The following is a 144,179-nucleotide window of genomic DNA, read 5'->3' as shown; positions in this document are numbered from 1 at the left end:
TTTCAAAATCCAATTGTCACTGAGACCAAAAAAATTTTGGTAACAGATATAGAAGGATTTCATGGCTAAGTATAAAATTTGGTGGTGGGTTGGGTGGCAATTGGCCCCTTAGAAGGCTTAGGCCATAGGCTATTGTCCAAACCGTCTATATTATAATCCACTACTGCTTGGGGGTGACCTACAACAACCATGACAAAGATTCAGTTCTTGACAGATATTGGTGGAAAGTACTAAGTGTATATTGAATGTTATGTGACTAATACTGTTATCAGAGGAGATAAGTCACCAACATAAATGTCTGTAAGTGCCTGTCCCCCACTGAGAACACATATTTTGAGCATACATATGTTTTAGGGGATTTGCAACTAACAGCTGTTCATAATAACAAATACGTTTTTATGGGGTTATGGGTAGGACAGCTAAATCATCTGTTTTTACTACCTGACCACAGCATACAAAAAGAGATGATGGAGGTGGGTTCCCAACCAGAATCCTTATTTCTCAACCACAATGATGAGTGAAAGACATGAGTGTCTCTCAATCTGATGGACTTGACCTATGCCACTGATTTCAATGGATATCAGTGCTATGAGTTACACGCTTGTATCCATTATAAATTTTAACATTCCTTAACAAATGTTTGCTGTCTGTTATGTGTATAAGTTGTGGAGAGAAAATAAAAACTCAGGTTGATAAGTCTGTTCTACAATGTCCTGTATAAGATGTATGAAATGCATTCTTTCCTTAACACGCTGAACGCCAAAATCCTAATATTAAAAAATACATTATAAAATGCATGGTATAATACTCCATTGTAACGCAAAACTGCACAAAGGACTTGTTAGACACTATATATTGTACACTCTGTATGGTGTTACAAATCCTAATGTGTTACATATACATTTTGCCTTACTTTGATTAATATTGTAATTTACTTGTACAAAGGATTTCCTAGATCTGTTTATGGAGGAAAAATGCAACTGACTTCAAAGTTCCCAAGGATGATTTATATATTCCGAGATAAAAAAGATGGCTAACCAGAAATTATGTGAGTTCTATTCCATCTGCAAACGTTTAAAGGACACAAGTTTATGGAGGCGTGTTTGATCTCCATATAATAGCTATTATATTCTCTTTCTGGGTTGCATTGAAAAAGACCATACTCACAATATAAAGTGATTTTTACAACTACAACACATAGCCAAGTACATGGTCAAACCAGTGAACCTTGAGATGATCCACTTGCAGATTCAGGCCAGTTGATGAATGCTAGATAATTAGAGATCTCCCTGTGTAGTATGCTTGGACATTTGGTTCCGCTTATGGTCTTGGCAACATATAAGGTTTTGCAGCTGCAAGCAGTCATACTAAATAGTTTGTGCCATTTTTATGCTACTTCAATTAAAGAAAATATCCTTGTTACAAGTCTAATAAGAGTAAATTGTGTCAGTTATAAACAGAACATTCTATCTCTTGCTGGCACTAGCTGCTTACAACATGTGAACTTAAATGAAGGGGGTCTCTACTTGCCTGACCTTTAAACTATATAATACTGTATAACTATTTTCATTTATAAGCAAAATATCAGTGAATTTCTGGTTGGAAAATCATTGGAGAAAAAATATTTAAAGGGGTTTGCCCAAGAAAGTTCTCAAATTTCAATTCCCTAGTCATGTTTACACAATAGAGATCATTTTTAACCCCTAACTTTACACTTTTATTGCTGTTTTAGCTACTATCACTCAGTGATGGTCAGTGTAAAATTCCAAAGTGTGGGAGGGGCTCTCTAAGCAGACACTTCATGATCCCTCTAGTGCTGTGAGTGCTATTTTCATTTATAAGCAAAATATCAGTGAATTTCTGGTTGGAAAATCATTGGAGAAAAAATATTTAAAGGGGTTTGCCCAAGAAAGTTCTCAAATTTCAATTCCCTAGTCATGTTTACACAATAGAGATCATTTTTAACCCCTAACTTTACACTTTTATTGCTGTTTTATTGCTGTTTTAGCTACTATCACTCAGTGATGGTCAGTGTAAAATTCCAAAGTGTGGGAGGGGCTCTCTAAGCAGACACTTCATGATCCCTCTAGTGCTGTGAGATACAGCGTGCTGAAAATGTGGTTATATTATCAAGGTTTACACTTTCATTTTCCTTCTTAAAATTGTACTAGTATTGGACACATAGAAAGAGAGATGAGACAGATCAGAGATGAGATCATGAGATCCATGACATATTAGACACAATGACACACTGTCAGAACTGCCACATATCTGCCCTGACACAAAACACTGTCAGATCTTATGTGCCCCAATAACAAACAGTGGCACTAACCCCAATTGTGGCTGTAACCAGTGGAAGTCAACCTTATAATGCAACTGATTGCAGAAATAAACTTCTAAGGCCATTCTGGTCTTCTTTAATATGCTACATAACTACCTTCCTATTAGAATAACTTGCCCTTGATACAGTATGGTGACTTGACATGGTCTAAAAACTAGGCCCAGTCAGCCATTTGTTGAAATATTCAGATATGTAATTTATTATACTGAAATAAAGGCTGTCCTGGGACTTTTGACACATCCTGTACATTACTGAATCCTAACACTAAATAAAGATACCTTCATACAAAAAGAAGACAAAGTACACAGTGGTGTACATAGAAATCATGGAACCCCAAAGCAAGAGTCAGCTTTGTTTCCTCCTATAATGTTTCAAAATCAAAAACCTTTAGATTACCAGTAATTTTACCATGTATATAAAGATTACCCATGGTTTACAGTACCCCCATAAATTTATATAAAGCACCACTCTCCAACTATACAATACTTCCTTCTGTACCAAACACCCTGTTATACCACAGCCCCAACTGAACTATCTGATATACTGTGTTCTCTTCTATACATCACTTCCCTCCTATACTGGGGCCCCATTCTATATGGCACTCCCGTACTATAAAGCAACCCCCAACCCCATATTGACCTCCTATACATCATACACTTTTTGCCCTCTTTACATGGTGCCCCCTCTTTATATACATTAGTGCTTCCGTTCCATTATATAGTGCCCCTTTCTTTGCCCTTTATGCAGGGCAAAATCCTTGCGCCCCCCCCCCCCTTTATACAGGGCATTCTCTTTCCCCACTACTAAGAGGTTGGCACCTTTTACAAATTCTAGTAAATTGCCCTCAACACACCAGGCTTAATACATTGGATCCATTGTTCTCTTCTAGGGCGCTGTATGGAATAGCACAGTCGGTGAAACTATTCTGTACAGAAAAAAACTATACTGATCTACACTGTTCAGCAGGGTGCACTGGGGTCTACAGATTGACGCTTGGAGCATATTTGCAGCATGAAGTTGTATTCATCAAACCACAGTGAAAATGCCATAATAACAAATCTCTTTTGACATGTGGCTAGGTTTAGTAGCTCTAGATAGGCTTCGGCAGATAAACGGCAAGTATTCCGATGCAGCTTTGGAGTTGTCTAATTATATACAGAAAATGTAAACATTTACCACTTTACAACATGTGATTAACGGCTGTACAAATAGAGGGGGAATGAAATCTCAATATGTGTTCATATGATTTATATAGAAAATAAACCCATAAACCAGCACTATTTAACTTAGTGATCCCACTCCTCTCTAATCTTCTGTATTCCACCAGTTCTCAATGGAATAACTGTGCTGTAGTTGTGTACCTTTAATGAAAGAACCTCACAGAGTCTTAAACATACTATGGTAATACAAGTAACATTTACTCTCAGCTCTGGTATCTTCCTATAGCAATCAGATCAATTAGGCAGAACACTATCCAGCTATGTAAACTATGAATATTGAAAACGGGTGTAAAATGACTAGCTGTGCTCAGCTCTGCTATAAACATCTGTTTTCTAATTTAATTTTTTTTCCTTACTTTTGCCATAAGGAGAACAGGAAGGTTGTAAATTTAAGGCTGAAAAACACAGAGCAAGGCATCGGCTAACACATGGCAGAAACATAATAGCAACAGTTAATACCAACACTATTTTATTGAAAACTCGGTGAACTGTCAGAGTCCCAATGAGGTCCCTGGTGCCCTAGAATATGAAAAAAGCAGAATTGCCTCAAGTAATAATGACATTTATAGAAATATTATTTTCCGTTCCATATAATGCAATTATTTGCTTTCTTAAAAACTTAAAGTAACTTTCAATCAAATTAAATTAAAATGGTCCAAACAAATGTGTAAGCTACCACATGACCCATTGCTTCATATCATATTACTTCCTGAACCTTTGCTCAACCATGATTTGAAGAAACGTCATAAACAGGATATAAATAGCTTTCAATTCTACAAAAAAATGCTACATCAGCCTGACACAACACACAAATGTCTAAATGTTTCTATATGATCACAGTGTTGCCGAAATTGTGGTTCAAAAGTGCAACAGAGGTTTTCGAATGCATATTTCATCAGTTTTACAGTGAATAAAATGATTCCTGGCCCAATACTATCTATAGCAATGGATTGTTCTGATGACGTCCAAGTGCTTTCAATTTTCTTTTTCACTAAACTTGAATGGGACAGACGTCTGACAATCTGAGATTTTCTCTGTGTAGATCAAGAACCCTTGCAGAAAATCACCCAAGTGAAAATCCCTATTTACATGACTCTGCAGCGTTCTTTTCATGACAAATTTGGGCAAACCTGGCAAGTGAAAGAGCCCAAAGAATCCAGTTTTGCCTCTCCTTTATCACATGCTTCTCCCAAGAGAGGGCAGCAAATGTAACAGGTACTTCTTAAGGTTTTAGAGCTCCCTGAGGAAGTCACAGTCAAGATATGCTGGTAATATTTTACACACTGGTGGATTTACCAAAAAAATGTCAAAGTTTCAATAACTTGTCACCAATTACACCTTGACAACGACATCTCATGCATCTTCACGAGACTAATTGTCTACTGAGGCATGGCATCCAACTCTTTTGGAACCATAGGTTTTCACTGGGATTCTGGTCTGAAGAAGGTTTAGACCATTCCTTTTTAGGTACCCCAGCCTCCAGCAACCTTTTCCCTATTGATGGAACCTTGATGAGCTCACACTTTGCAGTTCAAGAAGATGAAATTAGGCCCATGTTTTTAATGCAGAGGCACAATGACTGGATAATGTAGTATGGGCTTGTTATTGTACCAATCAACTTTTAAAATTATGCTAATGAGTCTGGGCCTATAAAGTCAGATCACAGAGTGATATAAGAGTAAGTGTCCCTGGTTTATCATGCTTGATTTTAATGGTAGCTCTCCTTTAAATTTAAGTCTAAAAATTATCTTTAAAGGACATATGCCACCAGGATCAAAGATTGTAAACCAAGCACACTGACATACTGGTATTCAAAATAAGAGAGAAGGTCATCCAGCATTGTATTAAAAGTTTTCAGCTTTATTTTTCATAAATTAAAATTCATTTTTTCACTGAGACCTGAAATACCTGGTTTGTCTGCATAGCAAGTAAAGAGAACAAGGAAAAGGGTGCAAAAAAGAGGTGTATGGTTGGCGTCAGGTACCAAAACCACCCCACTCAATAAGCTCTCTAAGAGAAGAATTTCAATTTACTTCTGTATACAAATAAATAGAAGATATATGTATAGTGCCTGAGTTCTAAGGTTAAGGATTTTAGGTTCTTTGTGTTTTTATATAGTTAATGGAAAAAGGAAAGCCACATACAGGTCACACTAAATGATGGAATGGTTTATCTGTATAATTAAAGATATGTCTATTATTTATAAATTATATTTATAATTTTAAAAAGCGTTAATGATTATGCAAATGAACCTGAGGGGCTCCAGGCTCCCTTTAAACCTATGTAGCCAACAGCCCCCTAGGCTCAATTGCATAATTTTAAAAGGCTTTTTTTGTAAAAACTAGGCCAAAGGAAGCTAAAAGAAAAGCAGTCCCTGCCAGAGGGGACACACACCAGTATGTCAGTGTGCTTGGCTTATAATCCTTCATCCTGGTGGTAGATGTCCTTTAAAAATCAAAATAAACTAGGACACTATTTACTTGGATAATTATTGGTTGTGGTATACTTGCTATTGTTTTATGTATGCCATTGGTAATTTCTGTATCTTTTTTTAAATTCTTACTAAATGTAAATATTTAGTCTTATTATATTCAAAGTTAGCAAATCATACTTATAATTGCTGAGAAGAATGTATGGTTGGTTGTATGAGTAAGTGGTATAATCTCTGTGTCACAACCACTTATGCTGTGACATTAATTTAGGCCATGTATTGGAGCGTTGCTTGCATCATTACTGTGTCCATTTGTGTATATATTTATTTTCTATTCAGGTGTTTTCTCATACCATGCCTGATGAGGATACCTGAGTAGTCTCGAAAGCTTGCAATTGTTATCACCCTTTTAAATGAAAGGTTTGAGGACTCTTATCTTTCATCTTTTTAACCACTGGCTAACCCTGTACAAAGAATATTTTAGCAGATCTTCCTGTATACTTTTTTCTCTTGTAATCATTACTACATATGGCCCTGGCCTCCAATTTAACTTCATAACCAACATGGACTATTTTGGCTAACAGTCTAAAGCAGTGGTGGCGAATCTATGGCACGGGTGCCAGAGGTGGCACTCGGAGCCATTTCTGTGGACACTCAGACCATCGCCCCAGGACAGAGTTCACCAAATAGGACCAAATCCACCAAAACTTCCTGCAGTCCCAGGAAACTTAAGAGATGCTGCTCTCAGTGCTATTTTAAAGCGACACTTTATTGGCTGTTTGGAATTGCAGGAATAGTGAGAAGGTGCAGACAGAACTGCAATATCTTTGGAGGTCCTCCTGCTGGACCCAACATTCTACCTGTACAGAGAGACCCTGGAGAATAAATTACTGCACCAAATGCCATGTTGGCACTTCACGGTAAATAAGTGGATTTTGGTTGTAGTTTGGGCACTTTGTCTCCAAAAGGTTCACCCTCACTGGTCTAAAGTTTTTAAAAAAGATAACTACCTGGACTCACAGTAAAATTTTGTTTCAGCCAACAAGGATGTATCTATAATAAAACCATGATAAAGCACCCCAGATACTTTAACGCAATTTCAGATATTTATTAGATATTAAGGAGCATGGTATCAAATATAAATGTTAGATTAGGAATGTTTCAGACCTATAATCCATCACTAGTCTTGTCTTTTCTCATGTCTTATGGCAAGCAATGCTGACCATAACTTTGAAGTGGCAACAATAATTGCTATAAGACTACAATACAAGTCAGAATACCTCTCCTGGGTAGACCCTGATGTATATCTAAGGGATTGATTAGATTACAGTATTATTGACTCATAGAAGGTCGGCAGAAATGCTGCACAGCCATTGCCCGTTTTTGATGAATAATTTTCTCTTCTTGACACGGACACATGAAGTGCAATGTTTTAGCTGTAGATTCTTTTCATGAACGTGATTTATAAGTCATGCACCTGACACTTCAGCAGAGATTGATGAACAGTATATTGTAATATCCTTATTGGCTAGAAAACAACTTCCTTTAATTCCAGTAAAAAGACAACTCATAAAATAAAAGCACGCTTTAAATCCACCCTTAATCTATGTTTTGATATGTGACGAAAAGGTCAACGGCCTGTGGTGGCAGAAACAATATTGGAATTGATTTTATATTATACGTCTTTTCTTCTCTTCTTAATAATAGTTTTTCTAGAGGAAAGGCCAGTTCTATAAGCAGAAGTTATTTAAAGGGATCATATGGTTTTAAGAAACTTCTGACATGTCATAAAGACATCAGTCTATGATCTGGAACCTTCGCTAAACACTTGAGGGGTAAAGGTCTCCATTGTTCTTCCAACTGCTGTGTTTCTGGGGCTTTTGATAGCACTGTTATAAAAAGATCTCTGATGCACATAAAATGGGCCAAATAAAAGAAAGACCATGACACTGTCACAGCTCTGCCTATCTTATAAGCTGAAAAAAAGAAAAAAGCAGTGGACCGGTACTTATGGAAGAGTCCAACGAGGAAGTTTGGCATGAAGAAGTAAATGCTTTATGCATATATCTCACACGATAAGACATAGGTTAACGCGTTTCGACTAATGGTTATGAGTAAGACGTTGCGCATCGAAATGAGTTAACCTATGTCCCATCGTGTTGGATATATGCATTTTATGTGAATAGAGCATTTACTTCTTCATGCCAAGCTTCCTCGTTGGACTCTTCCATGAATATCGGTCCGCTGCTTTTTTCTTTTTTTATCTTTTTTTACCTAACGGCTGAGGTTGGATTCAAGTGGTGCACCTGGGAAATTGAGCAACCTTTTCCTACCCATGTGTAGTGTTTCTCTTTGGTTGGACTATTTTATAAGCTGCAATGTTGATCTTTGAAAATTAGAATCAAGGTGTCCAAAATTGTGCAGAATTGTGTTATGTGTGTGGTTGTACCAATCCTCCATTGCGCCAAAATCCGATCGTGTGTGACACAATCGCCTGCTAAATACCTGTCCCAGCGGCGCGATTCCCGAAAATGGCAGAAAACCCGGCGGAAATGCGCTCTGTGGACCCTTAGTAAATTAGGCCAAATGTCTTTGAAGCTTGCACATATATTTAAAATTTGTCTGCGCCAGTTTTGTGTTGTAGCTGCACTGTGCCAACAAAACAGAAAAAATATGAACCTAAATAAGCATCGTAGTGCTTAAATCTGCGTAATATGATTGACACATTTCCTTAGTAATATGTCTTCAACATGTAAACAACCACTGCATGGATTTTTTTAGGAATAAGTAAAACATTTGTGGTGACTAAACATTTGATGACTTGTAAAGCGCATGACAGTAAAATTACTAATATGAGATGGCTACTGGGGTCCTAGTATAGGTTTTGCAACCGAGCCAGTGACTTCCAGCTCTACCTCTGCCTCTTGCTGACATTCTCTAGTATCAGCTGGTAGCTCTCTATGAGCAGCTTTATATTTTGTTGCTATTGTACCATTCCAGGGAATAGCAGAGAATGTATTCTGCCAATCCCCACAACAGTCTGATTTCATAATGTATTTATTCAGGCTTGTGTTGAACTAACTGGTTTGCCCATTTCCCTCTTGATCAAAATAAACAGAAACATTTCCATTGATTGTGAATTGCTCGGCACCTTGACAAACAAGCAGCCCATAAGCAAAGCATATCTGTACTATGATATAAGCAGGAAGCTACGTAGAGCTTCAGAAAAGCAAAACCTTACTATGCAGTTTCACAATTTGACATTAAAAAATGTATTTAAATATGTGGAATGGAATCAGTGATAAGGTGTCTGTGCTACTTAAGATAAGCTCTCCCTGTATGAAAAGTGGGTCATTATATCAAATTCTAAATCTTGACCAGAGGGCTGGTACAGAACGCATAATATTCATCCTCTAGTTCTAATTATGCAAGCCTAGTACTATCAGAAAAGTGCTAAATAACTTCCACCCATCCTCTTGATGCTTACATGACAGTGTTCATTAAAGATTAATTATTTGCGGCACATATTGTAGACACAACAATATACCATTATCGCTCTGTAATGAATACAACTCTAAGGAATTATATTTTGGGCTGTGCACATTGTAAAATATGCCCCTTTTGTGTCTCTATTTTGTAAGGGCTTTTGCTTGGCACAGAGAATGTAGAGTCAAAGGAATACAAGGAATATGAGGTCTGCATGATCAAAATACACTCCTTGGCTTCACTCCAGCTGCCAAAAACTGCTGTTATTTTAGCTTGACAGATAACTCATTTATATTTTAAGCTGTCTATGGGGCAGTTTAAATCAAGTATTCTATGCACATACTACAGTTCTAAGAGAAAGTAGGATTTTCTGCTATTATTCTATACTAATTCATGTTTTGTCTAAGAGCTGACACATAGTTCTGCTAAAGATTGCCTCAAAAAATAACTTTTACATTCTGCCATCCAGAATGCTGCAGAACAAACATTTATTTGGCCTGGAGCTACCCTATCTGACCACCATATACACATTCATGCTTTGCTGAACAACTAGAGTTAGCCACACAATTCACTATATCTCTCCACTGAACAAAAGTATCAGGCAGGTTACAATTCAACACGCCCAACCGAGGAGTCAGAACCAGGAACCCCATCAGTGGGGGGGATACTATGCCTCCTGTCACAGGTTGTCCTGCTCCTTGACCAATTATAACAGAAGAACAGAATATATAAATTATGTGATGACATACTATCAACATAGAGTGCATTTGTTACTAGGGGTAGTATGGGTAACATAGTATAAAGTAAGAATTGATAGTTTATTCTGAATACACTGAACGGGTCTACTGCAAATTGTGCTCCGTCTACATATTGGGGCATATTTACAAAGGGTTTTGTGCGGCACTTTTGTTGGACTTTGCATGTTCTTCTAGGCAAAACAGCTTGCAAAGGTATTTAAGAAGTGTCTGCGCCAATGTGTAACACGCAAACCTTCCATGCGACACAAATTAGGGGGCATGCCTTTAACATGCAAATTGTGTTGCATGTCACAAAAAAGTGAGAGACATCACCTCGCTCTTCCATGCTCGGAGCGTGGGAGAAGGAGGTCGCGAGGGCTTGCATATTAAGCAGCCCTGAGCGCACAACATCTTGTCCCTGCGCTCCATGCTGATAACTATAAGTATCTTTTCTAGGTGATCCTGGTGTCAGACAGTGCTGGGATCAAGATGAAGAGGGATGGTGGTAAGTATTTCTAGTTTTTGTGTTTTTTGAGTGGTTGATTTCCTTTAAACTTAAACATCATACTCTGAAAAGTGCTAATTTTCTAGCATAAACCATCTAATAGGAGGGACAAAGTTAGACTAGTCATAAATTAAACCAGATTTATCATTGTCATAGTTACTACTTCCACAAAGTGTGAAGTATTACTAAGGAAGAAAGTACATGGGGTGCTCCAGAATCCCACCGTGCCTTGATTGAAGTAAAGGGCAAATGTAATGCAATGAATTTATGCCCTAGTGTAAGGAGAATCTAGCAATACCACTAGTCCAGCACAATTCACAAGATCAGGATAGAGTCTTCCACAGATTGTAACAGCAATACTTTCTAAAAGAGGATTTCCTAATAATCTTACATATATTTTAGTTACATTATAGATATGTATTACTTAGTGGCCATAGACATTATAATAATGTTGACCCCAAGCAGACCCACCAATCGTGTTATGTATATAAGATGTTCTGCTGATGTCTGAATGGTTGAAATAAGATCAAGTATATTTCATTTCAACATATCCAATCCTTTGACCTACAGGGAGATAAGTGGCTGCTAAAAGTATCTGTAATTATTTCCATCTCTCTATTTAAAACACATGCACACATAGGGCTACAGAAATAGCTGCCAGCTATTCAAAGAAAGGTGTGTAATAATTTTCATAATTGCCTTTCTAAAAGTTATTTTATTATTCTTTTACATCTTTCACTTTGCTTATGTATGTTCTAGAGGTGTATTATGCTGTACATTCAGAGAGACCTAGATAATGAGAAATACAATGCCAAGATTTTGGGAGATCGCACAAAAATCTTATGTCTATAAGTTACTGTAAACTTTCCCCTGATGGCAGATCATGAATGGGAGGAGGAACTGTGTGTTGGATTTCAACATGGCGATTCCTGTAGGAGATGCCAAAGAGACTAAACATTTCTGTTCATGGTAAAGTCAAGAGGAAAACTGTTGGCTGACAATTATCTCACGTAGTTTATGCAGCTTATCTCTGGCCAATAGAAAACAAACCAAAATATCTTAGGTATCTTTGAGCTTTAGCTGTAGAATATTTTAGCTATAAAGAAACTAAGAGTAACAACACAATAAAGAATGCAGTTATTCTTTCAAAGATTGCTATGAATTTTCCAGAACAAGGATTAGAAAATGTCTTAGAATTTTAGAGACATGAAGCCAAATTGTTTTCAATTTAAATGTAATACTCATGCTTAAAATTTAATCAGGGAAATAGAGATGAAAAGTTGTTAGTGTTTTTTAATGACTTTTCATTGAAATATGTGGTGCTTAGAAGTAGCTGTAATAATGGCATGTTAATTACATTTCTCTCATAACTTATTCAGTGCATGGCATTGAAATTATAAGGTGTAGTTAAGGTTCTTCTTCCAGGCATCAATCACTTTGCTTCTATGTAGGTATTGTGACATTTGGAACAAATGGGGAGAGATCTGCTAACTGCCCACAAGAGTGTGACTAATGGAGGGCAGGTGGAGAGGGCCTCCTCTACTCAACACTGTCCACTTTCTCCAGCAAGATGACTCAAGACACAGCTGTCCTCTATTTTCCTCCTTGGGACTTGATTCACTAAATCTGACCCCAACACATATAACATGAAACAATTAATATGGCCATTGTATAGGCAATATGTAAAACAATAAACTTTTCTAATTGTCCTTGCTGGTTATTGTAGACCTGGGAACTCGGCAGCTGCAGAACACAAAGGAGTATGGCTCACACAATCTAACATTCCAGCAGCTGTGTGCTGTTGCTTGCAAAAGTGGGAGTATTGGAGAACCACAATGAAAAAAATGGGAAATCAACTTATAATTGTTATTATATCTGTGGCCACAAAAACATAACTTCATTATATTTGTTATCATTGTTTATTCATTGGCTCATATGACTCTCAATCATAATCATCTGAGAGCATTACTCACTGTGAATGTTCCTTAGTAGACTGAATCTCAACAAGAAAGGCTACATGTACCCATGGCTTCCCTGAGAAAATAGAACTTGCACAACAATGCCCCTTCCCATTTTTCTTTTGTATTTGTTATGCCTGGTGGAACCAGGAAGCCTCTATTGTGTCAAGCAGCCCAGGCTGTATGATAGTATTCTACTTTTTACGTGCTGACATGGTCTACTTCCTGGCTTTTAGGTTCTCAGGAGATTTTCCCATACATATAAGTTTAATATAAAAGAATACTGTATGTCAACACCTTAGTAACTCATTTCACTGCCAGCCACTATAGCTAAAAACATATGGGACCTCTTAAGGTTATGACAGAGCATTATTGTTTTACATGAAAAATCCTGCTCTATACATAATTATTTTGAAGGAGAAGAAACTGATATAGTGACCAATATTTTATTGAATGTGTACTTGGAAAAATAATGTGCTGCTTTCTGAAAAGGAAATGCAACATACATAACCAGTAATATACCATTAAAAGAATGAATGAAGCATACAAGCAATAAATGTTTATATGGAAAATTAAAATAAATCCAATTATTTACTGAATAGTAGCATAAGAAACATCATATCTACATGCAGGAAAGATTTTTAGTTATTATGTGCATAACTGTTTGTACATATTAAAATAATGCATACATTGCTAGATCCTACTTATCTAGTAAGCTGCACAGTAGAAATAATGTGAGATCTACCCATGTGATCTCCTTCCAATGCTTTACTAAGTTTAGTAGACAATCCAGTACCATCATAGCAGGTGATTTCAGCATTTAGACTGAAACTAATCGATCATGGCCTGGATGAGTGTTGATAATAGTATATGGCAAACTAGAGAAAGTAAGATGTTGTCAAATATCTACATTTTGTGACTAGTGCTGAGCGGACCCATCAGTATTCCAGTTCGGTCCAACTCAGACCTGAAACAGAACACCCGCAACTGGTGCTTGCATCGATGCATGGGTGTTATCCCTTTAAATGAAACCGCTCACCCATCACTAACAAACCCATTGCTGGTGTTATCCTTTACATGTTATTGCCGGCGGCGTATGAGTGACGCCATATTGACAGGGATCATCGCCCCCCAAACTGTCATATGAAGCGAGAAGATTTCTGCCAAAATGGTGGCACACATATGCAGCTGGCAAAAGATGCCATGGCATGTAAAGGATAACAATTGCAGGTGTTACCAGGGGATGAACCAAAACTGGACTTCTGTTTGAAGTCCATGTTCATATTCTGTGGACCCAAACCCACAATATTCGATACGGACTCGAAAATTGCAGTTCAGGTCCGCTCATCACTAATTTATAAAAATTTTTGAATATTTTGAAGAGATTTTATAATAAACTATCATCCACTAAAAAACAACTAATTTAATTCCATACCAATAAACTATTAAAATGTACAGTTTTAGCTGGTCTCCATGCTGTTCCTCTTTGACATATCACCATGTGTCCTATTATTTCATCAATAACCCTACCTTATTTTTTTGTACTTCCATTACAGATTCTTCTGTAAATAAAATTCCATAAAAAGGCTGTTTGTGAAGGAAACAACAGGAATGGTCTTTACTGTATTGGTGTATTGATTTTCATGGGATCCATTGATTATCTCATGTCACTAATGGCAATAAGAAACTTAGGAAAGGGAAATTCAACAAATATCTACATGATGTTTATGTCCAAATTTATATATTCATAACAAAGCGATGTGGAATTTGTTGGGAAGTCCAATTCCTGGGTTGAGGCACCTATACTCACAGACAGCAAAAGGCAGACTGTAGCTCTGACTGGATTAATTCCATGCGGTTAAGTAGGACTTAGCTACATACAAGCTGCAGTAGTTGGCACTGTAGCCCCTAAGTCATTGTAAAGATTTGTGGTGCTGAAACTAATGAACATTGATGGACTATATTAAAAGCTCTAGAAAAAATACTTGTAGAGCTTTCTTAAATATTTATATTCTTTGGGATTGGTGACTACTCATTTTTTACCTATTCTTAATTTGTTAATGTTTGCAATTGTACTATGTATTTAGGACAACAAATTCTGTGACAATACTTGTCCAACAATTTACTATTGTCACAGTAGTAAACAACAAACTACTAACAGCTACCAGCTAAGACACCATACAAAGTTACTTTGCTTCCCACATAACACAATGGGCCACATTTATTGAAGTGTTTGCATCAGTTTTTTGTCTGACTTTGTATAAGAAAGATCATACAAACTGCTTGCAAATGTATTTATAAAGTTTTGTGTTGAGGCTGCACTGTGCCCAACAAGACAGAAAAAAGTTACTGCTTACTGTGTTACTGCTTAGTCCGACCGTGCACCATAATTCTATCCAATGTGCGTCACAAATCAACAACATGAACAAAGTGCACCAAAAAAATGGTGCACACCTCCAGAGAAGTGCAGGGTGCACCAGATTCATGAAGACCGTGCACCACAATTCATGAATCTGGCGCACCCTGCACACTTCACAGACAAACTGCACATAGTACACACTGCACTGTATTTGATAAATATGAGCTATGGCCCAGATTTACTAAAGCCCCTGTACAAGTGTTCTATTCTTTTCAGTGCAAACTGCTCGCACATGTATTTAAGTAGTGTCCGCGACACATTTTTGCAAATGTGTCCTTGGTGGACATACAGTCCTGTTTCCAGATTGCCACTAACAACACATCTCAATGGAGCCGCGCTTGGCTATCTCTGCCAGTTCCATAGAGATTAATGGAAATGGTCATGCGCGGCCATTTGGTCCATTACTGTCATGGAACAACGAGGGGTCTGACTGAGGTACATGGGACCCCATGGGACCCCTCGTTTTTGTGATCTGTGGGGGTCTCAGTAAATTAGTCCACAGGATAGGGCCTAACTTGAAATTGTGGGAAATCCCCTTTAAGCTTTCCATAACTTAATCTGCCTTTCATAAATATCCTAAGGGGATTGGGATGGATTGATACACAAGCTGTATTTGGCCACAGATGACTTTTAAACCCTAAAAGGAATGCATTCTGCAGGAAATGAGTATTTGGCCATATAAATCACTTTGCATTTCAATAAAGAGATCTTTTTCTTGATATTAGACTAAAATTCTGAATATGCTATTCGTTCAAATAAACATATAAGAAAGGCAATACCAGCTTATCTATCAGTATGGACCAGTTCATCTGTCGACTTTGTATACACTGAGAAAGCCAAAACTTTTGCAGTATCGCTCAGGGGCAGCTTGTGCTCATCTCACTGTGAGACATATGTTTACCATACTTGCTTAATAATTTCTACAGCAAATCTTTTCTATTAGACCTACATGTAAAGCACTTTCATCTAAGAATAAATCATGAAGCAAATCAAAACAACAAGTACTAAATACACTGAGAAATAAAAGCAACACTCTGGTCTCCAGCCAGATTTATATTTGTGTCCTGCTGATTTTATTTGATATAGCGTCCTCACAAGATTGTAGGTGACATTTTTTACTACAAGCTTTTTTCTTTTATTTCCTCTTACTATGGTCTTGAAGCCTATGAGTCACAAAAAACTATTAAGTTCTTCTCTATTTTCTGTTGCTCAAATATATATTGATTTAATAGCCCTTTGATGTCTAACATTCTCTGTTCTTTCTCTCCAAACTATCAATGCATTGTTTGATAAAATTTTAGACTCATCATCATAACATAGACATTGTAGAAACATAACATAGTGAGAACAAAGTAAAAGGTAGAAGGTAGGTTTTTAAATGATGTAATATTCAATACATATTTAAGTATTTGCCCACTTAACTCATCCTGTCATATGCCTTTTTAGTCACCTAATAAGTATTTCATTGGTATACATACACTGGAGATAAAAAAAGGGAGCAACACACGATTTCCTAAATGTCAAGCTCACTGTGTAGTCCTATGCGAATATTTCTGAACATGAGTAAAATAAAAGTATTTTAAGATAATTTCATAAACTTTATATATTCTAAAGCACAGAATAAAATGTAAATCCTCTTTACAACATCACAAAAACATTTAAGTTCCCAAAGAAAGCTGGTCACCCTCAAAAGACAAATGCAACAGAGGACGAGATAATGTAGAGAATCTCCATGGGTAAATGTTTCAACACTGCAGCTGGAATTGCTCTCCAGTTCAGCACGAAACAGGGTAAGGATCTGTTTCGTTATAGTGTCTGGACATTTATGCTGTGACCAAATCTCTCATTAGCAGAAAGAATTAAAAGGCTTGACTCACCTTTGCTGAGAAGCATGCTTGTGGCCAGAAAATAAGGGGTCTACTGTTCATTTTAGAGATGAAACCAAGCTTAATTTATTTGGATTTGATGGGAAACATTATGATTGTCAAAAATAGAGCAAGAGTGAACCCAAAGTGTTTAAAGAAGTCAATGAAAGGTGGTGGAGGTAGTGTCATGGTTTGGGGAATGATTTCTGCAGCAGAGTTTGACCGGCAGAGTGGATGCCAGTGTGTATCAGAAGCTTCTTCAACAACATGTGGTTTGTTTCTTGCGTTCTCCACTCAATCAGCCAGCAATTTTCATGCAGGACAATGCCCGCTGTCACACGGCAGTTCCTTTAAACAAAAAACATTGAAACAATGAAATGGCCAGCCAAGAGTCCTGATCTAAACCCAATAGAAAACCTCTGGAAAATCCTTGGTTACAAAGTTATGACCAAGAAACCCACAACAGTTACAGAACTGTGGAAGAGACTGGCAAAAGAATGGACATACTGGTAGGTTGATTAGATTGTGAGCCCCATGGGGACAGGGAATGATCTGGCAAGCTCTATGTATGTAAGCTCTGAATCTGTAGGCGCTATATAAATAAAGGACCAAAATCCCACCAGAGCAGTGTGTGGGACTAGTGATGTCCTGTGGACACAGATGTCATTCAAAGCAAAGGACGGTACACTTCCTTCAGATTGGTGACTGTTGTAAGCTTCAGGAAATGTAATTATATAAAGATTTATTAATATAATTACGTTCTGTAAAATGTGGAATAAAATGTATATGGCTGTGAATGGTAAATGATTGTTCACTAGATGATTGTTCAACAGTAGTTCAACCAGCAACCTACTTCGGCCTTACATATATGGCAAACTCAGACAAATAATGAGATGGAGCCAAATACAGCTATAGACCCAGATTATAGCCATAACAGCTGCTATGGCCCTGATGTATATAGCCATTGTTCACAGAAACTACTGCAATAAATAAAATCTCTCTGATGAATCTGAATAAGGCACGCTCTGCTGGCATAACCAAGCATACACATCATTAACATCATAAAATAACCTGAGCAAACTGGGAATCTAACATTTCTTAAAGATGGTTAAAATATTATAGACATAGGCCTGCAATTATCAAACATAGTGCAAATTGCACTAGGTGCGGTTTGCCTGTGAAGTGTGCAGGGTGTGCCAGATTCATGATTTCTGATGCACTTTCTTCATGAATCTGGTGCTCCCTGCATTGCTCCAGCAGAGAACATCAACTTTTTTTGGTGTACTTTTACCATAGAGCTTGCAACACCATTCCGTTGACACTGCATAATAAAGTTGTTGAGCGGTCCTACTGTGCAGCGGAAAGCCCCTTTCAATGGCGAATTTTGTGTTGCCTCAGGTGTAGTGCAGTGGTCACTTCATAAATACATGTGCTAGTAGTTTGCACTGAAAGACGAAAAACTGCTACATGGGCTCCAATAAATGTGGGCCATGTGATTCTCACGTGATACTATCTGATTCCTTCTATAATTCAATGCATGCAAATTAAAGTGGCAAATTGTACTTATTTCCCTGTGTTTCTTATCCAAGTAAATGATTATTGGATTAATATAAACACTGCACACATAATACATACAGACATTTTCCATTCTGAGTATATTCCAGCACAAACAGGCTTCCTGTATAAAGAAACTGACTTCCTCATTTTCTCTCCCCAAATCTAGGCTCCGTATCAATAAAGTGGCATATTTTGAAATTTCCCAGAGCCTTTGGAACAGAGAACAATGATTCTCACATCACCACATATATTGTAGGGTAACAAGCATTATTTTACTCTTATCAACAAAAACAGATGGCAACAATGGTCTGCATAGTCCACAATCCTTCTGTCAAGATACAAAAAAACGGTTCTTATATTCTACGGCTTTTTAACTATAATAATATGTAAGCCCCTTTGGCACTGAATGGTTAAACAGAGCCCAGTTCCACCTCTGGGAATATGTGAGATAAACAAGTTGGACATACCAAAAAACTATTTTTGATTAAACTTTACCTTGTGACATAGATTTTTAAGAACACCATTACTCATCATATGGCTGTGAATTTTAACAGACTTTGGAAACCTGATATTCCATTTAGTTCAGGTTCCCTCCGCAGAAAACACACATGCACAGTGCATATCTGTTTTTAATATGGGACTGCAGATTTCCAGATCTCAATAGCTAATACCTTTTTACTAATAATCAGTTTCACAGTAAACAGACTAATGACATGTCTTGTCTTCTATTTGCATAAACCTCTGGCCCTTCCGAAAGGCAGACGTATCGTGGTACCACAAATTACAAGCTTTACAAATGTGCCTGCTTGTTACTATGCATCATATGACTAATGCTGCATTGGTGCAGAACAAAAGGTGCCGGAAAATCAGTCATTATTACAGAATCCTAATGACTCAAGTAATAGCTATTAGGCACGACAGCTGGAATTTGTCATAACCAAGGAGCTCACCATAGGCACAATTAAAAGGTTCTCACATTGCACAGGAGTGCTATAAAGTAACAGTCCAGGGGTTTACTATGTTTAACGCTCAATAATTTTGATTTGCACGCTTTTATTTTCATTATTTTTTACTAGGTTCCACACGATCATTCAAAACATTAAAAAGCCTAAATGTCACAGTTTTCTTCTCCTGATAAACGTAGCTGGAATGAACTAATGTGACAGTTCTGCAGTACTGTAACTTGAGTGGTGTCAAGTAAAGCAGAACCTTTGCATATACCCTTTGGATATAGCTATAAAAAGGTCACAAAAATAGTTATCTCCTATATAATAATGCAGTGCATAGTATATATTATTCATTTCTCAATACTTCATATCATTACCTCAACAACCTGACACACTGGTACTCCTTCACCAGAAGCTCCTCGTAACACCTTACTAAAGGGAACCTATCAGCAGAAAATGACCTAATAAACCACAAAACAGTTTAACACCTTCCAAATCATGCTTATTTCATGGCCTACCCTGGTGGCATCATCTAGAAAATCTACCTTGAAGCGAGATGGAATTGGTTGTATAAATTCTTGGAGGTGGAGAACAAGGCACTGAAGTCAAGCGCTCCATGCCTCAGAGCGCTCCTTGCACTCTGATTGACATCACTCAATTTTGGAGAGCCAGTTCTGATGTCCTTGGATGCAGAGGTGAAGAGCACTTTCTTCGTTGCTAAGATATCTTTATACAACTAATTTACATCTCACAACTTAAATATAGAAGTTACTTCAAAGTTGAATTTTTGGATGATTTCACCATGCTGGGACATGAAAGAAACATCATCGGGAAGGTATTTAGTTGCTTGACAACATATTGGTAGTAGTTTATTACATCATTTTCTCATGACAGGTTCCTTTTAAGAATTCTTCCTGGTTGAATTATTATAGTACATCATCTCTGTAATAATTGACACTGCCTCCACCATCACAACTACAACAGAAGATCTATCCTTTATCACTCTGACTTGAAACCCATCTCAATATTAATGTATCTACACTGCAATTGTAGTGATAGTGACTGATTTCTCTACTGAGTTATAACTGAAGCCCTTTTTAATGCACTGATCAGATTTAGTTAAAATCAATAAACAGCGCTAGAAAAAGTCCCAGTTTAACCGTAGCCAAACACTCGGCACATCAGTAGAGGTTTATAGAACCTAGTGTCATGCTTCTTCCAGCACTGGGTTGTTTTATCACACCCTTGCCCCGGCATTAACACTCAAGATTGAAAAAGCTCAGATCTGAGGTGTTTAACCCTTTAGACACCGTGGTCAAACATGGACTGTGGTGTCTAGGAAGCTGCAGAGGGAGCAAGCTCGATCTGCCATCCATTGGCAACCTGCAGCAACGATCGTGATGATGGTGTCGCACGGCAGCCCAGGATACACTAACGAACCCCCAGGGCTACCTTGGATAACTATTAGGCCAGGCTGGATATTTTACATAAGTGTCACCTTGTATGACAAAGTAATATAAAAAAAAATTAAAAATCATGTTTTATATATAAAAAACTAAAATAGAAAATAAAAAATACTACCAACACACAAAACATGGCCGCAGCTTTAAAAAAAATAAAGAATTCACACACATTTTGTACCTCTACATCAGTACTAACTCATGTTATAAACTATGATAGTATTTATCCTACTTACTAACCAATAATCTAGCTGTAGTGCCCTAATGACTTCTCTAGTGCCCTTAGTGCATGCATTCTTACTACAATACCACGTTCACATACACAACGCCTCAGTGATAGCCAAAGTTACTGCTGTAACAGCCACAATGCCACCTGCCAGTCTTACTGCCTTCTATTCCAGTAAAAATATCCCTAATGCCAGCCTAATGCAAGCCAATATGCACTAATGCCAGCTTCTGTAATGCCCTTCCCCCCTGACCATTTTCATAATCTCATTGCCCCATGACAGCTAAAATGCAACCATAACAGTCTCAAAAGTCTCCAGGCCAGTCATTGTACTCTTCTTTAGAGTACTCTTCATAATACACAATGTCCAGTAGACAGCGCTAATGGTACCCTTGTAAGCCAGAGTGCCCCATGTCAGCCACAATGCTGCACCCCTCTTTTATATATCTATACATCATGAACAATGATTATGGGATGTCTCAGTAGATCACCAGGAACTATACTCCTTATACACAAAACCACTGAATCACCACAGTCTAATATATGCCATGTGGAAGGAAGGCTTCATCCACACTACTGTGTGTGCTTTTCCCATTGTAAACATAATTCCCATTTGTGGTCCATAGGACATCGATGAGTGAGCACTGCTTAACCCACCAATGTCCATAGAAAGTGTTGGAAAGTTCCCGGTGCGGTGAGTACATGCGCTGCATGATAAACATGCCCAGAAGAATCCTATTTGGCAGTGGGATAGCACAGTTTTTGTGGCTAGCTCACTGCCCCTGCACATGAGGCCTAGCAGGTGTAAACATTTAGTAGTGTATTCATGACAGGGTGGCTTACCTGTTCATAAGAAACATTCGTTGATAGCCAAAATTGCTGCCAGTTACATTTCCTAGTTTTCTTTTCCTTACATCATCATGCAGCCAAGACAAGAAACTATTAGTTTAACATTCAAATCTTTATTTCATTCCCTTGTTACCGTCCAGGCTTTTTGGCTTTTGCAGAGTGTTGTAACCTTCTCTGCCTGTGAAGCCTAACTCCTCAGAATTAGGTCAATCCTGACGGTGGATCACATCACACAATATTTATTCTAAAAGCAAAAGGTCAATTAACATTGCAGGAATATCTTTACAGGGGCTTTCAAATGAGAAGTCTCTGGAATGACATGCAGGGTTTTATATGTAGAAAAGTCACGGCTGGTAAAACTCCAGCCACATTCTCTGCAGTTATGTTTATATTGTTATTAATTTAGGTAATTACAAAAACAAATTACAATCTGCGTTTCATGTAACATTCACATCCTGAATGTTCAAAAGAATCTGACAAAGAATCATAAGACCTTTCAGTATTTCGTGTTAGTTCACTTATCAAAGAAGGAAGCCGTACATTAGTTTAACAAATGGTGTTAATTGATGGAGAAAAAATAAAGCTGTACAGTTTGCAGTATCAGCAGGAATTCATCTCAGATTACCGCTATCCATACATACAAGTTTCAGAGAGCCTACGTGAATTCCTGTACTTCCTTGGATTTGCACTTGAAACATTTATTACAGTGTTGCTCAAGGCGACAGAGAAATCTGGTAATACGCTGAGTACTGGGACTTAAATATGTGGCCTGTTGCTAATTATCAGAGTGTAGAAGTCATGGCACTTTTTTGTGCTAAACAGGCTGGGTCATACTAGCCCACAGGGGCTGTCTGGCCTGTGGTAAACCCTGCATGGTCCCATTCTTTCAATGCCATTTAGATATATAATTATTTATATAGAATCGTTAATAAAACTGCCTATTATTATGCAGAGTCTAGATTGTTATGGATACATAATAACTATGGGAATGTTCAAATGAAGCCATCTATAAGTACCAATTTTTGGATAATTGCAGGAAAATAATACAATAGAACTGCTTTGAATTTGGCAGCCTAAATGTTGCAATTGCTGCTATTGTATTTAGATTGATAAGGCATATTTTTTCTGTCGTGCATTTTACACATTTTAGAAGGTTATGGTGAGTCCTACTCTCAATATATACCCTCAACCTAACCCTCAAATGAGCCTGGGTTATACATAGGTCCGACCAGTTGTACACCCCACTTTTTATCATTTATTTCACCGCTCTTTTGCCTTTTTGCTAATCCTAACTCTGTCTCACCAGATCCTGGCAAATTATATTCAAATTGAATTGAAATATAAGGTAACCTACAACCTGCCCTCCCTTTATTTGAAATCTGTAATCCTCATAAGACCTGTGTCTTGGCTTTCCCCTTATCTGCTCTACACACAACTGCGAACAAGACACTACACCCAAAACAACAGACTATGCCCCACCAAAAAAACGTATAGAAACAACCTAAAAACCCACCTATTCAGGGAATTCTACAAGCTACAATAATCCTGGATCTGTCAGGTCGATTTGGGACCCTAAACCAACTACAGGTCCATATGGAAATCTTTACATGGAAAAAAAAACTTTTATACTTACCAGAGTCACATCAGGCACACATCAGACGATCCCATGTGGACACCTCATTTTGCAATGCGGGACCTGAAGCCAGGACTATATTCCGCCAGTTTCACTTGCCGCAACATACAGGCACTGAGGGAACGAATGCTAAAAAATCAGAGCGATTTGGGGCTCTAAATCATGACAGGTTCCCTTTAAATGCCTTCTTCCCCACTTCCTTGTTGATTGTAAGTACATAGCATTCATCATTGGCATTACAATTGTATGTCAAATAAAATCTATGTTTAATAATAATGTGATAATAATAATTTTTATTTATGTCAGTTCAATATACAGTAGATCTATAATATACAACAATCTTTCCATACAATTTTTGCATAAGCTTGCTGTAAATGGGTACTTAGTAGGCCTAAGTATGCTCGGATTACAAAATCACAAATGTGTTGTCAACATTTATTTCTTCCTATACAGTATATACATGTATCTACACTATATATGCACAATATAATTATAATTTAGCTTTGATGCATTAAATTTTGTGTTGAATTATAGTTTATGTGTTTTATAATGAAAGTAAATGCTAACCAACATAAAACCAATATATTCTAACCAATATAAAAGTAAATGCTAACACAAGAATCCAGAAAAGTTCACGTACAGCTGATAACAAAAGCATAACTCACTGAGCATATTGACTGCCTATCAACTTAATGTAAAGCTTGCAGCGTGTAGGCTGACAATTTCTTTTATTTTACATGAAACACAGATTGTTCTTATTAATGTATGAAGGAAATGGCTGGAGAATGGCCTAGGGAATTAACAAATATCCTTCAATTAAGAAGATTTATTTATGTATTATGTGTTTCGCCCTGCGCTGTGAATAAATTAGCGAGCAATTTAAAGGTTATGAAAATAAATATGTTCTTGTGTCGGCTCAAGACTTCAAAGCGATGATAGATAGACAGACGATAGATAGATTGATAGAAAAATAGATATAGATGTTTTTTATGGTTAATCAAAATACAAACATCTTGAAAATGCTCCATCTCTGTCATAAGCATGGTGGTGACAGAATTTGGTTAAACAGATCTTAGTCTGCATCAGGTCTAGTTAGTTTGTGAATACACTAGTAAAACTCTCCAACCTGTATATTTGCTTCCGAAAAAACTGTGCCTCCTGCAAGTGGCTTGCTGAAGTTTTTTGTGTGTGCCAGAGTCACCAGCTGTGTGTATGGTGTAAGGCTGCTTCTAGCATAGGTAAAAATGTGTAGTTGCTAGGAGCAGCAGGCCATGTGCCTGACTTGCAGCAGGACTTGGGACATCCATATCAGCAAGGTTGCAGCAGGGCATGGGACATCACATAAGTCCCGAGTGGGTCACATGACCTGCAACTTCCAACGACTGCACAGAAACTTTACCAGGATAAGTATGATATGGGTGATCCTATAATAATAATAATAATAATAATAATAATAATAATACTTTATTATCCCAAACGGGAACTTAAAGTGTCACCTCCGCAATACATCAAATTGACAAAACATCACATATATAAAAAACTCACATGAAAAGAACACATATACAATAAGACAACAAGTAAAAATACACATAGGTAAATTTCACCCGATATTCAATAAATAGTTACTTAAATAGATTATAAAAGTAATAAAATAGTACCCATTTTTCCAATAGTCTTATTTTCTAAAACATTCCTATTGTACCCCTAATTGCGGTATTTGACAGCTCGAGAGCGGCCGGTATAAACGTCTTTTTAAATCTCTCCGACCTGCAGCGCAAGAGAATAAAACGGGAGCTAAAACCACTGATCTGTGCCTGCAGCACGCCATGCATTGGATGGTCACTGTTATTTCTAATTTTTTCCAATTTCCTTATTATCCCGTACTGTACAAGTTTCTCCCATCTATCAAATTGCAAACTTACTATCGAGGAGGCTTTCTTAATTATTTTATCCATCTTTTGACAGTCCCTACTAGAAATACAATTGCCCCAAGCCACTAGGGCAAATGCAAATGCGCTCACCATAACCGTATTATAGAAACCGACCAACATAGTCCTCGGGATGTCAAATGCCCTTAGTCTACGTAAAAAGAATAGATTACTATTAGCACGTCTAGAGACCTTATCAATATGCTCATGCCAGCTTAATTTATTGTCAATGATTACGCCCAAGTATTTATAGCTACCAACCTGCTCCACTTCTGTCCCTGCTATAATAAGTGGTTTGGGCATAACGCCCTTTTTCCTTGAGAAATCTATAACCAATTCTTTCGTCTTATTTACATTTAATACGAGACCATTTGAGCTGCACCATTCAGTAAATGTTTTTACTGACTCTCGGTATTCACCGTCGTCCCCCTCTGTGATACAGCCCACCATTACCGAATCATCCGAGTATTTCTGAAGAAAACAAGCCGGATCATTTTTCCTAAAATCCGAAGTGTATAAAATAAACAAAAAAGGAGCTAACACAGTGCCCTGGGGGCCCCCATACTGCACACCACCTCATCAGACCATATGTCACCCAACCTAACCCTCTGTGGTCTGCAGCGCAGATAAGTCATCAGCCATTTGATCATGGTTGGTTCTATCTGCATAAGCTGCAGCTTCGACTCTAGCAATGCTGGGATAATCGTATTAAATGCGCTGCTAAAGTCAAAAAAAGTCAAACGTACTTCTGTTTTGGGGGATTCAAGATGAGCACATACTCTATGTAACAGGTTGATTAATGCATCATCTACTCCCAGCCCACACCGATATGCAAATTGTAGTGGGTCTACAAAATCCTTCACTACACTAGATAAGTGCCGCATAACCATTCTTTCTAAGATTTTCATGACCACCGGGGTCAGCGCTATTGGTCTGTAATCGTTTAACGTTTTCGGTCGAGGGACTTTATTCACAGGAACTATGACCGAAGTTTTCCATAAAGTTGGCACTATTCCACATTGTAAGCTCATATTAAATAAATGTGTAAAAACCTCACCTAGCTCTCTACAACACGTTTTCAGGACCCTATTGTCCAACATGTCTGGGCCTCCAGCTTTACTAGATTTTATCCGTCCTAATTCTAGTACCACATCCTCGACTTTAATCGGTGGCATCATCTCCTGTTTTCCTCCCTCGTAGTGTTCCCCCTTTAAATTTACACCATCCCATACATTACTTCCCGACACTATGGAATTACTCATATCATCAAAACGATTAAAGAAATTATTCAATTCGTTGGCCTTCTCTATATCCCCTACTGCCCCTTCAGTTCGCGTTGGTATACCGGTGATTAGTTTTAGACCCTTCCAGACCTCCTTTGTTTTCTGCTCAGACAACTTATTTTCTAATCTCTTTTTATATGCAGCTTTGCACTCTCAGATTTTATGTTTCACATCCTTCAATAGGCTTCTATAGGAGTCCTCATCCCCAGCCAAGAAAGCCCGCCTCTTCAACCCCAACAATTTCTTAAGTTCTCCGGTCATCCAAGGTTTATTATTTGCAAATATTTTGACCCTTTTTTCTGGCACTATACTGTCTACGCAAAACCTGATATAATCAGTGACCAAGTTAACACCCAGGTTTACATCACCCTGAGCTTCACCACATAACAGCTCCCAGTCCGTAGTTGCAAAACAACATTGCAATTCCTCTTCCACCGACCCTGACCGTTTACGTACCACTATCTCCTTGGGAGGAAGTCTTTTTAGGACCGGGCGATATCGCGGTTTAAGAAAAATCAAATTATGGTCAGAATTTCCAAGGGGTGGCAGTGTCACAGATTTATAGGCATCAGTAGTGTTAGCATAGAATAAATCAAGTATATGTTCTCCTCTAGTTGGCCTAGTCACATACTGTGTTAGGTTTGACCATATACCCGCTTTCCTGACATGGTTGAAGTCCCCAGTTATGATTAGTAAGTATCACTATATCTACCTTGTAGTTCACCAACCACATCCTGAATTACTGCGACTGCCGTATCATAATTGGCCGATGGTGGAATATATATACCAACCAAGATTACGGCCGAGAACTCCCTCGGAAGGTAGAAGGGCCTCATCACCAATGCTAAAATCTCCACGTCGCCACAGCAATGTTTAGTTCTCACTGTAATATGTTCGGCTAGGCACCATCCCTGATTTACATAAATAATAATACCTCCTCCTTTTTTCTTCCCACTACTTCTACAATCCCTATCTCCCCTGACCTGGGAGAAGCCTGGTACACTGATCAGGCTATCCGGGATCATATCGTGCAATCATGACTCAGTGAAACACATAATAAAGCACTTCAACATTTCATTGTTATTCATGACCATAGAATGTAATTCGTCCATTTTGTTACTTAGAGATCTTACATTTCCCGTTAACACCGAAGGGACAAACGGTCTCATCCCCCTCTTCTTCTGTTTACACTTAAAGCCTGCCCTTGTTCCCCGAAACGGTCTCCTAATTTCTTTTGGTATATCTTTACAATTCATATTCCTCCTAGGTATAGATTTCTTAATCTCTAAGAGTACATGACGCGTAAACCTAATTCTGCTGTTATCCTTAGAATGCATATATTCATTTTTCATTTCCTCCCCATATTTATAAAAACCGGGGTTGAGATTCCCCAATCTCAAACCCATATTAGTCACAAGTATATCTTCATTGTCCGATCTAGACCTTGATACGCATTGAGCAAAAATTGCAGCATTAGTTTGCACCCGGACCTCCTTATTCAGACCGCGGTACGGGGCCATAGGGGGGTGGAACAAGCACCCGCCATGGATGGAACACAAGAGAACCCCCATCCTCTGATCGAGGTAGCCCAGACTCTCCACAGCCCTCAGAGATATCTCGCCAGGTAGACCTCGGCAGGAACGGGCTGGGTCCAGAAGCAGAGACCACAAACAGAGCGGGATACTTCCGCCCACCCCCAGTACAAAGTACAGAGGCAGAACAAAACTCCACACTCTGAGTGCCTGCAAGTCCCGAGACCCCATATTCCTGGACGCCCCAGGACCCCATTACAGGGCTGACTGCACCAGCAATTGGTACCATCAGATCCATCCACCCTGGGAGATTTTCCTCCTCAATTCGTTAGGCCACAATGCGAGACAATCTGAGACGCAGGGATCCTCTCCTCCCATCCCTAGGCATTGGCCCATCCTCCCCCCACCAGGAACCCCATACCTTGGATCCAGACTTTGGTGGTCCCAGTTCATACTCCGGCCTCTCCAGCCCCACGTCCGATGTCTTCCCTCGAGGACCAGTCCAGCACGAGGTACAGCAGGTCTTCGAAGGTAGTCCAGATCTTGGCGGTAATCCAAAATAATAGGGTCCCGATGTTATAGTAGTCAAAAATACAGACGGTGGGCACAGAGGGACCTTCAGCCACCCAAGCAGTGGCTGCAAATACAGGCAATCCCCGGCAATCCCAGCAATGGCGGCAGGGACAGAGGCCCCCAGGCAATCCAAACAGGGATGACAGAAGATCCCCAGCCGTCCCAGACAGCAGCAACACAGGACCCAGGATCCTCAGCAGTCCAGGCAGCAGCGGTGTAGGTAAGGAATCCCCAGCGATCCAAATCCACATAAAGTACAGGACAGGACAGATGAACAGGAACGGGGGGGGGGGGGGGGGCGGACAAACAAATCTCCTAAATCCACAGCCGGGGACATGGGCCGCCGCACCAGCAGCACGTGGTCCGCAGCCGCAACCAGCCCCAGGCAGGCCACACCGACCGGAACGGACACCAGGGAACAGGCACCGCGCGCACGTGGCAATCCCGGCAGGACGACCCCAAACAGGTCAGAAACAAGTCACACCGGGGGGCGAGGAGGGAGGACGGGGATGTCGGGGAGCTGGCGCCCGAGCAACAACAGCGCCCGGAACGCGACGGCAGCCGAAAGGGGAACAGGAGCAGGAGCAGAGTGACGTGCAGCCGCTTCCGGCGCAAAGAGAGCTAGAAACCCAGCAAGAGAGCAGTTTGACCAGGGTAAATATAAGTGCCTTATATTTACCCTGGTAAAGTTTTGTATTAGTGGCCAGCCCCTTTAATCCTAATATACCTCTGAAGCCTACTGTATATACTCGTGTATAAGCCGAGTTTTTCAGCACAAAAAATGTGCTGAAAAAACTCCCTTCGGCTTATACACGAGTCAATAAAAAATAAAAAAAACTTTATACTCACCCTCCGGTGTGCCTGATGTTCTTCACGGCTCCTGATCCCCATCACGGCTCCCACGGCTCCCGTGTCTCCTCTTCTATCTTCTCTAGCGGTGATGTCATCAGCGACAACAGCGCCACATCGTAGTGTGCGACGACCAGCAGATCGCATGGACGCAACTCTGCTGGCTAGATAGAAGAGAGAAGAAGCCGGCGGGAGCCACAACGGGGATCGGGAACCGCCAGGAGCCGCGACAAACATCAGGGACACCGGAAGGTGAGTATTAAGTTTCTTTTTTTTTTATCTGTTTGGCAAACTGCGGGGGGCAGGCTGTATACAATATGGGGGCTGGCTGTATATTACATGGGGCAGGCTGTATGCTTTATGGGGCAAGCTGTATACTACATGGGGCAGGCTGTAAACTACATGGGGCAGGCTGTATATAACATGGGGCTGGCTGTATGCTACATGGGGCTGTATGTATACTACATGGGGCGGGCTGTATGCTTTATGGGGCAGGCTGTATGCTACATGGGGCTGGCTGTATACTACATGGGGGCTGGCTGTACATTACATGGGGCAGGATGTATGCTACATGGGGCTGGCTGTATGCTACATGGGGCAGGCTGTATGCTACATGGGGCAGGCTGTATACTACGTAGGGCTGGCTGTATACTACATGGGGGCTGGCTGGCTGTATACTACACCCTCAGCTTATACTCGAGTCAATAGGTTTTTCCAGTTTTCTGTGGTAAAATCAGGGGTCTCAGCTTATACTCGGGTCGGCTTATACTCGAGTATATACAGTAAATATTTCCAACATATGTGTGTCAGAAAAAGTGGTAAGGGGTTTTAACAATATTATTGAAATTCTATAATCTGAAAGTAGTTTAAAACTATATGAAATACATTAATACTTTCTACCATGGAGGTCCCACACTACAAGTAATTTCCTAAACACTGCAATACAGCTCATGGACAGAAGTGGCACATGATCTAGAAGAAAGTAACCATGTGTATTTAGACATTGATGGTCCCTTTAAATCCAGCTCTGACACTCATGAAGTTACCTTATCTGCCATCCACCATTTATACACTGACTATACATTGTACATACATACCTGCAAAGCACTTCTGCAGTTTACCTTAACAGAGATTTACCAATTTGAATCCCAGCGCAAAACCTGCTAGACAGTAATGTGTAAATCTTTTTCATTTGGCTGAGTGCAAACTAGTTGATGGTGGTCATTTTTTTCCTTTATGAGAGTGTTGTGTTTAATTGGGCATTATGGAGGACGGTGTTAACTGCTACAGACCTCATCAGTGGCATTTTTGCAGCCGAATCAGTGAACTGAAGCACCAATTACTTTCAATGAAAAGCTATTATCTCTCCCTTGCTGCAATAGTTACTAGACACCTTCATTTTGGAAACAAATTTCTTTTCATTCTGATCCGACCAACCCCTGCTTTACTTATATTTCTGAAGTTAAGGTAAAAAAATCTGGTATTTCACCTTTCATAAAAACAGTGGCAGGAGAGCCATACGGCTAGAAGTGAATGTTGCTTTGAGATCTCCCAAAACAGTTTTTTTACCACTGACTTACCTGCAACTTAGGCCACATTCAGACAGTCGTGTGCTTCTTGGATCTGAACCCTGAATAACACACAGCTGGGAGGAGGAGGGGTGAGCGCTTCTCCCCTCTCCATAGAAAGACAAGCGGTCATTCATGCTCACCGCACCATGACTGGATGCCAAAGGACAGATCATAGCCCCCATCACAGTGTTGTGAATAAGTACTTACGACAAGACATGGCTACATTTTCCATTTGATCAATTCAATTATTGAACAAGAGCAGCCCCACAAACTTTTGAAAAAGGGGCTCAGCAAACTTCAAAATCCATGAGCATGCAAATGTTGCCGTGTAGAAAGGAAGTGAAACATGAGAGCACCTACTGTAAACATTGGTCCCATTGCAATATTGGGCTCGTGCAATTCCCAGATCTCAAATGATGCAGCAAGCACTGCTGTGATAAATTCTCATTAAATGTTAGCAAATATTATAGAAAACAGACCATATATAATGCGAAATCATGTTTGTTGTCATGTTAAAGTTATATCTACAGAAGTTTCTTTTGTCAAATTCTTTACAAATCCAGCAGCAATAGTAAAGGAAAAACAGGCAACCAGCTATTCTCCCAGGCACTGGTCTTAATCTTCACATATGTACATACAGTATGTACTGGCAGGGAGGCTACTACTGACCAAAGCATGGTGGGCCAACTATTCTCCTTGTGAAAGATATTTACATCTGCACAGACCGTGTAGAGACAGTAGGTCTCCAAAATATGGAGCACATGGTTCTCCTTAGCTTAGTGAGATGACAACTGTTACTGAAGACACAACTTGTTTTGGACAATCCACCTATTCTAGCAGCTTATCCACCTGTCAGTAAGACATAAGATGTTAACTGCCTGGTAAAGTGGTTTTGCAGGGAGGTTAAGCAAACAGTGTAGTAGACGCTGTGTTATCATAATACTGTAGAGGAATGGATTGAGTGTGGTCTCACGATTCAAATGTCCAGTGGAGCAAATAAAGTACCCAACTGTCTATCATGGCTGCCTTCATAAACTCGATAAGGCTTGAGAACTGCCAAGTCGTGTTATTTCACATTAACAGGAAAATAAGCAATAACACCATTCTGTGAGAAACAACCAAAAACTCTTCAGCTAATGCTGTTTACAAAATGCTTTGTGAGTTTACAGCTTCCCATATGCTAGGGAAACCGCTACATTACAAACCAATGTCTGGAGGCCTCAGACAATATGGCAAGGAAGTTAATGCAATTGAACCAAGGAAACAGCTATGACTACACACTCTATAAAATAACCGTAATTCATCATTCAGAAAACAATGGAAAGAAAGCGTTCCTGCTTTGCCAGTTATAACATTATCAATCAGCTTTCCCTGACAGGTTAATGCTGTTGTGAATATTAGGCTTGCAACATTAAAAGTAACCTTAGTCTCCCTACATGAGCATTTCTAGATGGGACACAACCATCACTCATGAAAATGCTGCATGGGTGAGAAGACAAAGTGATCTAAGCCGTCACTGCCAGACTGACCATCAACACACTGCAATGCGCAACCAATAAAAGATCCTCTGGCAGTGAAATGTTAACGTGATATGGAGAAGCCCATTACACTAGCTCATCTTGTAGAAAATAATGTGCTTGTAGTCATAGTTCATTGCTCTTCAAATGAAAGGAAGGAATTCAAATGTTATCTCCAAATATCCCTGTTGGAAACATAAATACTCTGCTTTCTTAACTACTGTAAATTCCCAACAGGTATAAATGTCCCTGGCACCGCATTAACAGGCTATTTGGGTAAATGTATTATTGTAATGTAAAGTGCACTAATTCTTCGAACATATGTAGCAAATAATGGAACTTGCCATAGGGGGAACATATTGGACGATGAGATGAGCTTTGCGATTGACATTGGAAAGAAGCCATGTAGAAAAAAATGGATGTACTTTGATGAAGAAATGCTTCCACAAGTGCCAATATCTTAAATTACACAAACAATGCTCCATTCAGTATGGGCAGCAATAAATAAGATACAATCTATCTGTGAGGTCTTCTTTTGCAGTGGGAGTAGTTCTACACTCACCGGCCACTTTATTAGGTACACCATGCTAGTAATGGGTTGGACTCCCTTTTGCCTTCAGAACTGCCTCAATTCTTCGTGGCATAGATTCAACAAGGTGCTGGAAGCATTCCTCAGAGATTTTGGTCCATATTGACATGATGGCATCACACAGTTGCCGCTGATTTGTCGGCTGCACATCCATGATGCGAATCTCCCGTTCCACCACATCCCAAAGATGCTCTATTGGATTGAGATCTGGTGACTGTGGAGGCCATTTGAGTACAGTGAACTCATTGTCATGTTCAAGAAACCAGTCTGAGATGATTCCAGCTTTATGACATGGCACATTATCCTGCTGAAAGTAGCCATCAGATGTTGGGTACATTGTGGTCATAAAGGGATGGACATGGTCAGCAACAATACTCAGGTAGGCTGTGGCGTTGCAACGATGCTCAATTGGCACCAAGGGGCCCAAAGAGTGAAAAGAAAATATTCCCCACACCATGACACCACCACCACCAGCCTGAACCATTGATACAAGGCAGGATGGATCCATGCTTTCATGTTGTTGACACCAAATTCTGACCCTACCATCCAAATGTCGCAGCAGAAATCAAGACTCATCAGACCAGGCAACGATTTTCCAAACGTTTTTCCATGGTTGTGCGTGAAAATCCCAGTAGATCAGCAGTTTCTGAAATACTCAGACCAGCCCTTCTGGCACCAACAATCATGCCACGTTCAAAGGCACTCAAATCACCTTTCTTCCCCATACTGATGCTCGGTTTGAACTGCAGGAGATTGTCTTGACCATGTCTACATGCCTAAATGCACTGAGTTGCTGCCATGTGATTGGCTGATTAGAAATTAAGTGTTAACGAGCAGTTGGACAGGTGTACCTAATAAAGTGGCCGGTGAGTGTATTTCTCATATGACTAGAAATGTAACATAGTCAATTGCAAGTAATAATCTGTTTGATCCTGCTAGTTGAAGATTGCTTCTGAAAACTCACTTTCCTGATCTAAAACCATATACAAGGAATAAGTAATATAGAAAGTCTGGTCCCTTTCCCCAAGAGGATAAAAAGATAGGAATTTTTCCTATAGTAGGATAACCCCCTCTATACAAAGGATCTATGCCTTCAGTATGATACTTTGAAAGGGTTGTCCTGGAGGAATAATTTTTTTTAATTATCTCTGCCCTGGTGATGTAAAGATAAGAAAGAGTTTTTTGTTTTTTAACCCCTTATCTACTGTGGCTTCAAATGTCGACTACAAATACCAACACAGGCAGGGATTGATAGGAGGAGGCACACTGGACAAAATTTTGACAAAATAAGTACAAATTTTAATCTAACCTATAGAGGTAACTTCACACAAATTAATATTGTTATAAGTTGCATTCGTCCATTTGGTACAGGAACAAAGAGCTGATATTTACTGAAAGGACTCAAACCTTGACCTGTAGAAAACCATGTAAATGTACAAACTCCCTGCAGATGTTTCTCTAATCTGAGTCACGTTCATTCACGATCTGAACAGCACAAACCTATAGCACTACTCACCCCATCACTGAAGAAGCATGCTGTTAAAATAAAGTTTTAAGGTACTCTTTGAAACATTTATTATATGACCCTGTGATTACAAGATCATTGCTACTTTACAACCAAACATAAAAACATGGTAAATGAAAAAAAGAAAGCTTAATATTACTATTCTTTCAGCAAATACAATGCATGTCATATAATAATAATGTAAATCATGGCAACACAACTTTGCATATAAATTGAATTTGCCATAAGAAAATGTATTTAGCTGTCATTTTAGGAAAAATATAAATTATACTGATTTTCATATCGAGACTTGAGCTTGAAGAATATATATAGAATATGATTGGCAAAAATAAATATGGGTAAATTCATGATGAAAGAAAGATGAATATGTGTTTCTGCAAATGTACATTCCACTAATTACATATTTTAAAGAGGTCTCAGAGATGATGACGACAGACGTAAGACTTTACAAGATTTAGACTTTACCAATTTAGGCATTCTAAAATTGTACCAGAAGTATCATTGTTGCTAACAAGGTAAATATGGAGCATCTTTAGGTGCAAGTCTAAGCTTACCTTTCCTATTAGATAGCTTACTAAGTACAAGAATACTTGCATCATTTTGGTCTATATCTTAAACCACTCCCCTGTCCTGTTACCTCATGCAATACACAGTAAATTATGTTTAGCAAATCTGTTTCATTGTTTACTAATGGTTATCATATATAGTATACCTGAGTTACAATCCCTATTTATACTGCAGCCCTTTTGGGTATTTAAACTGGCTATCATCCACAATTATCCAGAAATTTGTATTTGTATATTTTAATTAAATGAAATATTTATTATTCATATTACTATATTTGCATTTTTGTATATATCTTCTGGACTACCTGTACAGATAAAAAAAAGCCTAACGTGATCCCCTGCTTGCTGGCTGTCTTACATTTGGGGGTGAGCACGCCACACTTTGCTGATGTCCATAGGAGCTGCAAAAGGGGCAAAAATAGGACATGAGGATACCTGCGTATTCACATCACAGTGATGCATAGTGCCTCACGGGGCATGCACCGTACTGAGAACGTGGCCATGCTGTGATCGTGTGCATTAGGCCTTATACTGCACCGTTGTCCAATGTTCGATTGTTAGACTGTCACACTTTAAGACTGTCTAGTCTAACTTTATACCTATATTCGTTTTTGTCAGAAAAGGCACACAGTGTAGCAAATTAGGCCACGTCCATGACTTTCGTGAGATCATGACCCTATAACAATTATTCATGTCACGTGTTCATTCTTACCATAAAAGGTTCTAAAATGTGACACAAAGTATCTTTTTTCAAATTCTGCTACATTCTGCTGCCCTCATAATATTTAGGTTTTATTGACAAAATCTACCAGAATATATATTACTAAAAATCCTATTCTACGCAGTATTTGTAGTATTGTCAGGTTGTTAAAAATATGATACAATTAGGTGGCAACAGGTTTTCCCATCCTAAGATTGCACTAGTTGTATTGAATATGTCCCACATGTGTGGCCAGCTTTTACAGCCCCTTTAATTAAATAATTCTTGTTTTTATTCTCCTAATATCCATAGTTGAGAGGTAGTTTTAATGAGCAACATCAGACTTTTTTTTTATCTTTCTGGCAAAGTATTTTCAGATCAGTTGGGTCAATTGTGTCTAATACACAGCGGGGAAACTGTGTCCTATTGAATGTATTCATTTATTACCTTCCAGTGTCCTAATGAGTTAGATATTACAGAGTTTTGTGGTTTGAACTTATGAGGTCACACCCGGAATAATTGCTGTTTAGAGGTAGTGCTCACTTTGGACTTGTTGTCTTAATTGCTTTATGAACTTTTTGACTACAGTAAATGTTATTTTGTATCCATATGAAACCATCAATCATTCCAGAATTTCTGCTATAAACTGAAGGCTGTTGGCATCTAGTATTAAATCAGCATAGCAAATAATATAATACTCAAGGACTTGTCATATTGAAATTGTGAAATTGTGTTTATAGACTTAAGTTATTTAGCCAGCAGAGTATTGCTTACATAGAAGTTGTGCTCACACATTACACTCACACTGGAGAATAGCCCTGCAATGACCATGCTATAAGCAGACAAAGACAACTCATAAATAATTCAAGCGGACTTCTCTAGCCCATGGAAATCCACTTATATCACCAGGGGATTCCGTGTCTAGGTACACATTTAATCTATAGCCACTTGGTGATGTAGGGGAGTTTCCGAGTTTATGCCAGCCAAATCAATGAATCTATGTAGTGAATTTGTATGCCAGGTCCTCCTAAGGGAAAAATACTAAAGTTTGTAAGCCAGCTCCCCTTCTCTGTTGCTCTATGTTTATTAATTGAAATCCCTGTACTTGTGTAGCTCAGCTGGTCCGGTAGTTTGCAGACCGAAAAACAATAGGGGCGCCAGCACTGGCTTGGTGAATGGGAGGCTACAATTGTATATAAAATCCATCTTCGCATTCAAACATGTTAAAAACATATATTCTAAGATCCATCTAGATTGCAAAATGCACATAAAAAGGTGGCACATTTCAAGCGGTATAGCTCTTATTCAAAGGTATGATAAAGAGCGATACCAATCAACCGTATTCAACCACAATTTGCTATCTAGATGGATTGCTTCTAAAAATCTATGTTTTTAACATGTTTGAATAAAGAAGATGGATTTTAGAAGAAATGGTAGCCTCACATTCACCAAGCCAGTAGCACAGTCCTGCCTGTTTCTCTGCCTCCTAAGGGAAGTCTAACTAACTGGCACATGACATAAGGGTCCTGAGTGTCAGAATCCCTTCCAAGAAATTTTTATTGCTAAAAGTGCAAAATGTTGACATGGCTCTTTTACACCTCTGCTAAAATCTACCAGGTCTACCATTTAGGTCTACCATTTAACCTACTGTCACATTTTTGTATGGACTGTATAAGTACTGGCCAATACTCTAGCCATAATTTTCCATGAACGGTTGGTTAAAAAACACTCACTGTGCAGGGGTCAGGTATCATTCTAATTTTAGTACATGTGCTATGACACAAAAATTCCTGAAGCATTACTAATTTTTTTTAAACGGCTACTAAAACTTGGTCCAACATGTCCATTACATAAAACTTTCCTTATGATCATGGCAATATTTGCTAAAATTTTTTATAATTATACTTAGAAAACAAGATATTTGTACATTGTTCAGTGCCATGGACTATAACATGTACAACTGATATTTATCTTAAGTCATGATTCATTGTACATGTAATGTTACAAATGAAGTTTACAAAAATCTTTAAAAATCCTTGAAAAAAACATTCCCAGCTGCAAAAAGAGCAAGAAATTTAGCACTGTATGACCAGATTTTTAGATTTATGATGGAGCACAGACAAATGGTTAATCAAGTTGTTAACTACTTGACAGAAGAAGACAACCCAAAGAGTTATATTTTCTTGTGATTTCTTTCTCCTTTTTGTCTATTTTAATCTCAAATGCTTTCTAAAGCTCAGTTGTGTCATCGAGTTCAAGCACAATACAGTATAGTAAAGCAAAGCTAATCCATATTTATTAACACGACAGACAAGCTGTCAGCGAACTGTTGCGCATACAAGCAAATCTCCTGCCATCTTTCAGGCTTTAGGCGAAAGATTACAAACATATGTCTCATAACAATAATAGTATTAGCAATGGATTATTATTGATACCACTATCTTTTGTACACCACACAAACTGTACAATATCAAGCAAATAGGCAGATAGTAAAGTATATAAAGCCTGCCTTTCTTCAGTGCTTTTAGTGCAGGCAGTAAAGATGCAGTCTGTAACGTATTACAACCCGCAGCTGTTCACGGGAAGAAAAAAATGTAGATGTTTTTGCATTTGCTTTTTAACTCTACTATAAGAAAAGAAGAATGGGAAATAGAAAACCAAACGTGCAATCCTAAAGTACAGTATTCTTAAAACATGAATAGTGTCGGTCCCCGGGTTACTTACTAGATAGGTTCTGTAGGTTTGTTCTTTAGTTGAATTTGTATGTAAGTCACAACTGTATATTTTATAATTGTAACCCCAGTCAAATTTTTTTTTTGCTCTCTGTGACAATTGGATTTTAAAAATGTTGGATTGTCATAAGAACCAGGATTAACAATAAAGCTTAATTGCAGACACCTCTGATAACTGTTACAGCTGATCATTGTAGCCTAGGGCTATAGCATAGTAAATTACCAACATCCAGAGGTCTGTTTGTAACTAGGGGTCACCTGTAAGTCGGGTGTTCTTAGTATTCTTTATAGCACTGTCTCCCCCCATTAAAGATATGATCATGGAAAAGTTAATGGTGTAGTGAATACCTACAAGAGATTCTCAATAAATCAGTAAACCGTTTTTTTCAGTAATTTATTTTAAAAAAAGGAAACTCATGTATTATAAAGATATATATTAACAAACGTTAATGTTGATGATTACAGCTTACAGCCAAGGAAAATCCAAAGTCATTATATCAGAATAATTAACCCAAAACAACTGTAAAGGCTTCCTAAGCATTTTAAAAGGTCCCTTAGTCCGGTTCAGTAGACAACACATTCATGGGGAACACTGCTGGCTTGAGAGATGTCCAGAAGGCAGTTATTGACACACTCAACAAGGAGGGTAAGTCACAAAAGGTCATTGTGTAGAAGCGGGCTGTTCACAGAGTGCTGTATCAAAGCATAATAATGAAACTTTTACTGGAAGCAAAATGTGTGGTAGAAAAAGGTGCACAAGTGACAGGGATAACCAACTTGATAGGATTGTTAAGAAAAGTCTATCCAAAAATTTGGGGGACATTCACATTGAGAGGACTGCTGCTGGAGTCAGTGCTTCAAGAGCAAACTCACCTGGCCAGCAAACTCACCTGACCTTAACCCCATAAAGGAAGATCAGAGACTGTGAAAGCAAACTGGGCTTCTGAAACACCTCTGCAGTGCCATCACATGATCTCCTGCATGCCATGCCACATTGATGCTGACCAAGTATTGAGTGCATTCAATGTTCTTACTTTTCATTTGGCCAACATTTCTGTGTTTAATTTATATTTCAATTGTCTGAGTTAATGACTTTTGGGTTTTCCTTAGCTGTAAGCCATAATCATAAATATTAACAGAATAAATAATTGAAAAATTAACTAAACTAAACTAAAAATTTATTGAGAAGCACTTGTATATTAGACTATGTACCAAATGACCCAAGTGACCATCTATAAATATTAGCTGACAGATATGCCTTTCTATGGATTCTATCGGCAGTTGAAAACAAACTACTTAGTACCTATACCAAGTTGTGCTGAGATGAGCCAAGTTGAGGCTGCATCAGGAAACTGGATATCATAAAAATACACTGATTACTTCTTCTGGCAAAATGTTTTAACTGTATTTCTAGGATATGCTGTTACTTTTTAATTGATGATTGCTATGTTCTCAACATAGGTGGTAGCTGGGAGTTAAATGAAAAGCTGTGAAGGAATTTCTATACACCACCACAACAGCTTTGTCATTCTCAGTATCACTGGGATCCTGAGCAATTGGACCCCCACTAATCCTAATGTGATAGCAGCCCCCTTTTATAAAGGAATTGTATATAGAATTAAAGCATTCTCAAATATATATATATATATATTGGTAAGAGACATGTCTTTATTTTATGTTGTCATTTTTTAAATTCCCAATAGACCTGGAACTGTCAACATAAAACTCATGATATTCCAGTGTCAAACACTTACCGACACATCTCCCTCTAAACAAGAAGTGCTGAGTTCCTGCTGACAACTGGGAATAGGAAGAAGGGAAGGTGTTGACCTCTCTAACCATGACTGGCATATATACAGAAACCTAAAGTGAAGAGGACATTATTAGAGATGAGCGAGCACTAAAATGCTCGGGTGCTCGTTATTCGACACAAACTTTTCCCGATGCTCAAGTGCTCGTCTCGAATAACGAACACCATTGAAGTCAATGGGAGACTCGAGCATTTTTCAAGGGGACCAAGGGTCTGCACAGGGAAGCTTGGCCAAACACCTGGAAACCTCAGAAAATGATGAAAACACCACGGAAATGGACAGAAAACAGCAGGGGCAGCATGCATGGATGCCTCTGAGGCTGCTTAATCGCACCATTATGCCAAAAATATGGGCAACAGCATGGCGATGACAGAGTGACCGAATGAGGCTAGATAGCATCTAAAACATCCAATAATTGACCCTGACACTATAGAAGAAGGCATGGCGACATACCCCAAATGGACTCAGGCTTCAAACCAATTTTAAAAAATCCTTTTGGCAAGTATAACGTGTAGCACTGTATGTATCAGTATTTTGCCTGGTTAAGGTGGCAGAGAGGAACCAAAGGAGGTGAGCAAGAAGCGTTGAAATGATTTCCTACGGTATATTAAGTCGATAACCATTCGCACCATTATGCCAAAATTATGGGCAACAGCATGGCCATGACAGAGTGACCGAATGAGGCTAGATAGCATCTAAAACATCCAATAATTGACCCTGACACTATAGGGGACGGCATGCAGAGGCAGCGGCAGCAGTAGCAGGCTAGAGAGTCTCATGGCGACATACCCTAAATGGACTCAGGTTTCACCAAAGGAGGTGAAATGATTTCCTATGTGAACAAAAGGTTGACGGTATATTTAGTCGATAACACAGCATGGTGGCGACATAGTGACCAAGTTCTATAACGTATCTGGTGAAACACCCATAAAATGAACCTGAGAGCTCATTTGATAAGGGGACGACATGTGGAGACAGCCATGGAGATGACTTCCATGATTAGGAGCGACAGTATGAGGCATCCATATTGCGCTACTATGATTGCAACTTCAGGTCCCCAGCATGGTGGTGACAGATGGGCCAAGTTCCATTATGTATCTGGTGAAACACCTGAAAATTCTGCCTGACACAGCTCTTTTGATAAGGGGATGATGTGCTGTATATAATCTCGCGCTCCAGCATCTAGGGTATAGACAGTTGAAAGTTGCGCATGGAGACATTGGTGGACGCTGTGGAGGATCGTGGAGGCGAAATGGACAGGAAACAGCAGGGGCAATATGCATGGATGCCTCTGAGGCTGCCTAATCTTGGGATGGAGCTGGGGGTCCGCTGCCAGGCGAGCTTTCGCCTGTCCACGCCCCTGTCTCTCGGCTCCTCCCCACCCAAAATGGGCCTGGGGGCCAGAATCGTTTACTTTAAAAAAAGTATAATTTTCAAAGCAGGCGGGGGCTACAAACAGCACTTCTAAGAACTTTTTGTATAAGATAAAGTGTAGTACTGTTCTTATAAGTAATTGGCTTGGTTATGGTGGTGAGGGGAATGTAAACAGATGCGCAAGAAGCGCTGAAATAATATCGGTAAATGATAAAAGTTTGCCAGTATATTTTGTGGATAACACAGCAGGGTGGCGACAAAGTTAACAAGTTTGATGTGGAAGCCATGAAAACAACCCAAAATTCTGCCTGAAACAGCTCGATTACTAAGGGGACGATGTATGGAGGCAGCTATATGGACAACTTTGGGAGGCAGCTATGGAGATGATGTGTGGAGGTAGCAATGGAGACAACGTGTGGAGGCAGCTATAAAGACGACGTGTGGAGACAATTAAATTTGGATAGTGCCTGTATGGGGCAGTCTTAAAAAGTTTTCAAACCAGAGGAGCAGGTAGGTGGTCCTCCAGAAAAATTAAATAGATTGAGTGCCTGTATGTGGCAGTCAAAAAAAGTTTTCAAACCAGAGGAGCGGGTGGGTGGCCCTCCAGAAAAATTAAATACATAGAGTACCTGTATGTGGCACTCCCAAAAATTGTTTAAAATAGAGGACCGGGTAGGTGGCCCTCCAGAAAAATTAAATACGTAGAGTACTATAGCTAGAGCCAGTTGGCCCTGGCAAAAAATAGCCAGTTTCCTCTGCTTTAGTGTACAAAGAGGAGGAGAAGGAGGACATTGAGGAGGAGGAGTGCATACATTATTCAGGTTGAGCTTCTTTCACCTGGTGGAGAATGAAAATCCTGAGAAATCCAGGCTTTATTCATCTTGATAAGCATCAGCCTGTCAGCGCTGTCAGTCGACAGGCGTGTACGCTTATCGGTGATGATGCCACCAGCTGCACTGAAAACCCGCTCAGACAACACGCTAGCGGCAGGGCAGGCAAGAAACTTCAAGGCGTACAGCGCCAGTTCGTGCCACATGTTCAGCTTTGATACCCAGTAGTTGTAGGGAGCTGTGTGATCATTTAGGACGATGGTATGGTCAGCTACGTACTCCCTCGCCATCTTTCTGTAAAGATCAGCCCTACTCTGCCGAGACTAGGGACAGGTGACAGTATCTTGCTGTGGTGACATAAAACTGGCAAAGGCCTTGTAAAGCGTACCCCAGCCAGTGCTGGACAAGCTGCCTGCTCGTCTACTCTCCCTCACTACTTGTCCCGCAGAAGTACGCCCTCTGCCGCTAGCGCTGTCAGAAGGGAAATACTGTTTCAGCTTGTGCACTAGGGCCTGCTGGTATTCATGCATTCTCACACTCCTTTCCTCTCCAGGGATGAGAGTGGAAAGATTTTGCTTATACCGTGGGTCCAGGAGAGTGAATATCCAGTAATCGGTGCTGGAATAAATTCTTTGAACGCGAGGGTCACGGGATAGGCAGCCTAGCATGAAATCTGCCATATGCGCCAGAGTCCCAACTCGCAAGAATTCACTCCCCTCACTGGCCTGATTGTCCATTTCCTCTTCCTCCAACTCCTCCAACTGCTCTTCTTCTGCCCATACACGCTGAACAGTGAAGGACTGAGCAATGCTCCCCTCTTCTGTCTCGCCAACATTCTCCTCCACTTCCTCCTCATCCTCCTCCACCTCCTCCGATTTGCGCTGAGAAACAGACCTGAGGGTGCTTTGGCTATCAACAAGGGAATCTTCTTCCCCCGTCTCTTGTGACGAGCGCAAAGCTTCCGACTTCATGCTGACCAGAGAGTTTTTCAACGGGCCAAGCAGCAGGATGGTGAGGCTGATGATGGCGGCATCGCCACTGACCGTCTGTGTTGACTCCTCAAAGTTACTCAGCACCCGACAGATATCAGACATCCACGTCCACTCCTCATTGTAGACTTGAGGAAGCTGACTGACCTGACTACCAGTTCTGGTGGAAGTTGACATCTGGCAGTCTACAATCGCTCTGTGCTGCTGGTAAACTCTGGATAACATGGTTAATGTTGAATTCCACCTCGTGGGCACGTCGCACAACAGTCGGTGAGCGGGCAGTTGGAGGTGGCGCTGCGCTGCCCTGACAGTGGCAGCATCTGTGCTTCCTGAAATGCGCACAGATGCGGCGCACCTTCGTGAGCAAATCAGACAGATTGGGGTATGTCTTGAGGAACCGCTGAACTATGAGATTTAACACTTTGGGCCAGGCATGGCACATGTGTCAGTCTGCCGAGTTGCAGAGCCGCCACCAGGTTACGGCCGTTGTCACAAACAACCATGCCTGGCTTCAGGTTCAGCGGTGCCAGCCACAGATCAGTCTGTGCCGTGATGCCCTGTAATACCTCTTGGGCGGTGTGCCTTTTATCGCCTAGGCTCAGCAATTTGAGCACCGCCTGCTGTCGCTTAGCGACGGCACTGCTGCTGTGCCTAGAGCTACCGACTGGGCGCCATGCCCACAGATTGTAATTCGGAGGTGGAGGTGGAGGAGGGGTGGGAGGAGGAGGAGGCATAGTAGGCCTGAGAGACCTGGACCGAGGTAGGCCCTGCAATCCTCGGCATCGGCAGTATATGACCAGCCCCAGGGTCAGACTCGGTCCCAGCCTCCACCAAGTTAACCCAATGTGCCATCAGCAATATAAAGTGACCCTGCCCGGCAGCACTCGTCCACGTGTCCGTGGTCAGGTGGACCTTGTCAGAAACGGCGTTGGTCAGGGCACGGATGATGTTGTCTGACACGTGCTGGTGCAGGGCTGGAACAGCACATCGGGAAAAGTAGTGGCGGCTGGGGACCGAATACCGAGGTTGTGAAAGGCCTCGGTCTCTACCAGCTTATAGGGCAGCATCTCCAGGCTGAGTAATTTGGAGATGTGGACGTTGAGGGCTTGGGCGTGTGGGTGAGTTGCACTGTATTTCCTCTTGCGCTCCAGTGTCTGGGGTATAGAGAGCTGGACGCTGCGCATGGAGACATTGGTGGATGCTGTGGAGGATTGTGGAGGCGAAGGTGTGGTTTTTGCACGTGAGGTGTTTGGGCCGGGGTCCTGGGCAGGGGGCTGACTAGCAGAAGCAGCAGATGACACAGTCAGATTTATGTAGTGAGACTTTTCAAAAAGTTACTATTCATTCCAGTATTGTGCATTCACACATTAAGGCCGTGATTAAGAATCTTCCAGATTCAAAACACTTCAGATGATTTTATAGTTCCTATTTGTAATTTTGTACTTTGCAATAAAAAGTTGCAATCAAAATGTTGCAAATTCAGACGTAAATTCACTCCAGTCCCAAAGTGGCATAGGAAAACTTAGGTACTAGTTGCGCCAAATTTGTAACTTTTGCTGACATTAACACCTCTTTGCATTGTTGAGCGGACCTGAACCACAAATTTGGGTTCTTACCAAAATGTACCAAAATTGCCCCATAACCGACTGCAAGCTTTATTAAAAGTTAGGGTCCGAGTTCGGTTCAGCATTGATAGGGGGTTCGGTTCAGCATTGTGTCCCAGTTTGGTACCCAGACCTGAACAGATTTTTAAAATTCATTTTCAGCCAAACTTGGCCAAACCCAAATTCTAACTGGTCCATTCATCGTTACTCATGTGCCACACTCAATAAGCTGTCTAAGGAAATGTAATAACTCTAATATGCAAAAGACTTCAAAGACACTCTAAAAAACTGTAGTAAGAGCCAGCTGATGAAAAATCTCCCCCATTATTGTTTCCAGAATTATTGTATTTGGATTGCATCAATAAAGGCCACACATACTCCTAATCTTGATGCATATTTATATTCACTGGCTTATACATGTCATGACTATAGTTAGACCTGTTTTTGTTAATCCTATCAATTTTAATGGAAACTGAATGGTAATTATAAAACTATTTTTCTCCACATGGTCTTTTCACATAATGAAATCCATTGCTCGCAGTCCAATGAATGAAATTGTTTAATCAACATCCCAATCACAAACCCTAATTTCATGGATTCTGGAAAATGTCATACAAGTGACCAACCATAACAGACCACTTCTTTCCTCTGATTTAATTTAGTTGAAATTTAACACATTAAGCCGACACTTCATAACATTATCATACAAAAGGATCATACAAAAGTTTGCATTTGTCATCATACAAGGAATATGACTGAACATGGGATGTACACATTCCGAATTTATAGAAAATAGGACATATGTGGGGATTTCTTAATGCCAGTTTTAGAGTCGCTGTTATTAATTAGTCACTTGCTTCTCTTGCAGACCTGTCCAGATCCAAACAAGACAGATATAATGACCTTAACCCCATGATCCAGTCAAACAGGAAGAAACTCTAGCAGTAACTGGAGACAGATGACTCGGGAGCAGTAAGGCAATGACTGCATTACTACAAGGAGCCAGACACACGGTGAAGAAGGACAGAGCGGCCTACAATCACGATTATGCCAGTATACTAAACATCTTGTCACAACCAGTGAGCTCAGGCTCAATGGAAATACAACAGTGGCCTAGATGTACTCAATAAGATGAATGTATACAGAAGCCCACAGGAGCCACTCAAGAATTCCTTAACACTCATACACCTTGACCTTTTTCATCTAGTCTACATATTCAATTCAACTTTATACTCAATAGTAAAAGGGTTACTTTATAGCAAGTAAACAATCAACTTGTGTGGGCAAATTGCTACTGGAAACCTAAGCTCACTTTTTACCACCTTAGAATATTTGTGGTCACTTATGTGTTTGACAAGGTCAGAGTTTTATGTATGAAATACACAAAAAGATAGGGGCTGACATATTTGCTATCAGCTCCTAGAAAACTCGAAGGTTTGAAAATAAACTTCGCCAAAAAGTTGGAACACTATACACTGTATAGGAACCTTTGTAACTGTAGAATGGATTTAATAATCCCAAGCAGTTGACAATGCAATACAAATCCTGTTGATTTTATCTAAAGTCCAACGAATACTACATGTCTGATCTTAATTTTATTTTTGTTTATAGGGTAGTTAGAACACAAAGCCAAAAGGTTATTAAAGGATTACTTATATACAAGTATCGCAAGTGGATTGCCAGCAGTACAACCAGTAGTAACAACCTGTTAACTGCTACTCGTCTTTTATTTTAACCCCTTCGACTAAAAAGGTGTTAAAATCCAAAATTGTCGTACGCTTCGGCATCTAAGTACAACATTTACATATTCTCCCGAGTAGTATGTTATATGCTATTGTTAGCCATTCTACTTGAAGAGTCACAATATAGACTACTACTATTGTATCGAAATGATTTCATCTTCATGATTTATGCTTAGTTGTGGGCTTCAACAACAATTTCTATTGTGTATTTTACTGCATTATGTTTAAATTTTATGGAATTTTATTATACATTATACATTTTTAAACCTTAACACGAGAAAGTTGTGTGAGAGCAGGTAATAAATAAATAAATTATTGCTTATATTGGCACGTTGTGATAAATAATTGGGTTTTGGTTGTAGTCAGAGTACTCGGTCTCTAAAAGGTTCGCCATCACTGTGCTAAGTGGTGAAGCCTCATACTTGTTTAAAAGCCCCAAAACCTGCTTTAAATGCCAGATTTGCATCAACACTGCAATAAACCACAAAATTGGTCACCAGTTAAACAGGCCAAATAAATTGCTAGCTATGTTTACAGAACTAGACAAAATATGAATTCACTCATGAATTTCTTTATAGTCTCTATACTATAATGTATCGATTGCTTCCTTCTCCCAAAGTAATATCATATACTATATAAAACCTCACATGGGTTAAATGGCTCAAAGCATTGATTGGCCTTTTAGTACTGGTACATTGTCATTGATTATATAATACTTTGGTTAGAGTTACTAACAGTAGTGTTACATTAGCCTTAGGCCTAGTAGTTGTATGGCCAACTCATGGCCCTCTAGACTTCTATGGTGCATCCACTGTGTTTCACTGCACTATAACTGCAAAATATAGAGCAGGTCCACATCCTGCCCAGATTGTGGCGTGGCCACTCATTTCCTACAGGCATTGATGGGGGGAGTGGTGCTTCACCCTCATCACATCCCTACCTTTCCCCCTCCGCTGATGTCCACCTGCTAAAATGGCTGCAAACAAGGACTATTTGTGGCCCATTTTTCACACATCTTTGTCTGAATGAGGCCTAAGTAAACATATAACACCCACAAAGCATAGGATGCATATTGCATACAGCACCACCTATAGCACCATAGCCTGCAGAGGGAAATGAACACAACATGATAGCCTCAAATTCTTCCAGATTGATAAGGTCATTCCATTTGTGGTAACTTGGTGCTAGTCCTTTGTAGCATCTTCGCTGTCCTGATGTAAAAAATACTTTGATAATCTGAGCTTGGTCTCTGCACTCTTTAAGGGCTTGTGTGGAAATGATGATATTTCTGGGTCTCTATAAATTTCAAAGAAACGTTAAATCTCTTCCTGACAATTGGTCTTATTAAGTATTCACAAATAAAAGCCACAGCGGGTTGTCTTCTTGCTTACCATATTCCCAGTCATTATATTACATGCATACAACCATGTGAACTTATGACATGCATCTCACAATAAAATCAAATGTGCGGCTTCCAAGAGCAATTTTATGAAGCAGTCTAGTGTAATAACTACTATCAATCTTAGGATATTAACTGTTCATCCTTGGTCTAAAGCAAACACTGCTGTAGCAGACAGTTTTTCTTTCAGACAGACAACCTATAGAGATGTAAAATTAGCTTGCGGCAAGGGCAATATCCTTCCCTATTTCTAGATGCAACATGTGCTCTCTGAATAAGAAAATTAGCTGATAATCCCATGTTTATTTGATATTTTTAATAGCTTGTTAGAGAAAAAGAGAAATCCTTTTCTTGGCATTTGGGCTCAAACTAATTGAGTTTTGGTGATATTTGATTCTATTGTGTACAATGGAAAAGTCAGTTCTGTAATTTGTGATAGATACCAGAATGCTAGAAATGAAAACATAAAATTATTGCATTTATTATATGTGTTTCCTTACAGTAATACATTGTTCCAGCCTGTAACTGTAACCATGTCATAGTATTGCAGACAGAGTCTACACACTGCCAGGACCTAATCACATTCTAGTCTCTACTAGTAAAGAACAAGATCTAATTTTCTCCCTTCTGACCCCTTCATAATGAAATATACCATATATATATATATATATATATATATATATATATATATATATATATATATATATATATATGGCAAGTCACATATGGTAGCTCCAACATGTAAGCCGGGAGGTGACAGAATCTGTTGTGATGGTTGTCAACATATATCAAGAGTTCATCTGCTCATCTGCTCAATCATCTGCTCAATCTACATTTGATATAATGGTATAAAAACTGGAAGTGCTGGGAATCTGACAAATAAGTAAAATATTATTTATTGGGTCATCATATCAATTCAGATTTTATATTTATGTATCTTTAAAAGAACATTCTATATGCTGCTAACATTTCACGATATCCACATTAAAATTAGATGACGGGTTTAGGAGTTCAGCATCTTAACATGAGCACCCTGTTTTGAAATGGGCCAAAATTAATTGGAAAAGCGGTTTCATGGGCAGGTGTGGGCAATTCCTTAATGATGTAATTCTCAATTAAGCAGATAAAAGGCCTCAAGTTGATATGAGGTGTGGTGCTTGCATTTGGATGATTTTGCTGTATAGAAAACATGAAGTCAAAGGAGCTCTCTATGCAGGTGAAATGATCCATCCTTAAAGGAAATCTACCATTTGTTTTAATGCATTGTGAAAAAACAATTATAAAATTGAGGACCTTGGGAAAGCTGGGTTGCATGCTGGCTACCATTCATAAACACATTACACATGGAGCTTCCTGAACTGTCCAGACAGGACTAATTAACCTGAGCTGGATGACTCATACACAGCAGATGGGGGATGGTGCAGGGATTGATTACTTCTGCCTGTCAGGGACAACACAGTGATTACATCATTCTCTGAAGCAGTGCATAATTAGGATAAAAGGAGAAGAGCCAAGCCAGCCACAGGAGCGACATAGCCTCATTATCATAATTTTATAATTGTTTTTTTCAGCAAAACCACTCAATTCAGGGATAAAACAAAATATGTTTCTGCATCAGTGTAGCTACAGCATTCTCAAGGTATATTTGGTTCACAATGCATGAAAACAAATGGCAGATTTCCTTTAAGCTGAAAAAAACAGAAAAAGGGAAATTCCTTCAGTATTTTGTGTGCCAAAATCTACAGTTTTGTAGAGTGTAAGAAAGAAAGTGAGCACCGGTTACTCATCAATGCTAAAAGACCTGTACGCCCTTAGAGAACAACAGTAGTGGATGATCGCAGAATAATTTCCATGGTGGAGAGAAACACAACTAAGAGAACAACACTCTCCAGAATGTAAGCATATCAATATCCCAATCGACGATAACAAGATGCATGAAAGTAAATACAGGTGCTTCACTGCACAATGCAAGATACTCATAAGCATCAAAAATAAAAATGCTAGATTGGACTTTGATAAAACATCTAAAAAAGCACAGTTCTGGAAAAACATTCTTTCCCCCATGCATCTGTACATTCACACATTTGTACATTCATACATATTTTATACCTAAATATACACACATTTACAGCCTATACACACATATAGAGCATATACACATCCATACATTTATACACTCATATACACATACGTATGTATATACTCACAGTCAGACTTCTTATCCTAGGACCATGTAGCTGCTGACCACATGGGGAATTAGTCAGCAGGAAATAGAGATGAGAGACTCCTAATTCTGCTGTCCTCTCCTCCAACATTTCTTATCTGTTCTCCTGCTGTGTACTGTGCACTCCATTATTTAATGTAGCAGGTCGGGTTTACCCGGGCCACCTCACACTCTGGCCCCATAGCAGCTGCTGTGGTTATGCCTCTACCTAAAAGATATGCCATACATTTCAAACAGACAGGCTTGGAGGTGGCATTTCTGGGGCCCACTTCTACTATTCTATGAATTGTAGAGCAATGAGTCTATTGCTCCCTAATACTCCATACTGCCCTAGTTTTAAACTGTATTGGTATCTTTGTACAGTTCTTCTATTTGCCTAGCGGAATCAATTACATTCCACCACTGTATGGGTACCCATGATCTTCAAGTCCCCAAATAATTGCATCAGTTTAGTAATTGGTAAATTCACCTCTGCAAACTGGTTCCATCTTTGGGAACCACATCTATCCTGAGAACTGAATATATACCTCAATTATTTAACCTCTATGGAAGTTCTGAGAACAGCCATTCAGGAAGGTTAGATCATTTCTGGAGGTCTCATAATAGTGAATGGAGAGAGCCACAGTGACTTTATAAGGACCAGTAGTTTCTTATATCATGCCTACTATTAGGCACACATAAATACGATAAATAAGCATAGAACTGGTAGAAAATATGGACAAAATCACAAAGTAAAGTAAAATGCCATAAATATGTCATTATTTTAGGTTAAACTGTCCAATAAATAACACAAACATTTTCATGGAAATAAGAAATCTGCAATGCTTTATGTTGTTTGCACAGTGACTCTCTGCCCTTACATTGCAAATCTCAGGAGCAGTCTAATGCCGAGATGTGCACAGCAGTCAGGGAAAGCTGTTAAAACTGAAATGAATACCATCACCTACACTAAGTATGCTTCCTTAAGTTCTATTTAGGCATAATAGCAGGTTTTCTATATGTTGAATAAATCTTTGGGAAGTCATTTGACCCTGCTGTGCTTATCTTTAGGAGAAATGTAATGATATTTTTTAAAGCTTCTATGTTTATTGTGTAGATAAAGACAGATGTGGTCTTTAAAAGTTAGATATTGCATCAGTGAGGGAGCGCTTCACACTGTGAGGGACAAAAGCAACTTAAACAGATTTTAAAGATCAATTCCCCCTAAACAGAAGCATCTCCAGTAAACTTATCTGGTATTTTGCTACAATTCTCTTATTTTATTTGTATACATTAGTTTTGTATAAAAATAAAACTTTAGAGCCTCTGCGTGTGGATCTACATGCAGTCGATTTTTCATATAAAATCACATGCAGAAAAACAGCTGCGGATTATCAAGTATTGTACCCAGATATTAACCTGAGCATGTCAGTTTGGTTCAGATTCATAGCAAAAGTTTCTCCTCTCAATGGGAGAGGAGAAATCCTCAGTGGTATCTGCAACAAAATCCGTAAAAAAGTATGTGGCTGATTTACATGTATCATACATAGTTTTGGGTGCTAACTTTTTGGCAAGCTTTGCATAAATCAATAGTACAAAATATTTTTTTCTTCACTTAGCTATCACCTACCCCACTTAACTCCTTATGGGCAGCACGGTTGCTGGATGGGCAGTACGGTGGCTGAGTGGTGGCACTTCTGCCTTGCAGCGCTGGAGTCCTGAGTTCGAGTCCCACCCAGATCAACATCTGCAAAGAGTTTGTATGTTCTCTCCGTGTTTGTGTGGGTTTCCTCCAGGTTCTCCGGTTTCCTCCCACACTTCAAAACATACTGGTAGGTTGTTTAGATTGTGAGCCCCATGGGGACAGGGAACAATTTGACATGCTTTGTGCAACGCTGTGTAATCTGTGTGCGCTATATAAATAATTATTATTATTACTAAACTGACATTCACTATGAACCTGCTCAAATGAACTCACATAAATGTTAAATTACAACTGTACATGAAAGTCCATAGAGAGAGGACAGAAAGGAGAATGTAGTGAGTAAAGTTTCTAGTTCACTCCATAAACTTTATTCGAATCAGTAAATGTTATCTGCATTAATTATTCCCTATATGATCCTCCTGCTACTTTAGAGAAAGAAACAGTTATGAAGGTGATTCTCTTCTGTATGCGGTGCATGGCATCATTGCAGTTAGTCTACACTAGGCTGTGGGAAACCTGAAAATTAGAGCAAGAGCATAGAAAGGAAAAGTGGAGAAAAACACATACATACCTCCAGACTTTTGATGGAGAGAAAGAGGGGCAATAATAAATTTGGTGTCATAGACCATGCCCCTTATCCCACCAATTGCCCCACCCCAGGCATAGTATATTATCAACCTTAGTATCTTCCCACATAGTATAGTGCCCCCTTTTTGTGGCCAACAAATCTATGGACCCATAAAATTCCCCCTCTTCATTTTACTCCCTTTCTGTGGCCCCCACACACTTATATTGCCCTAGATATCGGACTCCTTCCTCCCTCCACCTCATATTGTAATCTCCTGTCCTCTACCCCCATCATACTGCGGCCCCTTGTCCTCTATTGCCTCCTATTGTGGTCCCTGTCCCCTTAAAATTGTGACCTCTCTCCCCATCCCCCTCATATTGTGGCCTCCTTTCCTCCATCCCCCTCATACTGTAACCTCCTATTCTCCCTCCTTTTATATTGTGGCCCTCTTTCCTCCATCCTTCTCATATTGTGGGCTCCTGTCCTCCATCACCTCATATTGTGGCCCCTGTCCTCTATCCCCCTTATATTGTGGCCTGTTTTCCTCCTGTAACTGTATTAAAAACAAAAAACTTTGTTACCTTTACCCCAGCATAGGGGGACATATAAAGCATATTGGAATTGAAGTAGCTTACTTTCAGATGACAGCTAGTAACCTTGCTTGGCATGAAGTAGCAAATTATTTTGGAAACCTTAACAATGCACAACATTGACATCATACAGATGGATAATAGAAACACACTATTTATAAATAACTTTATAGACAATGAATCTTACAGTAGTATAAATAGTACAAACATGTAATCCAGACACTGACCTATGTCCTCATTGTTAACAAGCTTCTCTCTGCAAATTATGCTCCATTTTATAAATTACAGAACAATGTATGATCACTTGATTTTTTTCAGAAACAGAATCTCCATTGATTAACATTTGAAGTTTTATTTGTAAGGGGTACACTATCCACTTAAACAGTGTTTTACAAAATTAGCCAAGTACATCAACATGAAACCTTTATTTTACAAAAACTTGATGATCATAATTAGAGAACATATTAGGAAATATTATAATTACATTTTCTGAAGGTTATAACAGTCACCAATCGGTAGGAAGTGTATAGGCTTTTTCCTTTGAATAACTTCAGGACATCAATAGCTTCTCACACTGCTCAGGTGGGATTTTGGTCGACTCTTCCTCCAGTTTCATCCACAGTCCTGTGACTGTTGTGGGTTTCTTAGCCATAACTTTGTCACTAAAGATTATTCCAGATGTTTATTACTGGTTTAGATGAGGTCTCGGGGCTGGCCATTTCATAGTTTCAATGTTTTCTGTTTCAAGGAACTACTTTACCAATTTTGTTGTGTGACAGGGGGCATTGTCCTAAATGATAATTGCTGACTTATTGAGTTATGAACAAAAGGAGGGAATCACCTTTCACTGACTTCTTGACACACTTTGGACTCCATCTTTCCCCAGTTTGTCAATAAACATAATTTTTCCCATCAGGTTCAGATAAATTAAACTTGCTTTCATCACTAAAATGAACTGTGGTCCACTTCTCCTGTGTCCACACAACATGCTCCTCAGCAAAGGTGAGTCCAGCTCTTTAACATTTACTAAGGGACCCGCAGACGCATTTCTGTCAGGTTTTCCGACTTTTCGGGGATGGTGCCCCCGGGACAGGGATTTAGAAGGGGATTGTGTCGCACACGATCGTATTTTGGCGCAGCTGCGCCGACTTTCATGCTACAGAAATGGGGGGGGGGGCCATTGGACGATCCAACGGATTCGGACAGAGTGCAGGATTTAACTTTAAAATTGTGTCGCAAACCACGCACTTACAAGCACCAGGAAGAAGAAGGTGAACTCCGGCGGACCTAAGTGGGGAGCGACACATGCAGGATATCGGCATAACCTGCTGTCGGAGGGATTCAGTCACTTTGGAACAGCGCACCATTTTAGCAAATTTTGTGAAAACGGGAAAGGTAGGCTGTCAGATAATTAGTACCAGGTGCCAGATAAGCACCAATAACTTTCAGGTGTTTCTCTAGTTTTGATCACTGTTCTTTGAAAATGATCTAATTTACATTTTTATTTTGTGCCTTAGAATATATACACAGCTTATGAAATAATATAAAATACTTATATCTTACATGTATAGGATATATTCACATAATAAGACTATGTGTATTGTTATAAATGTGATAAAAACTACTCCCGTATTGATCATTTTGTAAAAATCAAGTCAATTTCAATTCATGAAAACAAATTGTTGCCTCTCTTCTGCTGCTTCTGGGTTTGAGAGGGAGAAGGTCATCTCCTAATGGATGGGATCCAATGGTCAGTATACTTCTATAGGAATCTTAGATATAACTTCCAGTTCATTCTGTACAATAGATCTGTTTACTTACATATCTGAAAAAGATTCAAATGTTTATTCTAGTGTTTGTTTTACCAATGAATAATTGAAACAATTGATTTCCTGATGAGGCTTAAAGATGAGAGGAGGTGAAATGCAGTGAACCTTTGCAGAAAGAGAATTTGAGAGGAAGGTAAATGGGTATTAGATGTGAGAAAGTTAGAACATAATGATAGATTACAGCTAGGGGAAAAGGTTGGAAGTGAGTCTCACATAAGGAGAGGTAAAAGGTTTAGATAAGCAAGATTTAACCTGTTTTCTGCCAAGTGAAGCATTAGACATTAGATCTGTTAGGGTCAAATAAACAAGAATACTAATGTGCTCTAAATAGGTGCACATGCTCATTTATCTCACCCTTCAGCCTTATAGGAGAGAGTGATGGCACTAAATTGTTTATTTCACAAGTTAATATATTTATTATAGACAATCCAACATTTTATACAATATAAGATTCTGCAGCCCTGGACAGTTCTTTCTAACGTTTTAGCATTTTTCTTTCATGTTTCATACAATTATTAGTAATATTTTGATCACTGTAGAGAGAACTACTGCCCTCCCCATTCACCTATACAAATACAACACTAATGCCACTTCCTTCTCAGGATCAGTGATTCCAGATTCATGCTGGCAGGGAGAAGCCCTCCAATGGCTAGTGAGGGCCAAGTGTATAGTTAGAGCTGGATAGGAAAGGATTTTGTTTGATGTTTTGTTGATACTGGTGTTCTTCTGGAATAAATGCACAGTTTCAACTTGAATCTTGCTGTCCATGAGAGCTTTGTCATTGCCACCTCCTACGTTTGAGCTGAACTCCTACAATATATATAGTAGCTTTCTTCTAAAATCAGTTCATCTCCTGGCCTTGGGTAATATGTGGTACTGCAGTTAAATTAGAATTCTCAATGCAGATGAGCTACAATACCATGGACAGGTGTGGGGCTGTTATGCCATGTTTTTGAACCTCAGGACAACCCCTTTAAGCTGGTCATACATAAAGCATCACTGTTAATCAATTGCCCATTTAATCAAAAACTATTTTGGTCAAATCCCCATGCATATACAGGCTCGATTTGGCATGTTGTTTATGAGCCTAAATGAAGGAGGTGTTTATTTCCCTGAGAACAAAGGGATTAAGCAATTGATATGCAAATACCTATCCTATGCCCCCTGACATATGCCATCAGGAACTCAGGAAGCCCCATTCACATGAAGTGGTTGACTGGTTTCCCTAAATTTTGTGGATTACATTTATACATATGTAATGTGTATTGAAATCTTAAAGGCTTCTCCAGTGACAAGGAAGTTAGTCCCTCTTCTCTGAATAAGGGCCAAGTTGCTGATACGTTGTACCCCCATCGTACCCCTATGGTGCTGACAGAGATGTTTATTTTGGGTATGACGGAGGTACAACAGACCCCCGTTCTCATGATCCATGGGAGTCCACATCCCTTTAACCTCATCCAGATAATTTGCAAAACAATACAGCAGTTACAGCAGTGGACACATAATATAGCACAATGGACATTTTACAACATCCACACCTGGTAATGCTAAGAAAGGCTGGTTGACAAACATGGTATTAAAAAACTGTCTAGACAGTCATCTTCCAGCCTACACAGGGCATTAAGTGATACAGACTTGTTTTGATTTAACTACATTGATTTGACTTCATGTGATCAAAAATAGATCTACGTCATTCACTTCTTTTCTCACTGTGGTATTTTCATTAAACCAACACTTGATCAATGTGATCACTGAAGAATTTCATTACGTTACATTTACATATAACCAGTGTTGACATGTTGTTAAGTAAAAAATAAGTCCCAATCAATATCTAACAATTGTATAGACTGCTAATTTATGCTTTGACTCCAAAAAGAAACTGAGATCATTGAGAAGGCAAAACCGATAGCTTCTACGGTGATGATCAGATAATGCACATTCCTTTACCCACTCCTGTCCAGGCTGTAAATGGAGTTTCGTCTAGATGAGGAGATTAAAATGATGACAAGCAACATACAGGCATGTCGACAGACAGATCATGAAAGATGTTAATTCTACAGAGTGACAGAACTTTAATTTCTGTTGTCCATGTGTTGCTTGTTCTTATAGACTAAATAAACAATGACATTACCACTAACAGTAATATGTCTATATAAACCTTAAATACATTTTATTCCTTCTTGCCTTTTTAATGACTTAGCTTCAAAACCAAAAGGCGCCTGACACAACTTTGTTAGGAATAAACTTAATATGTGCAGAACATAAATAATTTTGCCATACAATAAGGTTTTAAGGATGCTCTTGCACTGCATTTGTTCAATGGTGGCCAACCAAAACAACAATTCTGATTATATCTGTGTTTCAAAGATAAAACAGTGCCAATATTATTTATGTGATAGCCACCAAGAAATCTTTCACTGTATATGAAGAGGGTGCCTTTATCCTACTAGAGGCCCAAATTGGGTCATTTTGGCCTTTATTAGGAAATAGTATATCAATATACTGCCATAAAAGCTAAAGGTATGAATGGCCTTTATAGTGGGCTATTCTGAACATTACTAGGCTTTAAAAAATACAAGTGTATACACAATACATGTGTTTCTTTTATAAATGAAAGATACCACAAGTATCCACCTTAAAGGGGGCATTAACATTTTATTAAATATATATAAGATTTACCTGTGTGAAAATAATTTTCCCATAATGTAGCCATGTTGGGCTTAGCAATGGGACAGCTGTCCTTCAGTACGACCAACCCTACACTTTGGAACCAGTGGCAAGGCATGCGCTATTGAGCAAATTCAATTCAACTTACTATTAACATGAGCTGTGCATAACTTGTCATCTCCATATACCTCTGAACTAATCAGCCAATACCGTCCCACACTTAATCTTTGTTCCTCACAAGACCTTCAGCTTCACTCTCTTCTCACAACCTTCTCCAGAATTGCTCCTGTGCATCTCCCATACTCAGGAACTCTCAACTAAAATTTGTCAGCCTGTCCCCTGCCTCCCAATTCTTCAAATGTGACTGGAAACCCACTCTGCTTCCTCACCTTGTGTCTCCAACTTCCCTCCCATATAGATTGCGAGCCCTCACGAGCAGGGTCCTTCTTCCACTTGTCTCCTGATCACTGTAGTTTTTGTGTTTGTACATGCATTTTTCTTGTCTTAATTTAAAGTACGTCAACCTTATTGATTGTACTTTACCATGGAATTTAATACTGCTCTATAAATAAATAATGATATTGAGGGGCCCAACCATCTGAATTTAGTGATCATTACCACGGGACAGCTGTAGCACATGCAGTAACTCCCTGACATGTAAAAGCAAAATGTTTCTTTTTGTAATCTCTCCAGTAGCAGTGGTCCTATCCAAGGACAACAATCTCATTTCTAACAGACAACATGGCAACATGTATTGGAAATTATCTTCACACAGAAATTTTTTTTAATTAACATCCAATCGGGGAAATGTTTGCATATGGCAGATGAATTCAATTGAATGTCAATGCCCAGAAGAGAATACCCCTTTAAGTCTTGGGTCTTCAGAGTTTTTCAAAAATACACATCAGATGGAGGCCAACAATGTCATGAGAACAAGGTCAATTACAGAGGAGCCTCTTGTTCCTAATGTTCATTAACATTGATCTCTGATTCCCTGATCTCACGAGCAGTGAGATCAGCTTAGCTTCAGAGGGTCTATATTTTAACAAAGTGGACAATATTTGTATAATAAAGACCAAAAAATTATCACTGCCATTAAGAAAAAGGGTAGAAGTTTTTGCTACTTTTCTTAGGGTCTCTTTAGATTCTTTGATGTATTCTAGACATTCAGTCAAAACATCAAACAAAACAGATTTCAACCAGTATTTTAAATTGATCTAAAACGTAAATCAATGATGTCAGATCTAAAATATTACTTGTAGTCACTGTTTATTAAGATTAAAGTATGCCTCTGGCCAAACGTGATGTGACCGTATTCCTAAATGTTATTGTGTATAAAAACTATGCAGGCTGTCTCTTGTAAGCTCAGTATCTACCCTAACCTTAACTCCTAACTCCCAATAGTAACTCTCTTATCTCCCTCTGTGTGAGGTTTTCTTACTGCAGTCACTTGTAAAGTGTGAACATCACTTAATTCCCCAGATTCTACTGTCTTGTGTCTGACAAGCTCTTGCTCTAAGAACCAGGATAGGACAGTTGCTCAAATTCAGGTGCTTAACCCCTTATATACCATGATCATTAATAACCACAGAAATGAAATGGTTTCAGTGGGATGAAGGTTCCTCAGCACTTATTCTGCAGCCCTGTAATGTGATTGTGGGTTGCTGGTGTGCTTCCTTGGCACCCGTAGACCTAACAGTGGATGAAAGTGTATTAGACCCTAAATAAAGTAGGGCCTAACAGTCTAATTGTCACTTCACTGGTAGTGAACTGTGTTGTGTTAGCAATCAAAGCACTGTATGTCCCAGTCCCCCAGTAGCTAAAAATCTATTAATGGGTGAAGTGCAGACAGTAAAAAAATATCCACAAAATGGAAATAATCCCAAAATAGTGTGTGGCAGCTAAAATTGGGGGTACTCCTGTCTTCAGTAGTTTTCACTCCCCTTTCCGTAATTAAAGAGGACCTGTCACCCCAAAATAGCCCCCCACCAAATGGGCCCCCCCATAACCCTCTCCCTAGCCCCTTTCTCCCCAGCAATTTTTTTTTAAATCTATGGTCAGAAAGGTGGTTTAAAGGAAACCTACCACTGCTCGCATGATTTTATCATGCGAGCAGTGGTAGGTTTCCTTTGAACCACCTGGTAGGCTATTTAATACTGATGCCGGCACATACTTTAGTTAGGCACGGCGATCGTTAGTTTAGATTAAAAAATGTTTTACTTACATATGAAAATATCCCTCCGGTGCTACCCCTACGTCATCTTCGGAAGGGACATGCCTTCCGATCTTTAATTATTCCCACCTCCTTCATTGTAGCCGTCCTTCTTCGGGTGCCGAGAGCCGTGACGTCACCAAGCTCTCGGCACCTATCGCTGTCCGGCTGTGTGAGATTTAGTATCTGCGCATGCGCGATAATTGCCAAGAGCTTGGTGACGTCACGGCTCTCGGCACCCGAAGGAGGACGGCTACAATGAAGGAGGCGGGAATAATTAAAGATCGGAAGGCATCTCCCTTCCGAAGATGACGTAGGGGTAGCACCGGAGGGATATTTTCATATGTAAGTAAAAGATTTTTTTATCTAAACTAACGATCGCCGTGCCTAACTAAAGTATGTGCCGGCATCAGTATTAAATAGCCTACCAGGTGGTCTGCTCGCATGATTTTATCATGCGAGCAGTGGTAGGTTTCCTTTAAACAGATCCAACCTCTTACAAAATAAGAGATCGGATCCTCATATCTGGTGAGCTGCAGTCGGCTTTATACATAAGGGGGCCGGCCAAGACTCCCCCAGCACGCCCCCTGTCACCTAGGACCAATAGGAGAAGCCGGCAGCATGTATTGTGCTGTTAGTGCAGTGCCGCTAGCCATGTGAACAAGCCCCTTGCCCCTGTTAGTGGAACAGCGGCGCAGACGCATCGCGGAGAGCCGGCAGTGATTACGCAATACATGCTGCTGGCTTCTCCTATTGGTCTTAGGTGACATGGGGAGTGTCTGTCGGCCCCCTTATGAATAAAGCCGACTGCAGCTCACCAGATATGAGGATCCGACCTCTCAGTTCCGCCACATTGGAACTGGGAGAAAGAGCAGGGTGCTATTAGATATGACGATGAGGAAGGTACTCTTGCTAGTAGGTGATGTAGTTTTCAATGTTAAAAACATTTATGTGAAAAATGCAGTCTACATAAAGATAAAACAACATACTCCAATGAAGACTATATATTTGATTTAGTAGAATAATATATGAATATTAATTCTTGCATATAGCAATAGCTTGCAAGCATAATTTAGCATGCTCAAAAAAGCATTACCCTTTGCTTGAGTGGTTGAGGTTGAAAGCGAGCAAAGAAAGCTGTTACTATGTATTCTGTGTCACAACCCTTCCATATAATTAAGGATTGTCACAATGGAGACTGATAGATTTGTCTGTAATTGTAAGAATGACAAAAATAAGCAGCACTTTGCCCTAAGAATTAAAAATTGAAATGTGCGGAGAAAAAAAATCAACCAGTAGCATCATATTTCAGTGCCTTAAATAAATATATCTTAATTTTCCAATGAATACGTTTAGGAAAAAAAATGCAATCAAACTGCTGGGTGACACCCATGATCAGTGAGAGGAAATTGTATCTCCAGGAAATAATTAAACAGTATAGGAAGTCATGCATTTGCTACCGACAATGCCAGATATTAGATAGGAGTTAAGCAAATTGACAATTGCAAGTGACAATTACATAGGTAATTAAAGGGCTTTTCATTTAAACCTACATTGGAAGTTAACTCAGCCATGATAGTGGCGTATTTTAGGATGCCAGCTTTGCATGGTGTAAATTTAACTGAAAGAAATCTGTTGATTAGAAAGGGAACATATAACCTTAGTAACAATTAGCTGGAAATGAGTTCACTTGCCTGCATATTAACACACGCTGAAAGCTATCTACTGGTAAACGAGAGATTGTAATTAAGACTAGAAACACTAAAGGTGTATAATCTTTGTAGGAGTTTTAGGATTATGCATGCTAATGTAATAGAACTGCTTACATGTATAAGGGGCAGCCTATGCCGCTACATGCAAGGAAATCTGTATATAGCTCTCCTGCTGATGTACTACTGGCTCAACATTCACAATGTTTTCAATATGCAGGAATAGGGCATATGGTGGCATGCAATGGTTCCATACAAATCAACCATCAAAGTCAACACAATAAACCAGGAAAACTTACTCCAGGCAAATGAGCCTGAAGGGATCCTAGGGATGTTACCAGAGCTCCTCCATGTTCTAGATTCACAGGTTGATACACTATACAAGAGCACTTCCCCCTGCCTTTGTGTGCAAAGTCTTCCTCCGCAGTGATTTTACCTCGGGCAAAGAGGGGGGACAGGGATGCTGAGGAAGCAGATGGAGAGGGTGAGACTTTCTGCCCGCTCCCCCTAGCATTACTCACCTCTCCAGGCTCCTGCTCCTGTCCCAGTGTGTGTGTCCCTGCCGTCCCCGACTTTAACGCACTGTGCCGCGATTCACTAAGATCATGTTCGACCGAGTTCACCATCTTTTTAGTGGTGCATGTAAGTGCTTGGGCTTGTGACACAATTTGAATGTTAAATCCCGCTATCAGTCTGAATCAGTCGGATCGTCCTACGGCATTCCCCCTAAATTGAGTCGCATGTAAGCCAGCGCAGCTGCGCAAAAAAGGATTGCGTGCACCAAAAACTCAGCATAGACACTTCTTAAAAACCTGTGCAAGCCGTGTAATCCCCGAAAAAGGTGCACAGTCTGACAAAAGTTAGCAGTGCTACCCTTAAAGGGGTATTCCCATTTCAGCAAATTAATGTTATTGTTTGTATGAAGAAAAATTTATACAATTTTCTAATATCATTTCTGTATCAATTTCTCAGTTTCCTGTAACTCTGCTTGCTGTCTTTCTATAGAAAGCTTCTATGTTTACTGCTTCTATGTTTACTGCCAGCACACAGGTGCATGGCTTGTTAGTATCATAGGGAGTAATCAGAGCTGAGGGTTATAACGAGATAACGAGATGTGCACCTGTGTGACCATGGACCATGTCGGTCCACTGGTATTAAACAATAAAACTTTCTATAGAAGCACTAGACTCACAACAGAGTAAGCAGAGATCCAGAAAACTGAGGAATTGATACAGAAAGTATATTGATCATACGATCAATCACATTAATTTGGTGAAATGGGAATACCCCTTTAATGAGGGTAAAAGAGACCCATAGTAAATGAGCCTCAGTGTGCAGCTCACATAATGTTCCTGGTTCTGTAGAACCACAAATCTGATGTCATCAGATTACATTAGATGCTTATATTTAATATAACAACATGTTTGTAGGTATAATAGAACCATAGATAGAAGCATCTAAATTAACAATCCAACTGCAGCCTCTAACCTTGACTCATCTCAGTCAAGGTTAGAGGCTGCAGTAGGATTGACCCTTCTCTAATTTTCAATTAACCTTGTAGAACATTTTATAATTCTAGAAAGAACATTTTATACCATACCTGAGGGTGATAGTAGTTTAATGTGGAAAAATCTGGGGTCAGACTCCCTTTATCATCTAGAAACACCATATAGCAGTATGATCTAATACTGGTACACTTTGTGCATATAGCCTGCAGTCACAATGCAGAGCATATACAGATCAAGAAGATGACAGCTGTGATTTGCTTCATAAATCTAGATCAAATAGAAATTCAGTTTGTTAGTAGATAAAAGATGAAGATTTTCTGGGATGATTACAGTACAGGCCATTCTCTGTACTCATTACTTCCTTGACTGCCACTACAAAGCCCATACAGGCAGCTATCTACCTTTCAGATGCCTAATAATAGTTTATCAAGTGAAGCTAACTTGATTTTTTAAATCTCAATATGACTGTACAATAAATAAAATATTAAGAAAAATACTACCTGCCAAGCTGTGGAAACAGTTAAAAGTTTAGAAATGGAAATGAAAACACAAAACAAAAGAAACCAAGACAACCGAGATTAGAACTGATGCAATTAAAATGTGATTAAATATTTCAAAATGAATAGCCAAACTACAGAATAATAATGACTGCAAAATAAGAGGAATGGATTGTAGGGATAAGCAATAGTCATTATTCCATTCTAAATGTGCCAGCAAAACAATGTCTATGTCTTCTCCATGTTTGTTCCGTACTTTAAAATAATACAAACCTAGAGATTGATAAGTATAATTAATGTGAAGAGATTTTTCTTCAATGTAATGTAATGTTAAATAAAATCTTCCTAATCTATCTATCTATCTATCTATCTATCTATCTATCTATTTATCTATCTATCTATGTATCTATCTATCTATGTATCTATCTATCTAGGGTCTATCTACATTCCTTTATTTACTTGCAGCTTGATGCTTTTTTAAAAAAAAAACTTTTTAGTGGCCCGGATTTATATCAAAAGTTTATTTCATAAATATGTAAATTTTCATTGGAGGCTACTGGGGAGTGGGGTAGCTTTGCCGTCGTGCGAGAGCCGCGGCTACTCCACACCTACAGGCAGCTCCGGCTTGGCAGAGGAGTGCATGCAGCTACAGAGACGCAACCTCTTCTCCGAAAGAGGAGCTACTGATGGTAAGTTTCCTTTAAAGGACTTTCCATGTTTGCATTTTCTGCTGTACTGTGGTTGTTGGTGCATCTTGGGTACTGGTTACTAATGCAGTAAGACAATATGGCCCTAGGACCAATAAATGTTGTTTATATCAGAAATAGAACAGATATTTAAAGGGAATTTCATAATTTTCATAATTATTACATGTTTGTGGAGTCAGAGTCAATCCATTTTACCATGACTCCGACTGCACAGCCAGGGTAGTCACACAAGGTCCTGGTGTCTAGGGGAAATCAAAAGTTCCTCCTTTGACTGCTTCTATAAATTTCACTTCAGACCTTGTTATAGGATTTCTGTCATATCCGTACAATGAAGGGAAAGGACGTATTCCACTGCATATACTTTGGGCAAGGTCGTCCCGTCCCTCTCCAATCCCCTGAAAGCAGAGGGAAGAGTGATAATAGACAGGAGCCAGTGATTGTCTGCTGCTGATGTTCAGGTTGTTTACCTCAGTTATATGGACAGTGAAAACACTGGGGACCTAGCTGAGCAGCCCCATCGCTCATCAGGAGGGAACAGTATAAAAAGCTTGCATTTCCAGTACTGTGGAGGCGTTGGTTATAAGAAAGCTTACGTCTGCCGGTATAAGTCTATGGATAAGCTCAGCGCATACGCCAGAAGCTTTCCTGGTGTGTAGGACGCGTGTATCAAAAATTTGATAACTAAATACATCAATAATTGTGAAGGAATTATTTCAAAATTACAAAGTAAATTGTTTGTGTCAGTATACACTGTTAGAATTACATTCCTGTTGTGCTGTATTATTCAGTTATCAAAGTGAAAGAAAAATCCTGGCTTTCCAGGTAGCATTCCTCTTATTTTTATTGTTAGTACATCTCATAACAAAGTATAGCATCCATATAATTCTCTGGACGCGTTTTGGCTCTCCTGAGCCTTTTTTAACTCCGGAGAGCAGAAACGCGTTCAGCGAATAAGCAACCTGTTTGAGTTCTGTCCAAATCTGGGACTTTGTATAATTTAGTAATATTCATTATAACTGCAGAATCATTTTTATGTGACATGTTGTACTAGCTTGAAGGTCAGAAGCTGTGTTTTGCAGCTGGTTAATACTTTGTTGCAAAATGCATTCCTTATATGCCTAGCATCCATGTCTTTTTGAACCAATGATAGAATAATAGATTTCTCATGTAGCAAAGAGACACTGTCCTATTGTTTCTGTTTCTTGCTGTTTCACTGATATAAGTATATGTGATATGCATTCTAATAAACTAGAATCATCTTCCAGGCACTACTGGTCTCATCATGATTTGATTCTCCTAGCTCGTGATCATATTAACCCTTAATTTGGAACTATATAGAAATTAAAGAAAACCTGTCCACCAGTGCCCAACCCACAAACCACACACAGTACCTGTTAGATGTCTTTATACATGTTCTACTGATGCCTCTATCCATGGAATTAGAACCACCATTCTTATAAAAAAGACATTTAATTGAAATCATCTGTTCCAGTCATACAGTCGAACTAACCTGCCCTCCTCACTGCTAACTTGCCTGAAGAGAATTTCTAAGGGTGGAGTGAGGAGGAAAGTCGATTTCTTTTCATATAGCCAGCATCTCTCTCAAACACAAACACATAAACACAAGCTTTGCTGATCAGTTCTTGTATAGTGAACTAAGAGATGGGAGAAAGCATCTGCAAAACACTTCTGGCAGAGAGTTATCTTCTGAAAAACAAAAGGATAGGGAGGCTCAAGTCCTGACCTACCTTTATCTCTCTCGAAATCTGCCATTTTATAGGTTATATAAGTCGGATGGTGTTCAGCTAGTCTTAAATAAATTATACCTCTCAGCTAAAATACATCTATTGTATATACAGGCGGTCCCCTACTAAAGAACACTCGACTTACATATGACCCCTAGTTACAAACGGACCTCTGGATAGTGGTAATTTATTGTACTTTATCCTTAGGCTACAATAATCAGCTATAACAGTTCTCACAGGTGTCTGTAATGAAGCTTTAGTGTTAATATTGATTCTTATGACAACCCAACATTTATAAAATCCAGACCAAAAAAGTTCTGGCTGGGATTACAAAGATAAAATATACAGTTCCGACTTACATACAAACTCAACTTAAGAACAAACCTACAGACCCTATCTTGTATGTAACCCGGGGACTGCCTGTACCTGGTTTCCAGAAATCTCATGACCCTCGCTCATGGTCATACATGTTTCAGGTGTGTAACCAGCTTACATTGTACAATTATTTATTGCAAATGTTTGGCCAGTGAAAGAATTGTTGCAGCGACGCAGTGACCTGCCATCACCATTTCAATCACCACTTGCTCTACATAATAGACATTTTCCAGTTTGCTTTTAAGTGATATATCTGGCTTCATTGTTGCATTTGTAGTTGTTCCTACAAACAAAGATTATTGTATGAAGATTGATGTCATTATGAACATATCTAGGAGCCAGCCATTACAGGCTTATAGAGGGGAGGCACCAGATAAAACTGACATATTGTACATGGATGCAGGTGGGGGGTTCTCAGGGATACGTAAGTTATGTATCAAAAACAAAACGTTTTTCCCATGTTCCAACAAATCTAACAAATCAGCAAAAATAACATCTTGCTTCCTTGACTAGCTGCTACTCTACATATTCTGATAAAACAGAAATGACTTCTCTAGCTCCTACAGTTTCCAAGCATTTCATGCCATTTGATGAATTACCAAATATGCTAATTAGACTCTCTACTGTTAGCCAAGCACCACCCACCTAATTTCAGACTACCACCTATTAAAATGTTGGATTTTGACAAGAGTTGGATTTTATGCACCTGATGAAAAGTCCACTTTATTAAGCACTTGTCAAGGCTAGGGGTTAGTGAACCCCCTGGATCACCACGGATGATAACACAAGCCGGCACGTTGGACCGGAATCTAAGTGGCACCCAGTCTTTAGCAGAGCCCGCCGCAAAGCAGATTGGTCTTACTTAGGCATGGTACCACTAGGTCATTCCACAGGCGCCACTTGTCTTGCTCATAGACGGGGACAGGCAGATGGTCAAGGCAGGCGGCAATGATACAAGGTCAGGGACAGAGCAAGAGGTCCGGGCTAGCAGCGGAGGAGCGAAGTCAGGGACAGGTCCGGGGTCACAACAGAGCTTTCTCATCAGCAATAGCACGAAGATCCGGCAGGGTGTGCAGGAAGAGGCGGGCTTATATGTTCTTCTGAAAATAGCCAGCACCAATTCGCGGCTCACTGGCCCTTTAAATCTAGTGAAGCCGGTACTAGTGCCCTAGGGACGCACCAGCACAGGAAGAGGGGCACGGGTGAGCCCACGTCCCGCGATATGGGTTGTGGGACCACCAGTGACAACACTACTGTACTTTAGAAATCACACCAGGAACTTGAATAGTGATGAATGGAATTCTGAAACAAGTAACATGTAAACATGTAAGTGGTGATTTAGATTTTTTAATAATTCTTTTTAATCATTAGACAGTGTCAATTCAGGTCAGCAGGGTGTCTATGATGTGAAATGTTCTTTGGAGGTTGTAAAGTTATCCCCAATATTATTGGTGGTGGTCGGACTGCTGGAGCCCCCACTTATCACCAATTGAATTAAGTGAAAGGTCAAACAAACATCATGCCGCTCCTTTCAATAATATGGGAGCCTCACGAATTACAGAGCATTACCTTCAGATATCTCTGGCACTCCAATTCAATGTCTATGTGAGTGCCAGAGACAGCCAAACACTCTGCTTTTAACTGTATAATAGGATGTATGAAGGGGAGTTTTCAAAACCAGACAACAACTTTTAACTTGGTTCCATGTTGTTTCAATGGGGTAGATGAGGCAGACAACTGTCGCTCATCTCCAGGGAAAACAAAGGTTCAGGTTAAAAAGCAGTCGGTCCTTAGTTTCCCACCTTAGAAAGTTCACCAGTCAAACTATCCCCATGTGACTGTCTGATAATAGCCACCTTTACTCACATATAATAGGTCAAGTTCAATTACATACAAATTAAACAACTGGAGATGGTTTCCATGAAATTCCTTTAAGAAAGTAACACACTGGCTGCTTAGAGAATATAAACCCATAACTGATCTGGATAACATATGAACAATCACTAGTAATAAATGCCTCGAGTAGATAAAAGGCAAGCGCTGTGCAGAACAATGCAAGCAATCTGTGCCTACCCCACTGCCATGAATACACTTTAGAAGGGAGGTTAATGGTTCCAATATTGATGAACAGAGCAATGTACAGTAAACACTTGAAGGCATGTAAATTGTTTCATAATGGACTGAGCAGTAATCCTCATTTCATTATTTGTAAGAGAGATGGAGGAGGTGGATGGTGATATATAGCCTTCATTTTCTTATTAAATTTCACATTACATCAACTTTTCATTCTGACCTGCAAATGACCATAAATACTGTGATTACATTTTAATACAAATGCAAACTTCCTGGTAATATATTACAAAAATTAGGAGAAGATCATTAATTTTTAAATAAAGACATTACAGTTTTATTGTGCAATTATAGTAAGCAGAAATTGTTATTCGCTGCCAAGTAAGAAAATAATGCAGTTTAAGATCATAACAATAAATACACGGACATAAAACCAGTCACTCCGATCCACTCTTAAAGGGACCTTGCATTTTAAAACTACCTGCTCCTAGACTTTCTCTTCATAGTCTAGCAGCGTGGGGGATGGGGACTCGCCCTAATCCCCTTTGTTTCTGTAGGTTCCTACCATTAGTGAAGGATAGAAACCTTCATCACTTTCTTTGTTACTCCTCAAACATTTCCATAACAAAAGAAACCTGGTGCAATATGAATGGAGAATTGTAATTGCTGACAAGAGTAGAGCACCATCCTCCAGCTATCCTGCTCTGTATGATTATCATGGATATTAATGGAACCACAAGAAAAATCCCTGCAGTTACTAATGTTTACAAATGCCTTCCTATCTGCTGCATTATCGAGACTTGTCTAGTTATACATAAGTTGAGAAGCAACTAATGTACCAGAGACCCTGTGAGAGATATATTCCTCTACAGGCCCAATTTTGGATTAAGCGGACAACATTTCAGTCTTAGCCGGGGGTTATGTGTGACCACTGTGCAGCCATGTTTGTGTGGCATTTAACGGGTAGATTACCGCTGACATCCCACGACCCCCGATCCCGGCTCCTGTGCAGAGCCGAACCGGCATCATCTCCGCGCCGTAGCTCTACTGCGTTGAGAGCTATTCTCAGGACACAGCGCAGTACAGCTACAGCATGGTGCACTAAGGGGTTAAACTTCAGTGTTTTTCACTTTTTTTACTTATACATACTTGAACTTGAACCAGCGATGCTCTAGAATGCCTTCTCCTCTATAGTGCCCCTTTTTCTGTAGCCTCCTTTTAATGTCTTGATAAGAAGGAGGCCACATAAAAGGGGACATTATTATATATAGCAACACCCACACACCTATAATGCAAACTTGACTCGAGTGTAAACCAAGGTACCTAATTTTACCACAAAAAATGGCCTCAAGCATAAGCCTAGGATGGATCCAATAATGAAATGTTCACAACAGATTCCCGCCATTAATGAAATGCCCGCAGCAGTGCTTCTTCACCAATAAAATGTCCCCAGCAGTGCCCCCCCAATGAAAAGACCCCAGCAACGCTCCCCTATTAATGAGATGCCCCTAGCAGTGCTCCCCCTAATACAATGCCCACAGTAGTGCTCCCCCATTAATGAATTCCTCCAGGGATGCTTTCCTATTAATTAAACGCCTGCAGCAGGGCCCCCCCTAATACAATGCCCCCAGAAGTGCTCCCCATTAATAAATTCCCCCATGTGTGCTCCCCTATTAATTAAATGCCCGCAGAAGTGCTCCCCCCTAATACAATGCCCCCAGCAATGCCCCCCCCAATGAAATGCCTGCAGCAGTGCTCGTCCTGGCACAATGCCCCAGGGGTGCTCCCCTATTAATTAAATGCCCCAAGCAGTGCTCCCCCCACCAATTAAATATCCACAGCGGGGGCACCATAAAAATAATAAAGTAAACACTCAACTCTGGTGATCCTCTTCACCCCGCAGCTCCTGCTTCCCGGCACTGCAGGCAGCCTCCAGCTGATGACGTCATAATGGGTGCATGCGGGCAGAAAGCATAGGAGTGCCTCTGCCTGCAGTCCTGGGAAGTGGAGCTCAGAAGACAGGGCCATAGGGTGAAGAGAAGCACTGTAGGTATGTACTAAGTTTTTTTTCTTCACCAAGTTTGTTTTCGGCCACGGCCTGGCGGTTAAAGACAGCTGTGCGGGCATGCCGCCATGTACTGGAGGTGACCCCTCCTCTCTCCGCAGAAAACAGTGGTGCACGGCCGCACACTCACAGAAAGATAGAGGATACCACATGTGTGGCACCGTATCGCCGCCGTGCCAATGTTGCCGTCTACTGGGACTCGCAGACAGCCATGTGAATGAGCCCATAGGGTACTTTAACCCTATGTTGTCTGATTGCTCCTACTATATACTGCATATATGGCAGTATATGGGGATTTTCCTCATCATTCTTTACAATGAACAGCTGCAATTGTATTCATGTACAGGAGGCGGCGATCGTATTCAAGATGGCGGCTCCCAAACTCCGCCAGGATTTAAATGCCTCCGACATTGTCCGACCGCAGGTGCCCGCAGAAGTTACCGGTGGCAGCCCGTGAGCCCTCTCCGTAGCCACCCAGCCAGCATGTAACGTAATAGTATGTCACATGTCGGTAAGGGGTTAATACTATTATATTTACCTATATTATTACATGAGGTTTTTCGTATGCTGTTTCTTAACCTCGCTATTTCTTGGGTTCTTGGTCTGTGGATTTAAAATTTTTGTATCAAAACAGTGGGGGAGATTTATTAAAGTGTTGCACAGTAGTCCAATGCACAGACTAAGCTTGTCTTCTGTTTGACAATTGATTTAGTAGGGGAGAACTATCAACCTGGTTATTTGCACCTGCATTACAATGTGCCACACTTATTAGGGTTTTAGAGCCTTTTTACAGTAGGAAGTTTTGAGACTTGCCCGGAAAAGGGCGTATCCTCTGTAAAAAGGGAGTAGCCTTACAGAAAACAACCTGCGTGGCAGAAAATTCAATATTGGTGCAGAAAACTAGTCCAACTAAAAGGAGGTGCAAAGTACGACCCCCAGTCTTATACTGCACAGTAATAAATCTGGCACAGCAGAGAAGTGTCTAGTTCTACTCTGCACAGGAAAAGTGTCAAAATAAGGTCTAAAATCCTTGAAAAAAGTTTTTTTTACCTCGACTTGCACCAGAATTCTGGCACAAGAAGATATATAAATCTCCCCCCAGGTCTTTAATATACTTGAAGGAAATCTAAAATCAAAGTCAAGCATGATAAATCAGAGACACTTACTCCTAAATCCAGGCACTGTGATTGGGGTTATCATCTTATATTCGATTTCTGTGGCCTCCTTCCTTCTAAAACAAACTTTTATAATTAAGCTAATGAGCCTGAGGGGCTCTGGTGGGTGTTACCAGTGGCCTCAGTGCTGCAGATTCATAGGCTGTGAGAACATGTCTCCCCGGGCTCTATCCCTCCTTTCTCTTCCTGTGTAATCTAGGAGCAGTAGAAAGTGAAGGGTGATTTGGCACACTATACTCATGGCCATAGGTTTTGAGAATGATACAAATGTTAATTTTTACAAAGTTTACTGCATCAGGTTTTATAATGACAATTTGCATATACTCCAGAATGTTATAAAGAGTGATCAGCTTAACAGCAATTAATTGCAAAGTCAATATTTGCCTAGAAAATTAACTTTTCCCCCAAAACACATTTCAACTTCATTGCAGGCCTGACTTAAAAGGAGCAGCTAACATCGTTTCAGTAATTGATCTCCAGCCCTGTCCTCATCAACACCCACACCTGTGTTACTGGAGCAAACTGTCATGATTAAGTAAGAATCGCACCACGGGACACTTTAAAAGGAGGCTGGTGCTTGGCATCATTGTTTCTCTTCTGTTAACCATGGTTATCTCTAAAGAAACACGTGCAGTCATCATTGCACTGCACAAAATTGGCCTAACAGGGAAGAGTACCGCAGCTAGAAACTGTGAATACTCTAGACAGAGTATTGCACCTCAGTCAACAATCTATAGCATCATCAAGGAATTCAAGGAGAGAGGTTCCATTGTTGCCAAAAAGGTTCCAGGCGCCCAAGAAGGCCCAGCAAGTGCCAGGACCGTCTCTTAAAAGTGTTTCAGCTTCGGGATCGGGCTACCAGCAGTGCAGAGCTTGCTCAGGAATGGCAGCAGGCAGGTGTGAGTGCATCAGCACGCCTTATGAGGCGGAGACCCTTGGAGCAAGGCCTGGTGTCAAGGAGGGCAGCAAAGAAGCAACTTATCTCCAGAAAAAACATCAGGGACAGACTGATATTCTGCAAAAGGTACAGGGAGTGGACTGCTGAGGACTGGGGTAAAGTAATTTTCTCTGATGAATCCCCTTTCCAATTGTTTGGAACATCTGGAAATTCGGAGAAGACAAGGTGAATGATACCACCAGTCTTGTCTCATGCCAACTGTAAAGCATCCTGCAACCATTCATGTGTGGGGTTGCCAAGGGAATCTCTCTCACAGTCTTGCCTGAAAACACATCCATGAATAAAGAATGGTACCAGAATGTCCTCCAAGGGCAACTTCTACCAACCGTCCAAGAGCAGTTTGGTGATCAACAATGCCTTTTCCAGCATGATGGAGCACCTTGCCATAAAGCAAAGGTGATAACTAAATGGCTCAGGGAACAAAACATAGAGATTTTTGGTCCATGGCCTGGAAACTCCCCAGATCATAATCCCATTGAGAACTTGTGGACAATCATCAAGAGACGGGTGGACAAACAAAAACCAACAAATTGTGACAAAATGCAAGCATAGAGTGTGCAAGAATGGACTGCTGTCAGTCAGGATTTGGTCCAGAAGTTGATTGAGAGCTGCCAGGGAGAATTGCAGAGGTCCTGAAGAAGAAGGGTCAACACTGCAAATAGGTGTATGTGATAAAAACATCTGACAAACACACATAAAAACCAGAGGGCAGCAGTTCATGTGAAAATATAATATTTGTGTCATTCTCAAAACTTATGGCCATGACTGTAAACCACCAGTCCATAAGGACTTGTAGGTGGTTTAGTGTCATAAATCACCCTGACAGGTTCCCTTTACCAGCTCTCTCCACCATAACAGCTAAATTCACCCTTAAAGGGGTTGTCCACTTTCAGCAAATATTTTATATAGTTTGTGTAAAGAAAGGTTATCCAACTTTCCAATATACTTTCTGTATCAATTCCTCATGTTTTTCTATATCTCTGCTTGCTGTCCTGTTTTTTTGTTTACTTCCAATGGATAGAAATCTGTCCATGGTGATGTGATGGATGTGCAGGAGCTGTTATTATCACACAGCTCCTATTACTCTCTGTGAAAATAATGGCTTGTGCAACTGCCTGACATCACATGACCATGGGCAGATTCTAGCTACTTGAAATAAACAAAGAAGCTTTCTATAGCAGGGCAGCAAGCAGAGATATAGAAATTACATTGAAGAGTTGCATAACTTTTCCTTACACAAACCATATCCAATATTTGATAGTGGACAACCCCTTTAAGGCTGGATGTTCTTCATGTATAACCAATAAGGCTAGTAATATAGCAAATATCATTCTCAGTGGCCTATAAATCCCATCAGGCCATTAAGAAAAGGAATATGTTACTGATACAAGAGTATGTATGGTATATAGATGATGTACGGGCTGCAGGCCACAAGTTCTTTATTCCCCACATTAGCAGCATCAGCCGCGCCTGCGCACACAGAGCTCATTCACCAGACCAACGCGCCTTGCATTGTGGGGCTTCTCGCGCATGCGCGTTTCGACATCGCGCTGCATTCTGGGGGCTCGTGCGAGTGGCGCAGGGTAGGAGCTGCCGCCATCTTGTCCTCGTCCATTGATGTGTATATCCAGGCCGTCGGTTGCATAATCATCCAGTGTGCGGAGATATGGGTCGGTCACGCAGTCGTAGCTCATCCCGTTCTAAGCACGCCAAGAGCGGCAAGCACAATAAGAAGCGCAGCCGCTCCCGGGAGAAGGAGCGAGTGAGGAAGCGCTCCAAGTCCCGGGAGAGCAAGAGAAACCGGAGACGGGAGTCCAGATCCAGGTCCCGTTCTAATACGGCGTCTCGCAGGGAACGGGAGAGAGCGGCGTCTCCGCCTGACCGCATCGATATCTTCGGGCGCACGGTTAGTAAGAGGAGCAGCCTGGATGAGAAGCAGAAGCGGGAGGAGGAGGAGAAGAAGCTGGAGTACGAGCGCCAGAGGCGGATGTGAGTGTATGGCGGGAATGGGCCGCGCTGCCGGTTACTAGGCCTCATCACTGGTCTCACGCCCAGCGCCTGCATGTGGGGAGCAAGATGGCTAAGGGCCTGCACCTATCACATCAAGGCTCTCATTGCCAGACCTGCTGCCGCCACATGGATGCTGGAAAGTGATTGGCTGCAGGTGGTGAGGCCTAGTCTAGTTCATTGTGTATTGCATTGAGGACAGGTTCCAGCACAGCTGTTGGGGGCTGCTCCTGATGTACCTCACTCTTTTGCGACATGAGAAGACTTTTGGCATTTGTCTGGTCTGCAGGGGGCTTGGGTGTGTGCAGGCACTGATCATTCACATCCAGCCATGCCACAGTTCTCTGCAATGCAGCGCTAAGGGCCATGATGGGGGTCATTAACCCCCAATGTAAGAAGTGGCCTTAGGTTTTACTATGCCTGCAACTCAGATCTGTTCAACTCAGATCTCAGGGTACAGTTTTTACAACATTTATGTCAAAGGTCCTGTAGGCTTTGTTTACATCTGTTGCTATGTTTTCTGTCAAGACATTTGGTTGAATAAACGGGTATACCGACAGTTGTAGTTGCACTTGTGATCCCCATTCTTTAGATTTGTGTGGATTAGATTTTAATAGATCACTAGAAGAGACCAGCTATTTGTGCATCACCATTGATCTTTCATGAAAGCGAGCACACTCCATGTGTCGTAGCTTTTTACATCATCTACGTGCATCCTCATGAGGGTATGAAATATCCTATTTAGCATATACTATTAACCTATCCAAAGCCGTAGGCCGATGAGTCGCTCTTACCTGAGATAAATCATGGTGAAAGGCTCAAGCAACTTTAGCAACTAGAACCATCCTCCTGGTAGCATTTTAAAGATGAGAATCTCTTCTGTAAAGACAAATCAAAGATTGAGGTTCTCTGTACATCAGAACCATATGGTGTAATTGGTGCATGTTCAGGATGACATTCACTTCTTCAAAATGATGGTATGTTAGTAGGTGCTTTATAGTCCAAGATGGTACTATCTATGACAATCCCCTCCAACCTCTCAATGTGACTCTTCAGCTCATTTGCATGAGACTATATAGTTAATGTTTTTTCTAATTGGGTAAACCAGTGATATTTATCATGAGTTGAAGATGGATAGGATATTCATACACTCCCTGAGGGTACTGGTAGTTTAGTCACGTAAATGCTGTTGACTGTAGGTTTTAGGTACATAAAACTTAGAGAGACACAGAAAGGAAACCTTTGTCTAGTAACAAGTTGGCCTCTATCCTCTCTCTATTGCACTGAGAGCAGCTTTTCATCTGGGGTGCAAGGTACCATCTTTGTTATCGTTCAGGCTCCCATCATTGAGACCCCCACAATCAGCAAGGTCACCTCTATCCCCTAACTCTTTGTCACCGGACAAACCCTTCAACGCATACATGACAATATTAACAGGTGGTTATATCTGCAGATGTAGAAATTTGGATTACTAAAGTATCTGAACTTTGCGTTTTGCTCTTTATCCAGTAGGCAGCAAGAAATTGAAGAAAAACTGATAGAGGAGGAAACGGCCCGACGTGTGGAAGAGTTGGTTGCCAAGCGGGTAGAGGAAGAGTTGGAGAAAAGGAAAGATGAAATTGAACGGGAAGTTCTCAGGCGGGTGGAGGAAGCGAAACGCATCATGGAAAAGCAGTTGCTCGAAGAACTCGAGCGACAGAGGCAGGCCGAGCTAGCTGCCCAAAAAGCCAGAGAGGTAACGCTCGGTCGTTTGGAAAGTAGTGACAGTCCATGGCAAAACTTTCTCACTGTCTTTCAATTTCCTTGTAGTATTACTTAGTTGTTGTTTCTGCATTCTGGGTCCCTTACTCGGGTGTCTTGGAGCATCTCGTATGTTGTGTACCTTTTGGCATTGAGAGGAATGCAGTTTGTTACCTCTATTTGCTTTGGTTCCTCAAAGGTGCCAATGGGGTGGATTGACAAGTTGTTGGGCGATGCACATGAAACTTTTGCCATGGCTGTAGTTTTTTTGAACATTTTAAACCTCCAAGTTTTAATGAAAGTCCTGTTGACAGCGAAGGTGACTGAGCGTGTTGAAACTAAACATGGCTCATATTTGCCCTCTGATATACATCTTCCCTCCTGCGTCAAGGGTGATGGTCTTTCCAGTAGCCTAAGAACTAATCTTTTTTAATGAGCTTGTTACCCCTCCCTCAGTAACTCTTATTTTCTCCCTATGTTGTCCAGATCATGATTAACATGTTGAGTAACTAGTCATAACATCCTTTCCTCCTCATAGACTTTCTTGAAGGAATCAGGCTTCCCTCATATAAGTTTATATATGTTGTTTTCCAACAGGTGGAGCAGAGGACAATGTATATATATGAGGCAGTAATTGGCTACTGAATGCTATTGTTTTCTGTGTATTAGAGCCAGTTTTCAGTAACCTAGTGGGCTATTTCACACATTTTTTTTCCTCTATATAGGTGGCATTGGGGTTTCTTTTCCTTTAGGGGGGGGGGGGTAATTTGCATACTTTGTCCCCCAGCAAACCATGACTTGTCAGGTTCTCCACACCAGTTGGATTTTTGCAAGAGATGCTTTAGCACTCCAGTATTTCGGTAGTTTAACTACATAGACCCCCAGACAAGGCAGGGCACATCCTTACAGTAACTTAAACTGTATCTGAAAGAGTAACTTAATTGTTTTGGGAAGGACTTTTGCAGGTCTTTCATGCCTACCATGTAGAGGAGGAACAGTAAAGGACAGAAATAAAAAGCTCTTCAGGAAGGCACTGCTTAACAAGCATTCTCAGTTGTATTACTGATTAAAGTGCTGATTTTTATTTTAAAGAGAACCTGTCGGGTACATCTGGTGCCCCCCAAATCGGAAGGTTTTACTGCATTTACTATGGTAAGTTGCTCTGCATGATGATATTGAAATAAGTCAGCGGGACCTGTGAAGTATAATATAAAATGATCCCTCCCCCCCCCCCCCCCCCACATTGTCATCCTATGAATTGCGCCAGCCAGGTGTTCCTGCAACACCCCCTTCCTCTCTGTCCAGTAAAGACATATCATGCACACCCATTTCTTTGCTGCAGCATAGTAGGATGTGTGTGCGCAAGAGGGATGTTTATAAGCTGACAGAGGAGATGGGGGGGGGGGGGGGGGGGGAGGGTGCAGCCTGACTCTGAGAACACCCGGATGACTCAATTTGCAGGATTGCAGTGTAGAGTGGGGGTTCTTTTTATACTTCACCAAAGCTTCTGACTCATTTCAGTATCATTGTGAAGATCAACTCCCTACAGTAAATGAGATTGGACCCTCGGTTTTGGGGGTTAGATGTGCCAGACAGGTTCACACACGCTCTGATGTAGATTTATGGCAAAGAGATCTGCGCAAACAGTGTTGGCCTCATCCTACTTAAAATATGTTACAATGAAGGGAAATGATCAGTATGCCCCTTATTCCTCTGGACTTGGCTTGCAGTGCTTTTTATCACCATAGCTTCAATGAGGTCTAATTTGACTATTCAGCCTTAGTCCTGACTTCTATGCTAGAACATGTATAGATTATGGGGATTATAGATGTTTCCAAAAAAAAAATTACAAACTACATCCATTGGCCTCCCATATTTATTAAAGGAACACCTAACACAGAAAGTTCACCAAAAATTCAAGCAATTTCTCATTTTTTCATATTCTTTGTACTGTTTAATAGATTTAAACCAAAGAAACCTTGTGTTCTCTCTCAGCTTAGCTATCCCCCCACCCCCACCTTGTAAGACACTGACTGCAGTATGAGTTTCCCCATCTGCCAGTCTGCAGTAGTCAAAGCTGAAGCCCGGCTTCACAGTCATTCTCCAACCAAGGATACTGACCCCTGTTTTCAGTGTGTTGTGCGTGTCGGGATCATTTGGGATAGGTTGCAGACTGTCAACTATATATTTCTTAGCCTTCATTTCTAGGTTTTGTGTTCCTTTAATAACCAGACCTGTCACTGCTATAATTGTGACGTCTTTGGAGCCCTTAAAACAATAGGCAGTAGCCTGTTACTTGTCACATTTTTATATAACCTGTTTTTTTTTTCTTTTATTTAGTACTATTCTTTGAATTTTGCCTAAACTTTGCGTTTTGCGTCCGCTTCTCAAGCCTGTGTGCATTTCCGCACTGTTTCATATCCATACGTTTAATATCTCATATATTTTTAAAGGTGCAGTTCTGCTGCTGATCACAATCTGTTGTGTTCTTGAAACTGTCTCCTGTTCAGAAATGATAGACTTCTATGCATGTCCAGTCACAGAAGCAACTAAAAATCCTTCTTTTATAATAATTATGGATTGCACCTTTAAAGTGGCACGGCTCTGCATCTCACACTTTCCCCAGATCCTCAGCAGCGGATTGTATTTGACTAACAATAAAATGTATGTTTCTTATGAATTGTTTGCCTTAGGAATGATGAATTACATATTTTTGTTCCCTCTTACAATAAACATCTGCATTCCTCAGCTCAGCCTTCCTTGTATGTTTCTTAATATTGGTTGAGCTGCTGATGGCAGGTGTTGCCAAGCTAACAGTACAAATCATTTTAAAGAGGAAGCTGGCGCGTATGGCAGCTGAGGAGCACACTTCAGGACACTGGACAAGACAGTAAATATTCAACTTTTAATGCTGATTAAAGGAGTATAGGTAAAGAATACGTAGGTATACGTTATTGGTGAGATCTACTATTCCCTTTCTTTATATTTCCGTTTTTCCTATATAATTTCATGTACATTATCCAGTTTTGTAGTTGTCCTTGTTGATATGTCTGGCTATAAAAAAAAAAGTAATTTAAAAAAACCTTTAATGGCGAGGACAGGTTAGGGAGGGTTTATTTGATTGGTTTGGGAGGGTTGAGCTGAACCTAGTCCTAGAAACTGTGTGTAGTGACTGCACTGTTTGATGTTTTAATGAGAAATACGGCGGCTCTAGCGCTGCCCCTTAAGTCCCGATCGAGTTGAGGCAAATTAGAATAAGACGTTGCGTTGGACAAATGCCAAGTTCTAACATTGGACTGTATCCTCCATATAGGAAGAAGAAAGGTCAAAACGGGAGGAATTGGAGCGAATACTTGAAGAAAATAATCGTAAAATTGCTGACGCACAAGCTAAATTGGTAAGTGTTATATCTTAAAGTGTTTTACACTTGGATGTGATCCCTCCAATTAAACTTCATTTCAATCAGAGCTGGATCGTAGGGTTCTATACTATAGACTCGGACTAGGACAGCTCCCAGTGCTATGAACAGCAGACAAGTTCTTGACATGATATAATTTCTGGAAAGCAACAAACATGTTTGATAAATGGATCAAGTCCAAGCCTACTAGAAGAATCCCATAGTATCCAGCAATCAGTTGAGAATAAGACTGATTTTGGATTTCTTCCTGATGCACACACCAGCGTTTTTATGAATAAATATTGGAAATGGCTGACTGTGAGACTACTGGTTAAAATGTAATACCCTGCCAAAATGGGTCAGATCAGAAGGAGATAGGCCCTGTGTTTAATTCAGTATCTCTAAACGTCTATCAGAATCTTAGGGGTAGATTTATCATGCACCAGTTCTCTACACAGTTTTTTTTTTTTTTCTTTTTCCCCTGTAAAAATCGGCAAACATTCAGTGCTGAATGTTCGCTGAATTTTGAAAACTGCCTCCCCTGTCCTTCGCCAGCTTTGCCCACATGGCGTGGAGGTGTCTTATTCACTGGAATAATCGCAATTTCTTGCATTGCGATTGAAAACAGTCAGGGAAGCACTGATATATCTCCCCCATAGAGTAAATGCTTCAGATTTCTTTTTTTTTTTTTTTGGGAGGGGTTTACTGATCCTCTAATAGTAACAATAGTAAAATTCTGCTCTTTATTCCTACTAAAAAGGAAACTCATGATTATTATTTTTTTTTCAAACTCTAGGCTGAGGAGCAATTGAAAATTGTTGAAGAACAAAGGAAAATACATGAGGAAAGGATGAAACTAGAACAAGAGAGACAGCGACAACAAAAGGAAGAGCAAAAAATTATACTGGGCAAGGGAAAGTCACGGCCGAAATTATCGTTCTCACTAAAAAGCCCAGATTGATTCTAGCATATGAACATTGTCCTAACCAAGCTAAGACTTTGTATGGTAGCTTCATGTTGAAGTGTCTTTTTTTTTTTTTCTTTTTTTTTTTTTTTTTCTAAGTCTGGAATATCAAATATCATTTCTCAAAGGGGCTGTGCTCTAAATTCTGTAATGTATGTTTCATTTTTTTATATATATAGGTATAACAGCTATTGATGAAATCACATTTTAGTTAAATCTTTATCAGATTGTTAGTTTTTACATAATGTTTCAGAAATTTTCATACCATGTTAAATTGTCTAGGATTGCTTAAAGGCATTGTCCAGCCTATGACTTTTTCCTTGGCTTAGAATGAAAATTAAATCTAAAATAAAGTCATACTTAGAGGGATATTTCTAACTCCTCATTTGTGGCCGTGTTCTGCCTGTTTCTGTAACTACAGCACAAGTGAATGGAAAGGCTAGTGGTTGCATGACCCTTTCCTATTCACATGTAGCTAAAAAAGGACCCATTTATATTAATCCTGGTCCTAGAGGTGGGAACCTTTGGATATGGTCACAAATGTAGAGATGGGATATATCACTTTACCTCATCAGTACTGTGCTGCTCCTTTTACATCTCCCAAACCATCTCTAAAGAGATGATTACTTAAGAGGGGCTGGGACTGCAATAGGGATGCCATGGGTTTGATGAAGGGAGTATGACTTTATTTTTTGTAAAAGAATTTGCCAGGCAATCCCTTTAAAACTGCGTTCCATGATCTGATAAGGATTTAAACAACCCCTGATGCTTTATTTTCTACAGAATGTTGTCTGGGCTATTCTATTACCAAGCATTGACTGTTTGCATCCATAAATTCCACAGTATTGTTGGAACTTTGTACTGTATTGTAAAACCAGTGTCCCCATGATGCTGTTCCACTTGCACTTGATGTTCCGGTACAGGTAAGGATACAGAAAGTAAAAGGATTCCTCTCAAAGTTACCTAGTTCAGTATTGTCAGTCCACAATTGTTTTTAACCACATTGATGCAACTCGATCCAATTTTTCACCTTGTAAATACATCAGTTTTGCTGAATAAAGTCTTAAATGCCTCATGTATGTTACGTATGTTGTGAATGTTCTAAGGGTTTTCTGTTGGTTCATCTAAAATCTTCACCCACTGTATTTTTGTAGTGAAGCTTATTTTTTTATGTTGGCATATTCCAGATGCCGCATCGTGTATAAACAGCTGGCTGGTGTAAGAGCCTACGATAAATGCCTGAATACCTAACACTTTCTAATTATAACAGAAAATGCATGCGGTAGCAATCAAGGAAATTCATCATCTTCAATAGAAACCCTAACAAATGTGCAGAAAGTGAAGAGAAGCTATAAAACTACGAGTCCCGTGAATGCAAATGTTCAACAATTACCCTTTTCCCTCTCAATGCTGCAGTACATGTGTTTTTGTTCTTGCGGAAAACCTCTGGATTGTGATAATTTCTGCAGAAAGGATTTAGGTTTAGTATTCTTTCCCTGGAAACCTGCAAAAATAACTGGACATTAGTTTTATAATAAAGGAAAAATCTTACAAATTTTTGGTGTGTTTTTGTTGCAAAACCTCGTGAGGCTGGTTCATTATTGGAGCACTCTATTTCATAAGTTTCTGTGAGTGCTATATTTGTTAACTTTTTATATTTGTGTTGTATTTTGTCATACACTAAGGCTGGATTCACACTGCCGTTGCCCTCCGTACCGTAGCATGGCGGGCGCGCGGGGGGAGGAGAACGCTGCTCACCCCGCCCCTTTCCATAGGGATATATGTCCTATCCTTTCACATGGTAAGGAGCGGTACGGTGCCGCACTACCGCTCCTGTAGGGCGCTGGGCGCCTATTGCACTCTATGGGGGACGTATATCTGCCGTATATAAGTCCCCCATACGGCCGTCTGAATGTAGTCTTACCTGAATGTAGAAATACTGTGCAAAATGTACCGCACATGCAAAAGTTTTACAGCAAACGCTCATAGGCCTCTTTTACTTGTACCTACATTACAAGCCCTGTGCTAAAGTTCTGATATTGCTTACTTTATGCAGTTATGTACAAAAATTATTGTCTTTATATAACACCCATCCAAATGGATCCTCTCAAAAGTACTGCATTTAGTGCAGAAAAATGGTGTGAACAACTCCCTAACATTTTGTTTTATTCCTCCTTCAAAACAAACTATGCCAAATTCTTATTAACCTCTTAACGCTCAGCGTCCGATATATCGGACGCTGAGCGCAGTGACTTAGCGCTCAGCGTCCGATATATCGGACGCTGAGCTGATGCCGGTTCAGCTCAAGATCTGAGCCGAACCGGCATCGGGAAACACGGGGTGCCGGCTGTAACTAATAGCCGGCACCCCAGTGTAACACCCGCGATCGGAGTTGTCTCCGATCGCGGGTGCTTAACCCGTTAAATGCCGCGGTCAGCGCGACCGCGGCATCTAACATGTATCTGGGGGATCTTTCCCCCACGATCGGCCCCCCCGAACCGTTTTCGGGGGGCGCCGATCGTTGCTATAGTAACTCTGGGGTCCGATCTGGACCCCAGAGTTACCTGCAAGAATTGCCAGTAAGATGGCGTCTGTGACGTCATCTTACTGGCACAGTGCCAGCCTATGCAAGTGTATAGGCTGACACTGATAATACTCTGCAATACATGAGTATTGCAGAATATTATCATGAAGAAGCAATCAGAAGATTGCTTCTTCATGTCCCATGGTATAAAAGTGAAAAAGTAAAAAAAAAAGTTATTCAATAAAAAAATAAAGTCATAAATCACTAAAAATGCCCCAAACCCCCAAAACATATAAAGAGACATATAACTCAAAAAAAAGTCTAAATCATAACACAAACCCCACATATATAGTATCACCGCGTCCGTAACAACCCGTAGAATAAAAGTAAATCATTATTGAACCCGCACGATAAACGCCGTAAAAAAAAACTGTTATAAACCCTCCAAAAATTATGATTTTTACCTTTTCAATCCCACAAAAAATGCTATAAAATGTGATCAAAAAACCATATGTACTGCGACATGATACTGGTGCAATGTACAACATGTCCCGCAAAAAACAAGCCATCAACCAGCTCCGTAGCCAAAAAAGTAACAACGTTATGCCACTTGGAAGACGGCAATACATAAATGATAGATTTTTCCCCACATTAGGGTTTTGTTTGACAAATTTAGTAAAACGTAAGAAAATATATTCATGTTTGGTATCCCCGTAATCATATCGACCCATAGAATAAAGATAACATGATTATTAGTCTATACGGTGAACACCAAAAAAAAAAGAAGTAAAAAATCCAGTACAGAATTGATGCTTTTCTACTCCTGTCCTCAAAAAACGTTCCTAAATTTTCAACAATAGGTGATACAAACCCCAAAATGGTAACATTGGAAAAAGCATCTCATCCCGCAAAAAAAATGGCATCACATGGCCCCAATAACGAAAAAGCGAAAATTTTATAGCCTTCAAAAGGGGCCAATGAGGAAACTAAAATCCTGGCAGCTGCAGCGCCCTCCTTCCCTTCTGCACCTCGCTGTGCCCCCATAAAACAAGTCACAGCCACATGTGGGGGGTCGCTGCACTCAGGAGAAATTGTAGAACAAATTGTATGGTGGGTTTTCTCTTTTTATCTTTTGGAAATGTGTAAATTTTAGGGCTAAATGAACGTATAAGGGAACAATATGACCATTCTAAATTTCACCTCCATTTTGATTCAATTACTATGAAGATCTCAAGGGGTTAACAATCTTCGTAAAAGCTGTTTCTGATAGCTTGAGGGGTGCAGATTTGAAAATGGGTTGGTTATATAGGGGGTTTTGATGCTAAATATGTAAAATTTCATTCCAAACTGTATTTATCCCCAAAATAGTCAATTCTGAAAATCCGGAAAAGCGATATTCTATTTGCAAGCCGCGTGACATCAAAATAAATTATCCAGACATTTCAGAAATTATGAAAATGTAAAGTAGACAAATGGGAAATGTTATTCAGCAACTTATTTAGGTGGTAAATCGATCTGCCTGAAAACGCAATGATTTTGAATTTCGAAAATGGCAAATTTTTCCAAAAATTTATCATATTTTCTTTTTTTTTGTAAATAAATGCAAAACTTATCAGCCAAAATTTACCACTAAAATGAAGTACAACATGTGGGGAAAAAACAATCTCAGAATCGCTTTGATAAGTAACAGTGTTCAAAAGTTATAACCGTATAAAGAGACGCAAGTCAGAATCCAAAAAATCGGGCTGAGCCTTAAGCTACAAAATGGCTGTGTCCTTAAGGGGTTAAAAACTGTAGATAAACTATAATCCAGAGATGAATACACATGGTGTATTCAGTTTGGAGCTTAACCAGCAGTTTATTATTTATGGCCTAAATATACTTGGCATTTGCAGTGACCTAGTTATCGTACATTTCCATTTTTGTAGGTTTGTTCACGGTAGCAGGGACCAGCAGACCCTCCCTCCTAGCTACTGATGACTATCTGGTTTATTATGTGTACAGTACTTACAATATGTATACATAGCTCCAGGTACTGTGACTTGGGTAATGTTCTTATATTTGTTATCTATGGCCTCCTACCTTCTAAAATCAACTTTTTAATTATGCTAATGAGCCCAAAGGTCTCCTGAGTGTCTCTGTGCTGCAGCTTCAACATTCCCACTGTGTGCTGAAACTTCCTATCCTGCAGTGAGACTACATCAGGAGGAGTGTAACAGTCTGTGCACTCTTTTTATCTTGATAAGCATGATAAAGAGGTCGTTTTCTGACCTCGAAACGCCTAGCGCTAAGATTTTACGAAAACCTTTTACAATTTGTTTTTATTGTAAAACATTTTAATGTAAAATAAAATTTAGTTGGAACAAACTTTGAGCAAGCTGTTTCTATGGTCTGAAATATTAAAAGCACGGCTACACGTCGAGCGCCCCGTTTTTTTTTTCCTGACAAAACTCTGAATAAAACTAAATAAAACCTATATAAATGTAGTATCCATGTAATCGCACAGACCCAAATAAATTGCAGGTGTCAATTGTAGTGCACAGTGAAAGTCGTGAAAACGACACACAGGAAAATAGCGCATAATTGTTTTTTGAATCAAGTTCACTGTGTTTGGAATTTTTTTTTCCCAGTACATGGCATGGAATATGAAATTCTACCGCTAGGAAGTACAATTGGTTACGCAGAAAACAAGCCCTTATAAACCTCTATAAATGGAACAATAAATAAAGTTATGGATCTTTAAAGAAGGGAAATAAAAATCTGGAAAGGGCATCATCAGAAAGGAGTTAAATCTTTTGAGCAGCTTTCTTGGTATATAAAGCAAAGTCCCTGGGTCAGAAATGTCTTTAGCCTTATTAGCCAGACATTCCTGCCCATAAAATGGCTGCTAAAGGAGGGTCATGTGACCCTAACTGGCAATGCCATATCTTCCATAAATAATATTGTGAGGTCATTAGTAACATGCTAATGGACATGAAGATCACGTGACCCTCCATCTATGGCCATTATATGGGCAGGTATGAGGAGATAAAAGACATTTCTCAACTTTTTTACTTTACATATCACGAAAGAAGAGCAGAACATTATATTAACTTATATCCATGTCCCTCACTTAAACATTACAGTTAAATGGCCGATCCCTTTAAAGGGGTATTCCCATCTGGGCATTTACATTTAATTTAATTCATTTGCTTTAGTAAACATTTCTTCAATTGGATGTTATTAAAAAATGTTCCTGTGTGAAGATAATTTCTCATAAATGTCGTCATGTTGTCCCTTAGAAATGAGATAGCTTCCTCGGATTTTGGCCGCAATAGCCAGACACGCACTATTGAGCTCTGCCTGAAGTTTGCTTCAGCAGGTGGTCATGCAGTAACTCCTGGACATTACATACACAAATCCTTTGGTTTCTTTATGCAATCACTCCAGCAGAGGTGGCCGTATCCAAGGGCACAGTCTTGTTTGTAAGAGATCATATGACTAAGTTTATGAGAAATTATCTTCACACAGGTAAAAAAGTTTTTATAACATCTAATTGAAGAAATGTTTATATATGGCAGATTAATGAAACAGAATGTGTATGCCCAGATGAGAATGCGACTAAACGGATTCACGTGTTCAGTTTTATGTGTGAATTATTTGGAATACAACAAAGCTTTTCCCATATGATGTCATTCCTTGTAGTACGTGATAAATGTTCTGTATCAGGTCAGTGACCCACAGCGTGCCTCTACTGTAATGACACTCCTGTCCTCTATGGGCTGTGTATGAACCATTGTAATTCTTACCCTCTTATTGTAGGAAATGGAGTTAGTCCTAGTGAAGGGACCAGCACAACTTAGAAATAAGCCAGGAAATCTTGTGTGGCTGGAAGGATCATTCCTCCCTGTTTAAACGGGTGGTACTGGTCAGTTGTATTGATGACAGGTCATTGAATGGATCTTTATTCTCACCTGACCTCTGAACTGATACTATAATAGTGAAGGGCCCTATTGTGCTTCATCATTGTCCAGTAAATACAGTACAGCTCTGATAACAAAAGTATCATTATAAAAGCAAAATCTATACATTTTATTATATTACTTCCCTGCACATTCCTAAATGTATCACATAGTATCTGAACCAATTTTCTAGGTTATTCCTTTTCATTCTTCCCATAATATATCTTCAGTAACACTTTTAAAACCAGTCCTTAGGGAACACTTAACATGGCAAGACTTTATTACTTTCCTGCTGCCTCGTACAAAGTAGAATTATTATTAAGCAGTTGCTGTAGAATCCCCATATCTTCATATTAGGAGTTGGATTGTATTGTATTTTCTGTCTTATGTCACTTAAGCCACCACTGAAAATGTTTGTATAGAGATAGCTTTTCTAAAAGTATTCTGGGGAGCAGTTACTAGTTCGGGGGCAGCATGGTAGCTGAGTGAGTAGCACTTCTGCCTTGCAGCGCTGGGGTCCTCATTTCAAGTCCCATCCAGGTCCAACATCTGCAATGTTCTCTCCGTGTTTGTGTGGGTTTCCTCCCACACTCCAAAGCATACTGGTAGGTTGATTAAATTGTGAGCCCCGTTGAGGATAGGGGCTGATTTGGCAAAGCTTTGTGAAGCGCTGCGCAATCTGTGAGCGCTATATAAACAAATTATTTTTTATTTATTCATTTACTAATAAACGTGTGAAAGATTGTAAAAGGAAAAATATCTCTGAAGGGTTAATTACCAGGGAAGGTGTAATAACCATGAAGAAGTGAATAATATTGAAGAACTATGAGTACTGTACGACGGGATTTGCTAGGAGATGGAGTAGCAGGGTAAAAAGTCAGTTCTTGAAGTTGATGTGTCAGAAACCATAAAAAGGATCAAAGCTACTTTGACAACAGCCAATTTGTGATGTTTGGGCAAATGGGTCAGCATCTCTAAAAAGCAGATCTAGTTACTGCCTGGTCCAATCCCACAGAAATAAACCACAAGAAAAAGAAAAGATTCATGCCAAGTGACCAAGACAATACCTTCTTTATTCATATATCAAAAAAACACCACAACACGAAAAAAGAAGATAATAAAAACCATTAAAAAATGTGAACAGAGTCACAAAGTAATCTACCAAAGGAAAACCAAACATGTGATAGTGTTAGTGATCCTGGTACCACCAGCTCCTCTTGGAGACTAAAGCCTTATGTAACACAGAAAGATACAACAATATTATCCTATAAGGAATTACTCAGAGGGCGGGACAATGTGGTACCAATATATAATGCAAGAAGATTGCAAACAATTACAAGAAAAAAAAAAAAAAAAAAGGATTTTTGTATGGAGTATGAGTGTATACAAGCCAAAGTAAATGAATAGATGGTACCACACTGTGGCTTCCTTTTGTGCAGTGCTGGTCCCCTTTTCTGTATTCTCAATCCCACAGAAATATTACTGTAGTAAAGAATGCTGACAGTGTTATTGCTGGTTATGTTAAAGATTTGAAAACTGGTCAAAGTGCTGACTTTTGTCCACCAAAAGCACCTAGAATGGAATAAATTGGTAGGATGATAATTTGATTGAATTCTTCATAAAAATGGAAGCGGGTGGCCAGGTGTAAATGTGTCACTTATTTAGGGAAAAGATGGCATCAAGATTCACTATGGGAAGAAGCAGTAAGATCATCAGGCCAAACTCTTTGTTCTGCTACAGAACAATCAAGGTGTTTATCTGGCCTCTTTATTCCTCGTATCTCAATCTTATGACAATATATGGTAGGTTCTACGAAAAATAGTACACACACTTACAACTTGCCAGAATGTTAAAGGAAATCTACCATCAAAATCAAGCATGAATAAACCAGGGACACAAGGCAAGTGGTTTTGGTGGCTGGTGATGTACTCTATAACTGGTTCAAAACTCTGTTATTATCTTCACTAAAATGATAATAACTAAAGTCTAATGGATCTATTAAAATGTAATTTTGTTTCTTTTGACATGTAGTTCTTCTATTGCTGTTTGTATGTACTGCTTCTGTTGTTTTGGAGCAACTTTAGTGCAAACAGTCTGCTGGCAACTGGGGTAATTTCTGTGACTGCTGGCTACTGGGGGCATCACTCTGTCTACAGGCTATGCGGGGCATCACTATAACTACTGGCTACTAGGGGCATTACAGTGGCTTGTAGGTGCATTACAGTGACTACTGGGGGCATCAATGTGACTACTGGCTACTGGGGTAGTTATGTGACTCTTGAGGGCATCACTGTGACTACTGGAAGCATTTCTGTGGCTACTAAGTGCAGACACTTTGGCTACTGCGGGAATTTCTGTGACTGCTGGCTACTGGGGGCATCACTGTGTCTACTGGCTATGAGGGGCATCACTGTCACTACTAGCTACTGAGGGCAGACGCTGTGACTACTGGGGGCATCACTGTGACTACTGTGGCCAGTCCTTTGACTACTTTGGGTATCACTATGACTACTGGCTACTGAAGGCAGGTGCTGTGATTACTAGGGGATCACTGTGACTACTGGGGTTATCACTGTCACTACTGGCTACTGTGGGCATCACTGCGACTACTGGGGTACTCACTGTCACTACTGGCTACTCTGGGCATCACTGTCACTATTGGTTACTTAGGGGACCACTGCTACTACTGGCTACTGGAGGCAGGTGCTGTGATTACTAGGGGCATCACTGTGACTACTGCAGTCCTCACTGTGACTACTGGCTATTGGGGGATCACTGTGACTATGACTATGCCTCATAATAGTAGCAAAATTACAGTTTTGAAAATAATTTTATGGTTGGGGGTTACTATAACTTGAGGAATTATATAAATAGGTTGCAGCATTAGGAAGATCGAGAACCGCTACTCTGGGGCCATGTGCGCTGGTGTTTGATGTTTCTCCTTCCCCTTTTCCAGTGTTGGCTTCTGCCCCTTTATATATCCATTAGACGGCCATTCAGCCTGATAATTCTATGTCAGGGCCTCCCTTGCATAGAATTATGCTATATACTGTGCTGGGTACTTGGCGTGGAGGTGGGGTAAGCTGGGAAATAGCCTTAACGTCTGATCTGAATAAGTAAAACTCTATCCTTTTTCCAGCTCCTGACCTGCCATTTTGGACATTTTGGACACGTAGAAATATATACCAAATACTGTAACAATGAATCTCTGGATGGTTTTACATGTTTAGCTCTATGAACTATTAAATAGTTTTTCCTGGAAACAGATATTGATTGACAGCACTCAGCAGACAGCAGCCTGCAGACATGTTCTAATGATTGATCACGCTGAGACAATAGCAATCACGATAGCTAGATCTGCTCAGTTTTATGAATGGTGAAATTGTTCACTGATTGATTTTAAAGACAATGATCAGAGATATGGCTTCAGGACTGGAAGTTATCTTGAATGCATATCATTGATCAGGATTAGCGCGATAAGGTGGAGAATGGCTTAGCATCTCTGTAGACGAGATTTCATCTGCTTAGATGAGTCAATGTTGTAATGTGTTACTATAGTGTTTGCAAGCCTTGTCTTTCTATGAATGCACATTATTTGATCCTAGATGAATTTTAGCATAACTACCCTTTTCTGGCAGGATTGGACAAACATCTAAATATTGTGTGAGCCTCATGACTCTCCCTTGATGGCAAATGTATCGGGAGATTAGGACCAGTTGCTGCCTCCTTTTGTTCTGAGGGAGATAAGCCACCACTTTAGGCTTCTGGTTGCGTCTTTCTCCACCATTCAAGGCACAGGGACGTTTTGTGATATGTTCAGAGAAAGATCAATAAGATAGCTGACAGCCAATAGTTATCTGATGTGTATGGCCAGCTTTGTATGTCATGGTGAAAATAATAGCTTGCCTCTAAAACTGCGTATCTACATACTAATAAAAAAAATAAAGCTTTGTATGTGCACCCCTATACTACTAACATTACTGGTGGGAATCTCACACAGTAAAACTGCGTATCTACATACTAATAAAAAAAGAATCCTTTGTATGTGCACCCCTATCCTACTAACATTACTTGTGGGAATCTCACACAGTAAAACTGCGTATCTACATACTAATAAAAAAAGAATCCTTTGTATGTGCACCCCTATACTACTAACATTACTGGTGGGTGTCTTACACAGTAACTTCAGCTGCAATGTACTCTGAGAAAATGTAATTTTTTTAATCCAAACTTATCCCTTTCTCATGACAGTCAGTGCCCCTAGAAATACAGGTTTTGTTGACATTCATGTAATGTGTTTGGCCTTATATACAAGTTGCTCGGCTCTTTAATGTTACTTGTGTATAATGAGTGTTAATTAACATCACATTTGCTGGCTTCTTTCTTGTATATAACACTAGAAGTCATTTACAGATAAGGTCTCAGCTCGCAGAAAGAAACAATTAGATTGTTTTGGGAAGAAATGAATGTCTTCTGGTCTCAGCCCACAGGACCCTTCCTGAGTATGGACCTACATGAGTGAATTGAATGGCAAACTACTCGTCACTCATTCCCTACATATCCTATCTTCTAATTACATGCAATTTGTTCACTTGTAACATTCTTGATTATCTCCTGTTTATCTGAAGGGACAGGGAAGTGGGAGAAAAACATATATGAATCACCTGTCATCATATAAAGGGATAACAATGGCTGCCCAATTAGTACATGTGTTAAGTTAAGTCCAAATTGCTGGAAATAGGTCACAGGGAACCTAATTAAGGAAGGAAAATATTTTTGTTTTCTGTAATGTATTGTGCTTGTTGTGTCTTCCATTAATGACATCAATACTGTTTATTGTTTTATGCTAAAGATATTCTATACTTTTATAGATATTTTACATTAGACTTGTTATATTTATGTGTAATTGATTTAAAATTGCTTTTTATACAACTTTGTGTATAAACTCTTCATGACTCTATTATATACTATATATACACATATCACTTTTCACTGACATTGATATGTTGTTATAAAGAGTTTGCCGCCACCATCAGCCCAGTGACCTATGGCTGTGAATATAAAATAAGACCCTAGGTTTCAAGTGTCAGCTACTGTGACTTCTCACTTCTCTGAGAGAACACCATTATACTAATCATGGGATTTTACAAGACCAAACATGGTTCTGTGAGAGTTAACAATACTTGTGGGAAGAAAGTAGCCATGGATAGTTATAGATGTTCAATACAGCAGGGTGTACTGTAACTCTCTGATGTGATTTCCCCATGATCAGTATTACTGTAACTGATATTGGGATTGCGCCATTATCTATGCTGCAGCAATAAGAAATCCGTTAGCTTTATGGCAGAATTTGATCCAATGTGCACCGTTTGCAATAAACTAATAACACCAAGCTCCAGGGTTCATCCTTAGATGTGATTTTTCAGGATGCTAAAGTCGTTGTCTACTGTCTATAGACAGTGCAAACCTTAACTACATAGTTACATTTGGTGCATCTTTACATTATCTAATTGAAGTTTCCCGTTTTAATTGCCAACCTACCTGAACAAACTGCTATGTTTGATTTTATTTCTAAGCTGCTATTTTTTGTGCCAAAATCTAACTTTATAAACTTGCAAAGGCTGCTTTGGGGGCAATAGCAGAGCACCTTGGGACTCCACATCTATTACTGCTACACTTCCACCGTCCAGTGCCTACTGTTATCCATCCACCTTCAGTTATGTCACTCCTGCGTCCAGCAAGACCTGGAGTCGGACCCCTGGGGTTCTCTGTCAAAGAGTTAATTAGCATATTTCTAATGTGAAATGTTGGCACTGAAGGAGAAGCTAAACAATTTAAACAAAGGTTTGGGTGGCAAGTGTGGGCATAGCCCTATGTTACACAGCAGTTAGTTAGAGTAGGTAAATTGTGGTGATGGATTCTCTTTAAGAGTACATTCTGACACATTTAGCACATTTTCCCCCATACATTCCCATATTTAAAATCAGTAAGAACATAACACAAATCCCATGTAATTTACTACCTGTAAGGTAAGAAACTTGTTTCACTTGTACTGCCTAATATTTACTACTGAATTAAAAGACACTAAATAGATGAATCCTAAAATCCATGTGCAGCGAAAAGATGATAGTAATGATCATAGACATAATATGGTATATCTAGTCTCATCTACTAGACACCAGTGTAAAGTTTCACCCTGCACCAGCGGAAGGAGCTGACTTTGGAGTTTTCTTTTTGTATTATTCCTTTGCTTTGTTTAGGATCTTATCAGTGATTCAGAAGCCTTTGATGTAAAATCCCAGCTCTTGTGAGATATGTGCTTAGTGCACTGCCGATGGGGGATGTAGGTTCTTGAAACTTGGTCTTAGTTTTTATTTGGATTATTAGCAGTCTGACAAGTTCTCCAGGAAATATTTCCTGTAGTGTCTGGCTTCTTGTGTATGAGCTACAGGGCAACTGAAGTGTCTGGGAATATATTACATACAACAGTGTTTCCCATTCAAGATTACCAGGAATTTGGAATACTGAGACCTGATGAGGAATTCCCTATATCGCAACAACCTGTCGACATATTATAGCTCTTCGATCTGCCAGTGTTTTTAAATTAATCTCTACCTTCATTTGAACCTCTTACGCACATCTCCAGGACTTCTCCTGAGCTCCACCAATTCTCTGGAATACCCTTCCCCAGACTACCAGACTAATACCATCCAAAGCTTCAAACATGCTGTGAAAACCCTTCTCTATAGGCAAGCCTATCATACTCGCTAACTGCATGAAATGTCAACTGTCTCTTTACTAATCCATCCTATGTCCTCTCTCCATCTGTTATCAAGCAAACACCAAATAGATAACAAGCTTCAGGCTTCTCTGCAGTCACTTTTACCTTGGACCTTGTATAGAAGATGCCGGCTGGTGGCTGGTTCAAGCAGCAGAATTTTTTATTTATTAAATTATTTTATACTGTTCCCTTATAAAGAATGGCTGGACCATTATACAAGCTCTTATACCTCTTGTGTCACCCCCTTCATCCTCATAGACTGTAAGCTCTTGTAAGCAGGGCCCTTACTCCTATTTTTCCATGTGACTGTTTGTACTCTGTAATGTAATATTATATCTGTATATGTCCCCTATTATTTGTAAAGCGCTGCAGAATTTGATGGCACCATATAAATAAAGATTATTATTATAGCTCTTATGAAGGGTATAGATGGCTGCCATTTGTAGCAGTAGTTGCATTTGGATTTCCTCCATTTATGATGGGTCCAGCACATGTAGTGTAAGAAAAACTTCATAGCACCATAGACGCCTTTAAATATTAAGAAATTGTCATCTTTTCTTAAAGCAAGCATGTCACAAGGTGCAAATGTGACATAACAGCAAGTACAATCAAATTCAAGGAACTTTATAAAAGCAAACATATTTGCTGAAACGTCACACAATCTGATATACTTGCTACGATAAAAAATGGCTTTTTTTCTATATCGCTTATTGTCCGCTTTATATTTATGAACTTTCATTAAACTATTCAAGTTTAAGCTGTTAATAGCGAATTATACAAAGCGACAAATCCGAATGTGCTTAAAATGCATTTAAAGAGTCATCCTTTCAGACACAAAAGTCATTAGGTGGCAGACAGAGCTTAGTTGTAATAATAAGCGGAGACTAAATGTTTTTAGATGGTTTGTGTCATGACTCGGAGACCAGGCAGCAGTAAAGTAATAAGTGTGTTTAGAGAAGAGAAGGCTCTGCTCTACCAGATCAGGAGGCAGAACGTTTACCTTGTAACCAGGAATTAATGGAACTAATGGGGGAGAAAGTGACAGCTTCAACACCCCCGACCAGTTCCACAGTTTACATCTTAAATCATCATCACATTTGTATCTGCTTTGTATCTCCACTTTATACTAACCGGCTATCCAATCTCTTACATTTAGAAGAAAAATAAAACAATATGCAATGCCATAACACAATACATAAAGAAATTCTATTTATCCAACATTTTACAAATCAAGGCATAAAATGAATTATTATTGATATGTTGTCAAAAGATTTACCGACTTATTTATGGACTGTGCCTATTCTATTAGTCTTATGTTTTCTTTTATTTCAACAAAGGAAAGACGTAAACTTATAATATAATGTAGGATAAAATAAGAAGTTATATCAGTGAATTTACATGATCTGCACCACTACGCATGTCTACGCATATGCAATAGAAGATATCACTTTGTGCATTGTATCAGGGCAATTGTTTTGCAGTTATATTTTTAGCAATAAAAGTTATATTTGGAACCAGTGGAAGATCTCCACTTCCTTTAGTTTACTTAGGAGGAGGATGCAGCAAAGAGAGGTCACAATTCACTCACAGCCCTTACACATCTATCACACTGTGTGCTATTTAAGACAAAACAAACAAGAAACACGACAGGAACTGAAGGTAAAAAAAATATATATTTTTGCTAAGCAGCAGACAGGACCCGGGCCCAGATGGGCAGAGCAGTGTCCTGCCGGGATGGTTCCCACTCACACATAAACACAGGGCTGGACACAAGAGTTGCTTATGTTAAAACATGTAATTACTCATAGCTCCTGGTTTTCTGTGTTTGGGTATTGCTTGTTTTGTGTACACTAGTTGATGGATATCTGTCCAGCAGAGGCCCTGTCTCCAACTAAATGTGATTTGAGAGCCAGACCCTTTATCCTGATGAAAACCGGATCCACGACCTTTGTAAAACTGCAAATTAAATTAATAGTTTGCTACAAAAGGGCCCTTTTGAAAAGTGAGTGTCAGAGACAAACTACTCCCTGTCTTTGATGGTGCAAAACACATTTCTGAGATAAGAATCCACATTTACTCTGCAGGATGGAAATATGAGCAAGGTCAGGTAGACAGGGATGTATTACAGGTTAAGGGAAACTGAATTTAAATCTCTGTTCTGTAAGGTGGGGGGACATTTACAAATCCTTTAAGAATGGATCCTGCATCCACTGAAATAGAGAAAACACTTTCTAATCCCCTGTGAAGTATTTGTTTTATCTAATGTTGCTTTTCACTCTGGAGTCCTGCAAATTTACCCAACACTTTGTTTTCAGCAGCTGTCAATCAAAGCCCTGACAATAGTCAGCAGAGCAGCAAGCACTGAAGCCTGGTCTACAGTTAGAAAACTAGACTGGACACAGCGCTCCCATTGTCACCCTCTGATGACTGATGAAGTATTGTTTCAAAGTCACCCTCTCCCCACCCATGATCCACAAAAGTCACACTGCTACTTTTACTGATATTTAGAAACATGTTTCATATATACAGTATATATAATATACACAAATTGTACTAGTGCCATTTATATAGCAAATTCCCATGATATGATAATACAAAGTAAATACAGTATAATTTAGGAAAGAGAGTGCCTCTTGTGGCTCCAGTTGATTTACAAGTCTTAACTTGCTACAGCACTTCGGGATCCCACCATGGCTGCTAAAGAGTAAGAAATTCCTTCCTTTACATACAGGAGCAGCCGTGCATGGTACAATGGCTACACTTTCATAGATTGTAAGCTCCTGCGAGCAGGGCCTGTATTACTGTAATACCTATGTGCAATATGCATGTGTAATGTGCTGCTGAATCTAATGGCATTATATAAATAAAGATTTATTATTATTCTTACACTGTGAATGCAGCTGTAATACACCAGTGAGGCCAAGATTCATTACGGCACATCTTAGATACTCCACAAAACATGTGAGAGACTAAAATGCAGCTTCATGATCATCTGATGGAACAATTAGGGCTGGATCCTTATAGGACATGTCTGCTTCCCTTTTTTGTATTGTGTGAAATCAATACTTGGGGCTGTTTTTGTGGCAGAAATTACAGGGTTACTGCAGTTGGGGCTTTATATACAATGTAGATATTGTAGACATTATGCTATTACTGTACATCACATCTGTAACTAGACCCAGCCTAACATGTTTTTTCACAAAAGTCAATCCTTTGAATATTCTAATTACTTCCAAGACCGTGCAAATGGCAAGTTGATGATGCAGCTGGATTTCCCCACATTAATATGGATAAACCTCTAGGATAGGTTTTTACTATCAGATTTGTGAGGGTCTAATACCCAACACCCTCATCGGATGTGATCAGCAACTCTAGTACCAGAATGGAAGCATTATACAGAACCGAAGCACATAGCTCTATACACTGTGTAGTGGTCACACCTGGTTACTACAACAAAGGTTTAAAAAAAAAACTCTTTAAAAACTTCAGAACAAAGAAAATAATTTACAAGAATAAAGTGATATAATAAACAAACTATGGTAAATATATAGTGGCTTTCTCAAGGTCCCTTTATATAGTGTAATTTTTCCTATTTCTAAAATATTATCCTGTTTAGGTTCAAAATTATTTCAGTTTTGGCCTGAATATTACACAGTGAAATTTTCTTTCTGATCTAATACATAATAACAAGGGTCATACATATGCTATCAGTACCTGTGTGTTCAGCCATTATTCACAAAGGCTCAATTCACCCCTGTACGGGCACAGAAACAGGATTTTATCTTATTTGTTCTCTTTTAGGAATTTCAATAACTGTACTTTTTGACTTATTTGTAATGTTCCGGAAATATGGATTGTAAAAAAAGGAATTCAATTGAACAGACTGAGAAAAAAAAAAGTAGAGCATGTCCTATCCAGAACTGTTTTCATGACTCGCGCATAGGGAGGTCTTTTATCTCAGCCTTCTCTCTTTTTTTTCACTCATAATTGTGACTTTTTCACTCGCCTAACAGAGTTAGACTTGCAAGAATTTATCAGTGTTGCTCCTGATATATCTTTACAAGATGTGGATGTATAAAAAAGCAACAATTTTGGTACAAATTGCAATAAAATGGCGCAAAAAAATAAATAAAAAACTCCAGACGTAGCCGAAAGTTTGGAAGTTAGTTGCAGAAGTTTTTTTTTAAGAAAACCAATAAACACTAATGTCTGATATGTCAAGATAACTGGAAAAAGTCCAAAACCCTGACAAATCAAAGAAAGACGCTCACAAATGTCCAGTTACAGTAAAATGCCAGGCTGATGGACATGGGCTGTGAACATTATGGAAAATAATAGCGGAGGATGGCTCTACAACCATTTTCAGGCATTGAAAAGGAAATTGAATGAATGCAGATATTATGCAAGTGTGAAGTTTAGATACAGTAAAACGTATCTAATCGCCTACAGTGTACATGAGATACCCCCTAACCTGGCAGGGTCACAATGCATTACTGTTTGATACTGTACTGACTTGGTCTGGTAATACTGCAGCTTGAATACAGTATAATCCTGTAGTACACCACAATGTTGCTCCAGCCCGCTGTCAGGACACTGAAAAGGTTAATTTGTGAAGGCGGGTTGTAGGACCCAGAGGAGCGCTCATGCAGTCAGGCTGCAGGCAGTGAGGAGCGGCCGCTAGTGGGCGCTGTGACTCCGTGTAATGCCGCAGCGGAGAGCGCGGGCTGCGTGCACTGTGTGTATGAGGAGATGATGGCTCTCCTGTGACTGGCGGTGTTATCGCGCTGCTCTCCAGTCACTAGTGCTAAGCTCCAGGGCACCAGACACAAGAATCACTCAGGGATTTTCTTGACGCCTCAAACTTGTCGCAAAAGGTCCCAGCTCCATGTGTGACAGTGTGCAGGCCTGTGCCCCCCCTGGAGGGGGCGGTGTGGGGGGCACTACGGGCTGGAAATTGGGACTATAACAGGAATAATCATAAGGGTCAGGGGACATTGTCATATACATGTCACACATAGAGCTACTAAACCACAAGGAAAACATCCACTTCACTGTGGTAAAAATAACAAGAATAATAAATCTTATACAATAATAATTCTTTATTTATATAGCGCACACAGAGCATACATAATAAAGCCAGCATATTTACACATCATGGAGGACATATACAAATAAGAGAGTATTGTCATGTGAAACAATAGGAGTAGGCCCTGCCTCAAGAGCTCACAATCTACCAGGAGTAGCATAGGGGAAAAGAGCCACCACACTATCACAGATCCATCACTTTTTATTGAGTTTACAGAAGTGTTCACACCACGTCTGGTGAAGAGTACTTTTATTTATTGTTCAAATAATAATGTATATTTCATGTTATTCATTGAACAATATAAATAATATTGAATAATAATCTAAATATAGCACCACGGGAATTACTAGGACAGTATTGTATATATCTGTATACTGTACACGGGAATTACTGTATTACTAGGACAGTATTGTATATATCTGTATACTGTACACAGGAATTACTGTATTACTAGGACAGTATTGTATATATCTGTATACAGTGCATGGGAGTTACTGTATTACTAGGACAGTATTGTATATATCTGTATACAGTGCACGGGAATTACTAGGACAGTATTGTATATATCTGTATACTGTACACGGGAATCACTGTATTACTAACACAGTATTGTATATATCTGTATACTGTACACAGGAATTACTGTATTACTAGGACAGTATTGTATATATCTGTATACTGTACACGGGAATCACTGTATTACTAACACAGTATTGTACAGGCAGTCCCCGGGTTACGTACAAGATAGGGTCTGGAGGTTTGTTCTTAAGTTGAATTTGTATGTAAGTCGAAACTGTATATTTTATAATTGTATATCCAGAAAAAAAATTTTTGGCCCCAGTGACAATTGGAGTTTAAACATTTTTTGCTGTAATGGGACCAACGATGATCAATAAAGCTTCATTACAGACACCTTACAGCTGATCATTGCAATCTAGGATTATAGTAAAGCATTCAGAAAGCTTCACCAGAGGTCAGAGGGGTCTGTCTGTAACTATGGGTTGTCTGTAAGTCGGGTGTCCTTAAGTAGGGGACCGCCTGTATATATCTGTATACTGTACACAGGAATTGCTGTATTACTAGGACAGTATTGTATATATCTGTATACAGTGCATGGGAGTTACTGTATTACTAGGACAGTATTATATATATCTGTATACTGTACACAGGAATTACTGTATTACTAGGACAGTATTGTATATATCTGTATACAGTGCACGGGAATTACTAGGACAGTATTGAATATATTTGTATACAGTGCTCTGGAGTTACTGTATTGTATGTATCTGTATACTGTACACGGATATTACTGTATTACTAGGACAGTATTGTATATATCTGTATACAGTGCATGGGAGTTACTGTATTACTAGGACAGTATTATATATATCTGTATACTGTACACAGGAATTACTGTATTACTAGGACAGTACAGGCAGTCCCCGGGTTACATACAAGATAGGTTCTGTAGGTTTGTTCTTAAGTTGAGTTTGTATGTAAGTCGGAACCATATACTTTATTATTGTAACCCCAGTCAAAGTTTTTTTGGTCTCTGTGACAATTGGATTTTAAAAATGTTGGGTTGTCATAAGAACCAGGATAAACAATAAATCTTAATTACAGACACCATTAATAACTGTTATAGCTGTTTATTGTAGCCTAGGACTAAAGTACAGTAAATTACCAAAATCCAGAGGTCCGTTTGTAACTAGGGGTCGTATGTAAGTCAGGTGTTCTTAAGTAGGGGACCGCCTGTATTGTATATATCTGTATACAGTGCACGGGAATTACTAGGACAGTATTGTATATATTTGTATACAGTGCTCTGGAGTTACTCTATTGTATATATCTGTATACTGTATACGGATATTACTGTATTACTAGGACAGTATTGTATATATCTGTATTACAGTATTGCATATAATTACTGTATTACTAGGGCAGTATTGTATATATTTGTATTACAGTATTGTATATAACTACTGTATTACTAGGGCAGTATTGTATATATTTGTACTACAGTATTATATATAATTACTGTATTACTAGGACAGTATTGTATATATCTATATCTGGTGTACTGTCATACAGTACACTGGAATTACTTTATTACTTGCACTGTATTATGTGTATATCTGTATACAGTGTCTGATGTACCATCATACACTGCATGAGAATTACTGTATTACTAGTACTGTATTGTATATACAGGCGCTCTCCAATTTACGGACACCCGTCTAGTTACATAGGTACTTCTCTGCCCTCTGTGACTTCAAGTTATGATCTAGTAATTTACTGTGGATGCCCCAGACTTCAATGGGCAACAGAAGAGTTATCAAAGGTGTCTGCAATGAAGTTTTATTGATTATCCTTGTTCCCATGACAGCACTAAATTTTGAAAATCCCACTGTCACAGGGACGGAGAAAATACTGTGACAGGAGGTAGACTAAAATATATTAGTTCCGACTTACATACAAATTCAACTTAAGAACAAACCTAAAGAACCTATCTAGTACTGCCTGTATTTGTATATTGTGTCCGGTGTACCGCCATACAGTGCACCTGAATTACTATATGCCCTCTCTTGTCCTAAATCAGATCTATTGATCCAGGACCCATGTGTGGCCTAGGTTTGCCGCTTTATTGAATATACTTGTATTTGTATAGAGTCAGTGACGGTCATTGCTATTATGTCCAGTAGCCGTAATGATGTCATGTGATAAGAGTGTACAGTGCGGAGTGATAGACATGTGTAGTGTCACCTGTTTCATCATCAGAAGTAGGAGCTTCTAAGCTTTTATTTTGCAGTCCTCACTTCTGCCATTAGTTCTCTATCCACACGGACATCTCGGCAGTAATACAAGTCCCAGCTATTTACAGGACAGGGTCAGATATAAAGCTCTCCTCAATCTGCTGACACTTTATCCTTCATTCCAGGTAATATCGGCTGCCGCAACCTGAGGAAGGAGGTTAAACACGCAGGATCTGGGCCTCAGATGATCCTTCTAGAAAACACAAGTAATAATGATAACAATATCTACAACGCAGCGCTGTCCTATCTGAACCTCTACTGCTCCCTGAACACCAGGGGATTCTCTGTCACCCTAGCAATATTGGCAATTTCCAGCGCATTTTTACTGCACCTCATTTTCTGACCTCAACTACTGTGTACAATACTGTAATACTGATGGGAAAACAGAGGAAAGAGAGAAAGAGGGGCTACTAGAGAGAAAGAATATAGATATGAGTGATAGAGGAGTTATATAAATAGAAAGATAGCTATGATTATTATTAGATAGATAGATGAGGATAAACAGATAGTAGATAATAAGACGATAAAAAGGATAAATAGATGATAGATAGAAATATGATAAAAAGTAGAAATAGATGATAGATAGATAGATATTCTAGATAGGTAGATAATAGAAAGATAGATACTTTAGACAGATAGACGACATAAATGGATTGATAGATAGATGATATATAGATAGGATATACACAGATAGATACGTTTGATTTGAACCTTGGAGTGCTGCCTGTCTTTTCCATTTGTTGACTACAAACCAGGATCAAGCCGAAATCCTTGGAGGCATTGCACCCCTCCTTCTCAGGAGTCACTTTACTGTGCGGACTTGAACTTTTTCCATGATAGATAGATAGATAGATAGATGAATAGATAGATAGATAGATAAATAGATGGATAGGTAGATAGAGAAAGTCTCATTAGTCGAAATGTAGCATTCGGAATAAAACACAGTACTTTTGGTCTGAAACCTTTTGTAGTGCTGCTGTTTTTTCCTACGGATAGATAGATAACAATTAGGAATAACCAATGCTGTGCCCATATTTCATATGCTTTCCATTATCTATCTATCTGTGTTTATATCTTGCCCTCAATCTTTCCGCTGATGAACCCTAAATACAAGTGCTGCGTACGGTAAGTAGATCAGCGGTGAGTAGGTCAGCCTGGAGACAGTGCTATCAGTGAGATGTTGTAGTTAATGCACTTTGCACACAATGTGCCCGGTGTGGTGACGGCAGCTGATGTGGTGATAATGAATGTATATTGTGTGTGGAGGGGGCACAGTGTGTATTGGTGAGGGGCGGTGTCAGCGGGTCACGTCATGAATGTTAATGAGCAGCATTGAGGATGCAGATGAGTTCATGCTGTATATTGTATGGAAGGTCTGTACCTGTCACATACAATACTCCGCTCGGGAACACACAGGCTCAGCACTGAGTGACACGGGGCGCAGCCAATCACAGCTCGGCCAGCGCTTCTCAACCAATGAGCGGGGCGGACCGCAGGGGGCGGGCACCGTTTATAGTCACACAGGCTGCCGCTGTCCACGGTTACTTTGGAAGAGTGTGGCTGGATGAGAGGAGATCACACATACACTGCCATCTCCAGCCACTTGCACAGGACCGGCCGAGGGATTTACCAGCAGCCATTCATTGGAGTATAGAGCTGGATCATCATTGCCATCAGTGTGGATGAGCGGTGCCAGGCGGGCACACAGAGCGGATGCTGGGCTCCCGTCTTCTTCATGTGCTTCTATGTGATGCCTTAGGATACAGTGTATCCCAGCTGGAGTGCTCAGTGTGGAGTTGATTCTACTATTATCCGGAGTGAGGACTGATCGTGTCGGGCGATCTGGTTGGATAGGGCTCTGATTTGTCGCTGGACTTGCACCGCGTCTGCCTCCCGCCTGGAGCTAGCAGTGGTGGCACATTGGCTCGGGGTGACAGTGCTATGGCATTCAGCAGGGACTCTGTGTGGAAGTACAGCCTGGGAGTGTGGATCCTGTTGATCAGGACTGCTATCTCCAGATCTCTAGTTTTAGAGCCCATTTACTGGAATTCCTCCAACTCCAAGTAAGTGATAACCCCACTAACTTATCTGTCTGTGCTGCGGGGCTACTGTGCTCTAGGCTTGTGCTGAGCTACTGCTGGTGGGCTAGTGCTGTGGTGGGCTAGTCTGATGTAGGATTGTACTGGGCTACTCTGATGTAGGGTTGTACTGGGTTACTGTGCTGTAGGGTTGTACTGGGCTACTGTGCTGTAGGGTTGTAGTGGGTTACTGTGCTGTAGGGTTGTACTGGGCTACTGTGCTGTATGGTTGTACTGTGCTGTAGGGTTGTACTGGGTTACTGTGATGTATGGTTGTAGTGGGCTACTGTGCTGTAGGGTTGTACTGGGCTACTGTGCTGTATGGTTGTACTGTGCTGTAGGGTTGTACTGGGTTACTGTGGGGCAGTGATGTAGCACAGACCAGGAGCTGTGTAGTGCTGGGAGCTTTGCTGGACCACTGGATGGTAGGGTTGGAGTGCAGAACTTCTGCACTAGGGTTGTGATGGGCTACTGTCTGCAGCAGATTGCCGGGATACTGCAAGGCAGCTGTGAGATTCTGGATGCTAGTGTTGAGTACATCAAGACGGGCATAGGGTTATCTTGGCGGGCTGATGCATATATACTTGGGGTGATGTGCTCTTCTGGAGTCCTGGTGCATTGTGCTGCCTTTCTGGGATATAGTGAGGGGCTATTGCTGTATATGTTGTGCTGGGCCATTATTACGTAAGGAGTGCACTGCTACATTGCGGGGGCTCAAGGATGCGGCTCCCGGGCGGAGCTGTGTGCAGTACAGGGACCTACTATTAGGGGTCGGGTCATAACTAGGGTGCTATACGGATGCTCCTCGCGTTGTGTGTGAATGGCAGGTCCCCGCTTCCAGGACGAGCTGCTGGTATGAGGCCATTCATCCCCGACGTGCTGGGACATGAGCTGCCATACAGCACGGGGCCCGTGTTATACCCAATGTAATAACCCGTATACAGCACAGTTATATATACTTAGTATGTATCCTCACTCATGGATGATGGTTGAGGTCACCCTCATTACAGGTTAATCTGCCTACATTGTACTACATCCCACCAGAGGAAAGTGCGATCCCAGGATATACCGGTGTATGGGTAGCACAGTATTAGATGTAGTGTTGATAGGGTTAAATGAAAAGGTAATGTTAGCTCTTGCTATAACACACTCTAATAGCTGGCAGAGGATATGCCATTAATATAACCCTGTATGAATCTACAAGGCAAGTTTTCCACTAGGCCAGTTATGTGTATCATGTCATTGTATAAATCATAGCGAGTATATTACCGAGCTGGCAAACCTGAACTTATCCCATCCCTCCCAATATATTACTTCCCTAAAGGTTCACTTGTTATGTTCATGAGGCATTTGGAAACCAGGGAACAAGTGAGTCCTACAGAGGTCACTCTTCCAATACACAATGCTGGCATCTGTTTCATAGACACCAATCTTTCTGCCTCACTAAAAAGCAACCAATGCATCTCCTCATAAGATTAGTTTTTATTTAATATTATTCAATTTAGTATTTAGATTCCTGCATATTTTAGATGATAGAAATGAATGCCAATCCGGTATATTGTTAGACTAGATTTTGGTTGATTATCTCCCCCTGTCCAAATGGCTGCAATGTGCTTACAGTGTTTGTGTTAGGATTACCTATCAGTCAATGAATGATACTGAAGTGACATTAAGAACGTCACCTATCCCCCTTGCGGCAGAATTGTGCTCCAGTTTGTATTCAACCAGATACTGTAATGTCACATATTGGGAAGTAATGTCAGTCATATGTTTGCATTAGGCGGACATTATCATTAAATAATACATGTCATTTTCCTCTTTGGGGATCAGCCATTAAATATGAATGTCACTCTTTCCAGATGAGATGTTGGTTTGGTCCAGTGATTTCTTGCAGCACATTAACTATATAAATATGACAGCGGGGAATATGGTAGGAGAAAAACTTTCATTACAAGTTATAAAAAGACATCTCCCTAGTCTCCTATTCAAGTAGAGAGGCCTCCTTTTCTGCGATACTATATAACTACATTACTTATGGCCAACCAGGGCTGTGCTTCATTAACTGCACCCCATATAAATACATTCTTCATAGTTTGTCGGCTGTCACTACTGATACCATTTGGAAAAACATCTCTTTTATACTAGATTCCATAAGGAATGAAGGAATTCTAGCCGTGGTAATAAAATGTCCTCTTCATGCATACGCCAGGTTCTTGCCTTTATATTTACGCTTGGATGGCTACAGTGATGCATGGGAGATAATATTAGGGACAGAATAGTAAGATTGCTTTTGGTTTATTTGATTTTTTTTTTTCAACTAAAACTAGAAGCAAAATGCATTCTGAGTTTTTGTATATTGGAATCCATTGCTTGCTTGCTAGGTGTAAATGCATGTAGCAGGCATCTAGTCTTTGTATGAGTTTTATGGATGATCAAGTGCACATTCAGTACCATGTGAATACCCCCTTGAACTCTAGCCCTCAGTTTGCATTTAGGTTAATCGTGTCGGTTTTAATATAGAATGGGAAGAAAGAAGAACGCACTGGGGGTGGAATGGTTGCTGCTTTTACATGCACATTCCTAACATTTTGTCAGCATGATAAACTGAATGCAATGGTCCTTGTTCCTAGGGACAACTGAGCCAGCCCTTGAACAAAGTGCCCGCTGAAACCATATCTCAGTCTCTGGTAAACTGCTGTAGACAAGAATTTATTTAGGAATCCTTTCCCCTGGGATGGCCCTTTTAACCCTCACAATTACAGCTTCAAGCTGAAGAAACAAAATCTCCGGATAAAATGGTTAGTGTAGCACTTACCTCTAAATCTCCGTCACCCAAACTTTAGCTGAAGACACTTGGAGGACTAATGCAAACATCATTATTTCATTATCCTTCCCCATTGCTTTGACACCTGCACACCATATTAGCTCAGGTAAATTACTGACATCCACTAGACCCAGAAAAGGCCGAGATTTAGATATACTGAGTCCTTTTATCTTTCTTCCATGGTTCAGCTGGGGTTTAATTGTTACATTATCTTTTGTAATTATCTCCAAGACTCTTATCTATAAAGCTCGCTCAGGTAAAGCACTTTGTTTGGCTCCGTAATTGTCTTTAGATTGTCACTACAAAGTAAGGAACAGGGAAATGGATTTCTTTTCGGGTCCATTTTCTGGGCCCTGTTTACAGTATGTTTAGTCTACGATATGCAGTGAATCAGGGAGGCCGCTTTTACCTAGGCCACTTTCACATATTAATACAGAAAAGGGAAATGTCAATTACCAGAGAAAATAATGAAATACCTGACAATCTATAATCTACCCTCTTCAGTCAGCGTTCACATTGGAGTTTACCTTGAAACATGTATAGAATGTGAGATGCCTGAAAGCCACAGAAAGACGCTTGCACTAACAAGTTTCCTAATTTGCTGCTGTAATATATGTGACAAGGAGTAGCTGGATTTCTTGCATTTTCCTTGTTAATCTGTTTGTTGAAGCATTTTATTGAAGGTATTACTGTCAGCCCATCCGTCTTCCCTAAAGACTTACAATGTCAAAACTCTCCTAGCTATTGCCAGCCGGACAAAGCAGAATCGTGCACTTTGTCACTTTGATGTGATGAATTTTTTTCCTCTCCTCTTTGAGTCATAAATGTTGATTTGTTCTTTAATTCCCGGAATTTAGGAGAAATCCTTATTGTAACATTGGACTAGAATGCAAGTGTTATTATTCCCCTCCCTAAAAATCTACTTTAGAAACTGAGGCCTGAAAGCATGAAGTAAAATAAAATGATAGCTGCTATTGGTAAATAATATCAGCACTTCCACCTATATAAACTGGGTGAGGTCACCATTACATCATAATATCCGCTTAGAATTTATTACAAGACACACTTTATAGAGAGCTCAAAGGGCAGCCACGGCTCAGCTGTAGCTTGTCTTAGTGAACGTGTTAAGATGATTTTGCACTTTATGGAGAGCTTTGATGACGGGCCCATAAACCGCCTTTGCTTTCTATTTGACATGATCACCATGCAAATAATCTGGGACACTAATACAATGGATCCTGCTTGTGCTTGGTCTTACTTTATTTACATGGTTACCTTGGAAAATGTTCACCTGTCTAAAGTCTGATTTAAGAGAATCGGTCAATATTCCACTAATAATATAATAATAATATTATATATTAAAATAAGATAGTCATTCTCTCTGAATATGCATAAAAACCTTTCCCCTCTAGTTAGAGGAACAATCCTCTACATTGTTTTTTAGGGCTGTTGTTTTAGCTTTTGTTGATGTGCTTCCCTAGCTTTTGTATTATCCCTTAGTAATAATTTTTTGGTTAATTACTTGTCTTCACTTTATCTGTTAGTGATGTCACCAGTCTTCTATGTTAATTTATTCTTCATTACCAAGGTCTGGTATATTAATGATTTTGCTTCACACATGAGAAAAGCAGGAGATATTAATCTGGCCGGCTGTAGTCTTCAGGCATGGCAGACGAGTCAGCAATTGAAGTGTTGGTATGTGTCTAAGGTTATCCTTGAGTAAGGGCTGACATCAGTAAAACTTGTTTTTCTGGTCACCTATCATCCATTTTCATTGACTTTTTATGTGATCAGTCTTTATGTTATATTCTGGTAATTAAAACGGGTGTGATCAAGTGTTTAGAATATTTAGATCCAGATACTGAGAGCCTAATGCTGATGTCCAAATTTAACTCCTCGCATTATTTTTTATCCTTATGGTATATGAAAGCAAATGGTCAGTGGTAGAAAAGCTTGGAAAAGCTCCTGCCGATTCATTGTTTCCTCCCAGGCCAACAAGACAAAAGACGTGAGCATTTCAGGTCCTGTCTCATAAAGAAAAATGTAAACCATTCACACAGCTTTCCTGTAGAACTTGTTTAATTCTCATTGGAAATTCAGCACCGCACTAGCTGTGTAAAATCTGCTGATTTGTCTCGTAATCCATTTTGTAGCTTCAATTTAAAAACAAAGCTGAAACAATTTGCTTTTATTTTTAAGCAAATCAAGCCATGGCCATAGTTAATAAGAGGATTACCACGTCTCAGGCTAGATCTATACAGGAGTGATTTCAGTCCAGAACAACCTCTAAAGAAACTGATCCCTTTTGATTGAAGTGTGGAGAGAGGCCTGGTGCATGGAACAGCAGTAATCTGATTGTACGGCAATAGAACCACCATTTTCTTGAACTGCACATATTCTAACTAAACGTAAAGGAAAATAAAGGGTGCAGCCATAGCAACACATAGATTAGCTTGATGTGAGAGCTGACACGCATCTGAAAGGGTTGTTAGACTGAATGCATTGCATGGGGCCATTGGGTATTATTTGTAGAGTGAAAAAAGTAGGAGGCATGGATTAAACCTTGTGAAAGATGGGACCTAGATGCTTGTGATTAAGTCATGAGTTCTCATTTTGGCCATAGTAATGCCACATTCTTGCCAATCACATATTTACACATATCCTGGATTGGCCGATGCAGGCTTATTGGCTAGTAGACTCCTTCCATTTGCTTCAGATCTCACCTAACTTTAGCATAGCTGGTAAGGGTGGCTTGGATCTATTAACATCAGCTGCCCCTTTATGTCAAGGAAATAGCCTCATAGTGAATTTAACGTCCTGTATTTCATACATGCAATTTTCCTAAAACTAGGTCCTGTGACTGCTAAAATAAGAAGAGGGGTTGGACCTGGTTGTTTAAGAGCAGTGCCGAATGTCACATTAAATGCATCAGGCTCCTCTTTGTTTAAAACCAATGCTCTTTGTTATGCGGCAAGGCAGTAAAACGTAAGATGATTTCCTGACTTCTGCTCTCCAGCTGAAAACAGCCCTGTAAAAGCAAGAAAGAAAAGACTCTTTCGCTTTTGTTTTCCCTGCACTTTGTCACCACAGACACCAGATCCACTGAGGAGTGACACTAAACTCCATGCTGAGATGTGGTGGTACAGGTGCAGGAGACGGAGAATATTTGCTTTATAGCTCCAATGGCTGTTCTTTATGATGGAAGAATAGCCCAGGCTGGGAGAAAACACAGAAGCTAACAGTAACTGTTCTGTCTGCACAAATAATCCTCAACACACTTTTTTGATTAAGTGCGTCTCAGATGATTTCATTAAATCATGTTTCTTGGCAGCGCAGCTTGGAGAAGTTTCCAGGTTTTTACATCTTTCTTTGTTGCAGAAAATTCAAGAGTATATACCTTAACTTTACATGGTGTCAGTTGTGTGACAGATAAGAATAAAAAATAACCTGTGAGATAAAACGGTAATGGAAATCATAAAACCAGGGAACTGATCTATGTGTGAAGGATCTTAGATGTAGCAGAGGGGGATTTGTCATTATTGAGAATATGGTTGTCTGCACTGCTACTGATCTAGCCATGTATGTATGTATTTATATAAAAAGTGACCACTTATGGCCGGATTTATTACTTTACTTTATTACTCCAAAACAACAAATAACAAGACATTCTTCAGTGGGCTCCTAATAAAGCATACGCCCTATGAAGGTACATCTGGAAATGTGCCAAAGTGTCTGTATTCTCCCCCTGCAGGAACATCTGTACCTGCATAGGGTGTATCTGTGGGAGACCACAAAACCCTTTAGGGGATAAGCTAAAGCAGAAACTGCACTGATATGATGTCAGCCAAAGTATTATTGAATATCATGTATTTCCTTTAATAACACCAACCATAACTAGAATCGTGCACTGAAGGGGTTAATTTAAACATTGAGAAACTTTGATGGCGTTAAGCGTGGGGCCATTGAGTCCAAGTATTTATGGCAAAAGGAACTATAACATTGTGCCTGTGTGTCCAGCAGATTTTCCTGCCTTTCAAATGGAAACCAGTGCATATTTATGGCGTTCGGATGACAAAAGAAGTAAAGTAAATAGCTTGGGCCTACTGCTTATTTGGATACCGGAAAGGCTGATGTAAAGCAGGACCCGTCTGTCTCTCATTTCCTTCTACTACTGAATAGTTTGCTCTCCACATCTGGCATGTGCCATATCAGAAAGGCTGTAAACATTGCAGTGGCCGAGCAGTGATAATGCTATTACCTGGTAAGGAGGAAGCAGGCCAATATAATACTAGTCCAATGTATGGTGAGATTGATAAGCAGAATGAGGCAGGTACAAGTCATGAGCAGATAAGTGGCTGTGGGGCAGCTGGCCCTTGTGAATCCTCCTTCCGCTGGCATGTTTCTGAACAGTGTGGCGACATCTGTTACTCGGCATCCCGGGCCCTGGGTTACCTGATAGGATGGCATGACTCACATGTTGACTCATTAATTGTCGTCCAAACTACATTCTTCTAGTTCCTTATCACTGGCTTGGAAAACACTGTGTAAACTGAAAGCAGAGTAATCTTTAGATAATATTAGCATTATTATATCTGCCAGTAATCAGCTTTCCTTTCCAAACAAATATGGTTTCATAGGGCAAGGCATTTTCCTCCATTTTGGCAGCTGCGTGCAGCCAACGCCCTCTTTTTCATTGCGGGGTAATTACGAAGCAGCATGTTATAAATATTACTACTAAAGCTTTTAGTCACATTTCCCAGGCTACCAAGTCGTATATTTCTCTGTCCGTGGCAGGAATATGTGTGCCTTCGGTGGGCAAAAAAAAACAGGCTTTTAATTTTGAGAAATATCAACAAACGACATATATTTTGTCCTAAGTGATGTCAGACATGGCGTAGTAGGCCAGACAATTCACATCTCAGTCTGGAGGGGATATTATGAAGGAGACGGGTAGTCAAACAAATCTAGCAGCAGAGCAGAATTGGAGAATTCAAGGGAATAGAGGAGCACTGTGAACGTGCATACTGCAAGAATACATTTTATTGAAAGTGACACTAAGTAAGAATGGAAAAAAAGAAGCCATTCTTGGCACATGGCATTGCAGATTTGGAGATTGAATATGTAATAGAGGTAGAAATTATGATGTCTCGCTGAGAGGTTTCACTACAGATAGCCGGGCAGTGATGTCAGCAGTCAATCTAGGTTAGGCTGAAACATGCAATTTTACCAGGGAGAAAAGATGACTTGTTTTTTCTCGCATTTAGCTGTAATTAAATGTCATTACATTTTGGGGTATGGAAATTTGCTATAGTACTTTACAACTTTTCAGTGTAAGAATAAAAATCTTCAGCTATAATCCTTATTGTAGTTTGGTTATCAAAGCATAATAAAAAAAATGCATTGGTCCTTTAATAAATCTCTCTGGGATTTTATAAAAATAATAGAAGAGTAAAATAATCACAGCAGCACCAGGGTGATAAGTGGAGTGTCCTTAAAAACAGCGTGAAAAGACCTCTTTTTGCCCCCCCCCCCCCCCTCAAGAGTGTTTATACTAAAAAGTCAGAGAGTCCCAGAGTAATGCATATATAACACATAAGAATGGTTTCTTTCCTGAATGCTATTAGAACATGGATGTTGGAAAGGCAAAATAGGACCCAACACATTTCAACATGTTATTGTTAAACCACACTGGCTGGAGATGGTCATATGTGAAAAAAGTAGCTCTGTATAGCGCTGCGTAATCTGTGTGTGCTATATAAATAAAGGAATTAATAATAATAATTATTATTATTAAAAAAGTAGGGCAGTACTGGAAACATGTATAACTGCTTAGTCTTGCATTAATTATTTGTAGCCTAAATCTAGTTAGTACAAGGCAGCAAAGAACATGGTGCTTACAGAAAATCTATCATGATAAACTATGGGCACTTTATCATAGGCACCGTGACTGTGGTAATCTTCTTACCTGAGGGGCTCTGGTGGGTGTTCCCCTCAGTGATGTCTTTTCACTGGTTGTTAAAATGAGAATAGTAGATGTCCCCTCCCCCTGCACTTCCTACTGCTTCTAGATGATACAGGCAGAGGGAGGAGAGAGAGAACATGTTCAGCATATCTACCCTTTGCAGGATTTACCCAAATGCTAAATCAGCAGCCCTTACACCTGCTTCAGAAACCAGCCACTATGATCTGCCGCTGAAAATAACATTGCACTTATTTTGTGCAGATCAGAAATTCTGCAGTAGAAAGGTGTTTCTGCTGCAAATTTTTTTATCACTTCAGTGTGTTTGAGGTTCTCCTGAATTTCATATGTAATAATCAACATGTACAGGTACCCTTCAAGTCCCCACAGACAAGTTGGGAATCCATGCATGACATCTCCTAGAAATCCTCTTGTGATACGGAGATCATAGAATCTAAAACCAGTGTAAAATACTGAAGACTGTACGTTCTGCCATTCACTTCATAAGTATACATCTCGTATGCATTTGTATTAGACATGTACAGAAATGGGAGATAAATATTCCCTTTTTTACTGGCAGAATGCAGGTAGGTCATTTACATTTTTTTAAAACCAGTTTACAAAAAAAAAAAAAAAATGACATCATCAGAATTTGGCATGGTTTATTTTCCAGGCTTCTGTCATTGTTTATCTAACGCCTCGCCTGCACATAGCAGGAGCGACCCCACCCTCCATTGCAATCTGTGGTTTGGAGTCTTGCTGCTGGAAATCTGACTGTACAGGTGTGAATTACCTGCAGATAGAAGGATAGTATGCTATGAACACTGTTATAATGCGGAGACATGATTATGCAGCTTGCTGAAGCCAAAAGTTCTGTTCTGCCCGTCTGTCAGCCAGTCTGTAGATTGTAGGCTGGCATCTAGAACCCGTTGTTTAACAGGTGCCAATAGGGCCACAGGAAGTCTTCCAGTATGTTCAGTAGAGACTGGCTAATGGCTGGTGAGGTACTTTTACTAACTACCATATATACTCGAGTATAAGCCTAGTTTTTCAGCACAAAAAAATGTGCTGAAAACCCAAACTCGGCTTATACTTGAGTAAAAAATATAGGTTTTACCAGGTTTTTGTGGTAGAATTAGGGGCCTTGGCTTATACCTGGGTCGGCTTATACTCGAGTATATACAGTACTTAATAAAAGAAATGTATGCTGCTATAGACATCCTACAAATACACAGCAGATGCAACCTGGCATCTAAAGTGGAAAAAAAGCTATCTCCATACTTTTACTTTTTCACAATTTTTTGTTCAGTCCACAAGTTTCTTGTAGTATTATGAACTGATATCAAATTTCTATATTCACAAACAAATAATTCCTTTGTTAAACTATCATTTAGTGAAAATGGTGGAAAGAGAAGGATTGGGCACACTAGATTACAACATGCCCAATCCCTTGTTCTCACTAGAGATAAGCCACCACCAGAGATGTCTGGCCCAGGTCCAGTTTACCATATGAGAACACCTTTATATTTCTTACATGGTCTCTATATAAAGTGTCAAGTCTTGTAATACAATGTAATACTATTAGCATAAACACATGTGGATCCATTACCTGTACTGGTGAATAGAATAGACTATGGAAAGGAATCTGATGCTAGGAGTAAATTGTGCAGATGTGAAGCGTGAAATATAATATTATTGTTACATCAATAGCAATTGTGAGACAGAGGTGGGAAATTGATTAAGAATTGAGGAAAGCTATACAGAGCCACACAGGTTCTTTGTTGTGTAGAACATGAGGTCAGTGAGGGTAAGAAGTGCCCCCTCTAGCTATGTCACTATAAATTACTATATAGTAAATAAGAAAGCCTACGATTGTACTGCCATACAGAAATGTGCTGGAACACGCCTAACAAATACTTGTTCAACTGGTTCTAGGTCAAACTCCTCCAGCTCCACAGGAGGCCTGCAGTTTTATATCCTAATAATCAACTTTTCTCCACAGAATTAACATTGGGAACACTTTGTTTCCCAGACTAATATACAATAAAGATGTGTAGAAGAAACTATAAAGAACACTATTTATAGAAAGGGAGAAATTGTCTATAAAAAGGAAGGATAAAAGCATTTAATTACTAGCTTGATCCATAAAACATACTGTAGCCGAGGCACATGTGATGCGTCTTTTATGTGCATTAATAACATTTATGACATTGTGCACAGGGGAGGCTTCAGTCTCTGCAGGATCTCACCAAGTTAATCCTAGATACTCCCTGCCATTATTTCTTATACACAGGGCAGGCATAGTCCTTTGTGGAAAGAGGGCATAGAGGGCATGGCTTAGGTCGCAACATTAGGCCCCAAAAAATGCACTAAATTTTAAGTCACTTGTTGGGATAAAGTTGAACTACTCAGTTTTAAGATGGGACATATTTATTTTCCAGCATCAACTGTGGGAAGTCTAATTTCCAGTAGGATGAGTAAATCTGCCCCGTTGCGCACATCCCCTTTGACGTATTAAATAGAATAGGGCCATGCCTATAGCTAGGAAAGCCCTAGTTAGGGAAATGATTAGGGAGGGATGCCCATGTGAAGTACTGAAGTGTGTAGCTGTGTCACGGGTCAAGAGCTGGCCCTTATCCAGACCAGAAAGCATCATTTATCAAGAGTAACAAGCAAAGCAACTAATTACAGCACCGGCTGATTGTTTTGTGCAGTCACAGATAGCGCATTAGTCGGGTTGGCTTTACATTGTTGTCTTTCTCCTTTCTTTTTTTTAATAACTAGTTTTGTAACATAAACAGCAATTTCACCTTTGCCGCTCTTTTATTACATTATCATGTAATGCTTGTACAGCACTTGTACGCTTTGAATTCTGTCTATGGCAAATTCTCAGCTTTTTTTTTCATATTGTTATAATAGATTTGTAAATCTCCTAGACTATAGCAAAGTGATTTCCCGGCTAATTGACACCACTCAACAGATAAGCTTCACAGTTTAATATTACAACCATAGTCTGGAATGAATATATCTGAAACCTTTCGCAGTTATTTTTGTACATTCACCCCACTCCCCTGCACTACCTGCCAGCTTGTGCCCAAAGTGTCCAATTTTTTTTCCCTGTTATCAGACAAAGTTGGATTAATAACCACAATATCACAATATAGTGCTCTATGATCACACCTTTGTCTTCTTGATTTCTATTAAAATAAGGCAGTGTCTAATAAGTTAAACAATGTAATAATCTAAAAACTTAAAGAAACCCACTAATCCGCTAACTTTCCAGACAACTGCCCAAACTAATGACAGAACGTATCCATTGGCTGAGAGCCATTTCCTGTTTGTTGAGTATTTGAATTATACCGGGGGGGTTCCGGTTTCTCAGTAACATGAATATTGCTTCTTCTTTGTAACTGCTGACTATATTTCCAAATATATTTGGACAGTTTGTAAAAAAATATCTACTGTGATGGCCCCTTAACTTGAGGAAACATGGCATAATATTTGGCGTATCCTATGAATGACAGGTCTGTAGCATCAGATTACTAACACTAAAATAAGGATTCTGCGAGCTGCTGTGTAATAGCTGCAGGGAAATAAGCTGTGCTCTTCCTGGGCTTTGATTACCCATAATATTAACCAACAAAAGACCTAACTATAAAGTTAAAGGATCAAATACGCCAGAGCTTGACATCGAATTGCTAGGCCAAACATGGTGCCTTTCAGCTAACATAAGAATTGATGTAGCAATTAATAAAACTTACCTGGTGGCCTTCTCAAGCTCCACTATGGAGGGATTCCTGGCTAAAATCTTTGTTCTTAGCGTTTCATATTTTAATGAGCCTGTGGGCTTAGCTGCTTACAAATGAGTAGGGATTTCTAAGTGTGGTGTTTAATGTCTCTACTCCGCAAAGGATGTTGATTAGAAAGCTCTTGTTTCAATTTCCCACAGGCTTTTATGCCGCAAGCAATACATGAAGAGGCTAAGCTACAAGCGTGGATGCTGTACTGTGGCCTACTGTGTCCAAGAACTAGCTCTTGCTTCATTTCCATGGCTTCGGCCTGCATACTGTGCAGCTTCAATGTCATGGCTTCCTATAAAACTTAAGTAGAGTCAAATCTATTCACATTAATTCTCCATTTTGTCATTGCATTTGTAGTTATATTATGCTAATGACCTAAGGACAACTTCAGATTGAACGGGTCACATTGACTAGACAGAAAGGCGTTCCTTGGTGGCTCTAAAGATATATTAAGCGTCAGTGTTTTCTTGGATTGCTGTCGTGTACAGTTCTGCTGATAATGGCAATCCATGCGTAAAGGAGATGATGCTACAGCTTTCAAATAGACACATGAATACTTAGAGTCATTCTCAGCCTGGTTAAAAATAGGTCTGTGAAGGTGGGAAATGCTTCTTGCATGTCTTTTGGTCTAAAAAAAATACATGCACAACTATTTTTACACGCTTTTATGTGTTTTCTTGACACTTAATGGTTTCTTATGTAATTGATGAGACTACTTAAAATATGTTAAGTATCTGGGGCTCCTGTAATAGAGTGCATTTATATTCATATGAACTATAGGTCACACTGCAAGTTTTTTGAGAATAATTGTTTTTTTTTTAATACAGTTATACTTGAGTTTTCAGGGTGGTCCAACTTTCTTAGAGCAGAAGATTATGTAACAAAACAGATTTCATTTATAAATCTATTTAAAACTGTATTAGCATTTGTCATTCAGTACATCTAAAGCTGAGATGTATTTCTTGCCACTGGATATTTCACATGTTGCTTTTACATTTGTTGTTTATTTGTTTTTCTGTATCTTACACTTTGTCTTTTTTTCTGTTAGATTCCTTCCTGGCCAAGGGCTGATATTGTATCCACAAATAGGAGATAAACTGGACATTATATGCCCCAAAGTGGACTCTAAATCTACCGCGCAATATGAGTATTACAAAGTCTACCTAGTGGATAAGGAACAAGCAGAAAGCTGCACTATAAAAGACAGAACACCTTTGCTGAATTGTGCAAAACCAGACCAGGATGTGAAATTTACCATCAAATTTCAAGAGTTCAGCCCAAATCTCTGGGGACTGGAATTCCAGAGGAACAAGGACTACTACATTATATGTACGTATGCTTTACTTATTTATTAGTCATATCAAATTATAACCTCATGAAAATGCTAGATGCAGAATGAAAACTATCTTTTACTGTGTCTGCTGGTAACCTGAACAGAGACAGGGTAAGAATATATCAGCATAATCCCTTTTTTCGAGAAATCAAGAGTGGTTTCACATTGAAAATAGATTATCGTTTAGGTCCCACGGCAAGCACAGGGAATAAAAGCTACTGGATCTGTTCTGTAAGAGCAAGGCATCAGAATTTCCTCTAGAAGTTTGAAGTAGGGAAGAAATGAATAGCGTCTAATGCTATGAAATATACATTATGTCCCCTGCTTTTTAGCTGCATTAAATGGGTTTGCAGGCCGAGAGCTGATCAAAGGCCGCAAAGCAAGAAACACACTTTCATTACCTCAGCCCTCAAAGCCCAGTTACTAACCTTTTAGAAAGTACTGCCCAGACTATCATGAAATATAATCATTTTTCGGCTTCCTAACATCTTTTATGACCTGTGAAGTGGGTAAAGAAGTGCCTCGGGAAACATTCGCCTGAAAACCTCCAGCTTGCATGCGGACCTCATTAGTTCAGCTTACAGTCAGACGATCATTTATTCTGACATGCACAAACTCAAATATGTAGGGTTCCCGAAATGTTTTGTCCCTACGCTTTCTTTTTTTCTTCCAATTTTCAACTAACTTTAATTAATTGGCCTTTTGCTTCAATGCAAAGTGATCTGATTCTGTAACCGGTAACACGAGATGATGAACGCAGTCGGCATAGATCCTATTATTCAGTGTTCTAAGACGACTGGTTTAGTATCGTAGATACTGTATTTATGAAATGTAGTCACATTTGATCCAATTGTAAAGTTTTACATGGTAGGAGTAAAAATGTAAAAATAGTGTTACTATTCGAATCATCTAACGAAAAATACAATTCCCGATAGAATGTTACCTTGCGTCCTACTCCAGGAAACTATAGTATGCCAAATACATTGGGTGCTACAGAGTAACTGTTGTATCAAGTAGTGGTCATTCAGATAAATGGTTGTCCTCATAAATACAGCAAGAGCCTGGAAGAACAGTAGTTGCTTGTACAGAGGTACAAAAATGTCCCTATTAGTGTATACTTTTATCTTCATTAGTGGGACAACACCAGACATTGGTATCCTCTCATTTGAAATGATAGAAACTATAAACTCCAAGAATAATGAAGCCCTACCACCTAGAATATTGAAAGCAAGGAAATGCTATTATGAGCTCTATGAATGTCTGGTAATCTCGCCTAGACTGCATTGTAGTTTTTAGGCCAGTTCTCATAGTTTCCATTTGCAGCACGGATCTCCAAAACAATGTCTTAAGTGCAGGCACAGAATGGAAGCTGCTGCTCCCGGGTGAAAATGATCACTCCTGAGCGAGAAAGCGGCTCTTATACAGCACACAATTGTGCCCATTCTTTTTAGAGTTCCTTAGAAAAATGACATATAATTTGCAGCCATTGATAGCTCAAGTTGAAATTCACTGTGAACATTTGTAATGTTGGTAATCAAGATGTGAAAGGGAAACATGAAACATTGAACACTATAAAAAATGCTTCTTCGTACCAGGCTTTCAATTTTACAGCACGTCACTTTACAACAGTAGGGGAAGCCATTTTGTAGTCTGTATTATGTATTTTTTATTTTTAATCCTGAGTTCTCTAGTAACTATATTTTCTTTGAAAGACTCCTTCTGGATATTGTTACCATTGTGTGTTCTTCTGTAGTCCACATTTTCAAGTCCTTTGATGTAGGTACATTTTTTATTAGCCCAAGCATGTAGAAAATTGCTCTAGATTGTCTATTGTACAGAGCAGAACTCCACTACGGAATAAGGTTCACCGAGAGGGCAGAGTCTAACCATGCCATTCATTGGGTTACCACTAGGCTGGTCTCCGCCAAAGTAAATGGCGCCTGAGCTATTATACAATAAGAGAGGAGTGTTTCTAATGTGTAGTGTTATATTCCACCTGTCAGTTGGCATTAACTCAGTCAGTGGTAAAATCTCACCACCAAGAGATGAACTCTGCCTCGAAATGATGTTTTCCACTTCAGTGCCACTTGTAACGCAATTACTGGGTCATTAATATCATTGCATGCAATTAGTGCCAGTAGAGCAAGCGTGTGTATCTTCCCTGTACCATGACCCTTTGTTGGCCAGAGAATTCAGCAGATCAGCTCAAACTCGCTTGTGGGAGAGCCTGTTTTTATTTCCCACCAAATCTAAGTGATTTAATTACAGTAATGACAGTAATGTGCGAACTACTGAGGCATGAGATGGGTTAAATCACCTATGCATTGTCACCATATTGTCTTTCACATTAACTCCGTTCACACCGTTTGCTCGCGTTCCATTTGTTGTCCACAGCCCCATAGTTGTTCTCGCCTTTACAAATTCCTGTTAATTGCTCCTTTTATCGTCCATCCCATCATTTTAATGCCAGCCCTCAGGTGTTACTTTACAAAGACCAAGGACATAAAAGTAAATATAAATTTTTATATGCTTTAGCCTATATTGCTGAAAATGCCCGTCGGAGTCAATCAGGTTGAAGTCAGACAGAAAATTAGCTTGTAGTTGGGCAATAAAAATAATATTTCAGCTCTAATTTAGCTGCAATCTCCTGCCCAATTCCCAGTTTATGTTTTCGATCTGCTTAAGAGGAACATACTGCTCGTGTTCATACATAAGCAGTGAATGAACAGCGTGTATAAATGTATGTTTAGTACAATAATGACATCGCTAGGGCAATCGGGCACTCCTCTCTAAATTCCCTATCTCATTACTGTATACTATGTGCTTAAATAAAGAAGACGCCCCCCTGGTCTGCCATGAGTCTACAAGAGGAGAGACAATTTATTACTGCCAGGACTATTTGATCTTCTTGAGAAAATGCAGGCGTATTGGGCTCTGGCCTGGGAAGGTACTTGTGTCCTTGTCACTCTTTCTTTTTCTTTGCTATCGGCAAGGATGGCAATGAACTGTGCTTTACAAAGACAGCTGTGGCCTGTGAAATCTCTGCTCATTAATTCAAGCCACTCAGGTTTTAGAGTGTTCCTTGTAGCTATTGAAAGGCCAGTATATGAGACCTCATTACAAGGCTCGCCATGGGCAAAGGTGGAGCTAAAAAAATGAACATTTTTAGAGATTTGTTCCCCACAAAGATGAAACGCAAAAACTCATTTTCAATTGATGGGGAAGGTAGAAGTCTGAAGTAAGGAAGATTCCTGCGATTCAGCCATATTGGAAAAGATAGATGACAATAATGGAATAGGTATGGCCTGCCCGAATGACTATGACAGTAAATATCATTGCAGGCGGCTGCAGATGATCTCATTTCTTCTAGTACCCCCATGCCGTATATATTCTCTGTGTCAGTGCTTTATGACTTGGCTAATGTCTATCCGCATTAGTGCAGTAATACATTCCCTCTGCATGATTACCAGTGCCGGCTTTCCTTTCATGATTCTGTAGTATTACATTTATTTCCCTAATTGAATGGGGTTTCAGTGCACTTTGCTTTGAAAGGGAGATTTCTCTCCAGAAAAGCTCACAAAGTGAAATGTATGCTTGGTTGTCGGATTATGACCTACAGATATTTGTTTGATTATAAACTGATGGCTTTTTTTCATTCTCTTTGGAGCTGATGTAAAGTAAATGCCTGACTTTCTCATCATGGCTGCCATAGCCCATATATCATTACGATTAAATCATAGTACAGAACACTATTCATGAGGTATTTCTTTTTAATGCATCAAAATAAGAAACCTGTTTTTTCTCTCTTCCTTTTTCCATTTCCCGAAAATGTAAATTGACGATTTTTCCACTTCTTTCAGTTTGTTTGTTTGTCAAAGTAGACTGAGTATTGGCCAATGTTTTCATATGTAAAGGCCCCTATGACTACAGAACTGAGGGGTAAGACGGGTCAGCATGATGGTATGTTGATACAGTGTGTACGGTCTCCTAAGAAATATCTATTTCTTGGAAAACCCCTGCACAGCTGTTAACAGGCTCAGATTCCTGTATATAGATCTACATAATGGAATAGGGATCACTGCTTGCTATATCTTTGCATTAGGTCAGAGATACTGTTGTTTTCTTAGTTTCAGTCATACTTCAGTTTTTTGAGCCAAAGCCAAAAGTGGTTCCAGCAGAAATGAGAAATACAGGTCCATCCTTTATATATCCCATTCCTTTTTGAATCCACTCTTGGCTTGAGTTCCAACATCGGCAGCTTAATGTGCACCTAAAAAGCCAAAGAACTCCAATTGGGTTCCATCCTTAGGCTCCTGGAAATCTGTGAATGCATTGAAAAGTAGGTATTACTATTCCCTCAGTAGTAGTGTTGTGACACTACATTATGTGCACTGACTGGACTCTGTTAGTAAGTGTACAACCCTGCTGGTAACACCCAGTTGTCAAATATTCTTAAATTCCTTGTAGGAAACAGCAGAACAGCACAGTGCTGAGGGATGAGCCAGGACTGGGGATTACAATTATGTACTAAAACAGACATGCCAGGAGAGGCGCCAAGTGCTCTTTAAAGCAGGAGGCGCAATTCTCCTGAACACCACTGGCTGGCCTGATGTGTCTTGGCACAATGTACTAGTACTGTACTTCCCCAGCCTCTTTGTCTAATTTCTTCAGTAACATGACACACGCTGACATAAAGCTCTCTCTGCCTGATCTCTCAGTGCTTTTACATTTCTGCTTTCTAACGTTACTTTGACCGCCATGACTTCTATGTCAGCTTTGGCTAAGGCAACTAAGAATAATTCCTTCCTAGCAAGGGATCACGCTGTTTCTTTTAATATTATAGGATATTGCCATAAAACACTATAAGTCTGACTCCTGGGAAGCAAAGACTGCTGCATACATAAAAATCTCTAAATATAGCAGCACGGCTTACCAGTGGATTATGAAATTGATGACACAGTGACACTGCGGTAACTCCTGATGTTAGCCGGCCACATACAGTATAGTGGAATGGGCCGGCTGCACAGATAGTCCAGCAGAATGCACTGTAAGGCTGGCAGACACATAAAAGGAGCCAGAGCGTGCTCACATGCTCCTGCCGCCAAAGGATTTTCTTTGATAAAAGAGCTGTGAGCTTGATAATCCTGTGAAGCGGACATTAGATCAAGTACAGCTCGCAATAAGGATTGCTTCTTAATAATGCCTGATTCTAAAGGCTTTCTCTTTTTCTCTGTTTTACTGAGTAGAATAGATTTTTTTTTACTCAGCCGAGGGATGTTTATTACACTTGCCTCGCTCTCTCGCAAAGCCCAAACGGATATGACTGGAGAAATGAATATTCGTTTAACTAAGCTTTAAAAACTCTCAAGTAATTTATCTCTGGCTATGATTAAATTACCGCGTAGCGAGATCCGAGTGTAGGAAATATAGACGGTAATTAGAAAACACAGCTATCTACAATGCAACTATCGATGGCAGAAGACAGTGTTTGGCTATTATAACTGCATTCTCTTCAGCCCCGATCAGAGAAAATATATGTAGAAGCAAAAACCCAGCCAGCTCAGTGCTCTATGTGATTAGTGCAGTGTTACTGTCTTGATAGGCCAAAATCAGCCAAGATCTATGCAGCAGCTTAGTCTCCTGGGAGGTAGGGTAATAACGATCAAATGAAGACATATTAAAATGTAATATTACTTCCCTTCCATGGGGACTGTATAAAAATCATAGCCAGAAACAGATTGTGCCTGCTGCTTCTGTTTTAGCTGCTGATTCAATAGCTTTTCAATTTGACTTAGCATTTCTAACACTAAATGGAACGGATATATGGACAGATACAGTAAATAGTCAAAGCAGCATGAGCCATGTGTTCCTAACAGAATGCATCTGAAATGCTCAAAAATTTGCAGGACGGCTTCCATTAATTTCTGGGTTATCATAGGCAGGAAATATAAGCCTAGAAAGATGAGAAGAGTAGTGATCATACTGTTATATGGAGGTGCAGCGGAGACGGTGATCAACAGAAATGGTGCATTACATACTATAATGTATGGACTATCTTTGTCCATTTATGAGGAAAAGGGGGAATCTATCTAGTTTCACTGTATACATACGTTATGCAGTTATACTGAAATGGAATCCAAAAGGTATCCCACATGCCATGGGCCAGATTTACCATGTGTTTTAGACTCATTAGCCTCTTTTGAAAGAGTTCAGGAAATGGAAGTGCCATTAAATTCCAGATTTTTTTTTACATTTTCAACCATGGCTTATCTGCTTCACAAGTGACGTCACACACACTGTTGTCCCAGACATGTACGGCCCTGTACAGGGATTGGTGTCAGAAGTGACCAGTGCCTTCTTTCTGTTGTTGGGTTTTGTTTCTAATGGTATGTTGCTGGTGTTGTCATTGTCAGTGTTGATGGCCAAATGTGCAGCAAACTTTGAAACACCTTCTCATGACCAGCAGGGGGGCATGTATGACCAGTAGGCAAAATGTGTGCCATATGTTAGCAAGAGCAGCACACCTGTTGTACACCCTGATGTCCAGCCTTTTACAGGCAGCCAGTCAGTTCACTGATCTTTTTTAAGTAAACTTTCAATTGAACACTACAGTCTTAAAACAGAAGCTAAATCATCCAGGCTAACATTTTCAGTTGTATAAAGAGGTATGACAAATCTTTTTTATATCCACGCCATCATGTGGTCTGCAAAAAGGAAGCTTAATGAGAACATTAGGCAATTTTTACCTTTAGAAAGAAGCGCTGGGACTCAAATCTGAGATCTAAGATTTCTCAAGTTAACATTCACACCATGCTTTATAAATTAGAAATTCAGTAGCACTTTGTTCCTAGGACAACAAAAGCCAAGAGCAAATGATAAAATAATTGGAGCAAATGCTCTTAGTAGGAACAGCTTTCAGCCTCGAGCATTAGAAATCGCACAATCCATTTTGCCTCCACTCTTTAAGTTCTTTTGGCGATCGCTTTTGTAAAAACAAAGACCTTGGAATATTAATTCTTTTTTAAATGGCAGGAAATTAATGTTGTGATTTTATTATGGAGATAAAAACTCGATCCACTGAAACCATAGGGCAAATTAGGAAAATCTCTTCTTAATGTGTTGTGTTATTAAGGCTTTTAAAAAAATAACTTTTTTGAATGAGGGAAAAGCTATTGAGAGAGAGCGGAGAGATATCTGTCAGTGAAGGATTAATATGGTCGCTCTCAAGAACCATTTCATTCCGATGGGCCTCAGTGCAAGCTGCTGCATCAACACAAATGACTCATTCATTTTAGCCCTAAATGAGCTTTCTGACAATTTCTAAGCATCTAACTAACATCTAAACAGAAAATGAAATCCTAGATCATATAAAATACTTTCCAGAGGATTCAAAATAAGAGAAACATTTCTTCTTTTTGCTCAAAATACCAAACTTTTGAGAACTTGAGAACCTAAAAGTAGTTTACCTTTGGAGTCTTGTGTTTGCATAAATGGACATGATGTGCAGTACCAGGCACCACCACTATAGTCTGCAGACAGATCAGGTGATCACTGGGTCCCTTGTATTCGCCAACAGTATTTATATTCTGGGATGCCTCTTCCACCTTTATTCTCCATTGTAGGACTTCTGATAAACAGATGAAAATTACTTGAACAATTTCCCATTAGATTTGTCATGGTCGTTCTGGCCTGTAGTACAAGTCATAAATCTGGACTAGTACAAGATAATCAATGCTCCAGAAGGAACTAGACCATTTCTGTAGTGCCCCTTATAGTTTGCAGGTCTTTGAGTCGTAGGCATAACTAGGGATATCAGTCAGTCAGGGTTTAGGAGTTCTCGTGTGGGTACGGGAGGGGGGCATGGAACTTGTTCTTCTGAAAGAAAACAAACTTAATCTCTATAAGGTGAACAAATACATCTAAGAGCATTTTATAAAAAAGAGGTATACCCACATTTGGGAAGCCGTTTAGACCCATTGAGGAGTAGACCATAGATATTGTCTCGTCAGACTGATTTTGACAACACAATAACATTTTGGTAACTAAAATCCAAATGCAGTGTAACATATCCATAGTGCCTCCGGCAAAGCTGCTCCTGCTGCAATGCTCTGGCGAGACTTTTGATACCTTTTATTAACATTATAATGTCTGAAATGTAAATATGGTCGTCTGATAGTTGCTCTCTTAGGCGGTTTCTATGGTGATTTGACTGTTCCATTTAAAGGGTTTGCTTTAAATGTCATTGTCATCTGCTTAGAATACAAAATGGCCACAGAGAATACCCCTTCAATATCAGGAAGGCCTTCCAGTCATTTCATGTGTTTGCTTAATAAAAAGCCTTTATTGTGCTTTGAATAGGAAGCAAAGGAATTCATCCAAATTGCTGGTGTTCTGAATTTCCCTATAGAGGTTGTTACAAGTAGTCAGTTTTAATTAAGGGTGTAATGTGGTTTTGGCCTTTTGCTATGCTACCAGATAACGCTTCATTTTGAAGATGAGCTTTGCAGTGCCCAGAGCTATTTTCGGAACCTCCAAGAGATCACGCAAAAAGACTGTGACATGCAAAATTACTAGGCACAAAGGCCTCCGCAAAATGCAGCATTAAAAATTCAGTAGTAATAGTAATAATAAAATAGTGTGAGCTAATATTAATGAGGGAACAGCTTAGTGTGAGTTTGGCTTTATAGCTTCATAGCCGAATCCTTTTCAAATAGAGAAATGCTTGCTTGAGTCAGATTTATGTTGGCATTCTATTACATGAGACTCCCAGCTTGAATTAGAACCTGACACTTCCATAATCAACTATGCTATAGGTGCGTTCCATTTTGTTACAAAATGTTGCCTCCTATTAACTCCTCCTGTGCTGCACATTTGCTAACCAGTCGCCGTCTGCAATTATTATCTGTGATTGACAGCCCAGCAGAAGATGCAAGGCTCTTTTCAATAGTAAATACTTTTTGTGGCTGACAAAGGACAGGGCACCCTGTAGTTTTCATTACAATTAAAAGAAAATTCCCCAGCACAGCTCTGGCTGAGTTCTTACTTTCTCGGCACCTATTTCTCCTCTATCTTGCTTGCCAGTACATTGGCAAATAGGTTGTAAAAAAACCACTTTTATCAAAGACACATTTGATTTATGTCTAGGGCTGCAGCTTGCTATTGATTTTTGTTTCCGCTAAAAAAAAAAGAAAGAAAAAAAAACTATGTCTCCATTATTTTGTGAGCCTTGTGTTCTAGTGTCACTCTGTCAGATGTACTCATAGATTAGATTACTATCGCTTTTTTTTTTTCCCTTTCCCTAAAGAAGGGCTTGGAATAAGAATAAGTTTGATGAGACGGTTTTCAAGGGAGAGCAGTGGAATTGCTGGTGTGTTAATGAAGGAAATCAGGCCCTATATAGGCTTGTTTATTGTATATGTAAGCCTAAGTACACTTATAGACATGCTAAAGTGAGATTTATGAGCATTGTGAGAGGTAGCGTCATGGATACAATGGATGGATGGGTGGTACAAGCCTGCTTTACTCATACAATGGAGTGTCTGGACAATTAGTGGATGCGAAGTAAGCGTCTTCCTTTAGAGTCGAGTATTGTGTGTGAATAAATATAAAATACACTTCTATTCACAGGCTGTGGAAAATTACATTATCAGATGTAGATAGGTCACACACATAGGCTAGTTATGCCTAAAGGTGACCGTGGACATCTGCTATGAGATCCAGGAAAATATTGTACGATTTACTGATGATCTGTCTCTGCTCCCCTTTAAATTTTGCTTAAAAAATCTGGCAAACATGAACATGGCTGGCAGATGCCATAGTGCCAGGGCTGTAGTTTGGCTGGCAGGGTGTCCATATTATTGTGCTCAGTCCATGGGATTTGACCTGAATACAGCTCTGTTTCCACCGGCTGTGGCCATTAGTGTGCTGTGGCTTAAAACTCCCTAAAATGGCTGATTATTGTTGGTGGCAACTACATTTTTTACAGGATGAACTGGAGAATTGAGGGCCTATTTCCATTAGAATTTAGACATAACAAGTCATAATAAACTGTATATCCACTGGTCTATATTACAAGTTAAATAAAGTTATAATTAAAATCTATATGCTTAACAAATTGTGAATATGTGCCAGAAAGCTCTTAGAGGGGTTTTTGGCTGACACAATGAAAAACTTAAGAATGTTCTATCAAGTCTTGCAAGTTCATCCTGGTCAAACATCATGTTTATGGGATTTTCTGGTCCTAGCAGATGTCTGTGGCCGGCTTTACTTTGTAAACAATAAGTTGCTAGTTGCTTTCTGATGTGTAATATATGTCCTTGTGGCCTTTAGAACCTGACCGATTGTGTTAATCAAACTCTACGTTGTTTTGCAAATAATATCATATGATGAAATGTTCTGTGATTGGTTTGACAGAAACCAACTAACTATTCTTAATGGCAACAATTAACTGATACATTACACCATCCATGTAATTTCCTGATCTTATTTATACAATATAATAAATGGCACAAATGTGGGAAAACATGTGAAATCAGCAAGTCCAGGTGGGAGCCTTCAAAGCCCTCAGATTAGAATTTACAGTGTTCTCTGAGCTCAAATGGTCATTAGTTAGCAGTGGACTGTAGACAACTAACAGACCGTGCATCTGTGTAATGTATACAATACACAATGTGTTTAACCAGTTTTATGCCTTACTTACAGCTACATCGAATGGCTCTTTAGACGGTGTGGACAACCAGCAAGGAGGTGTATGTGTAACAAAAGCCATGAAGATCCTTATGAAAGTTGGACAAGGTAAGAAACTCTTCATTATTGCAAACCTTTTCTGTGCTAATTTTATGTTACTTCAGTTCTTCATATTTTCATGATTTCTATTTTGTGGACCCCATGCCTCCATATAGGCAGCTTGTTTGGTTTAAACCTTAAAGCCTATATAACGTATGAAGCATTTTTTTTAATTGCAGGTTATAATTGTAAACTTTGTATTATACTTCATGTCAAGCTGCTTCTCTGTGCCTTTTTTCTCTTCCTACCCTGTCCATTCAAAACATGGAGAAAGACACTTTAACAGGTTCCTTTATCTCTCAGTTTCAGTGGAAAACAAGACAATAAGATGATTTACACAAACTGTTTAAATAAGGAAGAAAGGCATGGGTAAAAGAAGGAAACATGAACATATCTCTTTATGAAAGTATATTACAAAGTTTACTGTTTTCATCTGCAGTACTGATTTATACAAGTTAGGATTCTGCATGTTCTCCCTAAACAGGTGGATGTAGACTGGAAGGTTTTTACTAAAAATCCATAGAGTATCTTTTCAAATAATATCACATTCCCAATTTCAACATAGTCAGATTGCATTAAGCTTTTGCATCATTAAAGGGATTTTCTGGCCTGGGTTTCTTTTGTTGCTGATTACCCATCCTCAATATCAGTCAGTGTGTGTGAGAAGCTATCACCATTGAACTGTTCCAAGTAGTTGTTCTGGTGCCAAATGCTAAACAGAGGACCAAGCTCAAGCAAGATGGCCCAGGCAAGATTACTGCAGCTCCGCTATGTTTTACTTGAACAAAGCTATATAGCGGCTTACAAAAACGAGAGCCATTTGCTTGCATTGCCAGAGGCTGTCTGGAACAGTGATAGTCTGTGTGAGGATACTTACCTGAGCACAGGCCATCAATATCAAAAACAGTTCTCCGTCAGGAAACCACCTTCATCATATCATTTTATGAATTGTGAAATGAATAGCGCCAACCCCCGCCCTCCCACCAATCCTGAGAATGAATCAGAATGAAGTGCAAGTGTAACATTGTATTTCCTTCACTGGTTTCCACTGCAGCAGTAAGTCATCACTTCAGACCCTTCATTTTGAGGATTGGCAGTGGTCCCAGAGATCAAACCCACATTGATCATAAAGTGAATGCATCTGCTAGTAATATCCCTTCACTTTACAAGATGGAAATAGAAAGTCACACAGTTTTGTCTAGGAATTTACCAGTATTTACTTATTTGGTGAATATATTGACAAGCTCCGTGCAGCGCTGCGTAATCTGTGTGCACTATATAAATAAAGAATTATTATTATTATATAGAGCTAATTTATGACTTATGATAGGATAGCAACCATATATAAAACCAACTCACACGTATCCCAAAGTTTCATTATTAAGGTGTCATGTATCACTATAAAAACAATCCAATCATAACTTATTAAATAAAAAGTAAAATAATATTTAATGAAAGTATCGTAGCTAAAACTGCATGAAAGCTATGCAGTCAGCACAGCTGAGCGGGTTATTTAGGGAGTGCCCTGACCTCTCCCTTATGATGTGGATGTAGACTCCAGGACATTCTCAGACATCGTCATATTTAAACTACTCCTTAGACCTGCAACAAAATAGATGAATATTAATAATGCTTATTATAGCACTTCAGGTTTCAGCAGTGTTATTTATGGTATAGCCTATACATTTTCCAGTGCACCTCCACATGTAGATAACCAATTATGTGTCAAGAATGAATAATATTTTTAATTAGAACTTGGTTTAGTAGTCGGTCAAATCTCTGTGTTAAATTGAAATGTCATTTGCAAAGCTTTGCTTGCCAACTGTGAGAATCCCTATAGTTTCTGCAGATGGCCTCTTGCCTGTTTCTTAGTGGCTCCTTTTGTATTTAATATTTGTGATGTTGTGATTTCTAGTATAATAAAACTGCTACCTGTTTATGTTTTTAGATCCTGATGCTGCAGGTCGGGATGGAAGTACATCTAGACGACCAGAAGAAGAAGGAGGCTCAAATGGGAAGAGTTCGACCACTAGTCCATTTGTCAATAGCCCTGCAAGTAAGTACCGCATTCTGTACTGATTTCTGCCTTCCTATTTGAATATACAGAATGAATCATAGTTCAATCCTACTGTGGTCTGCATTTGAATAGTATTATCCCAGCAAGAGATCTCTTTTGAGATTTTGAGCTTTTATCCATCCAGACAGTAATATCACACACCCTTTTTCTACATTTGGAGATGTAGCAGAACCTGCAAGTAATGTATGCTGATATGTCAGTAAAGTATGCTCATCTATTTTGGTAGGCATTAACCTAAATGTTTTCAGTATGTCTCAGTGCAGGGGGTTAATGGAGCTGCTTAGTCTTGATCAATGGCTTGTCTTCATTGATCAAGTGCAGTAATAATGTGATTGCATAGCATCAAAATATTAAAGAATATTAAATAGCGTCATAAGATTGAATCCGTGACAACTTTTAACTTATCTAGTGTCACTAATCTGACAAATGGGAGGAGTCACACTCCACGAGCATGTCCATAGCATCCCCCATTGTACTCATTATGTTGTATGTGCTTATTATTCTAATTAATTCCTAATGTGCTGAGAGCTCAGAATATCACACTGTTCAATGTGACACTTTTTATTGCTTGCCAGATGTGCAGTCATTTGTTTAGTTAATTGTCTATTACATAAGCTGAATCATTAATATTTCTACTGTGTTGCACAAATTAACTTTGGTTTTCATGAGGGTAGATAGCTTCTTACTTATGTAGATAAGTACATGAAATGACTCTATATTACAGATGTCGTCAGTAGTCAGTTCTGTAGCTTGCATCAGGATAAGGGAACTTGGCTGCAGCTCCCTCAGGCACTAAACAGGTTAATAAGTGTTTGCAGAGAAATACAATAAGATAATTCTTCATACTGTTAGGGCAACTCCTCTGGGGATCACTGTTCTGCAATATAGTAATAGGACTTCCAGCAATTGCTATGAGGCAGAGACGTATACTATAGGCTGGCTGTCTCGGCTGATGGATGCCCATAAAAGAAACATTGTAGTTGAACATCAGCAAGGAAGTAAGATTATGAGACACTACGCCTTGTTTAATATTGATCACTCGCTCCCTCTGTTTGCATTTGGCCGCCTATAAGGGTAATTGCTTTGTCAGAGTTCAGAAGAGAGCCAGTTCATTGTACCTTTTCAGTAGAGAATTCCTGATTGTCTTGGTCAAATATAACTGGATTGTAATATTTGGCTTTTTTTCCCCCCTAGGTTCTAGCACAGATGGCAGAAACTCCGAACATAGGGGTTTAATTGGATCCGAGGTGGCCTTATTTGCAGGGATTGCTTCAGGGTGCATCATCTTCATCGTCATCATTATCACTTTAGTGGTGCTTTTGCTGAAATACAGAAGACGTCACAGAAAGCATTCACCTCAGCATACGACAACTTTGTCCCTCAGTACATTAGCCACACCAAAGCGCAGTGGCAATAATAATGGTTCAGAGCCAAGTGACATTATCATCCCTCTAAGGACTGCAGACAGTGTCTTCTGCCCCCATTATGAGAAGGTCAGCGGAGATTATGGACATCCTGTTTACATTGTGCAAGAAATGCCACCACAGAGTCCAGCAAATATCTACTACAAGGTCTGAGGATTGTGGTGGTACCTTTTGACAATATTAAGGACAAGAAAGGTCCGTTGCTTCCTGATGGGGTTTTTTGGTGATTCCTTATGCATCAATATGGACTTGCATTGGGGACCAGGCACAAGCAAAAACCTTTCTTCAGAGAAAGCCTCTTTGAGCTGCACAGCTTATGGGATCTGATGGTTCCTGTGAAAAGTGCTTACTACAAGCTGGAAGACTATAAAAAATACCCATTCTGAAAGCTATACCCTGGTCATGTTCACCCTTCTTCTAAGCCATGAGCACCAGGCATCCAAGCATATACAAAACCAGGTTAATATAGACAGAGTTGCAGACGTTTTTCATTTTAGGCATTTTAAAGATGCTTTAGAATATTTATCTTGAAATGCAATCTTTTGATTTAATATCGACTAGCTTTTCTCAGTGCATACTGGATTGGTCAGAAATCTGTGTGTGTGTGTGTGTGTGTAAAACTTTCGAGAAAACACAAAACCTGCATTTTCGGCTTTTTTAAGTCCATCACTGTTTCATTCTCTCTGTCGCTAGGATGACTTTATCCTTCACATAAGGCTTCCTCCACTCCACCTCCTATATCACTAATGGAACATTAACCTTTGTAGACTCTTGCTCCATCCATTTCTACCGCAGTCACACTCGAATGGGTAATATATTATGGAAATTGTATTTGCTAATACAGAGCCTTCCAGCAAAGACGTCAGGCTGTCAGGAGTCCATGGGATAGGATGCTGCTGCCTCTGAGAATCCTATATAGGTGGCAAAGCACTTTGGTATGTTAGATTTAGAGAGGCAAATGATATGCTGTAGAGTACCTTTACTACAAGGATTTATAGAAAGATGCAGAAGCTGGTAGACAAGGACAGTATGAAGTGGTTATGAGGCTAGACTGTTGGAGATATCGGCAATAAGAGGATGTTGTATGAAACTCCTAGTCTGTTGTGGCTGAATTTAGAAGCAGACTCAGGTGCTATACTGACCATAATATTCCTCAGCTAGGAAAAGCTTTCAATAGCAGAAAGCCAAATCTGACCTGTAAGTTCTAGTACCAGAGGTCATAGCAGAGCAAATGTTCCATATGTCTGCTTAAATTATTTTTTTTTTTTTCTCATCTGTCCATTTTTGAGAAAGCCAGGCTACCTGGCCCCTGCAGAATGAGTGATTGGACACTTTTACTTTGTGGTCATACTGTCCCAGAGGAGTGCAGCAGAGGACATGGCATTTCGCTGGTGCTCTATTTCAAAGAAAAGCACATATGGCAAACATTTTACAGTTCTAAGGTATAAAATAAATTATTAGTATGGAGAACAGGAAAGAATTAAAAAGACTTATTTAATAGGTGTATAGCACACAGGGGATATAAAGTAAAAAAGAAAAAAGAAAAGATTTTACTAATATATAGTTAAATATTGCACAGCCTGCCCCTCCAGAAGATGTGAAATCCAGTTTGCAGCAGTTGAACAGGCTGTTGGCATTACAGAACAGAGTCGGACGCTGCTTCTGGGGCGGGAAGAAAACAACTGTAGTCCAAAAATAACAATAGTGAGAAAAAAGAAGAATAACAAAGCCCTCTCAAGGCGTCTCACACAAGAGCAGACTAGGAAGTTCAAGCCCAAAAAAGCAGGAAATCAGTGTTACTGCATCGTACATGTAACAAAGATGAGAAGATGTTTTGTCCGTCATTCTCTACATTAGAATTTCCTTTTTGCCTTAATGCAACAACGTTACTAGACTTCAGCAGGTCACAGAGCGCAATATCTAGTTTTTCCTTTCTTCTACCTATTCCTCCCCTCTCACCATCTCCCCTTCTTTATTTCTTTCTGTGTTTTTTTTCTTCTTTCTCCTTCATTTATGTGCTATGCAAAACAGATATCATCAACACAGTCCTGTTTCTATGGTAACACTTTGCTCTCTGAATTGGAAAGAAAAAAAAAATTAGTAACAACGTTTTAAGGTTCTCGAGTCTCTAAGGAGCACCTGCAACGGAGAACTGTCAAAGGGTTGATTGATCCTTTTTATTCTTGAACCTGAAAATTACGTTGGCACGAAGGAATTGTTGCGTGGTCATCGAAACAAATGCAAGGTGGCAAGTCATTGTTAGCATTTGCTATAGATATTCTTTTCTAGCAATTGAGTGTGATGCACAGAACTGTTCACTATGTAGGTACACAAAATTGATGGGAATTACACATTCTGTGATGCCGGTTCTTTTTTTACATTTTTATTTGTAGTCATCCTACGTGCTATAGAAAGGACACTTTATTTTTTTTAACTTTGACCATGTCTTTCTTTTAATTCAAGCTGTGAAAATCTCATCACAAATGCAACAACCTGCAAAATAGTGTCAAACCATTTACTTTATTGTCTGTTTTTTGTGTCTGACGCCGAATGACAATCTTCAATCTGTTCCCTTTTGTTTAGAAGTCGGTTCAGGTTTGGAATTTTTTTTTGTTTCTGTAAATGCCTTGCTTGTGAGATCATAAGATCCTTAGTCACCGACTTAGGAATTTGCACCATTATGTCAAAGTGAAGATGCTGTAAATATTTGGAGAACTGTATCTGGATTTGGGGTGTGTCCGTAGCCTTATTCACCTTTTTAAATATTAATATAGAAAAACTACACATGGAAAAAAAAGACAGAAAATGGATTTTCTTAACTAGATTGTGTACATAGAGCAATGTTGGATTTTTTTACAAAGTCTAAGCAAAATGTTTTGTATAAAATTGAATTTTTGCTATGTATTTAGCTACCGCTTGTTTAAAGGCAGTGTCATTTCCCTTTGCACTGTAATGAGGAAGAAAAGGTAAAAAAAGGTTGCCAAATTGCTGCATATATGTGCCGTAATTGTGTACCATGAATATTTATTTAAAATAATTTTTGTCCAATTTTGTAAGTAACACAGTATTATGCCTGAGTTTATAAATATTTGTTTCCTTTTTTTAAGAAACAAGATAGCCTTCCTTAGGTTTACAACTTTTGCTTTAGTTACACATTGTATTTAGCCCTTCAGTCCCTTCCCTACCAGACAACAAAACTCTGAAATTTCACATTCCACGTCTGTTTCAAACTGAATTTGTTCTTAAAAAATAAAATATTTTTTCCTATGGACATTATTGTGGTTAGAGTTTTCTTTATCATATATACTAAACCTGATTGACAAAAGTAATACATGGAATGTCAAGTTGGTGATAAACAATAGATTGTGTATTGGTTAAACCTGCTGAAGTTGAGGGCTTTGGCCAACTATCTTCTATGTATGAGAATTTTCAACTACCCTGCGCTGGTGCCTGGACACTATTGGACACTAACAGTCACTAATTGTAGCAAGGGCTAATACCCCCTGCCCTGGTGCACCCTGCTGCTGGCCACGCCCCTCCTTTACATTCTTGGCCTGGAGATGGCATGAAGGGGTAAAATAATTGCAATTGCTGGTGGGTCACTAGCAATTGCGATTATTTGGGGGCCTCCACACCAGTTTGTTGGCATAAAAGCCCTGATAAATGCCACCCATTGTCCTATGGGAAACAGAATGAGGCTTAACCGCTACGGAATGTGATGGCGCAATATACATAAAGCTGATGATGATTATTATTAAGGGCCCCATAGACATTACATGATAATGGACAGATTTCTGAAAACTATTTAATGTGAATGGGGCCCCTGACTCTGCTCTTATGACAGATAAGATATAATTCAACAACCCAATATATTAAAACATATTGGGGCAAATTTACTTACCTGGTCCTGTCGCGACGAAGATGAATTCCGGGGCGACTCACGTAGCTCGTGCGCCCATTTTCCTGCATCTGTTGCTTCCCCTGCTGAAGTCTGCTGGAGTTCACCTTCTTCTTCCCGGTGCTTGTAAGTCCAAGTCTTGCAACACATTTTTAATTTTAAATCCTGCGCGTAGCTTGAATCCGTCTATTTGTCCGACGGCCATGCCCCCGATTTGCGTCGCATGAAAGTCGCCAAAATCCGATCGTGTGCGCCAATAAAAACCCTATTAAATGCGGCACAAATCGGAAATCATGTGGTTCGCGGACCCTTAGTAAATGGGCTCCATTATGGGGAATCTTTAAGTTATCTTTAAGTTTATAGCGCATTATGGCCCACATATATTAAAGCACTTGTGCCAGTCTTTTCTCTACATTCGAACTGAAAAGAACATGAAAACTCCTTGCACATGTATTTATAAAGTGTCTGCGCAAGTGTTGTGTTGCGGCTGCACTGTCCAACAAGGCAAACCTAAAGGTGCGTGTTAGTACTTAGTTGGAGTTTGCTCCACATTTATTATTGATGTGTGTCACAATTCTGTCTACAACACAATTCTGCAGCATGAACAAAGTGCACCAAAAATATTGTGCACAATTCCAGAGCAGTGCAGGGGGCACCAGATTCATGAAGACCGTGTGCCAGTTTTGATTCATCTGCGCATATATAAACTTCAGAACAAATGAGGTCGGCACTTTTTGATTCACCGGAAATCTTGAATCCTTTATTCATACATGGTGACACAGCAAGTTACAGGTATTAACACATAAGTGCAGGAAAAAGCATCATCTTATGCGTTTCTGACCGATAAGGTCCTTTGTCATAGACTGCACATATAGCAATTTGCACTAGTTTTGGTAATTGTGGGCCTACACTATGTGCAGAAAATCAACAGCATGTTACAGTAGCAGTGTAGTATATGCAATTTTTGGAAGAGTTTTTGCTATAGTCTACACTGGTTTTCCGACTATAGTAAATCTGGCGGGCCGAGAGTTCATGTCCGCCGTTTCATTACCGAGATGCCCAAAGTGGCGTGCGGGTTGGAAAACAGGAACACTGGCAGGGAGGTGAGATTCATTACACCTTCTCCACCAGTATTCTAGCAGAGAAGGCATAATGAATTTCCCCCATCGCATAAAATACCCACATTTGAAACCATTCCACTGTGGATTTATGATCCACAGAATATCCTTTTGTTGTGGTTTCAGGCAATTTAGGTTTATTGCCGCTTTAACAGTGTAGAGGTTTTCATATATGAGGCTGGCTGCATATTCTGGATTATTTCAGCTGGGTCCAGTATCACAACCTGTGGTCTGATATTACATTTTGATGCTTAATATTAGTGCAATATAAGGGGATTGGAAAATTCAGATCTTTTCCAGTATTGCTGCATGGATGTTGGCACATGGGCAAAACTAGAAATGTGATGGATGTTTTAAAGTTCTCTTTTTATTAGACCATTTAAAACAACGACCAGAATTGGACACATGGATGTGCTCCGGCCTGAGTTTGGCCAGCTGATGCCAGTTATTAGGCAGTAAAAATTGCTGGCTGCTCCAGTTTTCCAGAAAAATACCTTCTGTTTTCTCAGAAAGAAAATTCTTTGTTTTTAGCCATTGAACATATCATTATCTGTTTTTGAAATATGATTTTCCTTTATGAATTTTTTTTATTAGTTCATATACTATATAGTAAATTTCAATTGCATAGGTCCTCTTGGCTATCCACGTGTGATTTTTGTTCAGTTTTGTAATAAAGCTCAATAAAAGAAGAACTCAGGATATATTTGGCTGGAGGTGCTGGTGAATTTCTTCCACCAAGTTCCTCATTCCATCCATAAATGTCTCCTAGTAATCGGTGGCAGAATACTGTGACTTTACGACGTGCTTCTCCGTGCTGGTTATCCCTGTACAATGATGCTTATCTGTGTTTTGCTACCCGCTGTGGTTTCAGCAGTGATTCAACTGCTGAAACTGCATAAAAATTGGGCAGGCGTCTTCATTTTTCTGCTCTGGGGAAAAAAAGGATCTGTCTCTGCCTCTCTTTTAAATGAATGCATGTTTGTAAACAGCAGTGCAAATTAAATAACCTGTGAATCTAGCTTAACTCCTACTTATACAATATTAAGGAAAATCTACGATCAAAATCAAGCAGGACAAACCAAGGGCAATTACTAATAGATCCAGGCACTGTTACTGTGATAATCTTCTTATATTTGTTATCCATGGCCTCCTTCCTTCTAAGATCAACTTTTAAAATTATGCCAATGAGCCTATAAAACAACTGGGATCATAGAGCCTCTCCGGGCTGTAGATTCACAAGCTGTTACAGTGTGCTGAGGGAGCAGATGGCAGTTTAACAGCCTGTGAATCTGAAGCACAGAGGGGCTTTGGGAACTGCCCCTGAAGCCTTTCCCGCTCATTACCATAATTTTAAAAGTTGATTTTTGAATAAAGGAGGCCATGAATAGCAAATATGAGAAGATTACCACAGTCATTGTGTCTGGATCTATGAGTAAGTGTCCTTGGTTTATCATGATGGATTTTGATGGTAGATTTTCCTTTAAAGCATTCCAAACTTTATTAGTCCATTGTCTTGTAGCTCACTATTTTAGGAAATTATTTCAAAGTATATAATTCTTTTCTAATAAATACAAATCATTGACTTCCGCAGCTTCTCATTTGCAATTCATAAAATGCCTTGTCTTTCAGAGAAGAGTGAGTGACAAGATAATGCCCCTAAAACATAGCTGTATAGAGTGAAAAACACCGTTTTATTGAGAACTTGACTTTGGGAGCTTGTAGCTTGTCAAATCTTTCTTGTTGACATTGCAACCAAGCAACTGCAGCAGATAATATGCAGAGAAGTCTAGGAAGGCGAGACACTTCTTGATATCCACTTTAAAAACCTTTTCTCGCCCAATATGTGTCTGCAGCGGCCTAAAGGCATAACTTTGATATATGTGGAAAGCAGAAATACAGTGCAGGGGTCAAATGTGGTGTTAGGTGGCAAAGACATAGAGGAGCAGACTTCAAAGGAGGCAATTTCTCATAGCTATAGTCTGTCCTCTAGAGCAGGCAGGATAGGTAGGAGCATGTTTATCACTGCTGTTGACATGACACTATTAATTATCTAACAAGGACAAAATGTGAATTTACTGTCATGGTTATGAATGGAGAGTCATCTGTAAGAGCTGATAGGAGCTGTTCAATGAAATAATAATAGAAAGGAATATCAATGTGCTGTACATCTCTCCTGGAGCTGAGCAGTATGTCAGCCACATGAAAAAGAGTCATCCACCCAGTGACCGTCATTTAGATACTGCCAGCGTCTAGTTAGTGTGCTACATTTGAACATTGTGACATGTCCATTAGCATAACACAGGACTGATTTGTCTGTTTTATTTCCCATTTTGTGGATACATTATGCCTTTTTGTCCAGAACATATGATAAATAGTTATATGTTATTTTTATTTGCCATTTTTTATTTTTTATAAAGCCTCACCATATTCCAAAGAGATTGATCATTCACATCAGTCCATGTCCCCAGGGGTATTTCAGACCTTTTTTTTTAATTTTTGTTCATCTTTTTTTTTTTTTTTACTTAAAGATAGGTAATCAGCTTTGTAGTCTGTTGTTAGAAGCAGTTCACATGTCATGACCATCTTTCACATGACCTGATTTTAGTTAAGACCCATTTAAGTGAATGCATATGAGTTGCAATACCAAGCACAGTCATTATACAATGTATAGCTCAGTGCTGTGTAGACTGAAAAAAATTCACATGCCTCGTCCCAATTCTGCAGATCGAGGGGGTTCCGTATACCAAACACCTGCTGCTCTTTTGATATTTTTTTGTCTCAAGGATGAACAATCTATAAAAAATGCTGTAATATTGCTTTACCTTTCCTTATTTTTCATAAACATTTGTATGTATTAGGGGTAATTCATATTATTCTGTTTTCAAAGTGTGAGGGGAGATAATAGTAAGGATGTTTAGAATGAATATATTTCCCTATTAAGGACTTGGCCTATTTGTGCCTATACCCCCAAGAACCAGGTCCTTTTTAAATTTGAGTTATTAATACACTGTTCTTTGAAGCCAATTTGTTACAATTTATAGAGTAATATTAGTGCTTTTCTATGAAAAAAGTTATCATTTTGGTGATCCTAAGTTCACATTGTAAAATAAAAATACCTAATCTGTAATCTGTTATGAAAAATCAAAAATATCTGTTTGAGCAATTCCCTCTAGAAAAGTGCATTTCATGAGAAAGTTAGAGTAATAAGTAGTAGGAGGGAAGGCTGCATTCAGAGAAGGCCAAATGTGTGGAAGAGTGAAAATAACATGTTTGTAATGTACTGTGAGTTGTTCTCAGGATATTCCTAATTGTGGGCAGATGGGTTTGTACTGACAAGGGATGTCTATACAAAGACCTCTTCATTCAGCTTTTAAAAAAAGTACTTAGTTGAAAGAAAGCAACACAGAGAAAATGTTATTTTAGGGCAATTCCCAGTAAGCGTTGAAATAAAAACAACAACAACCAGATGGTAATTATATGAGTATATTGTTTGCCGAACATTTATGTAATAATTCTGTAAATAAAAAATCCCTCTGAAGCCTACACAAGTATAATGGTCTACACATGAAAGCCTTAATGCCTGAGTTATAACTGTTAATCAAAGCCAAAGAACCATATCTCTTATGATGACCCAGTTTTTTAGAACGTAAACTGTTTAACGCTTAATGAGAGCTTTGATTCTGGGGATCAATCACAGGCCCATAATTTGAAGACGATAAACATGTTGATCAGCACTTGTCATACCATTGCTTGTTATCGACAGCTGAATGAAGTAAGAAGATGTAAAAAGAAGGCCAGGAACACAAATTTAAAATGCTAATTCCTTTTGTTTTCAGTAGAGATAAACCACTATCTGTCAATAGCCTTTTTTCCTATCGCTATTAAGAAGATGCTCAGCCAAGGATATGCAGGAATGGTGAGGAATAGCTGCCAGCTTTCGAGCATTTGACTCGATATAACTATCTTAAAGATACCTTTTTCCCATTACCAAATCAGTGAGACCATCACAGGTTGATGTTTCAACTCTCCCTTGCTCCATAAAAAACCCAACTCCAATTTGACGTAACACTCTCCTTTCCAGACAGGTAGGTTTAGTGTTACCTAGGTAATATTCATGAATGAAAATGAAATTTTATCCTACGGATTGGAAAAATCCATCTCAAAATAACTTCTAATTAAAATCGCTATTGTTATTTCATATTGAAAGTGTAGAGCTTCTGGAGAAGGTCAGTAACACAATCTCTTACATTCAAAGCTTTATATTTTTAAATTGTAGAATAGGAAAAAATGTACAAAACATTACTATTTTGATATCAAGGAAGCAAGCAGGGGGCATCATTCGGTTATTTGGGTAAGCCGCTGGCATTATTACTTTAGGGGGGAATTCGGGGTACCCAATTATTATGACAGGTACTTAGGGAAATTCTTTTAATTTAAGGGATATTCTGGCATTCTTGATATAAAGGGCATCTACAACCAGGATGGAAGACTGCATGCAAATGAGCCTAAGGGGCCCCAGGCTCCATTAACACCTATGGAGCATGGAGCCTCTCAGGCTTATTTGCATACAGTTCTTAATCCTGGTGGTAGATGCCTTTAAAGTGGTTGAACAGGACTCATTTCACTATATAGGGATGCTAAAAATGCATTAGTATCTTATAGTAGCACCAATGTACATATTCTTGCAGTAGAGCAAGTAGCAGCAGAATGGAAAGTTTTATACCATACTGTGTTATATTCGTATTTATATTTAAGACTACCCAATAAAATATGATTTACAATAAAAGAGTATGTGCCTATAACTTCCAATATTTTGAAATCAACAAGACAGGTAAAAGTAGCACCACAGCATACACAAATGCATGGTGCAGTGGATTTCTACCATTTGTCCCCCACAGACCTACATGTGTGGAAGATTCAGGGACAGTGATAACCGTAGTACAAGTTGCTCTTATCCAAACAGCACTTAGAAAAATAGGGGGAGATTTATCAGCAGTGTATGAGAGCCAAACTGTTCTAGTTGCCCATGGCAACCTATCAGATCTCAGCTTTCCTTTTACCAGTTGTTTATAGCTGAGCTACTCTATAATTGGGTTCCATGGGCAACTAAAACGGTTCTGATAAATCTCTCCCTAAATCTTTATTATGCAACCCTATAAGTATCACAGTAAAAATTAATAGAGTCTGCCCTTCTTCAGTTTATTTACATATGGTCTATAGTATATGATCTACAGTATATTGAATAACATGTGTTATACCATTGCTGGCTAGCTTAAGGCAGCTGTGCCCACTCACCTTTTCATAGCTGGTATTCATTTGGCATATGTCAAATAAAAAGTACAAGGCACGTGGAATTGCAACATTCTCAATACCTTATATTGCACCCAGAGGCAAATAATTTAACCAAATTCCTTCAGGGTGCATTCACAGGTTGCAGTTAAAAGTGCATCGTAAACAGTTTTAAGGTGGTTTTAGTTGCAGTTTCTTAACCCCTTCATCACTGCCATAGAGCTATATACATCCTATTTGCACATGCCCCGTGCAGAGAGGATGTTTATAAACGTCTTGACAGTGACCAACTTCAACGGCTATATCTCCTGAACCCTGGCACCTAAAAACATATATTTAAATATTTTATGTCATTTTAAACAGAAGGATCTCCCCTTTCATATGATGTATGGATTGTGTATGGAAGCTTAAGAGAACCGGACAGAACCACCCTTAAAGTTGTACTAAAAAAAATTTTTTTATGTACAGCTAGCTTTCTATTCGCAAGAGTGGATGTCTCCGGTCCTGTTAAGCATCCATGAACAATCCATGTATCATAATAAAGAGGAGACACTCAGAAGATATAGGTGTTTGAAATGTGCCACCCTCCAGCTGATCAGCTGAATACAGAATGTAGAAGGAGCTGCAGTAACACATTCACTTTTCATTATTGCAGAAGTACATGCACCCTCTTCATCTATAGCTGAACCTGGGAAACGGTGGTGGAATAATGCTCTACATATATATTTATAACATATTTTGATAAAAAAGTTACTAATTTATTTAAAAAACTTTAAATGGAAAAATGACTTATTTTTTCACATTTGTAGTCAATTATTGGCAAATTTTATAGGCACCAATGACCATCGGTCACGATGGGGGTTAATTTAACAGGAGAAAGACCCAAATTGAACAAATAAATCAAATTAATTGAACAAAATCAAATTTACCTGATCAGTTCATGTCTTTCACCTATTGAATTAAGAAACTGCTGCGAAAAACCACATTAAAATGGATTTCTCTGCAGTTTT

At 39.5% G+C, this 144,179-nt stretch overlaps 2 protein-coding genes across 3 annotated transcripts; both read left to right on the top strand.

Annotated features, from left to right (window-relative positions):
• The first annotated feature begins 74,851 nt into the window (after positions 1 to 74,851).
• Positions 74,852 to 82,514, top strand: ARGLU1 (arginine and glutamate rich 1). 2 transcript variants are annotated; one of them, XM_072135539.1, is made up of 4 exons: positions 74,852 to 75,320; positions 76,851 to 77,073; positions 80,392 to 80,475; positions 81,272 to 82,514. In XM_072135539.1, exons 1-4 carry the CDS (start codon positions 74,998 to 75,000, stop codon positions 81,434 to 81,436), a joined length of 795 nt encoding a protein of 264 aa, XP_071991640.1. In that variant the 5' UTR covers positions 74,852 to 74,997; the 3' UTR covers positions 81,437 to 82,514. The 2 variants fall into 2 exon arrangements, with proteins under 2 accessions (XP_071991640.1, XP_071991639.1); XM_072135538.1 differs by having other exon boundaries at positions 74,866 to 75,320; positions 76,848 to 77,073.
• A 21,567-nt stretch (positions 82,515 to 104,081) lies between these two features.
• On the top strand, positions 104,082 to 134,471 carry EFNB2 (ephrin B2). The gene is made up of 5 exons (XM_072135537.1): positions 104,082 to 104,647; positions 118,294 to 118,574; positions 129,280 to 129,372; positions 131,312 to 131,419; positions 132,635 to 134,471. Exons 1-5 carry the CDS (start codon positions 104,526 to 104,528, stop codon positions 133,015 to 133,017), a joined length of 987 nt encoding a protein of 328 aa, XP_071991638.1. The 5' UTR covers positions 104,082 to 104,525; the 3' UTR covers positions 133,018 to 134,471.
• Positions 134,472 to 144,179: the final 9,708 nt, after the last annotated feature.

The sequence above is a fragment of the Engystomops pustulosus genome, chromosome 2 (genome assembly GCF_040894005.1).
Source record: "Engystomops pustulosus chromosome 2, aEngPut4.maternal, whole genome shotgun sequence".
Lineage (NCBI taxonomy): Eukaryota > Metazoa > Chordata > Amphibia > Anura > Leptodactylidae > Engystomops > Engystomops pustulosus.
Note: the sequence above shows the minus strand (reverse complement) of the source record. Positions and strands in the feature narration are given on the sequence as shown.

Coding starts and splice junctions, on each gene's coding strand:
- ARGLU1 (XM_072135538.1), top strand. CDS start 74,998: ATGGGTCGGTCACGCAGTCGTAGCTCATCCCGTTCTAAGCACGCCAAG. Junction 77,074..80,391: donor CTGCCCAAAAAGCCAGAGAG/GTAACGCTCGGT, acceptor TCCTCCATATAG/GAAGAAGAAAGGTCAAAACG. Junction 80,476..81,271: donor CTGACGCACAAGCTAAATTG/GTAAGTGTTATA, acceptor TTCAAACTCTAG/GCTGAGGAGCAATTGAAAAT.
- EFNB2 (XM_072135537.1), top strand. CDS start 104,526: ATGGCATTCAGCAGGGACTCTGTGTGGAAGTACAGCCTGGGAGTGTGG. Junction 104,648..118,293: donor TGGAATTCCTCCAACTCCAA/GTAAGTGATAAC, acceptor TTTTTCTGTTAG/ATTCCTTCCTGGCCAAGGGC. Junction 131,420..132,634: donor ATTTGTCAATAGCCCTGCAA/GTAAGTACCGCA, acceptor TTTCCCCCCTAG/GTTCTAGCACAGATGGCAGA.